This window comes from Aulonocara stuartgranti (assembly GCF_965226115.1).
Source record: "Aulonocara stuartgranti genome assembly, chromosome: 7".
NCBI classification, from domain to species: Eukaryota; Metazoa; Chordata; class Actinopteri; order Cichliformes; family Cichlidae; genus Aulonocara; species Aulonocara stuartgranti.
Window position 1 is genome coordinate 46,745,001 of NC_138945.1, and position 109,461 is coordinate 46,854,461.

The 109,461-nt window shown below is 40.1% G+C and overlaps 1 protein-coding gene and 1 long non-coding RNA gene across 10 annotated transcripts; one reads left to right on the forward strand and one right to left on the reverse strand.

Annotated features, from left to right (window-relative positions):
• The first annotated feature begins 15,785 nt into the window (after positions 1-15,785).
• Positions 15,786-98,814, forward strand: LOC309709938 (alpha-1,3-mannosyl-glycoprotein 4-beta-N-acetylglucosaminyltransferase C-like). Of its 8 annotated transcripts, none has more exons than XM_082538937.1 (5): positions 15,786-16,068; positions 26,051-26,145; positions 96,947-97,092; positions 97,204-97,351; positions 97,448-98,814. In XM_082538937.1, the coding sequence occupies exons 3-5, from the start codon at positions 96,964-96,966 to the stop codon at positions 98,608-98,610; spliced, it is 1,440 nt and encodes a 479-aa protein (XP_082395063.1). In that variant the 5' UTR covers positions 15,786-16,068; positions 26,051-26,145; positions 96,947-96,963; the 3' UTR covers positions 98,611-98,814. The 8 variants fall into 8 exon arrangements, with proteins under 8 accessions (XP_082395063.1, XP_082395064.1, XP_082395070.1 ...); XM_082538938.1 differs by having other exon boundaries at positions 96,950-97,092; XM_082538944.1 differs by lacking the exons at positions 15,786-16,068; positions 26,051-26,145 and adding an exon at positions 34,751-34,790 and having other exon boundaries at positions 96,950-97,092.
• LOC309709939 lies at positions 87,830-93,488 on the reverse strand. Of its 2 annotated transcripts, none has more exons than XR_014277639.1 (3): positions 90,794-93,488; positions 89,989-90,421; positions 87,830-89,396 (listed from the first exon to the last, which is right to left on the reverse strand). It is a non-coding gene; the product is annotated as an uncharacterized lncRNA (long non-coding RNA). The 2 variants fall into 2 exon arrangements; XR_014277640.1 differs by having other exon boundaries at positions 89,989-90,430.
• Positions 98,815-109,461: the final 10,647 nt, after the last annotated feature.

Consider the following 109,461-nt stretch of genomic DNA (forward strand, 5'->3'; position numbering starts at 1 on the left):
TAAGTTTGCTGCTAAGTTTAAGTTTATTTTTATCCTTAATAACTTACCAATTTGTATTTATCCTCTTTATTTATTGTTATTTTTTATCCTAAAACAAAGTCAAACTGAATTTCATTGTACTGTGTATAATAGCAATAAAGATCATTCATTCATTCAACTTCAAGTATTATCATGTATAGTGTGACATTGCAGATTCTAATTAGACCTGATCTGGAATGGAAATCCTTCATGCAGCAGTGAGAGATGATTGCTTTTATCTTGCCCTTTTCTGTCGTTGTCTCTTTTTATGTGCCATTTTCTTGTGATCTCCTCAGCAACTTTTTGCCAGTTCTGGCCACACTCTGCCAGCCTGCACAGGCAGAAGCTCATTCTTCTCCATGGTTGCTTGGCCAATGCCATGTTGCTTTTTTTTTTTTGCATCCAGACGGGGCCATTCTTTGATAAGAGGGTGGCATGCATAGGTATCAGCAAAACCTGGAAAACCTGGTTAGCACACTGCATTCCTAAACTGTGCAGAAGCAAAGAACACACTAATTAGAAAGCCAGTGATTTGAACGCTGGCTTTTTCAGGCACAGATTAAAAAACTGGTCAAAAAGTCTCTGGGCAATATTCTGAATCTCAAATTGACCTGATGCGTCCATCGTAGTGTAAGTACAACTGTATGTTTGAACTAGTGAATGTAGCCTGCAGTGCACTTTCTGTGCTCAGAGTAGTGCTTTTAAAATACTGGTTAAATTATGCTCTTAACCAAACACTAAAAAGCAACAGACTAATAGAATAGCAGAATCTCACTCCAGACTCCAGAAACGCAGGCTTCTTGGGTCACCTGTACCACACAGAAAGATTAAAAATGTTCAAGGAGGTACCAACAGCACAAACATGTTCGCGAGGTGCATTTCAAAGGTTTGAAATAACGAAGATAAGACTAAGGAAAAGCTTGTTGATCACACACCACCAACTTTAAGCATCAACATTATCCAAATGGATGAGAAATAATTGTAAAACACTAAAACTTGTACAGTTGTTATAAAGCGAGAAACCTGGTACAAGAAAATTTCTTGTATGATCATGCTTTTTATTGCTGCAAAGCTTGGCATTCATGGGAGCTAACTCCCTTTTGGAGCCAGTCTCAGGTAGCTCTACAGGAGTTGATTTTTGCACTTCTGCATTGCTGTAATTTTTTTTTTAGCCCCAAAGGTTGCTCTTTGGTTTTCACTATGAACTCCCATACAGTGAAATTCACTTTTATTCATACCTAGAAACACTGATCAGAGCATAACTGTGAATTTATTTGCATCTGCTTTCGGATTTAGCTGTTTTCTTCGGTCTATGTGTTCTCCAAACAGATTTGATTCCCATGTGTTTCATTCTGTCTCTATAGTCCCATATTTTCCATGTTAGCTCTATCTGGCTGGCTGTCAGGCTGACTGACCATCAGTTGTTTTCATGGTTCTTTCTTTAATTTTTCAGATTCTTCTTTTGCTTGTTCCAGCCACCTGAACTGTGTTTTTTTCCCCTGGACCTTTTGTAAATGTAATCAACTTAGAATTAAGTTTTACTTTACTTCTTTATTTGCACCTACTTTGTCCTCTTTGTAGCTCCTGATTTTGATCAGATAACAGTTGAATCTTTTTTTTTTTTTTTTGAAATAGCTGTATAATTACGACCCGTTTCAAAGGATTTAAATCTTCAGTTTTAATAATCGGGCACTCCAGGGTGTAGGGAATACAGAAAGGACCAATTGTGTTGGTTGTCTTGTGATTTTTCTTAATAGAATACCACAGCTTTATTATATAAAGTATAATATTAAGGTTTCATTATTGTCTAGGTATGATGATTAGGTTTTAGGGTTTTTTCAAGTCCTAAAATGTTTCTTTTATTTTCTCTTGATTTGCAATCTTGACAGAATTCAGCCTGCACTGGTTATGACATGTAGCTTTTGGGTGTTAACAAATCCTTCACTATATTAATAAATAAGTCCTGAATTTCACACGGCTAGTTATATAACTACTGTCAGTAACACTGAACTTAACTTAAACTGGACTTAATGTCAAAAGAAGATCTTCAAACACAACTACATGGTGTAAATGTAAAAGTCTGAAACTTTAATCATGCCTGAGATTGTGAAACATGTGCGATGCAGAATAAGGTGTAATTGTAAACTATGATGTGGCAGCCTGGGCTTGAAAGATCACCAAGCAGCCAGCTTGAGTTTGTGACCTTTTCATTTTATGAAGACTCCTTCAAACAGATGACTCACTCAACACAACGAAAGCCGTTATTATTGTGAAAAAACACTTTATTTTTCTATTTGATGAAGGTTATTACACTCAGGAGTCGAGGCTGGCCACACTGTCAGGTCTTTGAAAGTGCACCAGAGTGAATGCGGCATTAACAACTGTTCATATACTCATTCTAGTCAGGTTTACATACTGACAAGGACTGCACGGGCAAATCTGATGAGAATATCTTCAGAAATTCATTTACTCCATGACTGTAACTAGAATTTGGAAAGAAAGCCCTGTGATAAGCATGAGGTTAGACTGGGGAACAATAAATTAAAACCAGGCTGGTAAGGCTTAGTCTTGTCCAACAGCAAGACTGGAAGTGTTAACCTGGAGTTAAATATTGATAAAATTAGCCCCACCTTCCTTATAAACACGTATAATCTGACACCATGCATTATTCATTTGTTTGTTCTTTAAAATTTTTTAATTTCCAAATCTTTCTATTGCAAGTCTGTAGGATGGTGGTTTATTGAGGACCACTACTCTTAAGTATATCTTCCCAGTGATGTTTCAAATCCATTACTGAATATTGGATTTCGTTTCAGAAAATATGACCTTAATAAAACAGCAGTGAGAAATTCCTGGCTCATCCTCCAGGTGAAGACAAGCAGTTCACATCTCATCCACGGCACTGCCTTTCATCCCGTTCCACTGGGTTAAAATGCGAGCAGTGGTTCACTAAATATGCAGTCACACTGGGAACTCTTGCAACCCTTCAAATTATCGGGTATGAAATATTCAGACCTTGCCTCTGTGGGGACAGAGCAGAAGCATGGCAGGGGCTGATTGGGTGGCTGAGTTTCCCTTTACTGCACACTGTAACTGCATTCACCTCTTACACCAACAGGGCTGACATAAATAGATACACAGTTAGAAAATATAGTAATTGGCAACTGGAAGAGGCAGGTTAGAGGTTAACTGTTTTCCATTACCGGTGATAAAAATAAACATTTGTGAGATTGAAAATGGCCTGATGTTTATATATAGCACCTTTCTACTGAGTTTAGCACTCTAAGTGCTTTCTACTACAAGTCTCATTTGCCCAGTCATATTCATACAGCACTTTTACACTATATTACCAAAAGTATTCACTCACCCATCCAAATCATTGAATTCAGGTGTTCCAATCACTTCCATGGCCACAGGTGTATAAAATGAAGCACCTTGGCATGAAGACTGCTTCTGCAAACATTTGTGAAAGAATGGGTCGTCCTGTGGAGCTTCAGTAAATTCCAGCATGGTACCGTCATAGGATGCCACCTGTGCAGCAAGTCCAGTTGTGAAATTTCCACGCTACTAAATATTCCACAGTCAACTGTTAGTGGAAGTGGTTTGGAACGACAGCAACCGAGCCATGAAGTGGCAGGCCATGTGAAATCACAGATCGGGCTCAGCAAATGCTGAAGAAATGTCACAGAGTAGTAAATCGCTGCAGACCTCCCAACTTCATGTATGCTTCAGATTAGCTCAAGAACAGTGCGTAGAGAGCTTCATGGAATGGTTTGGACAACCAGATGCGTCGAGCAACGTCTCAGATGGTGCTAGAAAGCACGCTGCCACCGGAGTTTAGAGAAGGAGAGATGTGTTCTCAGGAGACAGAAATCATGCTTTTCCATCTGGCAAGCTTGTCTGACTACACTTTGGGGATGGCCTCTTCCTGTTCCAACATCAATGCGCACCAGTGCACAAATTAAGCTCCATAAAGATTTGGATGAGTAAATTTGGTGTGGGATGAATTAGAGTGTAGCCCTTCTTGTCCAACATCAGTGTCCAACCTCACAAATTTGGTTCTGGAAGAATGGTTAAAAAACTATAAACACACTCCTAAACCTTGTGGAAAGCCTTCCCACAATAGTTGAAACTGTTATAGCAGCAAAGGGTGGGCTAACATTGTATTAAACCCTATGGATTAATAATGGGATGTCACTCATGTTCATATGCAAGTGATGGCAGATGAGTGAATAATTTTAGTAATATAGAGGATCTGTACTTTCAAATATTTACATGAACTCACAAATGGATGTATTTGGGGCAACTTGGGGTTCAGTATCTTGCTCAAAAATACTTTGGCATGCAGAGTGAAGGAGTCGGGGGTCAGTCCACCAACCTTCCCACTGGTAGATGACCCACTTAACCACCTGAGCCACAGCTCAGTGTTCTGTGGGATCATTTAATCATAATACAAATGACAGCGTTTATGCACATGTAGTGTTTTTAGGGCAACTTTGGGGAAATGAAAGTTTCAAAGAGATAAATGACAGCTAACAGCTTAGGTAGCTGATAAGAAAATCATAGATGTTTCTCATGTCATGACTGCATCTTAGGCAGAGAAAATAATGCTTAATCCCAGGTTCAAAAACTGACATTCATAAATGTAACTTGATACCGAAGATAAAAAAAATCAGGCTAAGTGTCACAGTTTGAAAAGAGCTTGAAGTTGTCTGTAATTCTGTGGTAGCTCTGTAGCATTTTGTTTGAGTATCAATATAGCAAAATCTCATGAAACAGACTCGGAAGTGGTGTTTTCATCAACGTGTACGGCATGACCTTCAGAAAGGTCAGAGTAGACTTCAGGCTCAGCGTAAACCTCCGTTGTCAAAGTCAAGACTTCTCTACAATATTGTTATCCCACCTACAGAGTGATGCCTGGATGTAATGGGAGCTAGAGGTGCAACTATGACTCAAAAGAAAACAAATCAAGAATTTAAAAAAATTAATAGGGCAGTGTCCTTTAACCATTTTATTTAGCAGAAATAGTTTTTCTTGTTATCCTTGTAATCTTTCTGCAACACTTTAGGCTTATCTTGTGATTCTCCAGGGGTCCTGATTATTGATTTCTTCCCTGCAGAAGCTGCATGCATCCAGTCTCACATTTTCAGCTCATCTTTGTAAACACAAAGACAATATGGAGACAGCTAAATCTTTTCCTTCCCCTCCCCTTTTGGAAAGGAAACAACAAAACTGTCCATTGCAGATAACCTGAGAAGGATAAATAGCCCTGTCATGGTTTGTTTGTTCTTTTGCTAAACGTGTGTTTATAGCCCATTTGCGCTCTTTTGCCATCTATACTGTGTACAACTCAACCAAACCCAAGGTTTACTTACTTTTAAAAAAAATATTTCTATTCAGTTTATAAAATATGAGAGTTGTTTTAAATCAATTGCATGCTCAAAAAAATATTTTGTCTCACTCCCATTTCTCCTCGTTGCATGTTGAAGCTCTACTTTGAACCTTGTTAGGCTCCAACCATGCAAAGTAAGATTTTTTCCCATTTTTCAAGTGGCCTTAAACTTTTGATCGGGACTGTATATAGATTCTCTTTGTGCCTGTGGGTCAGCTTCAAGTAGTTTGTGTTCAGCCGACAGTCCAAAGACTGTTGTATTAGCTGGTGATTCTAACTTGGATGGAAGTGTGCATGTGTGCATATAAAGAGCTGTCTCCCTGTGTTAGACACATGAAAGCTGGGATAGACTCCAATTTCGCCATTGACTCCAAGCTGGATAAGATGTTAAGAAAATACATGGGTCCCCGCACTAAGCCAGCTAAAAAGGTCACAACTCAAAACAGTTATTTTATCCATACCCTGTTCTGATGGTGGATGTTTGTGTCATGAAGTCAGTGCGTGCACTTATATCCATCGTCTTCTACAAAAAGAGCAGTTTTTAACCCACGTAATCCCATGTAAGCAGTTTACAGAGTGGATATGGACATTACTTTTATTTTTATTGCACAAAAGGATGAGAGGGAGAATGTAAAATGGAGACTGCTTCAAGAGAGAAACATTTGTATTATACTGTTTGCACAACTTTGCCTCCTCGCAAGCATAGCGTGCTAATGCTAAGCTACCCAAGAACCCAGAGAGATGCTAAAGCAGCATAAATGCTAAACCCCAGTCCAGCACCGTGATGAAGTGAGCAGTCATTTGTGGTGTCGCCGCTGAACTTCAACAGGTAACAAACTCCGTTTCTATCTGTTCATATTGAGTCTCTTTGTGATGGTTTTCAACTTGGATGTATGCTGTTGGCTTTGTGTTCATACCTAAATACTAAGAGAAAGATCACGTGTCCTCGTTAGGGGCTGTAGCCTCTAGGTTTGTATTATCAGGTGGTAATTATGAGATGGTGTGTTTCATATCATTTTACAGAGTAACATAACAGTAGCGTAACAACTAGTATAACGAATGCCTTTCTCCTTGGAGAAAAAAAGTATTTGTCTTTCTCCTGTTACTTTTAAGAAACGAGTTCTGTGTAATACTTGTAATTACGGAGCCCCGCAGGGGACATGGGTGAAAAAAATAATTAAGACGGACTTTTGCGAGATCCCGAGTTTGTTTTGCGAGATCTCGCAAAAGTCCGTCTTAATTTTTTTCTCCCATGTCCCCTGCGGTGCTCGGTATGTAATAACCTTTTACTTTTGGAGTTACTTTTTTTGAGTAATGACCACAACACTGATCACAGGCAAGATGGAAAATACCTCCAACATGCACAAACATTTGACCACACAGTATTTAACAATTTGCATGAACGCAATGATATGCTGCTTGGGGATGGTGGTGACTCTTAAAGTGAAGCCAACGGGAATTTATAAGGAATCCAATGGATAAGTGATATTGATAATGGAATTGGAATCACTAAATTCTTATCGGTTCCCATCCCTATGTTCCCACTGTAATGGCCCTGACTGTGCTTCCCTGGAGCCCGAAAGCCTTTGAAATGGCTTTGTAACCAAAGAGAATAAATGGATAGCGTCTAATAGAGTTAGTATTGCAGAAGTTTACATGTCTCCTAAAATTAGCCTGGGTGAAATACCAGTGTATTTTGCATGCCTGAGCAACCCTGGGGCACTATTCACATTCTCATCCATTCATTCATTTATCCATCAATCATGTATCCACTGCTCCTCTCTGTTTTGTTGCTGAGCTGTGTCATCTGCTTCACCTCAGAGATCCAATGTCCCTGTTTACTTTACCCGATGTCATTTGGATTATAGCCATTTTTTATTCTTTGCCTGAGATATTGATGCTCGCATTCTGCCATTCAGCAGTAGTTATTTACTGCCACTCATACTTTCTCTAAGCGACATGCCACAGTCAACATAAAGCTGCAGCTTTAGTTAGTGTTTCAACAGTTTTTCAGTGCTTTCACAATCAGTTCTGCAGTATATTCTCTGTCAGTCACACACATAAAGAAACGCCTTGAAACGATGCCTCACACATGTCACCTCAAAAAGCAAATTATCACAATTTTGATGTTTTGTTAGTCTTTTTTTTAATAGTTTGAACAAAAGATGACAAATGACAAAACAATTTAATAACAGAGAAAACATCTCGTAAATCAGTATGTAGGGAGTGCAACTCAGATAAGTGTGCTCATTTGGGCTCCGCTGCTTCTCCAGACGCTGGCCAAACAGATCAGTTGTCAAGTGTTTGGGGAGCAACTGTTCTCTGACTTCTAATTTTGCACCCCAAAATCTGAGGCAATCACCCAATCAAACACAGCAGCACTGTTGTCACCATGATAAATAATAGGAACAGATGAATAATTATGCCAAGAGGAATCAATTCTAATTCAAAGTTTCTGACAGGCTAATGGATGGCGCTCCAGTTCTGTTGTGCTGGTGATGTGAAACGCTATTGGCCACCAATGATGGAAGAAGAAATCTCACTGCTGCTGCTGTTATAGTCTACGCTCTAACAGTGTTTGGAAATCGCATGATGTATGGAGGTGATGAGGGAAAGTATTGACTTTTTTACCTTGAACAATCATTGCTCTGACTGCACACCGCAAGGTCCAGTATTAATCATTCATTGCATCATGTTTTGAGTTAATGGTATTTCAGTGGTGAAAGAAGTGCTTAGATCCCTTACATAACACCATCTGTTACAGGTTTTCATTAAAGACAGGAAAATTCTCCTCCTTTATCTTATTTGTTCTATTCTATTATCAACACAGATGGTTTGTAAGCATCATTTTTGCTGTCGTAGCTGCTTAAACCCAGGTGAGTTCTATATACAGGTTGGTGGTTTAGTGGGTCAACTTCACCATCAATCCCCCTGATCGTGAATGATCAGAGGATGATTAACAGCAGGGGAAAGATGATGAAACAAGATTTTCCTTCATGAATGTTATTAGGATGTTCTTTTTCTCATGAAATATTGAGAAGCTTTACCTTTTCAAGTTTTCGACAATTATCTAAAAAAAAAAAAAAAGATCTAAAAGTTTAGAGGAGAAATATCTCTTAGGTTGAACTCCAAATCAAACATTTATCTGTTTTCTATAGATGTGGTTCCTTTGTTGTTGCTGAGCCAGTTCTGTCTTGCTGCTTTTTGTGAACCAGCCAGCATTTTTGAAAAGTTTGATCTTCAAGCTGCATATGCAAATCTGATGTAAATTTCTTCCCATAGCCTCTAAAGTCAGTGATTCTCACTTCGGGACCAGTAATTTCGTGCTGCTCTGGCACCTGTATATTTGCTAGAAACAAGTGGGGATGATTCTAGTTGGATGAAAGGTAAAGGACCTTGGATAAGGTCACAAGCAGATACAGATATTGTATTTATTCAGACCACTCAAACTTAAAATGACTGTGGTGTTAGAGAATACAGTTAAAGTGTTTGTGCCATCACCCAAACACTCAGTTTCACTGTTTTGACTCTGTATGATATACAAGAAGGGGGAGAATATCTAAACTGGTGATCTCAGGCCCATTGTTTTGGAATTTCAAGAAATTCTTTTGACTCACCAAATAAACTATTATTTTATGTGAGAGGAAAATCTGTTTAAAACCACATTAATCAGGCAAACACATTAGATTAGAGTCTGTTGCTTGTGTTTTTGTATCTGTGGCTGTTACTCATTTGCTATCTGGCTGCGAGGCTTGCACAGAGCTGTTATAGTTCTAAGTTTGTTTGGCAGCTAAATATGATAAGATCTTCTTTCTAATGTATCCCAGATGGAGGAAATAGTAATTTGCATCCGTTATCGGAGAGACAAGACGAGGCTGTGTCAAACTGTTTGAGAAAATTCAAATATTTTTCTCTGTCCTCGCCTTCCACCCGCCCTCCTGTGTTTCCCTTGGATTAAAGAGTCATCGGTCGACCTCAAAACATTCTTGGAGAGTCTTGAACGTCTAAAACCCTTAATTAAGCCGTGTTCTGAAACTTTCATAGCCAGTTTTCCGAACAGGAAATCCATATTCACATTTCATAAAGAAGAAGGTCATGAAGTACGACACCAAGAAACCAGTACATGGTTGTATTTGAGCATATATTTGTATCACTTCATCAGTTTTCTATTGCTTTATTCATCGATTCACTAAGCTTAGCTTTTCTGCAAAGCATGTGTGAATATCTAAAGTACACACTAAGCACCCGATGTATAACTGAACAACCTTGTAGTGTTGATAGAAAGTATAGAAATATTAAATAAATAATATTTAATAAAATATACTAAATATATGGCTTTAAGTGTGTGTGTGTGTGTGTGTGTGTGTGTGTGTGTGTGTGTGTGTGTGTGTGTGTGTGTGTGATACTGAGCATCAGTGGGTCTGGTGGACACTGATACCTGTTTTCTGTTTGAGTGGACTGAGCATCGACAGTTGCTTCAGGCTTCTGACTTAATCATCATGTCAACTCTCACTGCATCTTATGCTGAGTGGCGCTGGCAGAATAATAATGATAATTTACTCATTTATATTTCACAAGTGGAAGAGCAACTATTGCAAAATTACCTCTTCCCTTCAAAAACCTTTTTAAATTAACGCTTATGTGAAGTCCACTGATTACTTAACAAAGACTGCAGCCATGCTAAGCTATGCACTATGAAGCTCTAGTTAGTACAGGGTGGGATCACAGACTAAAGATACTATTCATAATACGCCACCCACACAAATGGCAGTTTTATAATATTTGATCATTATGATAATTTCATAATCAAGTTTATGGATTTTATATTAATATACATTTAATTTTTATTTATTATTGATTTCGTTTAGTTCACTAGCTCCAAGTTTAGCTATCGCCTGTTAAAATTATTCTTCTAAACTGCTGTGCATTTACCATTTAAGCCCTCGGAGAATGATAAAGTAACAAGGATTCAAATCAAGTAAAACTGAAGATGTAGCCACCATAATGTCAAACTAAAGTAAAACTTTGGAGCCACAAGGGACCATAATTGGAAAGCAGGGTAGGCAGTGCTAGGAAGCATGGCTAAGCCCCAATCAAACAGGTATAGAGACTGGTCCCCTGGCAACAAGCATTTGCTAGGAAAGTGTATATTCTCTGATGCCAGCCACCAATTAAGTTAAAAATGGAATTAATTCATTTAGTGGTGGCTGAAGTTCACAAAGATTTTGGGTTGCCAGGGGGGTCCCCCACCAATCACTAGGCTTATGTGACTAGGGCTCTAGCAGCACTGGTTAGCACATTTCATCCATAAAATCTGTGGCTGTAACACACAAAGACCTGCTAATTACAGCTAAGTAACAGACTAATAAAAGACCACAATTTCACTCTGCAAAACTAAAGCAAAAACTTATTGGGCCACATTGTTTGTCATGTATTTTCTTTGAAAGTGCTCAAAAAAGCACCAACAACACAAACCTGGTGAAGAGGCTCAATTCAATGATTCAAATCAGACAAAGTCTAAATGGATGAGTTATTAAAAATACCCACTGTTCAGTTCTCATGAAAGGCCAAATGCCACGTGTTTTGTTTTTTTCCGTGTTTCTGAGTTGCTGTTATTCCATATTGCTTCCACTTTGTTATAACACCACTAACACTTGGCTGTGGAATATTTAGTAGCGAGTAAATTTCACAGCTGGACTTGATGCACATGTGGCATCCTATCATAGTACCACAGTGTACCCATTATTGACAAATGCAGAGGTAGTCTGTATGCCTGGGTGCTTCACTTTATACACATGTGGCCACGGAAGCGATTGGAACACCTGAGTTCAATTATTTGGATGGATGATTGAATACGTTTGGTAATATTGTGTATAAGAAAAATATTTAAATTAGTTTAGGTTGCAAGAAAATTTATGTTAAAGTAAGCGGTTGTTCAGCCTAGAAAACTGAAAGTCAATTTAAGTGTTTATGTTTACATGGATTCTGATCCAACACCACTGGGGTCACTTTTCAGTTCTCAGTTTTTGCAATCATAATTATCATAATCTCAAATAACTGTGCATTTGGGAAGATCGCAGAAACATTCATATTCATCCTTGAAATATATCAAACAGCTACTATAATAAAATATAAGTGTGAAGTAATGATTTCATTACAATATTGGTGCATGTGTAAAAGCAAGTTCTTCTAGCTATAACAGTATATGTTTATTTGAACTGCATCATCCAGACAAAATATAACATTAAAAAAACGTATCTGCATGTCTGTGAATGAATCTCAGAATTGTAAATAAAGATGTGAAGGTGCCAATCACAAATTTAGATCTGGACGTCCACTAAGGGAGTCCCTCCACCAAATTTCTTCAGGATAATAAACAAACAAGCAGGCACGGAGGGATAGAAACACCTCTCACATAATCGACAGACACTCCAGCCCCCTATAAGAGCAGGACAGATGTTCCAGCAGTCCTCTTTAATTTTCTGTCATATCAAAGCTGCTGCACTTGACTTAGGCTCGTGCTTACAGCAGTGCTGTAACAGCAAGAATGCTGTGCTCCTGTGTGGTCTTACACGGTGTGATCTGCATGATTTAGGACCCTTACATTTTTAAAACAGCAGCAGCACATTTTCTGATAGTCAAACATGAAAAAACACGGAGCACCTCATGCCTTCAGCACGAGCGCATCACTGATTCTGCTTTTAATGTGTTTTCCACGCTGAATTAGAGTAAATATCATATAAAGACAGGGCGGCATGGAGAATACACGGGCTCTACATTTAAAGGGGCTTGAAAGCTAATTATAATTGCAAATTGGGAACTTGACTCCTGGCTCTCCTTTGACAGAGATCCAGCTTGAACTCATCATTAAATGTTGCATAACTTTAATCCACTGATATTCCCCAGTCCTCAGACATTCATGGCCATATGTATGTTAAATATTTGTATCACATTAAATGCATCTCTAACTTTTGTTATCATTTTAAAAAGAAATCTCTTTATCAGTAGATAGCTTTGATATATAACGATGGATATAAAAGACACGTTATCACGTCTAAAACCGAAGCTAAAACCTGTTACTAATGGCAACACTTGAAGACGGAACGAAAAGTTGGACTTTAAAGACAGCGGGGAGGCACGGTAAAGGTACAAAGGAGATAACAGCCTTCATGGTGTCACAGCAGTTGTACACAAAAAAGTGACAGAAATAATGAGAGCATAAGAAGTTCAAACCATTTCCAAGTTTTTCAGCTCCACGTAGCAGACTAGTTACTTTATGAACTCAGATGCTGCTGGACAGTCGAAAGTATAGAGTCTGTTAACTGTCTCAGTGGAGAAGGAAAATCTTTGAGAAAATAGGAACAAGGATGTTCAGCCACACCCAGGTGTTGTCTTTAAACTGCATTTATGCTTATTTTGTTAGAAGACATAAGCTAGTGCCTTCACAAAATAGCTTAGCTATCTAACAGTTAACAGAAATGAGAGATAATTATATCACTGTTAGGGCTGCCACAAACGATTATTTTGATAGTCGACTAGTCACCGATTATTTTTGCGATTAGTCGACTAATCAGATCATGCATCCATTGGACGTAAAACGTACAGCTTATTGCACCAGCATGCATCTGCTCTTATATAACTATCATTAGCTTACAGCTTGAAGTGTTTAAGGTATGTGCTAACTAAAAATAAAGACAAGATGATAGTTTATTAAATTTTAATGAAGTTTGCAGATTGTTTCGGTGAAGTTTAATAAACTCCTTGCTATCTAAAATATAACAGGACACTGGAGTATATTCTCGAGCATCTCTCACTTCTGATAATCAGTTGTCTGCTTGACGTTTAGTCAGCTGTGTAAAAACTATAACTTTAATCTCAGCCAAACCGATTTACTCAGGAACAAATAAAATACTAAAAAAAGCCAAATAATATCATTTTTAAGTTATCTCAGTGACTTATATATCATGTTTAACCTGAGTAGCGAAAGACGGCGGTGGGTTTGAAAACGATTTGCCGGGAGTCCGGTGTTCTCACCGGCTCTATTGAGCCTTGAACCCTGGCTAGCTAACGAGCTAGTGGGTAACAGACGTCTCCGAAAACGTCGGAGCGCTTTTGAAAATATGTGGTGTCTTGATAAACTGAGCAGATATTTGAGGTTTACACAGCTACATTCTCACCTGAAAATATGTTAATATTAACACTAACTAGCTGCTGCCATTGTTGGAAACTGAGCTGGGTTGCGCTATGAATTCTGGGACAGAGCTTCTTCTTCTCCGGGGTTTAACGGCAGCTGGCATCCTTGCACATGCAGTGCTGCCATCTTCTGTTTCAGTCCGTTATTACATTCTTAAATACTACTACTTATTCCTGCGTCTTTTGTGATCTTACAAAGCTTCAAACGACGCGTCGACTATTAAATCAGTCGTCGACGATTTTGATAGCCGACGTAATCGTGACTAGTCGACTAATCGTGGCAGCCCTAATCACTGTGGTAACAGGACTTCATCGTTCGTCATCATTTGCCTTTTATGGTTTGGCTGGATTGGAATTGGGAACCTAAAATCTCTTCAGCTGTTTCATAGAAGAATGCTGCATAAAAGACGGACATTACCAACAGTCAAAGATTAGTTTGTAGGTTCTCATTCTGAAGTCTTAGCTGGAGCATACTCACTGACTGACACATTTAGTTTTTGAAGAGCCACAAGGTAACATATTAGAAGGAAGTGCTAAATAATCAGCTTAAATGCAAGACTGAACTTTGCCATTACTGACGCACAATTAACCAAACATCGACGACAGTCAGATAACCAGGTTGGCACCCACCTGTCACTCCCATGTCCCAATAATGTCCTTTGGAACTCCAAGTCGGGGGTTCGACTCCCAACCAGAGCATCTGTATTCAGTAAGGGTCCCCCAGCTAGACCCACCCCATGCTAACCTTGGAGATGAGCAAGAAAGAGATAACTGAAGCCATACTGGCTTGGAAGTCACCCAGATTAACAAGGTCCACATCAGGTGTTGAGGAACCAGCAACACTGATGAAAACTGGGCTACTGTAACAAGAAAGCATAAGTGGGCAAGGGATGAGAACCGGGCTTTTTTAATAATTCTAATAGAACTCTATTAGAATATGCCCCAAGGTTTCATTAGGTTTATTTTATAACCTATGGTCATTTCAATAAGGGGAGATCATTAGAAAGAATGAACATGATTTGTTGAAAATATGAACAGAATATAGATAGGCGTTTGGCCGTTAGACTCCAATGGCCTGTCTTGGCGGATCGGCGCTTGAGTGATGAGCGGTGGACATGGGGAGAAGGTCGGTTGCACAAAGGCGTCTGCAAAAGAGAAAGACAGATGCGCAGTGAGATTTAAATTACGCAGCATGAATCCTGATTGGCCTGGAGAATGCCGGGAGAAGGTGATCTGACCAGACCAGTGATAACACAAACAGCTTGACAGCGTGGGAAAGTGAGAGTGAAAAAGCTTAGATTTAGCCAGCAGCACCTAGGAGTGGACAGATGTGAGACCATCAATCTTCCTTATTGAATGCATAAGTTTCATTATGAGAGTCTGAAAAGAGGATTATCCAGGCTAAGCACACTCGCTCATAATTTGTCAGTCACAAAGTATGAGCCAATGAATGAGCGCCATTCTTCTCAAAATCCATTTCACTTCGCAGGTCAGGTCCGGGTTCAAAACATCAAGCCGGTGATGCTGAAACTGCTGAGCTCGAGGTTTCAAAATGCAACTTCGTAAGCCACGAGCCTCTGTATACCAGCTATGTTTGACATAAAGCGAACAAAGCACACTGTGACTACATTTATTTATGCTGTAAAGTAGGGCATTTTGACATTGGAGTGTTTTGTTTCAACTAGCCTTTGGAACTGGCCTCAAGTGGCCATTAGAGGAACTGCAGTTTGCCACACTTGGAAGCTGGCTTTAGGATGTTTTGCAGTGTGTCTGGAGATCCCTTTTTAAAGAGGACCAGAAATGTATTTTATGCATTTCAATCATGCTAATAGTGTTAGTAAAAATAAATTTGCTTGAAGTAAAAAATAAAAGTGCCTACACAAAGCGACTTGGCATAGCCTTCCAGCTATGCAAAGTCACTACATAAGCCCCAGGGCTCACAACTCCCTGAGGCAGGCACAAATGCGATGGTGGTTTTATGCGATGCTTACCCACTTAGAATAAATAAAGCGGCTGAAGTGACATGCTTTGAGTTTGTGTAGCTATAGGTGTAACACGTTGCCTCTTTAAGGCAGAAAATCCAGAGAGAGAGAGAGAGAGATAGTGCAGGGTGGGGGCTGGAGAGAAGAGGAGAGAAAAGTGGGAGCCAATAAGAGGCAGTGGGAGCAGACACAGTGTTTGTGACACCTTGTGGTGGAGCGTGAGGGGGTGGCAGAGTTTGAGAGAGAGAGAGAGAGAGAGAGAGAAAGGAGGGGGTACCACTGGATAGAGAAAGAGAGAGAGAGAGGGAGAGATCAAAGCGAAAGAAGAGACAGAGGAGGAGAAACGAGGATGAGAGATAGCAGCATTGCAGCGAGAGCGAGCGCGCGAGAGCCCTTCCTGCCTTTGCAACGAGTGTTTACTCCACTTTTCCTGAGAGCCGGTTATCTCCCCTCTGCGTGAGTCATGGAAGTGATTTACTGTAGGTGAGTGGAGCGGCGCGGCAGCAGAAATACACAGATCTGTGCGTGTGCGTGTGTGTGCGGACCGTGGGGAGGTAAGATCGCTCCGTATCTCCCTGGATGTTATTTTCACAGTTTGGTCCCTCCATCCTCTTTTTCTTTCCCATCTCGTCGTGAGAAGCCGTACAACCAACTTCTGCGGAGTTTGGGTCTTGTTCAAACAGCCGCTTCTCCTCCTTTCCCCACATTTGTCCTCTCAGGCGTAGGATACTTTGTGCTCATGCAGGCTGTACACACACTGTGTAAAGTGTGAAAGGCACGCTGCAGTCTCTCTCTGACAGTCTGAGCAGCATTTAGTGCTTCTGTATTGACAGTCGGACTCAACGGGGCTGAGGGCTGGAAGAGGATGAGAGGGAGATGACTCAAATCTCTGCTTGAGGGACCTGGAGGGTAGCAGCATCAGCGATGATGATGTCGATCTGTAGAAGAGCAGAGATGGAGACAGAGAGAGAGAGAGGGAGGGAAAAAAAGAGATAATCTTGCACAAATAAGCTTTGGCTGCTTGTCAGATTTTTACACAGTATTTTTATGTCTGTGACAAAGCTGATGCCAAATGCGTGCATGTAGATCCTGTGTGATGGTTCCACAGCTGGATCTTCTCCCTGAGCATCTCTCTATGTCCCCACTAACTGAGGTGTGCAGCCTGTGGTTTTGTTGGTGTGTGTGTGTGTGTGTGTGTTTAAGGCAGGTGATCAGAGATTTCTGGCTCAGACATCCTGAGTGACAGCTGAGCTCTATCACAGCTTTCATCATGACTCAAGCTGGTAAACTGTAGCTCAGCTTGTGACACAACCCCCCCACCCCCCACCGTCATGAGGGAATAACCTGGCTTCATCTCATGGCTGGATTAGAGTGATTTACTGTCGCTCCCCGTTAGCCTGGATGTGTTTGTGTGGGGTCTGACCTATTATGGCACCTAATGGCCTCATATGTTATTTCCAAAAGGACATTGTCAAATGGTAAGCACTGTTGTCAGCCACATCCAGCTGGACTGACAACAGTTGTTATTAATGTTAGCTCTAGTTCTGACCCCTGTGAAAACTACTACTGGCAGATGTGCTGGACAAGAATTAATAGACCCTTTAAAATTAGAAATTACATTTAGTGCAGACTGGATTTACCATCAGCCAGGATTTCCTTCACTCTTGCTAAAGGACAACTCCAGAGGATATTTTTATATTTTCTAGCTGGCCTGCAAAGTAGTCCTCAACACAACTCTTGATTGAATGTACAAAATATTAGGGTCACTGCCCTCGCATTGATCTTCAGGCCCTCTCTCCACATCCCTGTTTTCTTGCAGCTTAAAAATCCTTTTTCATTGATTCGTCTCCTCCTTTCTACCTGCACTCCCTCTGTTGTGATTCATATAGATTTAATACAGGGAATCAATGAAGGAAATGGCTGGATTGACCTCATCTGTGTTGTTTGTGGAAAGACAAAGAGCTTCTGACACCTTTTTAGATTCAGTTTGTTACCCTGTGAGAACTGCCCGTGACTTTTAAACAAACACATTCGCCTTCTTTTAAATTCGAGACATCATATGAAAGATTCAGAGGTGCAGACAGGTGAAATAGCTCACGCTCATGGATCGATGAACAGGCAGGGAAAAAAGTGTAAATGAGAGAAGCAACAGAGCTAATAAACACGAATAGCAAGTTGTACCACAGTTGGTATTACTTACAAATCAGTGTCAGTCTGCTACCATCATATCGAGCGAGCAGAGCTAAATTGGGCAAATAAAGTTTTTGAAGCATGCACCGAATTTCTTGAGAGCAAAACAGTTTTTTTGTTTGCTTGTTTTTTACAGTACAGTCCTTTCATGTTCACTCACATCACTCACTGCACTTTGAGAAATAGGAGTACATTAAAAGTGCACTGCTGTCCTTAAAAGTGCAGTTTAAACAGTAAATGGACAAGTACTTATAAAACACTTTTCTACTCTAACTCAGCACTCAAAGCACTTTTTACTCCAAGCCTCCTTTACCCGATCACACAAGCATTTTTTTCTCTATATTCAAGCACCTTCTCTAATATTCACACCGCAATAGATGAATTGCAACCTAATGATCTGCTGACATGGAGATTGTAGCTGGGCAGCGAATCGTCAACCGACTGGTAGACAATCGGTCGCTCTACCTCCTGAGCCATAGCCGCCCAGTCAACACCGAAGTAGCCTGCAGGGTTAATTAGTGGTATCCAAAGTAATTAGGCGTGCAATCTCAAGGGTAAAAAACCACAAACAATGGTATACATGTTCCCAAGCAATAATAGGTGCATCATTGCACACTTTCATTTAGCTTTTATGATTAAATATAAATATAAAGGGCAGCACGGTGGTTAGCACTGTTGCCGCACAGCAAGAAGGTCCTGAGTTCAATTCCACCATCAGGCCGGGGTCTTTCTGTGTGGAGTTTGCATCTTCTCCCCGTGTTTGCGTGGGTTCCCTCCGGGTACTCCGGCTTCCTCCCACCGTCCAAAGACATGCAGTTTGTGGGGATAGGTTAATTGGATAATCCAAATTGCCACTAGGTGTGAATGTGCGAGTGAATGTGAGTGCGAATGGTTGTCTGTCCCTGTGTGTTGGCCCTGCGACAGACTGGCGACCTGTCCAGGGTGTACCCCGCCATTCGCCCTATGACAGCTGGGATAGGCTCCAGCGCCCCCCCGCGACCCTGAAAAGGATAAGCGGAAGCAAATGGATGGATGGATTAAATATAAAGTTTGGTAAAATATTAATGTTGCTCTTAGATTTTAAGATTTTTACATTTTAACATGCAATAGTAGAGAGAAAACTCCAACAATGAGGTGACTCCATAAGTCAAGCACTTGGCAACAGTGGGAAGAAAAACTCCCTTTTAACAGGAAGAAACCTCCAATAGAACCAGGTTCAGGGAGGGGCGGCCATCTACCGTGATGACCAGTTGGGCTGATGAGAGGGAGACGGGACAAAAGACAAGCTGTGGAAGTGAGCCAGAGATTAAATATTAACTAATTACTAAATGCAAAGTAGTAAGTTAAATAAAAAAAATAATAATTCAAGTCTCATATTGTGTTTCACTTCTATATTGGTAGCAGACTTTTAGCACTTTTGCCTCACAGCATGAAGGTTCTAGTTTCAGTGGGATCATTTCTCCCTAGGCCTGTTTGGTTTTATGCTATATGAACTGCAGTGCATTTCCGAGGCTATGAATTTATAATTATAAAAATATTGATTGATTATTACCCCAGGATGCAGTATTTAAATTTTTTTGTAAAAGATGCATTTTTGTACTCTTACATTACATTTTAAAATGCTCCTTCAAAGCTGTTCTCTATTGGGCCAGAGATGTTTTCTGTCAATTATCTTATAGGATAGCACCCCAATGACAAGCTTTTGTACCTCTAATAGGACAATAAAGGAGCATTTTTAACACTCTCGTGACGCAACTTGTCTTCTGGTTACAAAATATGAAATGTCCACTCAAGATTTTTTTTATATCTATGAATGTTCCTCAGTGCATTTTAAAATCTCAATTGTCACGTTGCACCTCTGTCTTTGAGAAATATTGTTAGTTAGTAAGAAAGCAGAAGTCTGATGGGAGCAATTCGACTTTTGCCAGTTCATAATAAATATTCACTTTCTTTGTCACTGAAACACAGTTAAGTGTTTATGCTTGCTCAAAAGCAGCACTAGAAGAGCCTTGCTGGTTGAAAAGTTTCACATTTGTTACCGACAGGAGGTGCTGGGTGTGGTGACACTTGTTATGCGCAGCTAAAATGTCTTGGTGCTACATCACTGCAGCTGGTGTGAGAGTGGAAGTCAGCAAAAAACAAAGAAAATCTTGGTTGACTGAAATTGTAGCTTCTCTTCGATTTATTTATGTTGGATGGGTTTGTGGTTGTCATTAGATTAATTAAATCTCCTTCAATACACTGAGTGCATACTCAAGGCTTATTCACCAAAATTAATTAGAGATAAAAGTAAAAAACTAGCATTTTAAGTGATATTACACCTTGTTATGATTACAGATTTGTACACCTGCCTATACACTGCTTAGTCAAATCCAGGTGTTTTTTTGTAATGTAATCTTTTACATTACATTATTATGCTGAAGAAAAACAAGCCTTTCTGAGTAATAAATCCCACACATGATATAATTCTTTATATATCTGGTGAAAGAGGAGGCTTCTCTTGTAGCATGGTATGCGTGTTGCTGCTGCTGGCAGGTACTGGGAAGCTGCTACAAACCTATAAATAAATCACACATATTGAAATATGTCAATTCTGCTGTGTTTACACTCAAAGCCTTGGATAGTAAATGTAAGATGTGTTGAAACATCGGTACAGAGACAAGTTAGCTTTCTCTTTTTAGAAGATATGGTGTGTGGCTTGCTGAGTTTGTGATATATAAAATGAGATTCAACTCGACTTTTTCTTTTTAATGGGGTCCGTCAGTTTGGAGATAAGTAAACTTTCTGCAAATTTTGGTTAGACATGCAATGTTCATTAGGTTATCATGGACTGAGGAAGAAGGACCCAAATACATACCAAAACAAGTAAAACTGTGAAAACTGACTTTAAAAAGTCCATGAGGTACAAAAATCCAAATAGTCCCCCCCCCCCAAAACAACTGGTGCTCTAAAAAAGAACTCAAGGACAGGCTGGGCTAATAGGGAATGAGCTGGGAAACTAAACACAGCTAAATCACATAAAGTAATGAACAATAGTTGAACTACAAAACATAATCCAATGACATGACAGAGAAAGTAGAACTACGCAGCAAGTGACTGCCACAATAAAACAGGAAACTGTCATGGTCCAGAGTCTGCGACTCCGTGTTTATGTTTAGTTTATTAGTATTCTGTGGTTTTGGTTACCTTGGGTGTTTGTACTCTTCTGTTTCATGGTTCATGTTCCTATGTTCTGTGTCCCCCAGTCTGTGTTAAGTTGGTGTGTTATGTCATTGCGTGTATGTGTTTCCTGTTTTATTGTGAAGGTCTGCGTCTTATGTGAGAGTTTTCAGATTGCCTCCCTAGTCTCGTCTCATTAATCACTCCCAGCTGTGTTCCCCACCTGTGTGTAATCTCCCTGTGTTCTCTGAGTGTATTTAAGTTGTGTCTTCTGTCATAGTAGTTGCTGGTTCTGTAGTAGTTGTCTTTTATCCTGTCTCATGTCTTTTATCCTGTTTTCCTTCTCTCACCCCAACCGGTTGCAGCAGATGGCCGCCCCTCCCTGAGCCTGGTTCTGCCGGAGGTTTCTTCCTGTTAAAAGGGAGTTTTTCCTTCCCACTGTTGCCAAAGTGCTTGCTCATAGGGGGTCATATGATTGTTGGGTTTTTCTCTGTATCTATGAAGCGCCTTGAGGCGACTTATGTTGTGATTTGGCGCTATATAAATAAAATTGAATTGAATTGAATTGGTTCGTCTGTGTTGTTTCCCCTCGGTCTCCCTGCATCTCTCCATGTGTATTTCCCTGCATCTTAGTTTCTGGTTGGTGTTGTTAGTTTACCCAGTTTAGGTTCCCGGTTTCATGTTCACCCACCATTGCTCTTTGTACCCACCCCTGTAAATAAATACTCACCTGCACCAGAGCTGCCGCCTTTTGGGTCCTTCCTCCAACTCCACACGGCTTGCCCCGGCAAACCGTGACAGAAACAGGAAACCCAAACTGAGACAGAGACTTAATTAAGACACAGGGAACGCAGGATAAACTGAAATACCGAATTATAAAATATTAACAAAACTAACCATGACCAGATCCCACATAGGTAAACTATAACAAAGATGAAAATTAGACAGAAAGAAACCAACCTGGAACATTTTGGAATACAAAATATGAATCTCTAAATATCACAAATGCAAATGCAAAAACTCAAATTCAGGCATGAAACCTGACGTAGGTTTGGTGTGTTCAAAGCTGTCACAATTTAGGGTGTTTAAAGTTTCTTTTTCCTGCATTCCAAAATTTATGTATTGGTCTTATTCGGCTATTGCAGTTTCCATTATGTCCTTTTTAAAGTAACACATTGTCAGACCAACAAGGATGTGCTTGCACAAGAGCAGGTCAACCGGCCAAGCTGTGAGACCTGAGACTATAGCAGGTCTTACAGGTTTAAGATCATGTCAAGCAGTTCTTTAACATAAAAAAATCAATAAAATAAAAAACAACAGTTTTGCTTGCTTTTAATTTCTGGGTCCCTTCTTTTGTCCTGTCTCTCTCCCCTAACACCCAACCAATTTCTTTTTGTTAAAAGGGAGTTTCCTCTTCCCACTATCGCCAAGTACTTGCTTATTGGGGGTCATTTGATTGTTCGGGTTTTCTCCATTTATTGGGTCTTTACCTTACAACATAAAACACCTTGAGGCAATATTTGTTTTTTATTTGGCACTAAAAAATTGAATGAAATTGGATTGAATTGAACTGAATTCTGCAAAAACAGAGTAGCTGAACATAAGCATATTTGAGTAGACAAAATCTGAAATTCAGTACATATTCCATTTTTTGATAGTTAACCTCCAATCAATTAAGTTTCACTTCTGAATCATTAAATGAATCATTTAATATCAGTCATTTTATGTTGTAGCTGCAAAGTTATGATGCACAAAACAAAATGCAGTACACAAACAACAAGGCTCAAACAGAACAGATATGTGAAAAAAAGCATGTCACAACAAACCTCATAACTAGAAAAGAATAATAACAAAACAATTTCACAATGGAACAATAGAGAGTGTGTTTTGATGTGCCTTGGCCTTGAGTTGTTGCACTCCTTTTCAGCTTTGTCTTCGACAAACTAAAGTGTGAAAAATATGGAGGGTGGGTGGACAGCCTACTTTTAAGCAAGCAAGCGAAGTCTACACGGCCATCTGCTCGCACCAGAATTTTCTTTTAATCAAGGCTGCAGCCCCACAAGAAGCAGACTCCCTCTCACTCCCACAATTTAGCATCTTGTATTAAGTGGGAACAGAACACTCAGCATAACATGATAGCTACATCAAATCCAAGTTGAAATCCAAGAGTGGCTTTGGTGCCATAAACAGATGCTCCATTTGACAAATTAGTCAGAGATTTGCTGTTGGACGCTCAATGCTGATGCTTTTCCTGAGCAGCTTCCTTTTTATTTTTAGATTCTTTTTCTAACTTTGTCACAAACACACTTTATGTTAGAGTTTTACTGAAATTCATTAAAAATGTGAATCAGATTCTTCGAATACACATTAAAGCGGAATATAATGCATTTAAAACATAAGTATCTATGAATACACATTCAGAAGACCAAGTACTTTATTGCAGTGTTTCCCAACCACTGTGCCACGGCACATAGGTGTGCTTTGAGAAATGATCAGGTGTGCCATGCAAGATTATCTGGTTCCACCTGATTAGTGCTCTAAACGATCGGCGTAACGGGCAGAACAATTACATTCTCTTCCACTAGAGGGCAGTACAGCTACCTGCTCTAATTAAATGGGTTGCCAACTGACAGTAAAACAGAAGAAGACTAAGAAGAAATTACATAATAGTCATGCTGTGAGCTGACACAGCACATAATAGCGATAGATAAATATTTGAAAATAAAAAGTAATCAATCTGATCTGGGTCCTGGAGAAAATTCCGACCCAGATCAAGGCCCTAGTATGCGTAGTGGTCAGAAGAAAGCAAAAAATGGGATATTGGGGACAACCTGAGCCAATTCTGCTATACCTGGTGCGCGGGGAAAAATTATCAATATGCTTTTTGTGATATTTTTGTTTGGTGCTGTGTGCCATGGCTACAAAAAGTTGGGAAACACTGCTTTATTGTACATTTGGTGGTACAATAGCTTGCTACTGCGGCAGTACCCTCGTATGGACCTTCTTATTGTGGTAGGACCATTGTACCCTTAACAAAGAGTAAAAGTTTGTACTTTTGTGGTTTGTCCTTTACAGACACCAGTCTTCAACTTTTAGTGGCACTTTTCTATGTTCATGTAAAGCTACAAAAACTGACATTTAAAAAAATGCATTCATTCATACACAGTGGTTTTCACGTCTACCTAGCACCTATAGCACATTTTTAGCTCATTTTTGTAAACACAAAGACAGCATGGAGACAGCTACATCTTTTCCTTCCCATTGCAGATAACCTGAGAAGGGTAAACCTGTGTTTGTTAGTTTGTTTTGTATAAAATATGATTATAAATTAATTCAAACATTAACAGATAAAACAATAAACAGGTTAGGATAACCCTTTAATGGCCAGCACCCCTGTGGGTACACAGTACCGTACTTGTATTGTTTAATTCAATCCAATTCAATTTTATTTTATTTATACAGCGCCAAATCACAACAACAGTCGCCTCAAGGCGCTTTATATTGTAGGGTAGACCCTACAATAATACATACAGAGAAAAACCCAACAATCGTATGACCCCCCTATGAGCAAGCACTTTGGCGACAGTGGGAAAGAAAAACTCCCTTTAACAGGAAGAAACCTCCAGCAGAACCAGACTCAGGGAGGGGCGGAGCCATCTGTCGCTTCTTTGGTGTTACGTAACGAAACACTTACCAGACACTTTGTCTTTCTAGAACAGGAACAATGTGCTATAAACATTCCTCAAATATTTTGGTTCATATTGACATGATAGCATCACACAGCTGCAGATTTGTTGGCTATACATCCATGATAAGAGCCATACATACATCACATCCCATAGGCGCTCTATTGAACTGAGTTCTGGTTACTGCAAAGATAATCTGAGTAGAAAGAACAAAATGTCATGTTCAAGAGCAGCGGTCCCCAACCTTTTCTGCACCACGGACCGGTTTATGCCTGACAATATTTTCACGGACCGGCCTTTAAGCTGTCGCGGATAAATACAACAAAATAAAACTAGTACCGGTACCGAAAAAAAGAAGATTTATTCATAACACACATGAAAAGACCGAGGAAAACCGAGTTAACGATAAAAATGATAACAAAATAACGCTGAAAACCAATAAAAACCCTGAAAACCATACATTTCACACCTGAGCCTCAACTCTCGCGGCCTGGTACCAAACGACTCACGGACCGGTACCGGTCCGAGGCCCGGGGGTTGGGGACCGCTGTTCAAGAGGATAATTTGAGTGTTATGACAAGCTGTGTTGACAGCCTTCAGAAGATGGTACACTGTAGTCAAAAAAGAGATGGACATGGCCAGCAACAATACCCAGGCATTGTTGTGCCTGTCTGAATTTTAGCTGCAGTTCCCTGATGTTAGCTAACAGGGGTGGCACCTGGTGTGGTTTTCGGCTGCTGTAGCCTATCAGCTTCAAGGTTTGACTTCAAGGTTCAAGGTTTACATTCAGAGCTCTTCTGCATTCCTTGGTTGCAACAAGTGGTTATTTGAATTACTCTTGCCTTCGAAGCACTCTGGCCAAGCTTCTTTGACCTCTGACAATAACAAGGGATTTTCAGCTGGTGCCAGCCAGTGGATATTTTTTCTCACATTGTGTGGGAAATACCAGCAGATAAGCAGTGTTTAAAATACTCAGACCAACCCGTCTGGTACCAACAGTCATGCTCCATTCAAAGTCACTTAAATCTCCTTTCTTCCACATTCTAATTCTTGGTTTGAACTTCAGTAAGATGTCTTGATCATGTCAACATGCCTAAATGCATTGAATTGCTGCAATTGGCTGATTAGATATGAGCGGTTGAACAGGTGTACCTAAAACGTCTGCTGTTACAGAGATGCTCAATAATGAGAGTGTTCTGTCTGAACACATACGCAATGTTTTGGGAAAAAAACCTGTTCATCAGAGAAAATGCTGTTTGTGAAAGTCTAATGCTCAAGTCTGACTGAACATGCAGTCCTTAGTCTCTAATGGACAGACACTTCATTGGAGTGTGCGTGGGTGAAAGAGCATTATAGTCTTTTAAATGATAAAAATAAAATGTGTCACCTTATATTTGTTTCTTTTCTGCTCTGTTTCTTTTTTCTTTCAGGCTGTCTTATTGTTGTGATTAAATCTGCCCCATGCCAGCCCAGAGAGCGAACACAGGGGACAAGCAGCACACAACCTGACCACATCAGCAGGCAGGTACTGGTTTTGTATTCTAACTCTTGTAGTTTCTTTTTAATGGTGCTTCAGGGTTCAGTATGTGAATGATTTTTTTCCACAATGTTGTCAAGTTTGTTGTAATCACACATTTTAATTGTTGCCACAAATGTGACTCTTGTCATCAGAACAGCAGGCACTGCTAATCATTCTGTGTCATCATTTCTTCGAATGTGATAATTCGCAGCTGTAATTGTATGCAAAATCTGTGAATACTGTTTGTTCTGGAATTGGGCTGTGAGTCAGAAGTCTAAAGAAAACAAGCAGAATAACACTTTGATTTTTACAAACCCTTGAATGCTTATCAGTTCTGACCTACCTGAGGCAAAAGGAGATTTGTTGAGAACTCAGATCCTGTGAGAACATTTTTCTGTTAATATCATTTTATTTGTATTTTGAAGCATTGAAGAAGAGCATTTAGTTCTTTCAGGTTATGACAGTTTTTCTGGTTAATGTAACTAAAAGCAAAACTAGGTGTAAAAAAACATTTTAGTTATATGAAAAAATATAAACAGAGGACGTGTCCTTGGTTTTGATCTTTTGCCAATTTGTCAGTTGCCTGTCGTTGCCTCCACTTAAAATTTTGCCAATGACAAAGACTTTCTTTATTATAATAACTAAAAAAGATACATATGGTTGATGCTGCTCTTGCAAGCCACTTTGCAACCCAGCTTTACCACAGCACCTCTATTTCATGTTATTTCAGACTTGATCAGTGCCATTTCCAGTTGACTGTGAAGGCTGCTCTGTTCTTTGCCCCTGCTCTCCCTCCTTTTTAGACTTTCCAGGTAAAGCTTGCAGAATGACAGGGAATTCCTAGAACAGAGCTATACCAAATATAACTGCAGATGAAATAATAGTCCCATTTTCTCTAAATGACTGCAAATTTAACAGTTAAACAGGCTCTACTGGTTTATACCTCAGAGTTACGTAAATGCGGGTTAAAGGTTCATCGAAATTGATGCGTCTGAATCTAAATAGCATGTGTTCAACTTCCAAGCTCTATTTCTCAGCAACACCAACCAAAACTACTACCCTATATGATAAACACCCACAAATGTTTGTGTCCAGTAAAAGGGAGACTTTAACATGCATAAAGATTGTTGGTGCTGATCGGGTGTATGCAATTGCTTCAGGGTGTGACCTTAATCTTTGCCTTTCCTGGAAGGAAAGTATGTAGGAGATTTATGATGCACTTATAATCTAACTTGTATATCTAAATAAAACTCTTTTTCCTTTCATGCTGAGAGTTGGACGAAATGATTGACAATAAAGATGAAGCTGCAATCAGCTTAGCTTAGTATAAAAACTTGAGATTGAAGAACAGATAACCCGCTGTAAGCTTTGAAGCTTTATTTTCCCCCAAACAATTTTTTTTTTTTTGGTTGGGTTTCAGTTAAGCTGCTTTTGACTCCTCCCTCGTCACAAAGGGTTGCTACAACAGGTAGCTCTGCATGTTTGATTTAGCACTTTTACACCAGATACCCTTCCTGATGCAACCACAATGAGTATTTGTGTCTCCAGCTAGAATCAAACAGCAACCTTTTGTTTGCCAAGGAAGGTTTCAGACATGTCAGGTATCAGTAAATACTATTAATTCTCTGTTGCTGACTCTTTCAGATTGAGAGAAGGTTATGATATTGTCGACACCAACACTATGGTCCAGAGTTCTTCTGAAGTAGACATTAAATTGTAAATGTATTTATTTGCTGAATTACGTAGTACTTTGGCAAATAACTTACAGCATTAACTGTATTACTCTGGGTCAATTCACGTGTACGATGACGTTTGATATTCTCCACAGGTTGCTTTGCTGTAGCTTCTAATATACTAAACCATGTGGATGATTGATTAATGGTCACATTCAGTCCTTGTTTTAGTTTTCTTTCAGCTTAAGTGTTGATCGGTGCTAAGCGATTCCTGATAAAAAAATCAATAAAATGGGACACAGGGATGAATTAAAAAATACTTTTATTAACATGCAGCATGCATGTTTGCAAGGACAGGCATCCTGAAAACATTTAATTGGAGAACCATAGACCATAAAGTCTGTAAGTAATAGTTCATCAAACTATCCACATATTGAAGTGGAACAGACCAATTATTAATTATTTAAGGGTAAAGCTGGTATAGCTTTCCTGACTATTCTCAGATTAAGACAGTAACCAACCAAGAACTGACTGCTAACACAGCTTCTGTCTGTAACCAAAGCTTGATACATCATATTTATGTGGAACTGCATGGAACTTCACTGTTGTCCCGAAACTATTAAAAACTCATCCACATGTCATTAAGAGATATCTTCCTTCATTACCATAAATACATATCCTCCTGCCAAAAATGCTTCTCTTGGAAGAATACACTTAAATTAAAATTTCACAGGTCTACACTACCCAGTATGTTACAGTCTTCTGGGGTTTTTTTTAAATACAGAAACTATATATTTTGTGAGTCTTGCACGAATTTCCTTATTTTTATATAAAAATGGGAAATATGTGCAGTTATTTACTGAAGCATGTGGAAGCATTTTGTACAGTTCTAACAAGCTTGAAGGTCGATGTGTTCTGAACACCTTTCTTCTTCAACACAGTCTGAACTCTCTCAGGCAAGCTTTTCTGTGATATCATTAAGTAGTCCTGACGAATAGTTCTCCGGGCTTCTTGGAGGACATTCCAAAGCTCTTTAAAAGCTGTGTTTTGTTCTGTTCTCTGCTGAGAAGATCCCACACTGCTTCAGTAACGTTGAGATCCAGCTCTAGGAAGCTGATCTGTAACTGATAATGTCGTAGTGTGTGCTTTTCCTATCCAAGTATGCACGTGATAACTTGAGAACAATGCGACGTCGAATTTTTAAATTCATACCACAAGTGCATCTGCTGGGAGGCTGAGGGGTAGAACTGGACGCTTCTGTATTTTTGCTGTTTCTGAAGGACATGACATTTGGATAATTTTCATTTGCTGTAATTTTTCTTAGGCTTCCCACTGCTTCTTTGTACTCAGATTGTTCAGTTTCCCTATTATTTTTACACAGTGCACACAATGATAGACATATCTAGTTTTGTTGATGCAAAAATATTATTTTATGTCACACTGTGTTATCCTTGACAATTTTCAAAGATTGAGCTAAAGAAATATGAACATGTTTTTGGCTGCTAGTAACAAGTCCCTTGTTAGTTCCTTGCCGGTGCATCCCCTGGTGCCTTTGTCCATCCATCCATTCGCTTCCGCTTATCCTTTTCAGGGTCGCGGGGGGTGCTGGTGCCTATCCCAGTTGTCTTAGGGCGAGAGGCGGAGTACACCCTAGTGATGGGATTTCTGGCTCTTTTTAGAGAACCGGGTCTTTCGGCTCGGCTCACTAAAAAGAGCTGGCTCTTTCGGCTCCAAACAGGCTCTTCAGGTTGTTTTGTTGCTTTAATTAATTTATTATTAACAATAATATAAAATTATGCACAAAATGAATTACTAATGTAAAAAAAAAAAAGTGGTTTTATTTATATATGTTTATATATAAATATATACGGTGGCCCCTAGAGACAAAGCACGTACAAACTCCAAAAAGCACGTACAAATTCAAAAACACATTTCTAGCGTTAACTGAACTTCCTAAACAGAGCTACCTAGATCACACAGTGGAGTGCGGATCGATACTGAAATATCGATTCTTCCGATACCAGCAATTTATGTTCTAGAATCGATTCTCATATTATAATATCGATATTTTAGTACTCTGGGGTAAATTTGTAGTTTTCCATTAAAATGAACGCAGTGGAAAGAAACTATATTCGGATCGTCTAATATGGAAGGAACTACTTCCTCTTACGCCTTTCATAGTCATGTGCGAAATACGGCTGTATAAATGTGTCGCAGCCCCTGGTGTGCGCACTCACAACAATGGCTGAGCGCAAACAGAGTCCTGTGTGGACGCGTTTTACCTCCACAAACAGCCCAGACACGGTTTGTGATATATGTGGCAAGACAGTGAGGTGTTGTGGCAACACCACTGACCTCGTCAAACACCTTGGAGTAAATCACATTACAGAATATGATAAGCTTATGTTGAGGTGAACTGAAGAGGAGGAGAGGGACGGGTGCTGCTAGGGCGAGACAGACGTCTCTCGCAGACGCACAACGTCAGTTTTTTTTTTTATTTCTATATGATTATTCTGCATTATTAAGCAATAAAAACAAGTTGTCTGATGTCCTCTAATCATTATGAAGCAATATGGTTATGTTATTATTACAATTACATAATACAATTACATATTGTATTATGAAATGCAATGAAACATTAAGTTTTTGTACAGAGTATCGGTATCGGATCAGTATCGCCGATACCACCCTGAATTTTACTTGGTATCGGATCGGAAAGGAAATCAGTGGTATCGCACATCACTAGTTGTTGTCCCTGGCTCTCTTTCTCTCTCTCTCTCCCTCTGGCTCTGTTCCTGTGCTACTGAGTGTAACTACCGCCCCTCCCCCCTCTTCCCAGCGCAAAGCACAAGGCTCGCATGCTGGGTGAAGCGGAAAAAAGTGCGAGAGAGAGGGTGAGAGAAAGAAGAAAAAAAACCCCACGGCTCGCGATAAGGAGCCGGCTCGCGTCGTTCACGTCAAAGAGCCGGCTCTAAGAGCCGTTTCGTTCGCACCACATCACTAGTCCACCCTGGACAGGTCGCTAGTCTGTCGCAGAGCTAACACATAGACAGAGACAACCATTCACTGTCTTCTCATTCACTTCAGCAAACACACCTATGGGCAATTTAGTGTTAACCTAATTAAGTGTTTCCAATTAACCTATCCCCACTAACTGCATGTCTTTGGACTGTGGGAGGAAGCCAGAGTACCCAGGGAGAACATGCTGACTCCGCACAGAAAGACCCCGGCCTGATGGTGGAATTGAACTCAGGACCTTCTTGTGAGGCCACCATGCCAGTGTGCCTTTGTTTTTCTGTAATAATTCATAGGTTAGTGTTAAATATCTTAACAGACAAGAAATAAAATCATCTTCTGAACTTTTGGAAGCAAAATATGAAGAAATGAGAGTTGTCTCATGATTTTTGCACAGTACTATATGTATTATCCTGTATGTCCCTGCACATCATTAGGTGTGGAGTCCAAAGTCCATTTAGAGTTGAAGTTAGGTTGGGAAATGAAAAAAATAACTCGGTGCAAAAGTGCCAAAAACTGCAGTTACTCTGATGGTCATGTGAGGCTGGCTCCAAAAGTGAATGTATCCCTCCAAATTCCCATCTCTGATATTTAGCCATGAGCAAACTCTAACCCTTTTGTGACTTCAAGAAGGAATAAGGCAGTGCCGCACCACTTAATAATATATTAAACTGTCAGCCTAAGAAAATAGATTTCAGTCCAAAACCTTAAACGATCATAATTAAAATGATATAAAACTGATTCATCTTTTGCTAAAATTAATTCTTCATTTTTGGGAGTTCTTTCATATTTCAGTAAGAAACCCTGGTGCGTATTTCTCCTCGTTGCAGGTTTGTTTAGAAGGCTTTGATTACAAAATCTGCCCCGAGTCTGACTGAACTTTTATCCTGAAGTAAGATAAGGGTCAAAGGGAAACCAGGCATCGTCAATAATACGTTTGTTGTCTCTGTCAGATTAGCTCTTTTATTTCGGTTGTGTTTTAAAGGCGTTTGGTCTGCCTCCCTCTAACTTTTGACAACTTAGAAGAGGAAGGCTTATTGTAGTCCCACAAGGCTTAATTATCCCTCCATCTGATAACAACCTGGTAAGAGAGGAGGTCGGCCAGAATGAGAACAGGAACCAAGGGAGGGGTGGGGGGTAGGATTAATGTAGATTGTCTGATATTACCTGGCCTCTGATCAAAAGACTGTGTTGGCAGGCGGAGCACATAATCCTCTTGATTTCGCCTGTCAGTGCCAAAAACTTCTGGTACTGTGTAGCTCAGTGGGTAGGGCAAGACATTACTGACCAGCCAATGGGAACTCTGCCATATCATTTCCATAAACACATATCTTAAAGCATGAATCATATTAAATATTTCATCAAAATGCACAGGTAAGTACTGACCTCACAGCCCTAGAGCAGAGTGATTTTTTTTTCCTGTCATTTTTGTTTTTATAAATATTGACAAATTTTCGTATGATAGTACTAAGAGTTTTGTGGCATTTTAATATATCCATCCATTCTCACATTTTACTCGCTCTCTGTTGTATTATCTGTGGATCTTTGTGTCCAGAGAGAAAGCAATTTTGAGCAAATTTTCATCTTTAGTCATCATCTTTTTTTTCTCTTCTGAAGTGCATCTCTCTTGCAATAAGATGCAATAAGATGAAATATTATTAGAATGTTTTTTTTTTTCAACTCAAGGACATTTTCTCAAAAAAAAAAGGAAAAATAGACAAAAAAGTGATGTTTAAAAAAGAGAGCAGCTCAAAAGACACTGACAAAAGAAATGATGATTAAGATTATTATGATGTGTAGCATTATATATAATAGTAGCAGCTTTAGTCTAAACATACAAAAACCACCATATGCATATCTATGTATCTGTCTATGTCATATATGCTTAATGCTAAGCTTACTGTGCAGTCACACACATCAATATGTCCTCTACAGAAAACAAAGAACAACTTGCAAACAATCTATCAAGTGCAGATCCTGATGCCACATTCTGATGGTCAATGTTTCTTTTAAAGCCCATTTTTTTGTATAGATCTGTGCTTTTGGCTTCCTTTAAAAGACGTTTTGTGCATAATCTAGTTTGAAAATAGAATCTATCCTTTGAAAGAGCTGTCCTAATGCTAAACTGCTTAATGGATAGAAAAAGCAGCAATTTGACTTACCTACAAAGAAAGTACCTAAAAGAAATCTACCCATATTTTGCAACATTACCAACCATGGTTAGTTACTATATCATGATAATTGATTTTTCTGACATTTGTCCCTATTCACTTTAAGAAACTTTCCCACAGTGGATTCACCTCCATGCTGAAGGTTACATTTTAGAGATGATCTCAATTGATGATATATGATTATATCAGATAGGAGGAGAGGAGAGCCGAGCGTCCATGTCTAATGATTCAAATAGCCGCTTTCACCTCTGTTGGGAAAAGTAATTATGAGAAAGTCACGTGAGGCTGAAAAAGGGAATGTGGATGAGGACAAGATCAGTGAAATGCACCATTCATCTTTTGCAAAATAATTTTTTTGCTGAAAAATTGCGACATTTGTTGACAAGAAATTGTTTTGCATGCAAAGCAATAATTTAAAAGTCTAAAAAAGGGACGTTGATTATAAGAGGAACATAAAAGAAGAGATGAGAAGAGTTCGATTCAATTGTGTGCAAAGATAAAAATTTAAAAAGTGCAAACTCATTGGAGTATGTAGGGCAGCGGTCCCCAAACCCCGGGCCTCGGGGTTTGGGGACCATAGGTGCAATGGTGCAATGAAACATGGGACCGGGGTTTGGGGACCGCTGCCCAAACCCCGGTCCCATGTTTCATTGCACCATAGGTGCAATGAAACACTGCAATGTTTCATTGCATTTCATAATACAATATGTAATTGTATTACGACCGTGAGTCGTTTGGTACCAGGCCGCGAGAGTTGAGGCTCAGGTGTGAAATGTATGGTTTTCAGGGGGTTTATCGGTTTTCAGCGTTATTTTGTTATCGTTTTTATCGTTAACTCGATTTTCCTTGGTCTTTTCACGTGTGTTATGAATAAATTTTCTTTTTTTCGGTACCGGTACTAGTTTTACTTTGTTGTATTTGCAATGTAGCTTGCCATCACCAGTGTGTGAATGTGTGTGTGAATGGGTGGATGACTGGATATGTAAAGCGCTTTGGGGTCCTTAGGGACTAGTAAAGCGCTATATAAATACAGGCCATTTACCATTTATTTATCCGCGACACCTTAAAGGCCGGTCCATGAAAATATTGTCGGGCATAAACTGGTCTGTGGCGCAAAAAAGGGTGGGGACCGCTGATGTAGGGGACACTGGGGTAGCATGTCCTATACAGTAGATCTGGAAATAACAAAGCGTTGTATGATGCAACACAAAGAAGGAACATTGCCAAAGTCTCCATTATTAAATAACTGTGAGCTGCTCTGTACAAACCTCAAAAATTTTAAGTTACATGACCTGTTAAACTGTTCACAGATACATGCATCAAAAGTTGGTTCAAGGAAATAAACTTGCAACCTTTGCTCATTTGTTAGAAGTGCTGCCATTGCTGTGCCTCACGTTTTATTCACCAAATAGAACCGCGTCACAAGTGTCAGAAGTCCAATTGTTATTCTAAGCAATGACAGACCTTCTCTGCATCAAATCATAGCAAGACTCAAGGTTTCTGTGGAGGTGAGGCAATTCACTTTAAAACACTGTGAGGAAACTGGAACATTTGTTTCCCAAACGCGATCAGGCAGGCTGAAAGTGCCCACACTGTCAGAGGATCCAGACATTTAGCTGTATTGGCAGAGAGACGGAGAAGCAATTTGATCACAGATGATGTGAAAAATGCTTAATTTACCCTTGTTAAGGGACTTCTTACAGATAATGTAAATAAAGAAGAAGAGTCAGAAGAAGGATGTCCAGCAGAGGAGTCAGGAGTCTCCAAACCGCTTCTTGTGGAAGGAAACAAGGTCAGATTGGCGAGGTAGTCTGAGACTAACATTTCACTGTGATTGACTGAAAAAGGTTTTAGATTTTAGGTTAGTTTTAGATTACTGGCAGTAACAGAGAGGTGTGTGTAAGTGTTATCTACACTGAAACGAGTGGGGAGAATATTCAACATTATGGCTATCATAATTTAGACCCCTGCAGTGAATCGACATCTTCCTGACCAAGGAGCATTACGGTCCTTGGAGTCATACTATTCTGACTGGTTTATATATTTATTTATGAGTATCCATGTCTTAGACCAACGTGCGCTGACTGTCATGGAATAAAAAAGCAGCCACAAAAAAATCCGTCAGTCAGATTTTTCCTACAGAAGCCAATATAAATGAATGATAAGCAATGATAATGCTGTTCATAATGAGCAAATTAGTTACTTAACAGTTCAGTAATCACTGAGTGGGCCATAAATTTGAAGCCAGAAGGACAATCAGATGGAAGCTTATCAATCCTCCATGTATATCAGCATCCTGCTGAACTGTGAAGAGCACACGAGTCAAACACATGGTCTGTGACATGTGTTCGACGGTGTTTCAGATCAGGGATTATTGCGTTAATTAGCATGGATATGCTCTTCAAAAACTGAAACCCGTCAGTGATTGGATCAGATAAGCATTTGACATTCAGAGCTTGCTTTTACCCCTCTCTTTGCAAATCCCAGGGAGGATTTCATAACAGACGCCTGCCTGCTACTGAGCTGTCAAATTCTATTTTCTTCTTTACCATTTTTACTGTCTGCAGTAGTGCTGTGCTGTGTATCAGTGTTAAGTTGTTGTAGAGTAGTGCCATTATGTTTTCCAGCTGAATATCGAGTAGTATTTCTAGACTGTATATAAAAGATGAATATAGCCTCTGGGTCTGAAAAGTGAAGCCAAAGGGGAGCTTCTTTAAACCTGCATTCTTCCTAATAACCAGCAGAGGGCAACTTGTTTGGTTTCAGAAAGTTTGTGTACGGAAGTCAAGTGTCCTTTTGTCTTAGTTTCTGTTGGATTCTTGCCTTTTCACTACTTTACACCTATGACTTAGTGAAACCCCGTCAGCCTGAGTGATCTTTGTCCTCACCATCCTCTGTATTTTCAAACTGTGGATCTGATTGTGATGTGCTGTTTATCTTGCAACCTCTTAATCACAAGTCATTAGTCAATGGCCAATACCTTCTTTCTGAGTCTTTGAATTAACATATTTTAATAATGGTAATTCTCTTAGTATTACCCAAAAATGAGTGACAGAGCCCATAATGTCATCAGAACATTTTTCATTAAGGTTAGAGTCAATTCCTGTTTTCCCACAGACAGGATCAGATGTCTTTTTGCAGCCACAGGTATCACCTGCTGGTGGTTCATCTTATATATTATCTGGAGATGTAAGTGAACTTCAATGTCTCTTTTTGTGCTCTATGTCCAAGTCTCCTTCCTTTATTCACTGCACATCACTTTGTGATCAACAATTGCTTTCTATTCTGGATATTCCAGGCTCTGGCATTGTAGGTAACCCTTGTTTATTTTGAACTCTATCATGTTATTCAGCGATAGTTTTTCTGTGTTTTCTACATTTTTGACAGGGTTATATTGTCTGAAACAGAACACAACAAATTTTCACTCTACTAAAATTATAGTTGAGTGATTTTTGCAAATATGAGCACGCTGCCAGTCCCCTGACTACATAGAAAACAAAAATTTTGACAATTTAACAAACAGTGCCACAAAAGAAAACATCATTGAGTAAAAATACATAAAAAAAAATCTGGTGCTGTTAGGGCTCTCTCACTCAGACCAGAAAATGGGTTAGTGACCCCCTGGCAATCACAGTTGGCTCGGGAAAAAAACATTCCCCAATCAGTTGGTAAATGGTTGCTGGAATTCCCTGGCTGCTGATACAGTACGTAAAACTGGTCACAAAAAGGGTGCTGCACCAAAAACCTCTTTGTAATTGGTTTAGGTGTTGGCAGGTTGCCATGGTTGGTTGTTGCATAGACGATGCAAGCTTGTCTGCAAGCACTTGCCAACTACTTACCAAGTGGTAAGGAGATGTTTATAGATATGTTGTCATCTTCCAAGGCAAACTGTGGGGAACCACAGCAACCTGACAGTGACCTCCATACGCCTGTTTGCAACCAACTTCAACTAGTAATAACCAACAGCCAGTCACCAACCAGCTGAGGAATACACATTTTTTTTCTAGAAACCTGCCAGGGGGGTAGCCGACCCTACCGGCTCAAAAATTATTAGCTCCTCCTCTTCAGCAAAATATTTAGTCAATATGATAACCTTTGAACATTAGAAACTTTCAGCATTCATTCAATTTGATTGCAACAAGCACCAGCATCTGGACAGTTGGTAGTGCACTGCAAGTAGTGCAAGCTTAGGTAAGGCCACAGCTGTTCTAACTAAAACAAATAATTCCTTATTCGAGGAAGACATTTTGAGATGTCACGGTAGGAAGACCACATGTGTAAATTAACAATAACAGATTCTTAACGGTTTAGGGTTATTTAAAAAACAACTTAAAGGACATTTTTTTTAATCCTTAAGATTTATTTAACACTTTAAATAATAAGTATGATCAAATACTTTTTAACAAAAGAGAAATTCTTGGTAAAATGACTACATAAGTGATGTAAAGGAAGATTTACTTCTCATTCCAGTGCCCTTACAACTCGTACTTTTCGCCATCTATCTTGAGTCATTTCAGAAGAGAAAAACAGTAAAAGGCAATTGAATTCTCAGAGTGAAAAGCTGCTGTCCATCTTCTTTTTTCCCCCCAACTGTCATATGTAGACAAATAAAAGTATGCTGGCTTCTTTCATTCTATTATTCTGTTACCCTTGACTTCATTGAGTAAAACAGCCCTTAAGGGCATTTTAAAAGTAGAAGCATAAAGCAGAAATGCACTCAGCATCTAACTTTAAGTGTGCCAAACTGCAATTTGAAATTAACTTTACACAACTAACCAGATATATTCTTTGCTTACAATAAAATAGTGATTTTTCTTTTTTACTTTGGCCCTCCAGTATGTGAACTAAATTTGAGAAATGATTCTAGTTTGCATGTAAGTGACTGAGGGGGCCTTTGGGCTATTTTTAATCTGAAAAATATGTCCTGCGCTAAATTGGTCAGTCTGTTTCTCTTATTCATATTTCCGCCACAGTTGGCCCACTGGTGTGGCAATGATGATGGAAATTTTTATATATACTTTTTAACATTATAAGCTTTCATTGTATTGTAATTTTTCACTTTTAATGCAGTAAACCTCCTGACAGAACTAGAGTAGAAAGATTTATGGCTACAGACAGTCATTGATAGATGCTTATTGCCCAAAGATAGATATATCGATACATGAGGACTCTTTTAAGAGCTGGCCGCCCAGCCAATCTGAGCAATCAGGGTAGAAGGTATTTAGTCAGCGGGGTGACTGAGGACCTGAAAGCACTCCTGCATTAGTCTGTGGAGAGAGGCAATCCTTCCAAAAGGAAAACATTTTATGTAGCACTCCACCAATATTTGTGTCTTTGTGGTAGAGTGGCTAGATGGAAGCCACTCCTCAGTAAAAGGCAGATAACAGCCAGCCTGGAGATTTCCAAAAGGCACCTGAAGGACTCTCGGACAATGAGACACAACATTTTCTGGTCTGAAGAAACAAAGATTGAACTCTTTTTCTTAAATGCCAAGTATCTTGTCTGGAAGAAACCAGGCACAACTCATCACCTGTCCAATACCATTTCTACGTTAAAGCATTGTGTGGAGATGTTTGTCAGTAGCAGGAACTGGGACACTGACTAGTCAAGGTTAAGGGAAAGATGTACAACAAATGTACAAAGATATCCTTGATGATGTCCTGCTCCAGTGCGCTCTAGACTTTCAACTAGGGCGAAAGTTCAGCTTCCATCAGGACAATGACCCTAAGCACACTACCAAGATAACAAAATGAGTGGCTTCAGGACTATTGGGTAAATGTCCACGAGTTAAATGGTAAATGGCCTGTATTTATATAGCGCTTTACTAGTCCCTAAGGACTCCAAAGCGCTTTACATATCCAGTCATCCACCCATTCACGCACACATTCACACACTGGTGATGGCAAGCTACATTGTAGCCACAGCCACCCTGGGGTGCACTGACAGAGGCGAGGCTGCCGGACACTGGCGCCACCGGGCCCTCTGACCACCACCAGTAGGCAACGGGTGAAGTGTCTTGCCCAAGGACACAACAACCGAGACTGTCCAAGCCGGGGCTCGAACCGGCAACCTTCCGATTACAAGGCGAACTCCCAACTCTTGAGCCACGATCGCCCGTTAACCAGCCAGAGCCCAGACTTGAACCTACTCTAGAGAGATCTGAACATGTCTGCGCACCGAACCTCCTGATCCTGACTGAGTTTGAGAGGTTCTTCAAAGAAAAATGGAAGAAACTTCCCAATAGGGTTTCCAAGTTTGTAGCATCATAGTCAAAGACTTCAGCATGTATTTGCTTCCAAAGGTGCTTCAACTAAGTATTGAATCTAGGCTGTGAATACTTATGTACATGTTATATATGTTTTTTCCAATAATATTTTTTTTCACTTTGTCGTTATGGGGTATTATGTGTAGAATTTGGAGGAGAAAATTTATTTAATTAATTCTGGTATAAAGCTTTAACATGAAAAAATGTGGAAGAAGTAAAATGCTGGTAATATTTTCCAGATATACTCTGCTTTAAATTTCAGCCTCTTAAGGTTCTTCTTCTTCTCTGTGCCCTTTGACTACTATTTCTATTCTGTGATCAGTCCCCAGTTCATCTATTTTCGGGTGTTAAAATATTGCCATATTAGTTACAAATTATATTTTAGTTACCAAAATAGTTTGGTTCCTTGACAGTCAATAAATGTAATTTGCGTAATGTTGGGTGAGCCTCACACACTTTCACAGTAGTTTGTGGTGACTTTTGTATCATTTTATACAATTTTCATTCCATTCACCATTCAGATTTGTCACACTGGATAGCAAAAAACAGGACGGTGATGACCAAAATTCCAAACTAGAGGCTTGTGGTGGGGCGTGGTCTGCGGTGCCGTGCAGGGAGGGCGGATGCACCTGCATGGCATCCGTAATCACGCCGGGTTAAAACACAGGGACTCTAAATGATACTCCGTGGTCCCGCCGTGCCTTATTCTCGCCACAAGGCTTAAAAACAGTAGTCATCAAGTCACGACAGGAACATTGACAGTAATTCAAGGAATGGGGAATTGAAAATGTTTAATTTTACAAGTATGCAAGATGCACCTGAATGCATCATTTTTTTCTGTCTGTTGAGACTTTGTTAGTTGGCTTTCAGGTTTCATTAAGAACACAGATTTCACAAGGCCTTCTGCTGATTCAGTCATTAAACTGTAGACTGCTTTAGTCACGCTTAACTTCGCAGCCGGTCGTGTTTGATAGGAAAGACACGCGAAAGGAAAGGTCGACCTCTACTATTAGTCTGTGAGTAGGTGGGACAAACTGCATTATTCCACACCAGACCCTATTTGTACACACATTGTTTTCTACATATCACCCTTTCCTTTCAGTGTTGGAATTCCCCTACTACACAAGCAAAGAAAAATGAAATCCATAAAAAGGTAAAGGATAAAAGCAGACAGCATACAGATTCAAATACAGTTTAACAGTAGAAGATTCTTTTCTTTCAGCTTGCAGGCATGCATAATATAAAGCAGAATGTGCTTAAACTGGGGCAGTATGGTTTGGCAATTGTTCTGAGATTATTGCATGCAAGATGATGCAAAGTTTGCCTTGCTGCGATGTTTAAAGATTCCAGTTGGCAGCTATATACAATACGCGGCTCCTCCAGTCCTAACAAGCTCAGCCTGTCTCTTCTGTTGGTGGCAGGTTTGCCAGACAGCCACACCTTGTGAAGGACCCAGTTTCAAAGTTTCCTGACAGATCCTTTTGATTATCGTGAATGTTGGCAGCATGAAACAAAAGGCATTACAGAGTTATTTTCTACGGGAACAAAGGCACTGGCTCACCACATTCTTAGAGCAGCTATAAAAAAATGAAACTCCCAACATACTTTAAAGGGGTTACAGTGGGAGTTGCTCTTTAAAATTACTTTTCTTTTGTCAGATCTGATGGTTTGAACCCAGCTGTCCTCAAGCCAAGGTCTCTAAAAATCAGAAAGAAGATGTCTGCGTGTTATGATCTAAGCAATGTTAGGAGCTGGTGGTTTCTTGTAGTCTGCAACAATATTTAGATGGGTGGTCAGATACTGAACAACCATCCCTGTGAATACTGAGTAATACTGAGTAGGTTTGCATTCATCCAGGTTATACAGCCCGTTCTCACTGCCGAGGCGTAACATCCTGACCATTTGTCACGTCCCGCGACGTTCCTGAGGAACGCGAAAGGTGACCTTCCGCATGCTTATGCTACGTGCCAGGTTATGGGTGAAATACAGTAGAATGATGGTCCCGCGGTAATATACGTTCCAGCCATGTATTCCAGCTCTAACCCTAACCAGCACTTTAATGACGTTAAATAGTGTTTTCCAAAGCGATTTAAGTAAAATGAACGAACATGTGTAGATTGATTCCAAACGGTTCTCATGTTTCCTCATTTTTTCCGTTGACAATTTGTCACCTAGCGTTGGGAGTGAGAACTTGTTGGGTTATAGTAGTGCTGAGAGCTTGAAAAAGGCAAATGGATATTTCGCCCTTCTTCCGAGAGGCTTCTTAACCTCTAGAACAGCCAGTGGCGAGTCCGAGGGACTGGGATGAGGGGGTCGATCCAAACATCTTCATATTATGTTGTTATCAGCTCAAGTTCATTTGGGACTTGGCTGTACTTTCAGGTAACACCAGTGTACCAGCAAGTTGTGAAGACCCCGTTCCTATATGTAATGGCAGCTTGGCAATAGGCAAAGCTTCTTGAGTAAATGAAGTTCAGGCTAAAAAAAAAAAAATCCATCAAGGTTAAAGGTCAACCAGCACCCACCCTAAAACACCTCAACGGCTACTTTAAGGTTTTAGATAAATACTGCAAAGGTTAAACATGCTTCATGCACATCCTGAATATAAACAAATGAAGACAGATACTTAATACTCAAGTTTGAGTATACTTTTATTTCTGCATGTTAAGGCAACTATAGTAAAACTAACTAACTAAATAAATAATATAAAAATAAAGGAAGGAAGGAGGTGACATTCTGTGAATGAAACCTTCTTTCAGCTGTTCGCTTATTGACAAGATGTCACTCCTCATGTTTGATTTGGCAGATGCCATATGCCCGATGCACTTCTTGAAACAACCCCAAAGGGATCTGGGAACCAGGGATTTTTTCCTAGTTAGACAAGTGTGCAAACCACACTATTGGGCCACTGGGCAAACTTCAGAGACAAAGACTGCAAAAAAAAAAAGTGCAATTCAGAAAAAAGAACCCATGAAAGACACATATACATTAATAACTTTGCTCTCACATACTGTCAGAAGTAGGAGCCGTACTTTGCCTCGCATTAAATTAACTTCTTTAAATTTGGTTACTGCACTTTCAGTTAGATATTCACTGTAATTAAAATTTCCCCCAAATGTGCGTAGTCTATAACTGAAAATCAAAGGTTGTAAAATGCACAGACAATCTCAAAATCAGTTAGAAGTCACATTTATAGACCGTGTGACTCAACAGGACCCCCTGCAGCGTGAAATGTAAACAGTGCCTGAACATAGTCACCTGTGCTGCCAGCATGTCTGCCTTACTGACATGGTTGGAAATAGGTGTTGTTTGTCTTCTAATACCATTTAGAAGATATTTGCATATTTGCTCTCAAGAGTTCAAATATGCTAATTTCTTTCCAACTCAGCCTTGAAAAGTGAAGCAGCATCACTCCTTCATGAAAAAATGTAAATTTTCATCTTTATTTTTGCTGTGAATTGAACAGGTTTGTTTAATAGAGTTATGCCGTCATGCCATTTCACAGAGGAGTCCACAGTAGAGTGTTACATAAAGAGGTCTCCCTAAAGATGAGAAACAGAATCACAGTGGACGAGATATCTGTGTCTTTGAACAAAAAAGGTGCCACATCAGATCACAAAGTGGAAGTGAGAACCGTACGAAAATGCATCACACATTACGAGATCAGTGAGAAAATCAGATTGAATTTAACCGTCTACATCCACACAAAGGTCCAATAAATAAGGTCGTTGCAGGGGGGAAAAAGGGGGATATGAGGGAAGTATTGACTTTAGGAACAAAATTAGAATTGATCCGGTCAGCAGAGAGAAGATGTTTTACACTTCCTGCAGTGAATTGTTATACTCGTAGTCGAAGTAAACCTCTGGTAGAGCCATCCTCTCATTATTCTTCCAGGCAGGCGTGCAGTTCTCAGACTCGAAATGAGAGTAACTTCAGATGGCTTAAAAATTTTAATTGATGAAGCTGAGGTTGATGTGCAGGTCCTTCTCTGTCACTCTCTCTTCTCGTCAAAACGGCGCCTCTGTGAAGAAAAACCATCAGGGAGCGAGACTCTGCTGCTCTCTGCCAAGAAAGAAAAAAAGAGAAACCTTTTCTCCCAGCACATCCACATCTCCACTTTAAAGCGGAAAGATAAACTGTGACACTGTGGGATGTCCTCAGCTAATCCTTTTGAGAACACAAACAAAATCCCACCCCAACAATCCTGTGTTAATGCTGATGAAATCTTTAGGAACAAGGAGGCTTACAGCAGCTAAGTATTAGCTGATTAATATTCATCTATTCATTTATTGCTACTAATTTAAAAAGAATTTAGAAGTGATGTAGGACAGTTTGGTTTAGCTTTTCAACTTCTTTTCGTCTTAGAGGACCAAACAGCAAATCCTCTTTTATAAAAGTCCGTAAGTCATGTTTTTTCTTTTTTCTAACTTAATTTATTATAGGTATATCCAGTCTAATCCAATCCACTCCAATTTCATCTAATATGAAATATGAAATTCCCATCAAAACCGCTCAACAATCTTCATGTGACATTTTCACAAACGTTAAAGGTTCGTTTTATTACCGACAAACTGTGTCAGTCGGGCAATTTTCGTGTCAGCATGATGAGGGAACCTCATGATGACAGTTTCAAAACCCCTGGAGTCAGACATGTTTTCCAAAGTGAGACAGGAACATGTCAAATATAAATATGTTTGTGTGGATTTCATAAGATGTGTTTCACAGTGAGCACTGAAGTTCAGTCTTGACAACAAAATGTCTTACTTAGCCTAAAGCTGCATTAGCTAAAATCCATCCATCCAAAATCTATAAGGCGAAAAAAAAAAAAACTTGCTGTAAGCAGTCAACCCTCTACCTGCAGCCTGTCCCTATCTATTTTAATTCCCTTCCATAAACATGGGCTTATGCATATGTTTCATAAACTAAGAACAAGCCAGTACGTTTTAGATTGTCCAGAATAAACAGGGCCCAACAGAGCTGTGGCCCTAAAACATTCATTGGGTAACAGTTACACAATTGTGTCTTTAATAGAAGTGGTCAGGATAATATATAAAAATCCATCCATCCATCCTCTGCTGTTTATCTGGGTCTAGGTCGCTGAGGCAGCAGTCTATAGAGATGCCCAGACCTCTACTCAGCCACCGGCCTCTAGCTTTTCTGGGGGAATGCCAAGGCCTTCCCAAGCCAGCCAAAAGTCATAATCTCTTCAACATGTAGGTTTAGGGTCTCCTCTTAGTTGCTTGAGGAGAGACCCCTTCCACTTCTTTGGTGTCCCTTCTTTGATGAAGCTGAGGTTGATGTGCAGGTCCTTCTCTGTCACTCTCTCTTCTCGTCAAAACGGCGCCTCTGTGAAGAAAAACCATCAGGGAGCGAGACTCTGCTGCTCTCTGCCAAGAAAGAAAAAAAGAGAAACCTTTTCTCACCAAAGAAGTGGAAGAGGTAGCCGTGGAAAGGGAGGTGTGGGCATCTCTTCATAGACTGCTGTTCCAATTCCCAAGGCCCAGACCGACAAAAAATGGATGGATGGTGCAGATGGTGTCCTGTTGTTTGATAAAATACAAAGCCTACTTTGTATTTTACTTGCTCAGTTTAGCAGGTCCACATGCATGCTGCTCCTTACACTTTAAACATTGTGCCTAACTCATGATATCATCTTTAATAGTAGTGGAGGGGGGTAACTTTATTATACCTGCTCCGTAAATACAAGTCTGAATTTCAGAATTGTTATTTATCCATCTTCTTCTTGGCATGCAGTCATGATTTTGGTCATCACTACCTTGGGTGTTAATTTGAGCAGTAAAAGCGTGGAGGCTTTTCTTATCCCTTGAACGCTTCGTGACACTGCTGTCAGCCCACATTCATATCAGATATTTATTACATCCAAGCAGAGATGTAAACAGTGATCCAAAAAAATCAGACAGGAGCAGTAATTTGGAAACAAGCCCAAAACCCACATTGTAAATGTAGCTAGAGAGTGCAGAAAAACGGCAAGCCATCATTTCTCAGCTGTCTGCCAAAAGCGTGCACAGGAAGCTGCTACTATAAGATGAACATAATAGAATGCTAATAAATCCTTTGGAGATCACCGGGAGTTCAGACTGATGTTTCCCAGAATGCTCATCAGTCAGACATGTGAGGGGTTGACTTACTCCTGGAAAGCATCTTGTTTCACCGTTGCTTTGCTTCATCTTGCGAATAACTGACATTCCTTTTTTTTTTTTTAGACTGATGTAAATAATTACAGACTGCAGCTATCATTTACAACTTCACTGTTACTCAAACTGGCAACACATCACTCCTCCAGCGTTTTCCTGCTCACGATGTCCTGTTTTCCCAGGACATTCCCGACAGTCCTGGCTAGTTATCATCTTTACTGCGCTGCTGTAATGCATGAAAAATTATATAATTTAAAACACATACTGGTACTTAGCCATAGTTTTTTAGGCGTTACTTTGAATTTAATCCTCGTGAAATTAAGTTTGTGAATGGACTTTTAAGCATCCTTTCATTAGTTTCAATGCACAAATCACTTGCTACATGTTTTTATATGAAACCTGAAAGGTCAAATGGCCAACATACTCATCCTTTCTCCAAGGGTTTGACTTGTCTTTGACTCTAATATAGAATATAATTTACAAAGTTATATTCAGCTACCAGTCCTGTCTACACACTGGTTGAAATCTGATCACTGCAAAGCCATAAAGCCGTTCGGTCATATTTCACGCTCTATAGATTACACTAGTCAAGACAGAAATGATGAAACCATGCTGGAAATGCACCCCTCCACTACACAGCTGAGGCACTGGATCTCCTCGTTGTGAAAGAGTTCAGAGTTTTTCCTGAAATATTTCTTCTGTCTGTTGCATTGCAGCAAAACAGGAGGAAGGTTTAATTTTTCACACAGTTTTTGCTTACTTGTTACTTTTCGATGAGCAAATCCTTGATTTCTTAATGACAGGACTCTACATAACAACCATTTCTCATGGAATGCTCTGTGATTAACGGCAAAACTGTCATGTATCCAACGTCAGTCTAAACAGTGACGGGTTGGAACTAATCGGGAAAGAAAAAATATGACCAGGCAACATTAGGCCTACACAAAAACAACATTAGTTAAAGATGGTAGTGATGATAATGATGATGAACAGTTGGTGGACTAATGCCAATAAAACTTAATTTGATTGTATAGAGCGATATTACTACAACTAAATAATGTCATTATCAGAGATGGGCAGTAACGCGTTACAAGTAACTTTCTTCTTCCAGTCAGAGAATGTTGCATATAATTTAATGTTTGCTTCATGCGTAAAGTTAAAAGATTAAAACTAATAAAACTAGTTTCAAAAAGAAACTTTTTTATTTGATTACATTTTATATGATGGATTATTATTATTATATGATGGATTGGGCTGAAAGATCTATTGCTTTATTTCCTATTCAGGCTGTAAATAATTTTTTTAAAAAGGTAACTAAGTAACTAATTACTTTTGAAAATAAGTAATCAGAAAAGTGCCCCTCCCTTCCTTCCCTCCCCATCTCCAGCTGCCTCCCTCTTCCCGCTCCACCACAACCACCCACACATGCAGGGCCTTGGAGTAGGGGTATGTCACCAGGGTGCAGAGGAGGCTACCCCCCCCCCCCCCCCAACCCCCTTCTGGCTGCCTCTGCCTCAATTTTATCCCACAACTTAGACATTCACATTACTCACACTCTCATTGCACATACATATAGGATCTTGGGGGTGGGCACGATACACGGAGTCCAAATTACCATCAGGGTGTACACCTCACCCCTGGCGTCGTTGCCCACCTCTCAATTTTGAATACACGTAGACATTGAGGGCTAGCAGGAGGGACCATGCGCTTACCTGCTGCTCCTTGGCAGGTAGCTCCATGCCCTCCTGGGTTTTAATTGCACCTTAGAACACACATGCATCAACACTACAATGAGCGGGTGGAGGGAGGTCTTCTCTCACCCCCGTTCTCTGCGGCCTGCTGGAGCGGGGGGGCTAGGAGGAGTTGGCCGTCCGACTGCGGTCTGGAGTGTGGGGCCTCCCTGCTGCTGTGGAGTCGGGGCGACTCCGCAGCAGCAGGGAGACCGCCCCGGTCTGCCTCTCCCCACCGCAGGGAAAAGGGTAACACCACCTGGGTCTGGGTGCAGTTCCCCCCTCCAGGGGCAAGGGTACCTAGACCCGGTTCGTAGAGTACGCTTGGGGAGTGTGATCGCGTGTACAGCGTCTCTTTATGTCTGTCTCCACGTTGGTTGAGTGTGGAGTAAGTGCATATGAGAGCATGAGGGTGGGAATGGATGTTTGTATCTGTGTGTGCCTGTATGTCTGTGTCTATATGTCAGGTTGGGTATCAGACGCCACCTCTCTGGGGACATCTCAGGCCCTCCAAGGTTTGGAGGCCTATCTCCCCCCACCACCACTTCCCCTGCCAGTGGCGGACTCCCTCAGGTGTCGGTGCGTTGGTGGTTCTTTGTGTCCAGGTACACACCGGCTCACTCCTTGGCGGCCGCTTATCGGGGCCTGGAGCCTGGGGCTCGCTCGGGCCACTTCGGAGGTGGGGTGCCCCCGGCCTCGGTCACTCAGGCACAGCTGGCTGCCGGCGGAGCTCACGGGCGCGTCACTGCAACTCCCCCTGGCTTCTGCTCCGCGGCTGCTGAGTGAGCCCTCATCTGGGACTCTCCTCAGCTCTTACTGGGACAGTGGCGCGGCTGCCCCTCTGTTGGTCTTCCTTGGTCTCTTGTGTTCTGGGGGCCTCTGGATGTCTGGAGTTTTGATCTCCTCCATACCTGCTTCATGCCCTGGAGGACGGGGCTGTGGCTCCCCCACACTCCCTAGCAGATCGTTACATGGAGAAACCTTTGGAATGCAAGCATGCTGATCCACACAGGTATGCACACAGGTGTACACACGGGTATTCACAGATGCGGACTACAGCTTTCTTGGCTGCTGCCTCAAAGCACACTGTGCGCTGTCTATCTTGCGTGCTGCACAATATCGTTTATTATTTAGTATCTACTGATATCTACTGCTAGCTAGTTTATTGTGATGGTGCCGTTTTTTTTATTATGTTGCTCTTTGTTGTTTGCTTTCTCTTCTGTTTTTTTTCTCCATACAGGTGACCCAGGTGTTTTGGGGTTTTTTTGTTTTGTTTTTTCTTTCTTCCCCCCTTCTCACCGTCTCTTCTCCCCTTTGGTTTTCTTTCTCTCGCTCTCTTTCTTTCATTCTTTCTCCCTGTCCTATCCCCCAGTCATGTCTGTCCCGTTTGTAGCAACTGAAAATAAAATAAATTCATAATTATAATAAAGGTCAATCAAATGGACCAATATGGCAAGGCCATGATGATCCACTTGGTAAAATAAATCCACTTGGCATCTTTCTTGGCCTTAAGACAACAATTCTGATGGCTAAAGATCCAAACGGGACACAAAAAAGCTAAAACAAACAAACAAACAAACAAAAAAAGATTGTGTGGCAGGGGACAGTTGATGATGTGGCACACTTCCTTGCTGGCATACTCAGGATGGCTAAGAGGGAGTGTTGTCTTTCAAATGTAAATCCCAGTTAAAAATGATCCAGACATTTAAAAAAAAAAAAAAAGTAACGGGATTACTTTTGGGGGGAAATAATCAGTAATTAGTTACTGATTACTTTTTTCAAGTAACTTGACCAACACTGGTTATCACAGTGGCATATAGCAGTCACATTTAATGTGATGCAAGACCCTGTGGACTGTATCAACTGTAAACCCACACCTGATGAACTGACAGGTCAGTTACATGTAGTCCTTAGTTGATGTGGGAATTCCTGCTTATTATTTTTTTAATGCTTGTAATCTTTTGAGCACAGCTTTGAGGCGATGAATGGGCTAAAAATGCCAGAAAGAGCTCATTAACATCAGGTACATTTGTAAATATATATACTTGAAAAATCGCCTTAACTGGAGTTTAAATCTCTACTCTAATCCTTGCATATGGCCATGACTGCAAATACTATAAGAATTAGAGATGGACCGATCCGATATTACGTATCGGTATCGGTCCGATACTGACCTAAATTACTGGATCGGATATATCGGAGAAAAATAAAAAATGTAATCCGATCCATTAAATATCACGAAAGCACCTCACAAAACTTGCCACACGCCGTAACTCACCTCAGAACGTTAGCACGTCGGAGCAGTATGCATCACGTGATAGAGCGGCTGTGGCATGCGGGACCTGTGGTGGTCTGGATAGCATTTGGAGCTTCGCTAGCAACCCGGCATTTCATCTCCGACAAAGTTATCCCGAGAGAAGTAAAGCAAGTGTGTAAGTCCATCTCTGAATGTTTGTAAAGCATTCCTGCGTTAAGCTTAACAAGCGATATATGGAGCGACTGCTTCTTCTTGCTGCTACTTCAATCATGAAACTGCTTAATGATCAGCTGATCGGCTTTTCTGTCGGGAGTCCGTGTCTCTAGTTTGCTTTTGGCCCACTTTGCACCAGAAAGAGGAAACCAGCGGCTGAACAACAGCAGCACGTTTAAGCTTGATCAGCTGTTGTTAGAATGTATTTAATATTACTTTCTACTCCAGGATCTTTTTCTACGTAGCTGACGGCTGTAACTGTGCAGGGGCGGATCTAGCAAAGTTTAGCCAGGGGGGCCGATAGGGCATTAACAGGGAAAAGGGGGCACAAAGACATACTTTTCTTTCTTATTCTCATTTAAAATGTCTAGCTTTTAATAAATAATTATCTGACACCCAAAGTTTTAATTTGATGCAAAATGAATAGAAGTCCATTACTGTATATAGTAACTATTAAGTATAATATATATACCCTAGTAAGCTATAGTACTTTTTCCTTTGGGAAGGTACCATCTGTGCAGTCTGCAATTTTGTTGAAGAAAGATGTTGAATCTATTTAATATTTCTTGAAAAATAATTGATTTCTGTGCATTTTTTTTCACACTGCATCAAATTAAGGTTGATTACGTCGATTAAGCATCATGAGGTGGAGCGTGAGGGGTGGTTCCCTATTTTTTATTTATTTATTTTTGTTGTTGCTGGGAGTTGGAACCCTATTAGTTAGGTTGCTTAATATTTATGCTAAGTACTCTTTAAAATACCAGAATAGGGAGGATGGTGCAGGTTTACAGTTTTTTACAGACGCTAGGACACATTTCTCAATACTTAGGTCACGTTTGCAAAACTCCTCACACAGTGAGCACAACAGAAGTCTATGTGGGCTAAACTGAGGACCAGTTATCATTGTTTTGGCACAAAATGCATTCAATGACTACATCTCTCAAATTTCATGAATCATCTTCTCACTCAGACACAACAACTGCCAAAAATCTTTGTACGTACAGGACATTTTGCATGTGCTTACATACTGTTTTCAAAACTGTTAAACTTATGGCCAAAACAATAACATAATGCAAAACTTGAAAAGACAGCAAAATCCAACAGCAATATTTTATTGAAACATATTTTAAATCTAAAAATGCAGTTTAACCAGCCACAGCTTATTCTCATTGTAGATGAACATCTACACAGGTGTTACTCCTTCAATTTTTCAACTCCTTCAATTCTGGCATGCCAGAAGATTCTTTCCTAGGTGTATTGCCCTAGATGACATGAGATGTGATGTGGCCAAATGGAGAAGACCGAGTAGATTAGCATTACTATTGTATGTGTATCAGTGGATGGTGTGTATACAAATTCTTGTATTTTGGGATTACTTAGTGCAAAAAAATAAAAATACAGAAACAAATATTAACGAATTCTGCATGATGTCTGATTCATTCCAGTAACATATATTGAAATTATAAACAGAGATGTGTCCTTGTTTTACACAAGAAAACACTGTGTAATGCTACATGTTGTTAGTGTTTTTTAGGTCATTGTTTTGTGGGTGACAAAGTGTGTTTGTCGGCTGTCAACCTTTGCTAGTGTTCTGGAAGAATGAGTTTATTTGAGACCTGAATGAAGTGTTTTGGTAGTTGTAGTGCATTTTGAATGTGAAATGAACTGCTTTGCCAAGCTGACGGTCAGTTAGGAGGATTGTGTGAAGAGTTTTGCAAAAGTGACCTAAGTATTGGGAAATGTGTCCTAGCGTCTGTAAAAAACTGTAAGTTTATTAGATTGATCAGTATTGCTGAACTATGAAATATTTTTTTTGCATACAGGTATAACAGAATAGCTTTAGTGTAGTTGTTGTTTTAAACTTGAGTATGAACTTATACAAAATGCAGCAAGATATTTAAAAAACAGTTTTGTTGATTAAAAAACACTATATCGGATTCATATCGGTATCGGCAGATATCCAAATTTATGATATCGGTATCGGTATCGGACATAAAAAAGTGGTATCGTGCCATCTCTAATAAGAATGAGATCATGAGGTTACAAACGCAAACAGCTGGAATGAGTTTCCTTCATATGGGTTGAGCTTAAAGTAAGATAGGTGTTATAGTTTCTAGGGATGCACCGATCAACCAGCCAGGGACTTAATTTGGCCAATTTCCAGCTTTCTCGGTCCGAACGTATGAGCATCTGGTCAGCCTGCTGCTTACAATTATGAGCTGATTGTTTCATGCATACACAACATCCACACAGTGGCGCATGCAAATAGTTGCACACACACTCACAGCCACACACTAATATATTTATAGTGTTAAAGGTTGTCACAGTATGTAAACACACAAAGTTTGTTTAAATAAAACGTGCGACAACACAATGAAAACGCTTGCGACAACAGACCGAATCAGACACGGAAATCCCCCTTAGCTTAATATTTGAAAGAAGCTAACAAAGAAAAAGTGACTAAAGCCAAAGCTGTCCAGAGCCCAAAGCCAGCCACAAGCCAGCAGCAGGGATCAAAACAAAGGATCAAAATTTTCAAAGCAATTTTTTTTTCATTATGAAAATAATATTTTGCATCGGACAATTTTTTTTCTTGATGTAATTCTTAGAAAGGAAATAGCAATGTGCTATTTGTCATGTGCCAAGAGAATTGCAATCCATGTATCTCTAATAGTTTCCAAGTTTGTGGGTTTCCTCTAACCTATGGGAGAATTTTGAGACGCTATTAGGACAGTTTGCCCACAAATAGCCAATTAACAGCTGAAACAGGAAACATTTAAGCCAATCATGTTGTTACTCACAGTGAATGTTCTGTGTTCTGTATTACAACTATTTCTGCGTCATAGTAGAAGGCATAGATTTCAACCTCTGATTGTGGTATAGTGACTTTTTTTTCTTGTTCTTCGAGTCTGGGTCTGCCAGAGGTTTCTTCCTGTTAAAATAGATTTTTTCTTCCCTCCGTATTTGCTCATTGAAAACCTCAACAACCAGAGGACAATCTACTATTGTAGGGTCTTTACATACCTCATGGCATCAAGCACCTTGAGGTAAATACTGTTGTGATTTGGCACTATATAAACAAAATAAGATTTATTTGAATTGAATTGCTTGTGTGGGATGAGTAGAGGTGGGTAGAGGCTAGGGCCACTAAGGAATGTATAATGTAATACATGCGGAGCAGAAGTACAACTTGCTTTTTAAACCTTATTTTTGTGCAAAGCCAACAAACTTTTAAACTGACTTTCCTTGAAGCCAGAGGAATTATCACGAGTCTGCTTATTTAGCCTGCTGACTGACTGAACTCGTACATTTTTTTTGTTTTTTGGTCGTGAGCTCAAGGTGACAGCTTGGATAAATAATAGTCTGAATGCTCTACTGAACTGAATAAGCCTCGAACATCAGACTTATTGTGGCTGCACTGACAACAGTTTGAATGGTGCTGTCTTCTCATCACTGCTGTAATTAGTGAAATGCATTTGAACTGAAAAAGCAGACTACAAAAGCAGAATCTTCATAATCCTTCAAATTATTTAAATCAGTTGAGTGATCTTTGATTTCCATCCCTACTGTTCAGTTTCCTCCGTTCTGTCATCAGAACTCACTACATGTCACATGGTGACGACTTGCTTTATATCACATGCTGTTTCCGCGCATCACTTCCTCTATAACACTTCTGAATTAGGACACCAAGCTGTAGTGTGAATCAAGCTCTATTTTTTGATGATGATCATATTTCTGGGGGGGGGGGGAACTGGGAATTTAAGTGACAGCGTGCGCTTCAGAGCAGAGCTTTGTGCGCTCTGACACCTCTCCCTCCTCTCGCTCTCTGTAGAGGTGTGGGATGATTTCAGAGTGAGCTGTATAGTTTCAGAGTCACAAAGATTCGGGCATCTCAACTGATGTTTCTATTACACTTGTCGCCATGGAGACCAACATCCTCTCCCCCATATTCTGCTGCATCTCTAAATCTTTTCTGTTTCCCACATATGTACCGCCCAAAGTAGTGGCAATGAGACTGTGCCCTTTTTAATGCTCTGTGCGGATTTCCCTTGTTCCTGCAAAACTGAGAGGAAGTGATGTGCTTTGAGAATACTTATTATCGTCTGTATTTCCCAGTCAGGCAGTTTCATTTCAGATGTAAAATCTCACTGCGGGCAGCTAGTGCGTGATTTGCACTGATGCAGCACACATTGTCATGCGTCTACAGTGACAAATAGCATTCTTCTCACCTTGGGGCATTGTTGACTTCTCACAGGAGCGTTGTTTGTTACTGAAAATGTGGTTCAGACTAGCTTGGCACTTCCCAGAACAACCCCCACCCCTTGGTCTTTTCTCACGTGTTGAAATTTATTATTGGCAGGTCCTCGGTGATATCAGATCCCTTCGCCCTATTGCCCCACAGCAAGTCAAATGCAACAACAGCAGAATTGATTATATGTGGACCACAGAGCAGCACTCAGAAAATGTGTTTACTCCCTCTCGTCTAAATGCCAAGAATCAGCTCTCAGCAGACGCTCGCCTGCCCGATGAATGTTTAATGAGTCACAGAGCTTCTATAACTGCCCGCACAAACACATTTTGAAACAGGTAGATCAGCAGCGTGTCAGTCCTGAGGCATTAAAAAAAGGTAAATGCAGGAAAGTATTTTTGCAGAGTTATGTCTGTTTCCTGGTTTATATCCCTGGACCAGCTAGATTGTGTTTTGATGATTAGCTTAGCAGGTAACTGGGAGCAATTTAATTATAGATTCATGTAATAATACACAGAATCTTAAAATCTATATAGTCGATAAGAGTCATACTGACAGATTTCTTTTATTTACTACAGAAGCATTTCACCGATCTGGCTAACTTACTACTACAAAAACACAACCTCCTTGACAAAGGTAATAATGATAATAATCATAAAAATTATTATATGACCCCTGGTACAGTGTACCAGATGTGATGTAAAAAAATATAATATATTTTAATGTTTTCCTGCATTTTGTGCAACAAACAAAATGTTATGTTGCTTGTAGCCGTCTGATAACACCTGCATCCTCAGTAAATTCTGCTGAAGTGCCCTTAAACCACACAGGAGTACCATCAAACTGTCCATCAATGAAACAATGACAGGATGAAATGAAGCAGCTGGATTCACCTATTTTAGTCCAGGACACTCACACTCTCAACACAAATATTTGAATCCTTTTTCCTCTCACAATGTTTTGGTGATTTATAGTTTTGTGTATTAATTTAGATTTTCTGGGTTGTTGTTTTTTGTTTTGTTTTTTGGGGGGGCGGTAAAATATACTTGATTAAGAATTGACCTGCGATAAGCTCACAAAAGCTTTTAACAGAAGGAAATGCTGAGAGAATGATGCTGTGAATTTTTCAGCGTTGCACGACATGAATTGTCGACATGAGTAATTCTAACTACTAGAAATATGCCATTTCTCTTAGATGATCATGCTGGTGGTGTTAGAGTGCGACAGTTACCTGCAGAAGTGTCACGTGGACGTTATGTAACACCACACAGACTTTCTAACAAGGAGCTGGCAGGCTTTAAGAGTGTTTGAACTCTTATGCACTCTCACATCCACCTCTGTTGAGTAATGAGGGCTGCTGAGCATGTGTGAAATACACTAAAATTTCATCACATATGAAATTCTTTCTTTATTGTTTGTCAGATTTTCTGTCCCACTTCCTCTTGTCCTCTTTCTTCCCTTTACCTTTTTTTTCATCCCCACTGCTTTTCTTGGATTAAATGAACTGGTTAATTTTGTATCTCCAATCTGGAACATTTGCAATGCAATAATTTGCCAGTCTTATAAATCCATAATTTAGTCACTGGAGAACACAGAAAACATTAAATGTTTATTGTGAGAAAATGTATGGAACGCCAGGACTGCCATAATGAATTAATTAAATACACCATTAAATAATTAATTAAATGTGTCAATAATTAATTAAAATTGGAATTAATTAATTAAATAAATAGTTATGACACATGTAATTAATTAATTATTGACACATTTAATTAATTATTTATGTATTTCACATTTTAATTAATTATTGACACATTTAATTAATTAATTATTGACACATTTAATTAATTATTTATGTATTTCACATTTTAATTAATTATTGACACATTTAATTAATTATTGACACATTTAATTAATTATTTAATGATATATTTATTTATTTCATTTTGGCAGTCCTGGCGCCTGGCTCTCGTCATGAAATAATTTTATCTGTCAGCCTCACCCATCAAACTCAGGGGGCGGGGTTAACGCTGCCCATGCAGCTTCTCTAACATTTGATTGGTTGCCGTGCAAAGTAAGTCAAAACAGGTCGATCTTAGATAATCGATTGCTTGTGTAGACTTGGGGCAGCCAGTTATCCCAGAATGCAGATCAAATCACAGGCAGCAATGGTGGTGGTGTAGTTTTAAAATACCCCGTTTTTCTGTCACCAGCTACACTTTTAACAGTGTTTTAGCCGCGAATGTCGCGACGTATGTCTGGTCAGGTTGTCAACATAGAACATGCTTGCAAAAGTGCTCAGATGTTTTCAGAGATTTCACTAGCTCTGCTAACAGTTAGCATGCAGAGTGCACCGAGGGGGTTACGTTAACCGGTTTGTTTACATATTCCACTCTCTGTGTTCCACATGTTGCATTCGCAGATTCTCATTTTCACCGAACGATCGTCTCTTTCCGCCTGGTCTTGTGTCTCTGTGCTTCTGTAACATAAAGAACGAGCTGACATTTTTCTCACGAAACCAGCGATCAGCTCAGCAGACCCTCAGTTTACCTGCATGCATCCTCCTCCTCATCTGTCAGCTGTTTAACACCTGCTGCTAATTCAAGAAACACGCCTAGTTACCTGGTGATAGTCACAGTTTAACTGGGCAGCCGGTGCTCGATATAACGCAATGTCAGCGCATTTTTCTGCACAAGATAAGTAAATATAGTATTTTCCCCGAGCGCAGAGCTGCTGGAGCTTGTTTCCTTACAGAGCACTTTATAGGCGAGCCAGCTTTATCAGCGGCTGATGTCCAATCACCGGCACACAGCTTTCAAACCTCAGCTGAGTTTTAGCTCTCAGTGGTTAAACGCTGGACTTCATTCACTCAGGTTCTGTCTGTCGGGTCACGTTTACTTCGCTGTTTTATTTACAACTGAGCAAATCGGTTTGGCTGAGGTTAAAGTTACGTTTCATAACTGCATAGTTTCACAGACGTTTAATGGTTCACTGGCACATGTGTTAGACTGAACTATCATCTAAATACATCTGTTTTTTAATAGTTATTCAACTGTATTCTAAGCACCAGCTGTCTGTTAGAATGTGATTTTTTTTCTCTCTCTGTTGGCAGAGGTATAAAAATGCGCAGGAAAATCTGACGTGCATGGCGAACTTCACCGACGATATTTAGGGAGGAATAAACACACATCAAACATAAATGAACCATTTGCCTGTCTCCATAATTGAGAGCATTTTCTCTTCTTATGTCAACACTCTCTCTCTCTCTCTCTCTCTCTCTTTTTTTTTTTTTTTTTTTTTTTTGCTTTTTCGGTCATGTTATGTTTACCTGTCAAAGGCTTGTTACAAACTATGAAACACATCGTGCAGACTTCTGGATGTTAGAAGAAAACGAATACTGCTCATGAATGAGACTAAAGGCAGGAAGGTGTCCTTTAAAACTAAACATGTTAATAGGACCTCCCTGTTTATATCATAGTTTAAGATATAGCACGTGTATTTCAGTAATAGCCTGCTGAGGCCACTATACGTGCTGGCCTCATATCAAATGTGAAGGCAGACTGAGTCTATGTTTGACGTTTTTTATATCTAATCTTCCTTTTCAAACATTTAAACAGCAGCGAGTCTGCAGCTGAGGGAATACAAATTCAAATTGTCGGAACAGGTTTGCTTGTTTCTTGGATTCATTTGGTGATTTATTAAATGTATAACTGTTATTCTAATCTGCTGCTGAGTCTCTTACACTTTTCTTTATGCTGTATATTTTCACGTCTCTGGAATAGTTGGCAGTTAGATAGTCAGCTGGGAAACTTTGTGTTAACTCATGGAGCTGAGGATATCGTGGATATGCTGACCTCGCTGCGTGGTGTACAGAGCGAGGTCAGCATGATTAATATTCACAATAAAAATATTAGCCGAACATCATGAAGTCTGTATGTGTTTCATAGTGTCGAACAACCTTTGTACAGTTAAAGCCAGCAGTTACTACATGACAGAAACACCAACGTTATCTCTTTTATGTGTTTATACAGGTCACGCTGATTACTGAACAAAAACCCAAAGATCAGATGTTAAACAGATTTATTTGCTCTCTCTCCTCCTTAAACATGTTTTTAATGTTAGTTATAATTCAGAATTGGCGACTGAAACACGTAGGACACATAAGAACATCAGGAAATAAAACACCGATAAATATAACCTCAGTAAAAGAAGTCAGCGGGGGTTACTACAGCTGTGTACCGGGGCCTGCGCTTTGTCGGTGGGATTGCTTGCGAGGCGAGCGGGTCTATCCCACGCTTTGCCGTGAGACTGGGCAGACATCTCCGAAATCATCGAAACACTTTTGCAAAGAGGCTGTATCTTGACAAACCGACCAGACACATGAAGATTAAACCACTACATTCTCGGCTAAAAAAATATTAAAACGGTATTTGGTGACACACAAACAGGGTTTTTCAAAGCTCAGTTCTGTTAGCTTCCACATGCCGGTTGTTGTGTGCTAGAAACAATGGCCACCAGGCCAAAGCAATGGTTTTGACTCGATCAGCGTTAACCCCGCCCCCTGAGTTTGATGGGTGAGGCTGACAGATAAAATTATTTCATGATGAGAGCCAGGCGCCAAGACTGCCAAAATGAAATAAATAAATATATCATTAAATAATTAATTAAATGTGTCAATAATTAATTAAATGTGTCAATAATTAATTAAAATGTGAAATACATAAATAATTAATTAAATATGTCAATAATTAATTAATTAAATGTGTCAATAATTAATTAAAACGTGAAACACATAAATAATTAATTAAATGTGTCAATAATTAATTAAATGTGTCAATAATTAATTAAAATGTGAAATACATAAATAATTAATTAAATATGTCAATAATTAATTAATTAAATGTGTCAATAATTAATTAAAACGTGAAATACATAAATAATTAATTAAATGTGTCAATAATTAATTAATTAAATGTGTCAATAATTAATTAAAACGTGAAATACATAAATAATTAATTAAATGTGTCAATAATTAATTAAATGTGTCAATAATTAATTAAATGTGTCAATAATTAATTAAAATGTGAAATACATAAATAATTAATTAAAATGTGAAATACATAAATAATTAATTAAATGTGTCAATAATTAATTAAAATGTGAAATACATAAATAATTAATTAAAATGTGAAATACATAAATAATTAATTAAATATGTCAATAATTAATTAATTAAATGTGTCAATAATTAATTAAAACGTGAAATACATAAATAATTAATTAAATGTGTCAATAATTAATTAATTACATATATCATAACTATTTATTTAATTAATTAATTCCAATTTTAATTAATTATTGCCACATTTAATTAATTATTTAATGGTGTATTTAATTAATTCATTATGGCAGTCCTGGCGTTCCATAAAAATGTACCACTTTTGAAAAAAGCATTTAGCTTATTTTAAATTGATGGCAGCTCTCAAAAAGGATTGGATGGGGCATGTAGCATCCTTGAATGCCACCCAGTGCACGCTACACTCAACTGCGTGTGTTGCAGATAGTGGGCTTACAGGATGTTACACCCATACCTCTTCTTCACGCTGTGCCCAGCCAGGACCTATGGGCTAAGGCCACCAGAGGCAACCCTTGGGCACCCTCCCCAGGCCTGGCTCCAGGGTGGGGCCCCAGTAACCTTATCCTAAGCAAGGTAAACTGGTTCCATGGTTTGCCTCTCACAGGTTGCCTGATACTCTCTTCATCTGGCCCTTCATCCAGAACCAATTTGCCTTGGTCCTGTGCACCCTCACAAGCCTGTCCTCCACCATGGTAAGGCGGTGATTCACAAGCATCTGACTTGCATGCCTCCTGGCTGGATTCTGGGTGAGGCCCCGGGACATACTGGAGAGATTATATCTCTCAGATGGCCTGGGAACACCTCGGCGTTCGCTTGGATAAGATGGAGAAGGCTGGGTGGAAGGAGGTCTGGGGTTCTCTGCTTAGGCTGCTGCCCTGTGGAAGATTGGTGGGAAATGCAGTTGTTGGAAGGATGTTACATTATTACAATGTTAAACTGATACTATCAGAAGGTGACTGAACTACCATTAAAGAACAATAACAAAACCAAAACATTTAGATCTCTGTGGAATAAAGGTGTGGTATGGTGAAATTAGATACTACTGCACAAATCAAACAAACTACTACAGCCGTCAAAAAGTTCTGAAAATATATTAAAAATTAGTTGCAACTCTGCCTGATAAAGCTGACATGCCATAAGTGTACCCCAAGTAAGCCGTCATTTAAGAGCAGTTTGGGGTGGAGGAGATCTTTGAAGAAGCGTCCCATAGTTCCCAGTGAATATCAGATTTCTTTTTATCAGTTTTTTGCTGTAAAGACCTGTACTACCATGGCAGTAATTTCTCACTGTGAGTCATTATATCTGCCACTAAATACTGCTGGACTCAGATAAACACCTAGAGCACAGATAGAGCTGAGACCTTTATGTGAACCAAGCATGAGGAAACCTGACCAAATGAAAACATCTCTTTCAAAGTGTCTCTCTCTCTCTTACTCAGTTTTTAAGGTTAATCCTTTTGTATGTTTTGCTCTTAAATACCTTTGAGCAAGGCATCTGACCTGTTGTCCTTGTCAGTTCCCGGTGTACGTCTATAGCCGGCGCTGCTGAAAGCCTCACACTGACTGACTTTCCTGTGATAAATTAATGGAGGAAGAAAAATTTTATCAAAGTCATCAAAGGCTATTAATGTTTCCAAGGCTACCGTGTTTCTCAAACTGACCCAGCGCTACTCACTCCCCCGCTACCACCACAAAACCAACCACCTCCTAACATTTCTACAGAATTTTGTCATTTTCCGACATTCAGCTCAGCTTTGACATCCCAAAAACCTTGGGGAGAAAAAAGCTCACTGGGTTAGTAACCACGCCCCATCATTGATCCTGACACTACATAATAATCAGTCGAGCTTTTTGCATCCTGGCTCCAACGAAAAGACCGACACACTGAATGCAGAGAACGCTGAGACGAGCAAGCCTGTTCTTTAATAATAATAATGAACCAAACTACTTTAAAAACATCTTTTAAACAATAATAGACGTATTTATGCTTTAACCTTGTAGTCAGACAGGCTTTATTTCCCCCTTTGCTCAGAGCTGAAAGCTCTCATCTGCATAAGCTACATTTAAAATATACAGTATTTTCCACAGTTCTGCTGACTGACAGATGATGAAAGCGGAATATATTACAAAGTGTTTTTGAAGTCTACATCAGCGTTGAAACAGGCGTAATGTTTCCTGGGAGATTGATTCACTTTGAAACTCTTCTCCTTCTGTCATAACTTTGCTTGTATCAGTGTTTTTTCCTATACGCTTACAGGCAGTTTGTTAGCATCAAGCAAAACAAGTTGAAGAGGCAGAAAATGATTTATATGAAAAATTAGCAGTATTAAAAATAATTTAGCCTTTGGCAGATGAAATAAACACTAACATCCTCTGCTTTCTGTACCTACAAATCTTCTCTTACATATTAATGTTTTAACTTGATGTTAATTTCATCAATTCTACATTTAGAAGCTACCGACACCAACTGAACCTCTGGTGCTGGGGCTTTGTAGATTGTACGCTTGACTTGTCAGAGCGCTTTAGACTGTGTGACTCTGGGAGAGAAATGTGGTGATGGTGGTGTTCAAAAGACTGGCCCCATTTTTCATTGTGAGACGCATCCACCAACAGCAAGATTTAGAGCTTTGGAGACAAAAGAGGCGCTTCTGAAAACTCTGCAAGTGTTAGAAGTTTAGGATCAAAGAGCAACGTAGATAGATGACCTGAGAGGCTCTCCTTGCATTTTATTCTTTGATTCTTGGGCTGCCGTTCACCGTACTGTTATTGCACTGCTGGATCTGACCAAAATAGATATCATACAGCCTGAAACTGGCTACGGCCAAGCTTTTGTTAGACTTGTCTCACACAACGTGCAATTAAATTGCAGGATTACTGATATGTCTGTACAGCAGGGGCGGGCAATTAATTTTCTCAAGGGGCTGCATGTGAAACTGGGACTGTTGTGGAGGGCCGCACCAATAAGCTAAATTCAGTTTTGCTCGGTATTCATTTTATCTCTTTATAAACTGCTACTGGTAAGAATAGATGTTACAATTAGGCAACGAAAATGGCACAGTACAAACTGCAACATTTTTTCACTACCAAATCAACATTTCCAAAACCAATTATGAAAATAAATTGCATGTTTTTGTAAAATTTTGAAGACTTGCTATTTTGCTCATAGTTCAGTTACTTTATCTGCAGATTAGGAAATAGGAATAGGAAATGCGATGGACCGTCATGTGAACAGCAAATGTAAGAGCTGCCTTCCATTCTGCATCTGGGAGTCCCACATTATCCTTGCCTTTGTTTTCACAAAGCTCGTGAATTTCTGCTCTCATGTCCCATACTCTTTTTAGCCCAGGCTGAGCCACCTGACACCCGTGTGTTAGCCTACGTCACCATGTTCAGTCTCATTTGCCTCCAAAAGTGCAATAAACGGCCTTTACATATTCAGTGCTCTCCTCACCCTCATGAACAACTTGCATAACACGTCCTAGTGTATTATACAATGCAAAAATATCCATTCATTGCTGGGTGCATTTGAGTAAATCTATCTTTCATCCACTTCAATAGGATGACATTTTTTCTTTTTCACATTTGCAACACCCATTTGTTGTAACACCTGCCAGTTTGTCCCACTGCATGCTGGAACATTCAAATGTAATTATCAAATATAGAATATAATGTGGGTTTAATTCTAGGCTAGGCTAGGACTGAGTTTGTTTTTTGGTCCATGAATTTCTAGTTTCTAGTATTTTATGTGTTAGCACTAATCAGATGTTATCTGTATCGTGCAGTCCATGGAAGCATCATACTAAGAAAACAAGTATACAAGTATCAAGTCATGACATTTGAAGTAAAATGTTTGAGGTCTGAAGATAACATTCGGACCAGAAATATGTAAACTTTTGCTGTTCTGTCATCCTACTTGAATTGTGAGTTGAGACAAAAGCCCCAAAACCTAAAAACAGGTCTAATATGCTGATTGTTTCCAAATTCTTGTCTGTGTATAAAAGTATTCCCTCCAAAACCCAGCTGACATTTTAGACATTCAGAACAAAAGTGAGAACATGTTACAGATTATTAGTGTAACCATAAAACTTGCAGACAAATTCTAAAAACTGTCAATGTGGTTCACCCTCTCTATCATTAACAGACACATTACACTGCATCACATGTGACTTGAGCTTTTTACCGCTCTTTTTGTGGAGCATGTCATGCATAAAAAATGTTGCTGCAGTTAGCCACCCACTTGATGTCATCCCCCACTTAATTATACAAGTCAGGTTTCTAGAGATGAAAGTTTGGGTTGTCATATCTTGTTTTGATAGTTGTTTTTTACTGATACCACCTCTCAGAACTAAAACTTGCATCACCGCCTCCCCGCTATGTTTCCTTCTCTTCGCTTGGTTAAACAAAAAAAATCACAGCTGCCAAAAAAGAAGCTAAACTTCAATTAACACTTTTCTTCCCACTCTTTACTGCAGGTCCTGTGCGTGTCCTTTAGTTTAAATCATAAACTGATCATTTTTGAATGCATTAAATGAATTCAAGTACTTGCATGAAGAACTTGGTTTCATGTCCAGAATAAAATCAGTTAGACGGCAAAACTCGACCAATCTAAACTGGTCTGCCTTGTTTGTGTCAGTGTTAGAATTTAATCCTCAACAATAATCTGAGCATTAGGATTAGGCAGAGACCTTGTTGCCATTTTTTACAACACTTCAGTGATGTTTCATTCCAAGCTGATGATGCTGTGACTTTGTCCCTGTAATATTTCAGCTGTCTGGTGGACTTCTATGACTTCCATGTATTGTGTAGGCATGCAGCCTCAGCTTACAGCTCTTCACCTGTGCAGTTATGTCAATCATAACTAGCTAGCTTTCGCTGTAAACAATACATGGAATGCCACAACTGCTGCTTTATGTTAATTAGGCTGCAGCGCTTTTTCAAGGTGTTTATTCCGCATTTGATGTTGATGCAAACAAAGTTTTGTCACAAAGGCAAATTTTGGTGATCATAATTTACATATGGATGACATACATAGACGCTGAACGTGACAAGTAAGGAAGAAGCAGGGTACAAACATACGTAATGCTGGTTTTATGCTTGCCACGCACCCCCTCCACATCGGTCGCTTTGTGCGGCGCTGCAACATCATCTCACCGTCACTTCTATTTATGCAAGCTGTTAAAATGCACAAAGCTGTTGCGGTATTGTCCTGAGTGACAGGTGTCGCCACAAAGAAAATACCACCACATAGGCGCTGATATAGCAAGAGAAAAAGTCAAAAGTTTTCAAACTGTTGCAACATATCCAGTTGTATATCTGAGTTTCTGTACTGGAATATTATTTTTAAAAGGCGGTAAAATATGACTGTACATTCGTGTCTTTCACCCAGCTGTGGCAGTGGTGGCAAGTTACAAATATCAAGAGATGCACGACCGACCGAAGTGCCACAAATACGGTGGTGTACGCCAGAGGATGTGATGTCAAATAAAAAGACCGGCATATTGATGCATAGGCTATAAACAACTTTGTAGTAGCATTTCTATGTGGGTGAGAATTATGTCCTTGGCAGTTCCAGGTATAAGGTGACCGTTATTGTTATTCGTTTGTTTGCCTTTTTGTTTCACTCAAACTAAATTCACTATATGACGAATAAACGCATTTTAGGAAAAGTCATGAATTTTAACAGTGATAAATGATTTTTAAAATTCAAAGGTGTCACAATCACTCCCGTGGCAGTTCGAGTATTAAACTATCAAAATGTATAATCTATTGTGGAAAAAAACAACAACAAAAAGGCTGCTAGCAACACTCTGTGAATGTAAAGTTGCTTTTCCACAGTAACACGCACTCTGTGTCAGAACAGAACAGCTGTTTGGCATAGGCCTGCTCTCCTTGCTTCAGCCTCTTAGTAGCCTAAAATTAACCCCACAGCAAGTCATACACACTGCTGCCACTGTGAGGAGAACAAGTGAAAGAAAGAGAGGGAGAAGCAGAGCGCTGACTGTGTTTTGGTCTGCCGTAATTAGTGACTGAACTCAAGGGACAGATATAAGCTGAAACACTTAAAGTAAAAGTCGTAACATTTTCCTGATTCTTATTTATTTTTTTCTTCTGGCTCTTTCAGGGTGTTTTTTTTTTTTTTTTGTACAGTTAGCATTTGATTATGACAATAAACCATAAAGACATATGTATAACTGCTAGCTTTATAGTTTTGCTTAAAAACATCTTAAAAACAATGCATATTCAAAAAAATGTGATTAGCTTATGTGTATCTTGTTACTACCATATTCACCACATCAGAGAGCCACATCATCTCTGTGTGCTGCAACCAAACATGCAGCATGAGCGCATGAATACTCCTTGCAGGTCTTGCAATTGCACATGTTCCCATTCATTTTTAATCACATCTACCCCTCATGTACAACAGCAGGAAGATGGTAACTGTTGGAGTCTAAGAAACTTGCTGGCCGCCTCCACCTTGATGAATAAGTAAACACATCGAACCAGGCAGAGATGCAGTTGGTGAAATTCCCAGCTGGAAGCAAGAAGATTTGCTTTCTTCTGGAAGAAATGCTGTTTACTTGCTGATAATTCCACTGCTCGCACTCTCTGAACTCTATTAACATTTTCCTTTGAGTCTGGATTCCTGCATCAACTTTAATTCTGGCCGGGAGATTCAATTTTAGTGCCTCAATCATACTCAGAGCAACTCTGATTAAAACATATGCAAAAATCTTCTCGGTCTTGACAGTTGCCTTTAAATAAAGTGGCTTTTGCATAACTCTTTATTTACCTGAGTTTCTGATTCAAAGCGCCTGACATGCCTGCTGTGTTGTTAAACAACTACTCTGCCAATCAGCCAGAGATAGAGCAACAGTGGGTTTTTCCTGTTGAGAGATTGTGTTTAGTGTGTCCTCAGTGATTCAAGTGGGCAGAGAGAGTTTTTTAAGGGAATCTCATGCATTAAAAAATTACAAATGTGATAACAGGTGTTGCAAATTTGCTTATTTTTCCTTGGAGATGGGATTAGATTATTGTTAAACAAACTGGTTAGGCTGCTTTCTTTCTGCTAGATTTTAAATATATATATGTTTTAATATATATGTTACTGTTGGTTTTCAGCATTGCATGATATGCTCCATAGACCAATAATCCTGTTTCTCCTTTTTGTAGTCAAATCATAGATAGATAGAGCTTTAAAAACAAATAATAGAACCTTGAAATCGACGCTGTACTTACCTTGCAGCCATGTAAAGATGCAAGTATTGGAGTAATACTGTCTCTCTTTTTGATCCCTGTCAAAATCTTTGCAGCTGCATTTTGAACACGTTGCAGGCAGAACAGACTTGACTGACAGTTGCCTAAATAGAGAGAGTTACAGTAATCAAGACATGACAAAATAAAAACATGGATAACTCTTTCCAGGTCCTTAGATGATAAGATAAGTTTAAGTTTAAAAATGTTTGTCTTGAGTTGGAAAAAACTGCCATGAAACAACTGAGTTTAGTCTTTTGTCCAGCTTGAGAGTAGAACTGAAAATGAAATGAAGGTTTTAAATGTGGAGAGGTACATTAGTTGATTGTGGGCACAAGTTATTTATTATAAGACAGACTTGCGGTTGGCAAAAATTATAATCCAGCAGTTTATGTCACTAAGACAATCTGAAACTTTCTGCAATGTACCATCATCACCTGGCTTCAGAGAGAGATGTTGTTGAGGTCCCTTGTAAGGGATCTCAAAACTGGATTGTAGGTGACAGGTGTAGGTGATTTTTGGCCACCCCCTCTGTTCAAAGATGGTTGTTCACATCGAGCATAGATGGCTTCTTTCACTCCCCTGTCAAACCACCATCTGTCTTCTCTGTCCAAAATGTGAATATTGGCATCCTTGAAAGAGAAGAGGAAAGGAAGGAAGACGAGTTTCTCCAGAACCTTAGACAGAAATGGCAGCTTAGAAATGATAAATCCAAACCAGTTTTTTTAGAAGCGGCTAGACAATAGTTTAAGAGAATGAGGAACAGTCCCTTTGGAGACACTGCTATAACAATAGCGAGGGTGTTGGGGTCAACTGTCTTCACCACATCTCTGAAAAATGGCGTAGGGAACACGTCCAGAGAGGAAGTAGTTGGTTTCATGTGCATGATTATATCAGTAAGATTAGCTAAAGAGACTGGTTTGAAATAAGTGAGAAAAGAAGAGCATGTTTGTGGCTCACAGGGGTCTTGAGATTAGAGCAGAATATTTGCTCTGATATTATAAATTATTTTAGTAATGAACCTCGTGTGTGTGAGGCAGTCTCAGCAATGGCTGTAGTGGCGGGACGCAGGACAGAATTAATTGTGTTAAATAGGACTTTAGGATTACCAGAATTCTTAGTGAGATATTTAGCTCTTTCTGCCTTGATGGTGCGCTAATAGTTATTCAAATAGTCTCTAAACACATTCTACTTTCCTGTCTTACTGCATGAGTGGCATTATTTAACCAAGTTTTAGTTTATACCGTCTGCATTTGAAATGAACGATTGAGTCCATAATGTTGGTGCGAGGTGAACTACAGCATGCAAGTAGCTCATCAGGAATATTGCGATGATTAGAACTTCCATTAATAAAGGAGATGTAGCAAAAGCAGCAGATAAATGGGGAAGGTTGAGACGTTTAGGGTGTATTAAAAAGGGGATGAGGGTTTGTTTAGGTGAGTGAGGAATGGGAATATTGAAGAAAATGAGTTTATGATCAGATGGACACGCATCAAACAAGATGAGGTCTGTGTGTCCTTGCTTGTATGTAGGGCCATTGACAGACTGGGTTAAATTAAATGACTCCAAAGTTGTAAAAATTCAGCAAACTAAGGTTTGGAGGTGTAAATATTGAAGTTACCAAGAATTAGAAGCTTCGTTGTCACAAACGAAAAGTCTGAAAATTCCTGGATGAAATCTTTGATAAGAACACGTCTATACACTAAAGCGCCGAGTACAGAAGAGGACAGATCCGTCAGAAACAGCTCTAGTACAGAAGTACTGTAGTCCTTTCTGAGCATCACTCTGCATTCAAAGTGATCTCTGAAAACTGTTGTGGAGGTGGCCTGGCAACATGAGGTTGCTATGAGGTTGCCAGGTCACCTCCACAACCTGTTGTCGGGGAGGTGGTAACCTCGTGTGTTGAGGAAATTACAGTTTTCAGGAGTCAGTTTAACAAAAGGAGCTAAATCACCGGCTGGTAGCCAAATTTCTGTCATAACAAAAGGCGAAACCATAGGAGACAAAGAGGTCATGGAAGATGAAAGTCTTATTCACCACAGAACTTTCACTGAACACCATTTAAGGGGCGGAGAATCCAGTCTAGTTGAGAAAAATTAGAGACTGTCCAGATGGATGGGACTTGCAGAAAAAGCTTTCCCAAAAAACGAGTAAATGCATGCATAGTGTGGGCTTCAAACGATCCTCAAGGGGGCACAGCACACATAAGTTTAGGGAGGCAGCCGAGTCCTCGTATTTAGACGTAGAAGTTCAGATTTTGAATAGTGAAGCATGTAGCTATTCGCATAAAGGTCCAAGCTTTTGATATGGCTATAAAAACAGCACAGTCCAACAACAATAAAGCCAAGCAACACTCGGCAAGCATACAGTTAAAAAAGGAGTCATAGTTTCTCCATTTGTTCACACAGCCAGGTTAAACCACATTAGCCAACAAGCCACAGGGCTACGATTAACAAGCCGCTGCCAGAAAAGTAGTTGTAATTACCTGCTTGGCACTATGTATACCACCCACAGCTTGAGAAGCCAGATACTTGAGGTGCGTTAACCAACCAAACAGCAGTGAGGGCTCGTGTTAGGCTGGTGAGTTAGGTGCTCAGAGGAGTTGATTAGCACGATAAACGATACAGCCCAGGTTTTCCAGAGTCAAATCAAAAATAGTGCTCAAGGGCTAAATGGTACGTTAAATACTTTACAGTGAAAATAAAACAAAACCAAATAAACAAACATACAGAGAGCAGCGGCAGAAAGACACAGCAGCATACGCTCACTGCACCACTCACTACGCCTACCTCCAGCTAGTATTTTGGCCTTAACAAGGGCAAGTGGGGGAGTTTTTTCAACAAAGCAAAGGATTTACAACATAGCATTTGTAAACTAGTTTTCTTTAAGAAGAATAAATGATCTCTATTTGTAACAGAATGATTTTAGGAAGAATTAACAGGGTAAATATAATTGGGCCTGTGAAAAACTGACCTTTGTATTGAGCTATAGCACAAATTAGTGCAGTACAATGCTTTAACTTTGTAATACTCAAAGCTTGTAAAACCAAGTTACAGCTGAGCGTTATCTTCCAATTTGCATACAGTAAGTTTGAGCTGTCACATGAGAAAGCATCAAACTTCAAACAAAAGATATTCATTTAGACTTGATAAAAGAATTGTTGATGTTCACAGAGCAAGAAATGAATATACAAAGTTATCACAGTGTTTCCAAGTGCCAAGATTGGATCATCATCAAGAAATTCATAGAGAGCAACACAGCACAGAACAAGTCTGGCAGAGATAGGAAGTGAGAGAGTTCAAAGACACCGGAAAAGAAAACTAGTGAGAGATGTGTCTGAAGACATCTGCCGAGACACGAGTGAATGACTTTGCCTAGAAGACAGTCACTATAACCTCACACAGAAATGGGCCGCAAAATTGCAGACCAAGAAAAACTCCACTTCTGCAGAAGAGACACCTTCAAACCAGACTGACGTATGCTAAGAACAACCTGGAGAAAGATCATGGGTACTGGAAGTGTGCCTGTTGGTCAGATGAGATTAAATTGAAGCTCTTTGGTGGTGGAGGTGCTGTTTATATTTGGAGAAAGAAAAAAAGAATACCATCCCCACAATGAGACATGGTGGTGGGATTATTATGCAGTGGGAATGCTTCAGCCCATCTGGAACCGAGAATCTCGTACAGGTGGAGGGAATCATGAAGAAAAAAAGACGTGCAAAGATTTTGAAAAAAACCCTCTAAGTTGCCACTTTGTCTTCCAATATGACCCAAAACTGTCACTTCAAGTAAATAACTACCTCCAGAAAACCAAGGTGAACGTTATGAACTGGGCTGCACAAATCCCACTGAAAACCTGTGATTGAAGTCCAAGTTCCATGATACAAGACCATCAACTCTGAAAGAACTTGAGAGTTTTGCCAAACAAGAATAGGTTGCAGTTTCTCAGGAGACACGTGTGAGACTTGTTGAAAAGTACAGCAAATGACTGCCGGCTGTTATCCAGCAAAAAGAATACACAACTGTTATTATGAAGCAAATAATTACTTTTACCCTCTAGTTTGTATTTTTTGTGAAATAACTTTCTTTCAGTGTATAAACTAAGCTTCCAAAATAAAGCTTGTTCTGTTACTTGTTCTGAAAAATACAAACACGGCTCAAAAAATAAATCTGCAGAAGATCAAAATTATTGGATAAAAAAAGATTGACATGTACAGTATGTATTTTTTCAGCCAGCATGTACACTTCAGTACTAGCTGATAGCAATTCATTTTTGCTAGCGCCCTAAATGGCAATTTAAGAGTAATTTTTTCTTAAGTCACCAATAAAACATACATCCAATTTTTGTGCTTTTTCATTTGGAAAGACAAACATAAAACAAAGACGCCAGGTGTCCCCGTAGTCTAATTTTCAAAGTAATTCCTACCATAAATGAGTCTGTGTAGTTTTAGTATGGTGACCACGGTGTATACAGACTCCTCTGTAAATAAAAACTCAAAGTTTAAAAAAAATTACTTGCGTAACATTTATCATGTTGAATATATTAGAAAACTTCATTTAAAAGAATCATTGAAAAACATGCGATGTGAAAACACTAAAATGTTCTCCCTTCATCAAAAGCTTTCCTGATGCCTGTTTTCCCGACACACCCACACACTCCAACCCACAAACACACAGCAGCTCAGCAGTGTCCGTGTCAGTTCATGTGCTGCCCTGGTGTCAACAGGCAAATGAACAATGGTGTTTACCAAATGGCTTTGTTGTTCAACACGCAGGCTTATTAAAATGGCATCCCATTACAGGCGCTGAGCAGCAGTTTTAAGAGATTATTTGCATTCTGTGAAACCACGTTCTCTTCATTATTATTCCGCATTGCATATGGATTTTCTGTGACCATAATAGCTGTTGATATTCATATTACAGGAAGCTTAGGAAATGGGTAGGGAATGAGGCAAAGGCGGAGCTGCGATTGTGTACACACAGATGCAAAATTTTAAGCTTTCTTGCTTTTGACATTTCTGCTGCTAAACTAATGAAATGTCCAAGAATTTATCTTCCACTGATCTTCTGTCAAGCAGAGGTTAACAAAAAGCACAAGATTCGTCTAGTAGCTGTTTTGTAGCTTTCAGTAAATTCCACTGATCTTCATAATTATCTTCAGTCAGCCATAAACGCTTGACGTTCAAACTTCAATGCTGATCCCAGAACACAATCACATCCTCTTATCTGCAATAGAGCATTTGATCGTATCTTACAAGCTCAGTCTTTTCTCTCAAGACAAATTACAGCATCAGTCAATTCAGAAAATGCACCCGCACATTTTTTTGCATCTAAATGAGAAAAAAAATTTTTTGGGTGGGGGGGGGGGGGTTGTAGGAGTAATGTCTGACCGGATTGTTACATAGCAACAAATTCTGCACGGATAGTTGCTTGTGGTGGATGAATGAGAAGCTAATTATCATTTTACTGATTTTGCTTTAACCTCCTAGCACCTGGCGTCCACATATGTGGACATCACATTTTGGGAGGTCTAAACCAAAATACTTAATTTTTCTCTACAAGGGCCTGATATCCACTTACGAGGACATTATACTGCTACTGTTCTATCAAAATTTGAAACGAATGTCCTCATATGTGGGTCTCATTTTTCTCAGAGGTAAAAATTAGGTAAAGAAAAAAAATTGGTAATTCTTTGCTTTTACATTCATCGGGTCTCAATCGACCCAAATAGCAAAGAAAAATTAAAAATGCATGCCATGAAAGAGTTCGGGTCTTAGGAGGTTAAAGTCAGACACAGTTCTCCGTGTTTTATTTCATACGAATTGTCAACCTGGTGTTATCATGATAATGATCATTGTATAACCCTGACAGTATGTCTTGCTGTGTTGTTTTTGTGGCTACATTTACATGTCGTGCCAAACAAAATCTTTGAAACAGCTGACTTGAATGAGATGCTGTCATCTTGTCTATAACATTGTCCAAATGTATGTGTGCATCAGTGCCTACATCCTATTAACTGTTAATTGGCTTGGTCTGTTTATGGAAAACAATCCTAACAAGGAATTTGGAGTGTGTTGACCTGAGCTCACTAATGACGTAGAAACCATTGTCTAATTAAATTCAGAAAATACGACCAAATGAGCTCTGATCTTTGGTGCTTAGCACTAATATGGTAACCTCTAACTTAAAACCAAAAACAAAACAAAAAACAGCAAAGACAAATATGACATAACTGAGTATTCAAAATCGCAATCAATAAAACAAAACAACACATTCAATTTATTTATATAGCACCAAATCACAACAAAAGTCGCCTCAAGGCGCTTCATAGATACAAAGAAAAACCCAACAATCATATGACCCCCTATGAGCAAGCACTTTGGCGACAGTGGGAAGGAAAAACTCCCTTTTAACAGGAAGAAACCTCCGGCAGAACCAGGCTCAGGGAGGGGCGGGGCCATCTGCTGCGACCGGTTGGGGTGAGAGAAGGAAGACAGGATAAAAGACATGAGACAGGATAAAAGACATGCTGTGGAAGAGAGACAGAGGTTAATAATAGATATGATTCAATGCAGAGAGGTCTATTGATCACATGGCATCACCGTGGCTACATCTGTCTTTTAAACTCAGTGGTTAGTATATTAGTACCTGCTTTGCAGGTAGAACAACCTTAATTCTTCATGGCAGAAATTCAACAAGGTGCTGGAAACATTCCTCGAAGATTTTGGTCAATATTCACATGATAGCGTCACACAGTTGTTGCAGATTTATTGGCTGGACATCCATGATGAAATCTCCTGTTTCACCACATTCCAAAGGTGCTATATTGGATTGAAACTGTAGGGGCTATTCGAGTACAGTGAACTCACTGTCACGTTCAAGAAACCAGTTTGAGATGATTTGAGCTTTGTGACCTGGCACATTATTCTGAATTATGTCGCAAACAAGATGGGTACACTGTGGTTATAAAAAAATAACATGGTCAGCATCAATAGTCAGGTAGGCTGTAGCATTTAAAAATATGTACCGAGGGGCCTAAAATATCTCTCGCACCATTGCAACAACACTCCCAACCTGAACCACTAATATAAGGATGTATTCTTATAAAGCCCAGCAGCGCCTCCATTTCTTGAGGGTTCTGAGATGGAACAGGCTGCAGACTGAACCGTGCCACTATCGAGAGTGTGCTGGTGCACGCCATCCCTGTGTGGTACGCTGGTTGCACAACAGCTGACAAGAAGAGACTACAGAGGGTCATCAGAACTGCAGAGAAGGTGATCGGCTGTCCACTCCCCTCCCTGGACTTAATTGCCAGCTCAAGATGTCTCTCCAGGGCCAGGGCAATTATAAAGGACCACCTCCATCCTAACCACCATCTCTTCAACATCCTGCCCTCTGGAAAAAGGTTCAGATCCATCAGGTGCAAAACCAACAGACTAAAGAACAGCTTCTTCCCGTGGGCTGTCAGAACTCTTAATGCAAACTAAGAGTGTGTAAAGACTTCCCCAACACATCCACTCTGACACTGCTGTTGATCATCTATGTGCAATATCTCAGTCTTTCCATGCTATGTGCAATATTTTGGTCCCAGTAGAACTACCATCTCCACCCTAAATGACCATGGCCCCTCCACCCTTATTTAATTATTATATTATATAACTGCCCTTGTATACAGACCCACAATGTTTCTGTTTCAATGTTTCTAACACATACACCATGTATATAGTTTCACTCACATATATGTATACATATACATTGCTTTTTATTTTATTTATTTTCCCCCTCATTGTATATTGGTTTCTCTTCTTCTTACTTTTGATACTAACTAATTTCATAACAATATTCTAATAAATATAATTATTAATAAGTGTTTTATGGTAATGCCCAGCTTTGCCTGAAGTTGATATCAAGTACAAAGGCAGTCTATTTTTAACTGGATTATTTCTTCTTCTGTTTTCTGACTGGCGATGATCACCTGTACATCACGTTTATCTGTTTACTGTGAGTTTATCTCAGCTTCACAGCACCAAAGAAAATAACAGTGTTATCATTATTTCAGTTTTTGCCTTTTGGTTTTTGTCAGTGGCCGTACATTGAAGTTGTACATTGAAGTTAGTCGAAATTTATTTTTTTTAAAAAGAGTAGATGCTGGTTGAAGAACAGAGATCATACTTTAAAAATATGTCATTCTTAAAAAGCCACAAACCATTGATGCTGCAAGGACGTTATCCTTTCAGTGGGTGTGTTTAAGACTTTTCTTTGATTGTTAAGTTTTTTAGTAGTTTTGAATCTAGGAAATCAAGTGTAAACAGTCTTTATAGTAGCACAACACCCAAACACAGAAGAAAGAAAAAGAAAGAAGAGCAATCAAAAATAGAATATACTCACAGTATGTTCATCAGGTACACCTGCTTAGCTTTTAATGCCCAAGAAAGTTACTCAAATACACAGTTGTTACAACCAACGTGTAGCAAACAGCATCTTTAAATAAACACAACATCCAGACTTGAAGCGATGGACTACAGCAGCAGCAGATCACACTGGGTGCCACTCCTGTCAGCTAAGAACAGGAAACTCGCCAAAATCGGACAGTAGAGGATTGGAAAACGTTGCATGTCCTGAGTCTCAGCTCTGCATCAACATTCAGAGTCAGAACATGCTGTAAACATCATGAAAGCACCATTCAGGCTGCTGGTGATGATGTAATGGTGTGGGGGATATTTTTCTTGGCACACTTTGAACCCCTTAGTACCAACTACGCACCGTTTAAATGCAACAGCCTACGTGAGTATTTTTGCTGACCACGTCCATCCGTTTATGGACACAGTGCCCTGATGGCTGCTTTGAGGAGGACAAGGCGCCATGAAGCTCAAATCATTTCAAACTTGTTTCTTGAACATAACAGAGAGTTCACTGTACTCAGTAACCAGATCTCAGACCAATATTACACCTTTGTGATGTGGAGGAACAGGAAGTTTCCATCTGACAAATCTACGAGTGTGATTTCATGTAAATATGGACCAAAGTCTCTCACCTTGATGACCCCCTGTCATGAAGAACTTGTGCAGTTCTAAAGGCAAAAGGGGGACAAACCCAATACTAGGCAGATGTGTGACCAGTGAGTATATATTGATAAAAAGTCTAAATGGACTACAAACAAAAGATTACAAAAGATTCAGCTTTTTACACCAAATTGTGCCTAATTATTTGATTATACTATCATGAGACTGTGACTGAATTGCATATCAGCATCACACAGAGACAACAAACAGTCCACAACCGAAATCAGAATCAGAGGAAAACCAAAAAAGCCTCCAGTACGTACTGATGGAAAACATTTAAACTGCAGCTTTTGGACTGTTGTTCTATGAACGGGTCTGTTGAGGTGTTTTTCCCCCATAGTTCTCTCCAGGTTCCCCTCAAAAAACAAAACATTTTTGATAATGATTCGTGTAATTGGAATATTAAAAAGGTGCAGCATGTAGCATTTATGCTGAGCAGCAGATCTTAGTTGTTCATTGCGGGGATGGAATTTACCTTAGAGGGTAACTGCACCGATTTTACACATCAAAGTCTGTTTGCAGTTCTCGCACAGGGGGGTGAAGAGCACACGTTTGAAAAATGAAAAAAACAAAACAAAAGATCTGTGGATGGGGAGCTGCATAGTTAGAAAGACGTGAGCTTATCAGACCTCTCTAGAATGGACCTAATCTGCGCTTCAGGGTAGCAGGAAGTAGAATGCATGGAATAGAAAAGATGACATCTCTGCTCCTGCTTCTGCAGATTTTTTTTTTCTTTGTTTCAAACAGTTGTGAGTTTAACTGGAGTGTTATGCGTAATCAAAGGGAAAAATTTTCCACAGCTCCAAAATATGTATACCTACTTAAAACTGTCTGAGTAAAATCAAGCAAGTATAGGATACTCGAGCTGTAGTAGTCCCAGTACTGGTCTCAGATTTTTGCCTAAAATAATCAGATCTCTGTGAGTTACTGCAAAGTGCAGATGCTCTGTATTAGTGATTAAAGTAGGCTTTTGCCCTAAGCACACATAATTCTCTACTTCTAAAGCATGATGTGTGCTGCAGGCCTGCAGTACATGTAAACTGCAGCTGGAGCGTATTTACCTTTCAGGTCATAGACGAACATAAAAGGCTTTTGCGGTCCCAGTGGTGGCAACTGTAATGAGGATGGGCTCTCCACAGCAGTCAGTGCTTTGACCCACATTAGCTCTCTGCCCAGGGCCCGCCGAGGCAGGATGGAGATGGAGAATAATAGCAGGATAGAGTGTGAGACGTACAATGTGTGTTAAATTATATTCACAAGAGTTCCACAAGACGGCATGAAGTTCATAAACTGGAGGGGATTTTAAAAAAGCCATTAAGAGCCCTTGGCACAGATTCCCAAACACGTCTCAGCGCTATGATGATCTGTTCTAAATCACAAGTGAAACAACCTTACTGCAAAAGCATTGTCATTACTATTGTTCAGACTGCAGTGACTTTGAATGCAATAAATTTGATGTAACATCACTCACTCAGGGCGCTTTTATTTTGTTCAAGGTGACACACAAGGAACTCCTTTTATTTTAGGCTTTTTAGTGGGATAAAAGACTGAAATGGAAAAATGTGAGACATGTGACTGGAGTGCTAGCATTTTGCATGCTGGAAGTCACAAAAGCAGCAAATTGAAGCTATATATGCTGTATCTAATCAGATTTTTAATCTATAATTATCAAACTAACCTAACAAGAAATCAGTGGGCACCGCTGTTAATGCCTATGCTAATGTGAAGCCAAAAACAGTCAGCAGCAAATCCACTATTTCCACATATTTGAACAAGTGTGAGGAAAAGACTGAGTTTGTTAAAAATAAATGAACTACACATTTATGAGATTTCTTTCTTATGTTTTTTTTTTTTAAATCTTCAGCAGAAACAAATGGGCTGACTCCTTTATGCAGCAATATCAGACTGATCACTTAAACGATAAATGCTCTGTGTGATCATGAGCAAAAGGTTGTTCTTATATTTGTTTTTGAAAATAAAATTATAGTGATAAGGAGTGTGGGGATATACTTGATATCTAGTTAAATGCACCTAACATCAACATTTTCTTAATTTCAAAAACAGTTTTAAATGTATCATCCACAGTCTAGCAGATCAGCAGATGCAGACCTATTTCTTTTTCTGCAAAATTTGAGATTTTTTGAAGTCATGCTGTCTGTAAAAAAACAAACAAAAAATTAATAAAAAGGCAAATCTCACTATAGAAAATCAGTTTACATATATATACGAGCTAATTTCAGCTGCAGATGACGATGGATGTGGTTTGGCATTGTCTTGCTGAAATATCCAATGCATTCCCTCAAAGACTTCATCAGACTGGAAGCATATGTTACTCCTGTATACTATAAACTTCTATATATAGTTTTCATATCATATAAAAACTGCTTGAGTGCGTTCAGAGGCAGTAATGCAGCCCCATACAGTCAGAGATGCAGAGACCACAACAGAGTTGTTCTACTTTGCCTCAATCTATTTTAAATGAGTTTTGGCCCAGAGAAGACAGAAGTGCTTCTGGATCATGCTCACACATGACTTCTTTACATGACAGAACTTTAAACTGCATTGGTAGACGCCACGGTGAAGCGTGTTCACGGACAATGATTTCCGGAAGCGTGGAAGAGTCCACACAATGATTTCCATGACAGTTTTTAATGTGCATCCAATATTGGTTTTCAGCCTTGTCCTTTACACACAGACATTTTTCCAGATGTTATGTACTGTAGACTGTAACAGCCACTGAATTTGATAATAAGAAGAAAGACGATGAAACAATTAAAATGCTCCACAGTTTGTAAATGCAGTTTTTTGCAGATTGTTGAATCTCTGCCCATCTTTACCTCTGAGGAACTCTGCCTCTCTAGGATCATCTTTTGATACCCAATCTAAAATTGTCTGGGGTTTTTTGTGGTACGGTACTATAATGCCGTTTTGTCAGAGCGCACATGTTTTAATGTTTCATACAAGATATCCTCCTGAGGGTGGTGTCTGGGCATACCAAGTTAATGCTCCCATTTTAGAATCAGAATCACCAGTGTGTGTTAGAAGGTTGGCGTGATGGTGGTGGAGGTGGGATGAGTTGGTTATTCAACCAGCAGACTGTGGTTTACATTCGTTGAGGATCTTTGTTTGGTTTAGGCACTTAAACTGACTTATGTTATGTTTAGGAAAAGGTTGTTATGTGAGGGAAAATACACTGGGCTTGAAAAATGGCATCATTACCCAGTCGGCGGCTGTGACAAAACTAATTGATGTTCCAGGAATGAACAAGCTTGACTACAAGTATCGGGCAATATTTGCCTTGTTGACTGATATCCGCCTGTCGCTAAATGGCTTTTATCGGAGTCACGTGCTCATATTTATCTCTCGTGTCACATGAGTTTTGCACTGACTAAATGGTCGAATATAATGAAGACAGCGTGTAGAAAACAGTCTTAAAACAGTTATTAAATACATTTTTAAATGACAACACTTGAATTAAATAACAGGGGGGTAAAAAAATCTGCAAATAAATTATATCAATTCCAGCCATCATCCAAATTGATATAAACAATATGAACAATCGGTTTTGGAGTTTCACATCTAGAGAATCAGCAACGACTGAATCAGGAGGAAAAACGAGTATGTCTCGAGTCTGCTGACAGTAGCATGTTGCTGTTTTCTTTTCCCTGAGAGGCGTTTACAGCATTTGCCTCTAAGTGAAGCTCCTACTTTAAAACACACAATGAAAATAGAGAGCAGGAAAGAAAAAAAAAAAGCTTGGCAATAAAACAGAGGACATGTGTTTTGACTTTAACTTTTGTTCTGAAACCTGTTAAAGATAATGGTGCCCCTTCACTGTGTTATACGGTACCTTTCTTTCATTTCTGCTTTTTCAGGCTGAAGTGTGCCGATCATCCAGGCGCTAGCTGTCTCTGCTCTGTTTTAGTTGTGCCTTGCTTTTGTGTGGCAGAAGCTAATTGATGGGTAATTAGCTTCATGAGCTACACCTGGGCACGGTTAGCTGTAAAAGCCACTTTCTTCCTCCAAACCGTCCCTCAGGCTCTTCCTGGCTTCCTGACTTTGCCCAGTGCGGTTCTTTTTCTTCCTGCGATTGTTTGTGCATGTAGTTCACTACTGACCTGCGGAAAAACACCCACTCTTAATTGAGTTATGTTTTAGTACATACATTTTAATTTTCTAACTTACCACCGTGTCTTGTTCCCCATTCCTTGTCGTCGTCCAAAAGCCCAGTTTGCATGGAGCTGTAGGGAGGGGTAATGTGGCTGAGAGCTATCTGTGATGAATGTCTTTACACAGCAGATGTGGTACAGTCTCTGCTAGTGTCATTAATTATTTTAAATCATCCGTGTTCATCGAGTCAATAATGAGCCAGCTGTCATGTATAAGAATACATCCCTGTGGAGTCTCTCAGCAATTTCTCTGCTGCAACAAGTATCTCATCCATCTTTTCCTGTCTAAATGTATACAGGCGAGAGTTTTGCTGAGCAAGCGGTTTCTGTTTCAGCATTTCACACAGTTACACGCGTTCCCACTTGGGAGCCTCCCAGTACAATCACAGTCTCCTAGTGCTGCTACTGACACTAATGGGGATTAAGTGCCTTGCTGAAGGGTACCTAGATGGGAGTTGTTGAATTCAAAGCATTTCTCATTTATTTTCTCTGATCACACTTTCACAGCACTTTTCACAACACACTCACTTATTAAAGCTTCACAAGCTTGGCTCCTATAACTTTCATACAGGCTTCAGGCCTTCAATTTTCCAAATTATTCCCCAAATCAGACTTTTTCTTTTTCTTTTTTCTTTTTTTAAAGAAGCTCTAAATCTTCATTTTAGCTAGAGTTGGAATGAAGAACTAGGCACATTGGAGTTTGAAACAGAGAATACATTGAATAAAAAAGCTCTAATATGTATGTCAGATTCATATTTGCTCCATATTTTGGTCTGAAGCTAAAATACTGACAATGTTCCTTTGAAGCTGCGTGGGTGCGCAATTGCGCACTGCTGGCACGGTCTCTGCACACAGAAAATCTGCGTTGCGCACACACAAAAAAAAGGGATTAGAACGATGCCACCTTATCCCATAGTCCAGCCAATGATGCGATTTACATTCGAATATACGCAGCTAATCAACGTCGTTGACAGGCTATGACAGCGTCTTTATGTGCCGACACCGGTGTTTTAGCTAGCAAAGCAGCGTGGCTGATGTGGAGTGAAGCCACGGTAATGACAACGTGGACAACCATTGGAGATATGAGCACGACAGACGGAACAATTGTGTGAACTTTATACCAGTTTTTAAATTGTGTTGACAGGCCACGTAAAACCAGAGTTATGATAAAAAAAATGCAATGTTTGTTTTCTTCCTGAATACTATCGTTGTTTATATTTACTGCAGGAAGAAACAGTAAAAACGGCGTTTTATAAGGAAAACGCTCGAATGCATTCTCCGCCTGTGAGCAAAAACAAAACCTCCACTCTTTCCTATTGGTTGAGAAATGTACCATGTCGACCAATCAAAAAGTGATATGGCAACATGGCATTTAGCTGTTTAGGAAAGGGGGAAGTTTTAGGAGTGATGGCGGTGTTTTGAGATGTGAGAGATTTGCGACGTTTAGCGTGTTTGGAGTCTAAAGTTAGTGTGTTGTCTTGTGTAGTTAGTGTGTAGTGTAGTCAATAGTTTCTTGCGTGCGTCAGAACAATGATGCGACTGCTGAATGTTACAGGTGTTACAGGAGTGATACATCTCCTGCTGTCAGGCTGTTGTTCTCCTTTATCTCATAGTGGGCATTAATTATTTTTTGGAGTGGCACAAATAATTTGTGTGGCATCAAATTTGATGCAGAACAGCTGATTGTTCTGTAAATAGTTTGAAATGTTTATTTTTTTTAAAAAACCCGCCTTGGTTGCATTTTTAGGTAAACAGCTGCAAAAAACTTTGTTGTTTGTTACTGTTTTTTTGAAGAAGTAACTATATAATTAATTACCCAACATTGGTAATTATTTACTGTATTTTGCAGACAGAGAGTTACAGGACTCTCTCCCAGACCACAGACTCATAATACAAGTCAGAGCCTTATAAAAAAAAAAAAGAAAGTTGTGTTTTCAAAATTGGAGTTCAAGTTATTTTTACTTCCAATAGTGTTAACGTACTGCACAGGTCATGAACAAGATTTTTTTTAATTTTCATTGTAAATGGGCTCAAGCAGTTAATTAAAAGTAGTCTAACATAAATGTAAATGCTGTAATTTGATTATTTTAATAAACCATGTAACTTGGATGGATTTGATGCTGGCGTGACCACAGTGCACACGTCTGCTGTTGCTCACAGTGGTCCAAGAGATCGCTCAGGGAGTTTGTGTGTTCGCTCAGACACATGAAAAATTAGAGGGAACATTGCTGCCAAAAGGTTTCATATGTTTGGAAACTACAGAGCTGTTGTTGCAGAAGCTCAAAGAGGGCCCACCGACTGTACATACTTTCCATATTTAAATAATGTGTTGTGATAACTTGTGCATCTGCCAAGAGGATCAATATGGAAAAGAAATAGAAGCTATTGAGCTAGCAGGCTACACCACACAGCGACATTACCGAACAGTGGACAGTAAGCACAAAGGAGGGGGGCTCTGTATGTATGTGAACAACAGCTGGTGTACCAGACCGATAACAGAACGTCACTGTTCACCGGACATTGAATATCTGACTGTCAAATGCAGGCCCATCTACCTACCTAGGGAGTTCACATACCACCAGATGCTAATGCTAACTCGGCAATCACACTCCTGCACACAAACATCAATAGTAAACAGAGCATTTACCCTGACGCTGTACATATCGTAGCAGGGGACTTCAATCACGCAGACTTAAAAACAGCAATCCCCAAATTCCACCAGCATGTCAAGTGTGCCACTAGGGGTGACAAGATTCTGGACAAAGTTTATTCCAACATCAAAATGGGCTACAGGGCCAGACCTTTGCCACATCTGGGTCAGTCTGACCACTTGTCACTGTTTCTAATCCCTGTATATGCCCCCCTCAAGAAAACTGCTCCTACCATCACAAAGAATATTACCATATGGCCAGAGGGTGCCTCTCAGCGGCTGCAGGACTGTTTTGACAGGACTAACTGGGATATCTTTGAACATCAGGACTTGGAATTGTTCACAGACAGTGTTCTCTGCTATATAAAACACTGCATAGACACTGTTACAGCAGTCAAATGTATCCGGGCTTATCCCAACCAAAAGCCCCAGATGACCCGGGAGGTCAAGCAGCTGCTAAAGGAGAGGAACATCGTGTTCAGGTCTGGCAACAGGGACCACTACACTAGCTTGGTACTGTAATAGGATGCCACTGCTGGAACAAGACAGTTTGTGAAATTCCTTCTCTTCTAAATATTCCACGATCGACTGTAAGTGATATTATGCGGTGGAAGCACTGTGGAACCACAGCCACTTCAGCTATAAAGTGGAAGACCATATAAAGTTACAGTGGTGCACAGTGTGTAAAGTCACCAACAATCTGCTGACTCAGTAGCTGCATAGTTCCAGATCTTCTCCTGGCATAAACATCAGCTCAAAAACTCTCCACCAGAGCTCAGTGGCATGAATTTATAGGGCTGAGCAACTCCTGTAGATGGCCCAGTACTTTTGTCCATATAGTGTAGCTCATTAACATTGTCTCACAGAACCCTCACTATCAGAGGAACCTACCTAATCAAACTAGTGTATCCTGCCGTGTCTTGACATATCTGCAGTATCCATTATGGGGTGTAAAAGGTGGCATATGCTGACCTAAACTGCCTCAGTGTTTGACCTTGTTTTCCTGAAACTCTATCCCTTTAAATATTAACGGAAACTGAGATACCAGTAGTGTAAAGAAACTACTTCTTGAAGCTCCCTGAAGAAGATCAAGCAAGCTTGAAATTGCAACACTTAGGAGCTGCAAAGGCAAGCTGTGTTCTTTTTCACTTTTCCATATCAATTTAAATAAATCTTGCCCTGCTTTTTCTAATGACTGGGGTTAAAAAGAAAGCGACAATATAGACAGTATAGACAATATATACATAGACAGATACATACATCCCATTTGGAAAGGAGATACAAAAGGAGGAAAAACTGAAACCCTGTCAGCTGGGCTATAAAAATGGCTTTGATTTCTGGCAGCTTGAATATGCAGTTCAAGAACAGTCACTCTAATTTAATAAAGTTTGCTGCAATTCTCTGACTTCTCAGAACGATTCAGGACTACGTAAAATGCATTTATTTACTTTTCTCAAAAAATTTATTTTTCCTCCAAAAACCTAATACCTTTACGCATTGCAGCAATTTCCCTTTCTTTCCGTCGGTTTAAGAAAACACGTCGGGAAAAAGGAAATTACCGCTGTTCTTGCTCCTTTTTTTCCCCTGTTTTGTTTGTAAAACAAAAATATTACTGAGCAGGACAAATCTCCCCCTCATTTCCGTTTTTGGAGAGACTGTTGTTAATGCGCAGCACTTAAGATAAACCCTCCTAGGACGCATAACAATTTTTAACATTGGAACTCATTGGTATTCCCCTCTACCTGTTATTATTTCGCCGGCTCTAATCTAAAATGACTTCAGTCCTAGAAATGAGCTCACAGGGCAGACGCACTGATAATTTGCTGAGGGGGAGAAAAAAATAACAACTTGGCAGAGAAACATTTTAAACTAAAGCAAACACACTAACAAATGGTGCTTATTTATTCACAGACGCACCTTCATTTCCATATAAATGTACGTGACCTATAAGGGGTCTGTTTGTTGTTTGGACTCACTGAGAGAAAGCAAACAAAAATCTAATTTCTTAGTATTTTCTGTTGCAGCGCAGGCATGTGGCTCTTATTTGGCCTTGTTGGACATTCTTTCATTGTCTCAATATCTGATGTTCGCAGGCTTCTATCTAAAACGACGGTTCATGTGTGAGTTGGTGTGTAGGTGGTTTAGGGAAGACGTTCATAATATTGACTTACAGCCATCGTTGTCTTTCCACTTATTTTCATCGCTGCATCTCTCAGGTGCCGCCGTTTGGAGCTTTTTCATGACAGAAACATAAAATGGCTTATTTCTCTTGCAGATGGCAGATCTTTTGTTTTTTTTCTCCCCCACCTCTAAAATGGAACTCAAGCAATGAATAACACAATGAATAATAAGTTGTTTATTCAGTTATTGGGCCCAGCAGCAGGCCTTTGCCAAAATTGTCCCTGTAACTGGGGAGCTTGTGGTTTCTCACACTGAATGCTGCATTTTCACGTTACGAAACATCAAAATTAGAGAACGTGTCCTGGGATGCTTAGTTTTTGTTTTTTTAGATGAGGTTCCAAATAGGACATGCTGTGTAGTCGGGGTGATTCTTTTTCATTAGAAGACACTGAGCATATATCACCCCAAACAGGCCTGGGAGCGTTTGTTTTCTTTCGAGAGATGTCACTGATGTTTAATGACTTCTGAAACATCACCGGGCATGTGTTCCTTCTGCACGCAAGCTAAACAGATGACCGACAGACCCCTGCGCAAGCAGGTAGATTAATGACAGAAATTATCCATTAATAGCAGCCGTTTTGCATAATCCAATGATAAACCTTCAAAATCAGCCTTCTATAGCCTATTTGTGCCGTTGCCATTGGCCACATCTGTCATGTTGAGCAGCTCATCAGAATCTAATTAAAGATGGATATCCTTCCAGCTTTGTGATTGATACTCCAGGGCTGCAAAAACCAGCAATTATTATTTTTTGATTAAGCCCTTAAGGCCTAGTTTGATGTAAAAACGGCTCAAAAACTGTGTGGCCAAAATGAGCATTGAACCCTGTTTGTTGGAGAAACTATTGGAACACAAAAAGTCTCTGAGCTAGCCTGAACCACGGAGTCAGATGATGATGAATCTAAACCAGAGCGCGCAGCAGCCTTGTAACAGGGAATTAGTGTAGTACTGATGCTACTCAACCAGCTTTAAAAATTCTCAGTTCCAGCTCTCATGAAGTCATAGTGGTAGTGTTTTTATTAAATAACCTCGTCCTGATACAGGGACCACTTTGAAACAATTGGAAATAAATGTTTTTGGTCTGGCCTTTAGTGCTATTTATGCATCTATATTGTTTCGTGGAAGTTATCCAGTTTTGGTGATGTCGGCTGTAGAGATGTCTCCTTTTTCTGTGGAACAATAGGAGCAGCTGGCTCTCTGTGTGGATGAAAGTGTCATGGGATGGTAGCAGTGAACTGGTTCTAGTTAGAAATGGCTCCTATGCACTCAGTTGCAGACATGCACATAGACACTGTCATTCCTATTAGACTTTTTTCCTACACAGAGCCTTCCATTCCAGTCTGTGGGTGTTAAAAGACAGCCCAGGTCACAGACAATAACATAGGATCAAATGCTGCTAGAGCCTCGCATTCCAATCCGGTAATGCCATTTACATCACTCTGACCCAAGTCGACCCTTAACACTGGTTTAACCTCCTAAGACCCGAACTCTTCCATGGCATGTATTTTTAATTTCTCTTTGATATTTGGGCTGATTAGGACCTGATGAACGTATTTTTTTTTGCCTAATTTTTGTTTCTAAGAAAAGTGAGAGCGACATATGAGGATATTAATATAAAATTTTGATAGAACAGTGGCAGTATAATGTCCTCGTAAGTGGATGTCAGGCCCTTGTAGAGCAAAATTCAGTATTTTGGTCTAAATAACCCAAAATGTGATGTCCACATATGTGGACGCCAGGTCCTAGGAGGTTAAATCTGTTCACTGAGTTTCTGGATTTTTCCATGTAACTGGGTCAGGATATCTGGGAGTGATACATGGCTGTAGAGTTTTTCAACAAAACAATGAAGCTGGATCAAAAGTAACATGGGCCACAGGAAAAACATGTATTTTTGAATTCGGAGTGAAACGCCCCTTTAAAGCTGCACTAATTCAATTTTTTTAAAATTCAGTTTCTTGTATAGCAACTGTAGAACTATATAACTATAGAACAGGTGTTTCATATTATAAAGTAAAGATCCCACAATATTATAGAAAGGACCGCAGTGATCAGCTTTCCTATGAGCAAACTCTCTGTGACAGTGCAAAGGAAAAAACAAACTCCCTTTTAACAGGAAGAAACCGACGGCAGAACCCGGCTCGAGGACGGGCATCCTTCTGCCATGACAGTTTGGGTGTGATGGGAATGAGAACAGTAGGGAGAGCACAGAGAAACCACAAATGAGGAGAAAAAGGACAAAACGCAGGCTACAGGAGACTAGACAGAACTTAGTGAAAAGGAGTGAGTGGAGGATGAGCCCACAGTGTATCATAGCGTGGTGGCTCAAACATCCTATGGACATACACAGCCTGAGGACAGCTTTGCAGATCACTGCTGTTGTAGATGTTAATGATAGTGTCACTATCTGGCTCTGGCATACTGTACTTGTGGTGTTGATGGTCCTGCAGAAGATGTTTGATGCTTTGTATCTTTGTGATTTGTAGTAACAAAGTTCTAAAGACACAATCTATAAATTGGTCCTTTGCTGGGCTGTCTTTCACGTGTAGACACAACATTAGTTCATCCCTTGAATTGGTTTATTTTTTTATGACTGAATAATTCATAGGTCAGTGTTAAATGGCTTAACAAGCAAAAAACAGTCCTCTGAAAATTAGCAGGTGCAAGGACTGGACTGAAAATGAAAAAGCAGTCAAGAAAAACTTTGAAATCCTGGAGAGCTATTGCTCAAGACCACAAATAACAAGATACTCTAAACCAAGGCACAATGTACATTCCAAATTCCTTTAATTTTAAATATGTTTATATTGTCTATTCTGTAAAATAGTCAGATGCAGAATTCACCTGTTTGCTGCTACTACTGCACATTCACCCAATGCATATACTATATATATATATATATATATATATATATATATACAATGTTCTTCCTCTACCCCCCCCCCCCCCCCCCATTTTTGCACATGTCGAGGAGCGTGTCAGGCTACATTTCACTGTGTGTTTTACCTTGAACCTTGAGCAAGGCAAGTTTATTTATATAGCACAATTCAACAACAAGGTGATTCAAAGTGCTTTACAGAGACATTAAAAAACAAAAACAATAAAAAGCATGGTTTGAAATTGATTAAAAAAAACAGTAGATAAAATCAGTAGTTAAAATATAAGTTTTGAAATTTAAGCTTAAAAGTGTGGATTTGGTGCTTTATTCAAATGCAGCTGAGAGTAGGTGAGTCTTCAACCTGGATTTAAATAAACTGAGTGTTTCAGCTGATCTGAGGCTTTCTGGGAGTTTGTTCCAGATATATGGAGCATAAAAGCTGAATGCAGCTCCTCCGTGTCTGGTTCTTACGGAAGCGTAGAGCTGCCACCAGGCAAAAGAACGTAAAAGGTTTATTGTTCTAACAAGATACTTTTCCTGTTTGTACAATATACTTTTCACGTTTGAACAACATAATATCACGTTATTACAATATACATAATTATCACGTTAGTACAATATAATATTTATATTGTACGAACGTGATCCTATATTGTACGAACGTGATAATTATGTATATTGTAATAACGTGATATTATGTTGTTCAAACGTGAAAAGTATATGGTACAAACATGATAGTATATTGTACAAACAGGAAAAGTATCTTGTTAGAACAATAAACCTTCCACATTATAACGTGATACACTTGTATTTTTCTTTTGCCTGGGTGGCAGCTCTACGCTTCCGTAGGTTCTGACTCTGGGAACTGATAAAAAATAGGATCCAGATGACCTGAGGGATCTGGAAGGTTCATACTGGGTCAGGAGGTCACTGATGTATTTTGGTCCTAAACCATTCACAGCTTTATAGACCAGCATCAACTTTAAAGTCTATCCTCTGACGGACAGGCAGCCAGTGTATAGACCTCAGAGCTGGACTAATGTGGTCCACTTTTTTGGTCTTAGCGAGGACTCGAGCAGCAGAGTTCTGAATGAGCTGTAGTTGTCTGACTGATTTTTTTAAGTAGACCTGTAAAGATGCTGTTACAGTAATCAAGCCTGCTAAAGATGAATGCATGGACTAGTTTTTCCAGGTCCTGTTGAGCAATCAGATCTTTTATCCTTGATATATTCTTAAGGTGATAGTAAGATGACTTTGTTATTGTCTTAATGTGTTTTTCTAAGTTTAGGTCTGCATCCATCACTACACCCAAATTTCTCGCCTGGTTTTGGTGGTTTTTAGGTGTATAGATTGAAGTTCTCTGGTGACCTGTAATCGTTTTTCTTTGGCGCCAAAGACTATTACTTCAGTTTTGTTTTTGTTTAGCTGGAGAAAATTGTGGCACAACCAGTCATTAATTTCCTCAATGCATTTACCAAGAGCCTGTACAGGGCCTTGGTCTCCTGGTGACATTGTGATATATATTTGTGTGTCATCTGCATAGCTGTGATAGTTTATTTCGTTGTTCTTTATAATCTGTGCCAGTGGGAGCCAGTGGCGTGTCTAGAAAATTTTTGTTGGGGGGGCCAGGTAGGGGCACAGATTTGGAGAAGGGTGGCAGATGTAATTGGCAGATAATGTTTAAAACAAATTCTACCAACCATTAACCATAATTCAATAACCTTATAAACCTAATAACCGAATGCGCTTTTAACTCTTATTAGAATGAGATTTTAACCACTACGGTGCAAAGTTTTTAGATACTGCGTTGATAAAGTACAAGAGATACAATCAGTGCTTTGTCAGTGTTTACTCAGCATTCAAGGACAGCAATATTTGCATAGTATTTTTACTGCCATGTAGTGCACATATGTTTTGGGCAAAAACAGTTTTTAATATTAAAATACGAACATTTGTAACAAACAATTGACAAATTAGCCAATGCCAATGCAAAACTTTATCTTCCTGTTAAAAAAAGAAGATAATCTTCTCACAAACTGGTGATTTTGAAACAGGAAAAAAGTGGGGAAACAACTGAAAAGACTAACATTTGAATAAAACCTGAAAGCAAGTAAATACTTTCTATGCTGCCTTATGGTAAACTTCTATACATTTTACGTCAGATAAAAACTTTGGTTGTAAGATTCAGATAATTATTTAATAAAAGCTAGATATTTTAAATGAGGATAAGAAAGAAAAGTATTTCTTTGTGCCCCACCTTTCCCTGTTAATGCCCTACATGGACCCCTGGCAACACTTTGCTAGATCCACCCCTGCACAGTTACCAGCTGTCAGCTACCTAAAAAAGGATCCTGGTGTTATTTGTCTCTCAGAAACAGTTCATAACTTCCCTTCAACTCATTCATGTTAACTAAAAGGTAAACCTGTTTCTCCATCACCTGTTCAGCTCTGATGATTCAGTAAGGACATCTCCTGGTTTCATCTTCATGTTTCCCTCTCACCACATATCCAAACCGACACCATGACCTGCAGTTTTACAGCTGTGGCTCCAGCAAACATCAGCTGATACTAGAAATTAATATTAAATAAATTCTGACAACAGCTGATCAAGCTTAAACGTGCTGTTGTTGTTTAGCGCGACATCCGCTGGTTTCCTCTTTCTGGCGCAAAGTGGGCGATAAACAAACAAGAGAGAAAAGCCGATCAGCTGATCATTGATCAGTTTCATGATTGAAGTAGCAACAGGAGAGGGAGGGGGGAGAATGAAAGAAGAAGAGGCAGCTGTGCAGCGTAACGACAGAATAACTCCAGCTTTGTGTCTTTTTCCATCCTAGCTAAAGTTCGGGACAAACTGCGTCTCTTCTCAGCTCAATACGAAACGTGTAATATTTTCTCTGAATGAGGGACCATTCCATTTTTTTAAGGAGCCGTTGGCAACTCTACTAACTAACCTTATGAATAAAATAAAGTTCACTATCAGTAACATCATAGCACCCACCCAGCTGTATAAAAACTCCGTCAAGCTGGCTAGAACGCAGTACGAGTTATTGCAACTGAGGGTAAAAAGTCAGCACAACGAAAATAAACTCCACCTGAACTTGGTTTATATCTGACCCAGATAGACTGCAGGTCATAACTTCTTACCTGAAGCTCAGTTCACCTGACACTCGGACTGGCGGCTGCCTCGGGGCTCTCCTCCTGCCTCCCCTTCCCTCATCCACCTGCTGGCCTCTGTGGAAGCTCCGCCACAGCCACCACCAAACAACTGAGTTATTTTTACACATCGACCTGCATCTGGCCAATCCACCACCTCTCATTGTTCATGCCATTACAAAAAAAAATAAAAAATAAGTCACCGGGCATATGCCCGGTATGCCCGATGGCCAGTCCAGCTATGTTAACCTGCAACCAAATCTGCAGCTCCATACAGCAATGTTACGACTTGGATTATATCTTATAACTCATAACTCTTATGTTAGCTCCCCTCAGCAGCAAACTGTCTGAAATATTCCACGGCTGCGATAATTCTTTAAGTGTTATTTTTTCCTTGGTATTCTAATTTCACCGAAGTTTACTAAACTCAACAAACTTAATATTACTTACCGGGACATTTATTCTGTCCTCATTTTCTTTCACCGAAAAATTGTTTCCTGCAGTGCCGTCTTTCGTGCTTGGCTCTCCTACCTTTGCTAACGTGATGCACATAGCGCAGAAGCGATGCTGCATTCACTTACACTCGGATATCTGAGCTTCACCGTGAAAACATAATCGTACATTTGATATCTGATTGAATTTTATTGTTTTGCCTTTGGGGTGGCACCTGGGGTGGCCAGTCTGGTTGGGGGGGTTGGCCTGTGCCCCCCCAGGCCACCCCGCTGGACACGCCATTGGTGGGAGCATGTAAATGTTAAACAGAAGGTGTCCCAAGATGGAACCTTGGGGAACTCCACATGTGATACTTGTCTGCTCAAAAGGGTAAGTTACCTATTGATACAAAGTATTTCCTGTTTTCTAAGTATGTTTTGAACCAGTTTAGTACAGTTCCTGAAAGACATGCCCAGTTCTCCAGTCGTTTGAGTAATATGTTGTGGTCAACTGTATCAAATGCTGCACTGAGATCCAGCAAAACTAAGACTGACATTTTTCCACTGTCTGTATTCAGACATATGTCATTAAACACTTTGGCCAGAGCGGTTTCAGTGCTGTGGTTCTGTCTAAAACCTGACTGGAAGGCATCATAGAAGTTATTCTGTTTTAAGAAGTAATTGAGCTGTTGAGAAACTGCTTTTTCAATGATCTTACTTAAAAACGGGAGATTTGAGATCGGCCTGTAGTTGTTCATTTGTGTCTTGTCAAGATTGTCCTTTTTCAGTATAGGTTTAATTACAGCAGTTTTTAGTGGTTCTGGAAACACACCTGACATTAAAGAACAGTTGACGATCTGTAACAGGTCTGACTCCAAAGTCTTTGAGACCTTTTTGAAAAAACTTGTTGGCAGGACATCTAAACAGCAAGAGGAGGAGTTCAGTTGACCTCAGATGTCCTCCAGGTCTTTGCTGTTAATAGGGTGAAACTGTTTCATGGTGTTTAAACAGTTTTTCAGTGGACACAGTACATATCCTGGATCTGCTGTTGATGTACCAATTGCTTGTCTAATCTTTTGAAATTTGTCTGTGAAGAATTTGGTGAAGTCATTGCAGGCCATGGTCGAATGAAGTTCAGCTGCCACTGGCACAGGAGGGTTTGTTAGCCTGTCAACTGTAGCAAATAAGACCCGAGCATTATGACTGTTTTTAGTGATGATGTCAGAGAAGTTGGACCTCCTTGCATTCCTCAGTTGTAAATTATAATTGTGAAGTTTCTCTTTATAGATGTCATAATGAACCTGGAGGTTTGTTTTTCTCCATCTGCGCTCAGCTTTCCTACACTCTCTTTTTTCATTTTTCACTAGTGTGGAGTTTCTCCAGGGAGACTTTTTCCTTCCAGAGATAACCTTCACCTTAATGGGAGCAATAGTGTCCATTACATGTAACATTTTAGCATTGATGCTATTGACGAGCTCATTGACTGACCCTCTGGACAGGCCAGGTGTTAAGGGGAAGACCTGGTTAAATATCTCACTACTGTCTTCAGTTATATACCGTTTTGTGATCACTGAAGTTGATATATTTGTGTGGGCTGAAATTTTACTTTCAAAGAAAACACAGTGATGATCAGACAGGCCCACATCAGACACAGTAACCTTCGAAATGCTCAGGCCCTTGGAGATCAGTAGGTCAAGAGTGTGTCCTCTATTATGTGTGGCCTCTGTTACATGCTGAGTCAGCCCAAAGTTGCCCAGAGTGTTACTCAGGTCTTTAGTCCCTTTGCCCTGAGGGTTGTCCACATGGATGTTAAAATCCCCAACAATAATTACACAGTCGAAATCAACACAGATCACAGACAGCAGTTCACTGAGGTCATTAAAAAAAGTCTGTGCAGTATTTGGGAGGCCTGTAAACATTAAGAAACACAACTTTGGATGGGGCCTTCAGCTGTAAAGCCACATATTCAAAAGACTGAAAATTTCCAGGAGATAGCTGCTTACATTGAAATGATTCATTAAATAAGACAGCAACCCCTCCTGCTCACCCTGGCCTCACTGATAAAACTGTAGTTAGGAGGGGTCGTCTCAATGAGAACAGCTCCACTGTTACTTTGGTCCAACCAAGTTTCAGTTAAAAACATAAAATCAAGGCTGTGCTCAGTGATTAAATCATTAATTAAAAATGTTTTCCCAGCTAGAGATCTAACGTTTAATAAAGTCAACTTAAGTGTTTTAGAGGTATTATTTGCCCCGTGTTTGGGAGCAGTCTGTGGCACACAAGGTATATTTACTATATTTAAAGATCTTTTAGAGTGCAGCTCTCTGTGTTTTGACCAGGCCACATGTCTCCTTCTGTCACCTAAAAGTACAGAACTTTTAAAACCCTGTCTACCCTAGTAGACAGGGTCCCAGCTTCTCCTGGGAAAAGTCACCACTGCCATAATCCTCATAGCCCGGACCCTCCACACATCACACATCAGACTGTGGAGACAGAGCATGAAGGTGGTAAGGAGGAACTAAGGGGGGCGAGGCTGGGCAATGTAACTTCGATTGCTCTGTTGAGGGCGGGGCTCAATGGCGAACCTTTGGCTGCTCTGGTGGGGGGTTTATGGGGGACAAAAAGGGATTGGGCCGGGGGTAGATCTGAGCCCAGCATTGACCCGCTCCATCATCTCCTCAGTGAATTTCAGGTGTGGCGAGGAGGGAGAAAGGGAGGGGGGGGGGGGGGGGTGATGGCCTGTCAGGGGTTTGGGGGACTGGCGAAGGTCGTGGTCCCTGGTCCTGGTCGTTGGTGTTGTTGAGAGAGTTGGAAGCAAATAGGGACCCCTCTTCTTGCCTCTGATGTCTCTCCTTTCTGAAGCTCATCCCAGGTGGGGGCAGATGAGGCTCCTCCTCAAGGTTTCTGGTGGGCTTTGTCTGTTCTTGGAGTACTGTTTGTTCCTCCGTCTGTTGTTTGGACGCATCGTTTGACCCTGTATGCAGAGCAATGTTTGTCACAGTTGGATATTCATCTGCAATTTGAAGAATTCCCTCCTTCAGGTTGTTGACCATATTCTTAGGAAAGCAGAGGACTTTAGTGTTCTTACCGCACATGCTTTGTACATCCTTTACGGCAGAGTCAGCCTCAATCAGAGTTTCAGGCCAAGCCTTTAGCTTTCCCTGTGGCTTTTTACTTTTCAACAGATTTTCAGACCTTACTTCACATTCAGTTGTTTTGAAGGTTTCTTGTTAACCTTCCTATTCACGGTTGTCCAGTCCTGTTTCCTCCCGTATACAGGGGTAGAAGAGCTTCTCTGTCTCGTAGGAAGTGAAGGCCAGTCGGTTTCAGAGATTTCTGCTCGCTGTGCCCTGCCTGTGATACGTCCTCCCCCTTCCAGGAGACATGATTTATGTCTTGGTTTTTCACCAAGACAGTCCAAGGAGGGATTATCGCTTGACGATTTATTATAATGCACAGTCTACTTTCTTGGTCATGTTATCTGTGCTCCTAGCTGTGTACTAGCTTGCTCATCGCCATTGTTTTGAATCAAAGGCAAGGTTGTTTCATTTCCACACAGTCCATTTACCTCCACGTTTACTTCTAAGCGATGAATTTTTGTCTCCAGTACTGCAATCTTCTGCAGGAGGCTGTGGTAGTCATCTGTGGAGAGGGAACGCATCTTGTTGCTAGTTAGCCTAGCGGTTAGCACCTTTCCAGGCTATTGAGGCTGTTCGGTGCCCAGACGCTGTAATCAGGCTTCAGCTGTGTCTAGGCCACAGACACACAGAGCGCTGAAGATACGGTAACTATAAAAATGTTGCTGTTTCTGTTAAGAACACTTTAGTCCTAATGATTTATAAGCTATCGCAGGTAAGCTCGTATGGAAAAAAGGGGAAAAAATCAGCATAAAAATCAATAAAATCAATAAAAGAAGCAAAGCATTTAAAGAGCAAAGAGAGGAAGCGTCCACACTCACAAAAAGGGGGAGGAGCAAGCCTGTGTGGAGGCACAATCCGATTGTTCAGTGATGACGCGACAAATCCTACTTCCGGGCCTAAAGTAGTCTGCGTTTAATATGGCTTTTGTGTTGTTAACATGTTTAATGTTATGTATTTTCTTCTATTTAATCTCAAAAAGCTCCTAAAACAGTCAGTGATCACTGTTGACCTCCCTCGGCTTTTATTACCGCTAATCATTTATTTAAGCTCAGTTTTTAAAACCTTAGGATGTAACTACAGCCCAGCCCATGCAGCAGTATATGAATGACTAACCTCGTATTATGGATGGATTATCTCAGTTGTTCTCCTGCCTGAAGTTTGGTCCTTTTACAGCATCCTGCCGTGCGATTACATTTGTTCCTGACCACCGAGAACACTCACGTTAACTTTTATTGAGTGGAAAAAAAGTTAGCTTGTTTATATTATGCTAACATAGCTGTGTCGCTAGCGGTCACGTAGCACATCATTATATACCAGCTAGCCCAACTTCAGTAACCCTACAAACGTCACTGCTGTTTAGTTTTCTGTCTTCATTTATGCTGGAAGTGATAACAGAGCTGTACGTTTTAATTTGTTTCCAAAACCCCGCAGTCAGGACATGCTATATTGTATTTAGATAGAAGCTAGCGAGCTAACTCCCTGCTAACTTCTAACTCCGTTAAATGTCATAAATTCCGTTTTCATGGATGCCTGGATGTTAAACTCAATTGTTACACCTGGTAGAGCAGAACGCTGATCATTTTATTAAAGATGAAAGACTTTAGATAGTTTTTCAACTCTCAGTAATGCCATAGTGATCGTTTGATATATGGACCTGCAGCGGAGTTTAGGTCCAGACACGGCTAGTGACGTCAGACTGAACAACCGGATAGGAAGAAATCTGGGGCGGGTCAAGAAATTGCACAGTACTATATGGAATTACTGCAGTCCAGTCTAATAGAAAAGAAGGCATTTACTGTTCAGTGTCACTCTGACACAGACTGTCTGCAGTGTTGACAATGTGACGCGGATAAAAATAGGCAGAGATTTGCTTAATGTGGGAGTTAAAGGACATCCCCAGGTCACAGACAGTACGAATGGATCAAATGTTACTAGCTTGACAACAGAGAGGGTTACCATCTGACTTCACAGTTCCCTCTGCTCCACAAAGCTTTTTAGTGTCTTTATTTCTATGGCTTACACCTTTTAATGCAAAAAAGAAGCAAAAGCACACAGAGACTTACCTTGGTTAGGTTTTTCTCTGGAATTAGTGGCGTTGGCAACAAGAGTGTAAATATTGGCTATAAACATGTCAAGTGCCAGGCAACAATATCTCAAATGAATACTAATGTTACTGGTAGATGCATGAAAAGGTGATAACACATCAGCCATAACAGCCAGAGAAGGTGATAACATCTTACTGTTATATTTATAGTTTGCACGCCAACCACCAGAAGCCATAAAGACATTTTTCCTTATTTAATACAACAGATGTCATTTGTGAATGATTTAATCAATTGTAAATCCTTTAAAATGTTACAAGTTTCTGAAAAGCTCTTTGAAGTTTATTCAGTGCAAACACAGAGTTTAGTGTGAACTGAAAAATTTTCCTATTATTTTTTTTTCTTTCCAGCAAATTGAGCAACTTCACTCACTACAAGCAGTCACGATAACCTCTCTTTTGTTTTCTTTAACAACTCTGCCCTGCCTATGATTTTCTTCCTTTATGTGTTTTCCTTCTTTATATGTCATATTTTATTCTTTTAATTAAATAATTTTTAAAAAGAGAATCTCTGAGGTGGAAAAATTGTCACATAAGAATCTGAAGCCTGTGAGTATTGGGCTTTTTTGGAAAGATAAATTACATAAAGCAACTCTGTTAACAAAATAAATAGAAATGTTGTAAATTTACAAAATGGTTTATTGGCAACTCCCATCAGCACTTTCAGGACTTCTTTTCCAGTTAAACATGAGGTCAGCATACCTTGCTCTGTAGTCTTCACAATGCACAAATTAAATTACAGCTCCTGATTAAAACAGATTATGAGTCCTTGTTATTCTATTACCGTAAGTCTTCCACTAATCCTTCATAACGATGTTGTAATCCCAGTGTTCACAGGGATTGAAATAAAACCGAAATTACTTTGCCAAGCTCTCATAAAGTTTTATTTGCTTTTTGATGTCTACATTTCTGTTTTATCTGTGATGTTCAGCAGTGAGAGACTTGATCATGAGGGTAATGTGGAAGTCCATGGACAAGATGAGGTGCTTCAGGAAACGATCCATCTTCCCTTTCCTCGGCTTTCTCATCGCCTTTCTGCTCTTTTTCAACCATTATATGGATGATGGATATGTGCTGGTAACTTTAATCATGTTGTTGTTTGTTTTGTTTTTTGAAATTTTGACTCTTATGCCTGAAGTGTTCCTACAGGTGTTACTCTTTGTGTTTGCATGTTTGTGTGTGATTTAGGAGGCTGAAAAAAGACAGCTAGGAGAGACGCTGATCCATCCTCCGAACTCTGAAAGATACGTGCACACGTTCAGAGACTTGTCCAATTTCTCTGGGACCATTAACGTGACGTACCGCTACCTTGCGGGGCTTCCTTTACCACGTAAAAGTAGGCATTTCTACCAGATACCAGTTTGAATTCATTTTTACTTCGAACAGGAAAATATTTACTGACTGAACTAACTGTTTTTCACTGTTGGAACAGAGTACCTCACCATTGGCTTGTCGTCGGTCAAGAGGAAAAAGGGAAACTACCTCCTGGAAACGATCAAATCCATATTTGATCAGTCCAGTTACGAGGAACTGAAAGAGATTGTGGTTGTCGTCCATCTGGCGGACTTTGACCTGGTCTGGTGTGAGAACCTGGTGCAGGAAATCACCAGGAAGTTTGCACACCACATCATAGCTGGACGTCTCTTAGTAATCCAAGCTCCAGAGGAGTACTATCCGTCTCTGGACGGATTGAAAAGGAACTACAACGACCCAGAGGACAGGGTCCGTTTCCGCTCCAAGCAGAACGTGGACTACGCTTTCCTGCTCAACTTCTGCACAAACCTCTCCGACTTCTACATGATGTTAGAGGACGATGTGCGCTGCTCCAGGAACTTCCTGACGGCACTGAAGAAGGTGATCACCTCCAGAGAAGGTTCCTACTGGGTGATGTTGGAATTCTCCAAGCTGGGCTACATCGGGAAGCTGTATCACTCCAGAGACCTGCCGCGCTTGGCTCATTTCCTGCTCATGTTCTACCAGGAAATGCCCTGCGACTGGCTCCTCATCCACTTCAGAGGCCTGCTTGCACAGAAGGACGTGATCCGCTTCAAGCCTTCGCTGTTCCAGCACATGGGCTACTACTCCTCTTATAAAGGTGCCGAGAACAAGCTGAAGGATGATGACTTTGAGGAAGACTCCATAGACATTCCCGACAACCCCCCCGCCAGCCTTTACACAAACATCAATGTCTTTGAAAACTATGATGCCACCAAGGCTTACAGCAGTATTGTTGATGAGTATTTTTGGGGGAAACCTCCGTGCACTGGAGACTTCTTCATAATAATCTTTAACAAACCAACAAAAATCACCAGAATTAAAATCCTGACCGGCACAGAGGACAGACAAAATGATATTCTTCACCACGGAGCTCTGGAAGTGGGCCAGAAGTCTGTGGACACCAAACAGGGCAGGCAGTGCACATCCTACATCACACTGGGGGAGTTTAAAGTTGGAAACATTGAGGTTAGCAATGTGGACCACAAGATAGGCTTTGATATTGAGTGCGTACGAATTGTCATCACTGCCAGCCAGAAAGAATGGCTCATCATAAGAAGTGTCAGTTTATGGACCGCGCAGCCTGTCGCTCAAATATAGAAATAAAGCTTTTTAAATGATTCTCTGCTCGTGGTGATTTTGGATGCAGATGCTGTGACTTCATTTGGGACTTCTACTGTTTGCTGAATTCAAATCAATCCACATTTTTCTTGGGTTGGCCAGAGATCTGCTGTATGTTTTCATTGTGATGTATTAAATTGACTACTGATGTGTACAGTATGGAGCTTTTATACTTCTGTTCATTTTCAGAAAATCTGTATATAAAAATATTCAAACTTGGCTGGTATTATATCTCTTTTTTTTTTCAATTAGTGAACTCCAAGGGTTTTTCCACAGAGTCTGTGGTTCAAAAGATAAATTTGCTGCTTACTTTTTAAATCCACAGTGGGGGGCAAAATACACAAGTGTAAAATAAACAAAAACATTTTTATGGCACAAAGACTCATCAGCTACCTTTTTGTTAGTATTGTCTAACAGAAGTGAGCAAGAGCATAGAATAGCTGTTACCTACATCTAATATTAAACAGTTTTCAAAAACTATAGGGAAGTGTTTTCAAAGCTCATTAAACTATGCGTGATGTGTCGAGTGAGGACTTCTAAGTTCCTGAGATAGAGCTGTCTGACAATCTGTTAATGATTTACAAAAAATAAGGTTCCACCTGCTGTTCAGTGTAAGTACATGCCTAAAAAAGAGAAGTCAAGCTGTGTAATACTGTTAAAAAAATTTCAGACGATCATCATCCCTGAATTGAGTAAAAAGAATCTACCACCTGTGTGAGGTTACTCTAACAAATGCAAAATGAACTGGCAAAAAAATTAGATGGACAAGAAATTTAATTAAATACTATAATATTAACTACAAGCTCTCGTTTTTGTCATTAAGTCATTTTTGGTGAGTTTTAAACGAATCTGTGAGAGTTGACAAATATGCTCTTTGGAGTACCTTGCTGCCACCTTGTGGTAAATTATAAAAATAACAACGGAAAATATACAGATTACCTATTGACCTAAGAGGTACATATATCATAAAATATGACCAAAATTGTGCATTAAAGGTGTATAGACTGTTATATATATATAATAATAGTCTATACACTATAGTGTAATTACAAGTAAAATAAAGAGTAACTTTTAAAAATCTTATAACTCTAACAGGCAGCGCAGAAAGTGAAGCACCTAAATGATAATGTCATAATTTACACCCTCTGTTTCATGCAGCGATATGTCAAAATCTACAAAGCAAGAGTAAACCACAGTTTTGTCCTGAAGAGTTATATCAGAATTATACATAAAGTGTGAAATGTGCCATAGTATGTTTTTTGTATGCGGTACCACGGGCCACACTTTGAGAAACCTGGCTCTAGAGCTTAAATGATTAAATATTTATATTTTAACATAATACCATTTTGGAACTTTTTATAGTAAATCTGTGTGTGTGTGTGTGTGTGTGTGTGTGTGTGTGTGTGTGTGTGTGTGTGTGTGTCCCAGAAAGATTCACAATTTTGCCTGAAGATGCTTCACCATCTGGGAAACTTATGGGACATAATTCTTCTTTCAGGATGAACAGATATGCAAATAAATATTATGCATAGTAAACAGAAGGAATATCATTATGCTGCAGAGGCGCGGGGCTGACTGTAAATAAACAAAGTGCAACCATGTATGAAGCACAGTAATCCATGAAGAATGTCCCTGCTCTGGTCGGAGAATGTTACAGGTGTCGTCTGCACTGCAGCTTCTTCTCTGCGTGAGTCCCCTTCAGGTGTTGAGGTTGCCAGAAATAAACAGATGGCATGATTACTGATGGAGCCAAACACCAAATGAGTTTTCAGCTTACAAGAACTAAGTTCAATGCTTTTCCTTCATTTTTATTCATCCTGTGCACATCCTAAACCTCATTTTCAGCAGCAATCTTCTGGGACATTTCTCCTCATGCTTCGGTTCAGGTGTAAGTGTTTTTTCACCTTTTACTTTGTGATGTCTTCTTCTTGAGGCTTACATTATATTCACTTATATCTGTCTCCAGGTAGCTTCCAGTCTAATGTATTGTCCCTTTCATCCTTTTCTCATCACATTCACTACCTCCTCTTGCTTTTTTTAAAAAAAAAATCACCTTCTGCCGCCCTGACCTCCTACCATCATGTGCAATCCAAATCACTCTCACATCAGCGTCCCCCTGCACTTTTAGAAGAGAAAGATTACAGAACCACTATTTTTCAACCTTATAGCAGACATCTGTTTATTAATATTCCTATTTCTTCAATTACTTGGAAATATTAGGACCTGATAAGTTAAAAAATTGTAAGCATGAATTTATTTGACTGTGCCTGACAATAAAACTTAATTAAGCAAACTCATGCCAAGATCAGACTGTGCAATGTTCAGAAAAACTGCAAAAAACCCAAGAACTACATCTCACTCTATAGGTCTCAGTTAGCATGTAAAATGTTAAAGTTCGTGAGAGCAAAATTGGAAAAAGACTGAACAAGTATGGCTTGTTTGGAATCCTTCCCAGAAAGCCTCTTCTCTCTGAAAAGAACATGGCAACATGGCGTAGATCTGCAAAGTTACTAATGTAAACAAACAGATGAGACCAACATTTGGCCATAATGCACAGAACCAAACACAGCCTATCAGCACAAACAGCTCACACTGACTGTCAAGCACAGTGTTGTCGGAGTGATTGTTTTGCAGCCACAGAGTCTGGGCACCATGCAGTCAACCATGAATGCCTCTGCATGCCAAAGTATTCTAAAATCACATGTGAGGCTGTTTGTTTTGCCCAGACTGGGTCATGCAGGACGAGGATGCAGCTCAGGAGAGCAGATCGTCTACTTGTTGGAAGGTTGGTGCTTCAAACTCTGGTTGCTCCAGTCTGCATGCCAAAGTATTCTTGGGCAAAACACTGAACCCTAAATTCCTCTGATGCATTTACTGAATTCAATTCCATTCAATTTTATTTATATAGCACCAAATTACAGCAACAGTCACCTCAAGGCGCTTTATATTGTAAGGTAGACCCTACAATTATACATATAGAGAAAAAAAAACCAACAATCAAATGAAATGATTGATTGAGTACAAATGTGCATGAATGTTAGATAGAAAGCACTTACATGTAGAAAAAAGTGCTAGTTTGAATGGGTGACATGTTGTATAAAGCGCCTTCAGGGCTAAAGTCGAGCAGAAAAGTGCCATATAGTAACCAGTCTGTTTAACAATGGCTGAAAAAGAAAAGTCACAGTCCAGACTTAAACCTGATGAAATGTGACATTGAAAGCTTAAGAGAGCTGTGTATATCCAAATACCTGCAAACCTCAATGAACTAAAGCAGTGCGATTGATAAAAGATGTTTTGTATGTCATTCAGTGAAAATTACAGGGAGTGCAGAATTATTAGGCAAGTTGTATTTTTGAGGAATAATGTTATTATTGAACAACAACCATGTTCTCAATGAACCCAAAAAACTCATTAATATCAAAGCTGAATGTTTTTGGAAGTAGTTTTTAGTTAGTTTTTAGTTTTAGCTATTTTAGGGGGATATCTGTGTGTGCAGGTGACTATTACTGTGCATAATTATTAGGCAACTTAACAAAAAACAAATATATACCCATTTCAATTATTTATTTTTACCAGTGACACCAATATAACATCTCCACATTCACAAATATACATTTCTGACATTCAAAAACAAAACAAAAACAAATCAGCGACCAATATAGCCACCTTTCTTTGCAAGGACACTCAAAAGCCTGCCATCCATGGATTCTGTCAGTGTTTTGATCTGTTCACCATCAACATTGCGTGCAGCAGCAACCACAGCCTCCCAGACACTGTTCAGAGAGGTGTACTGTTTTCCCTCCTTGTAAATCTCACATTTGATGATGGACCACAGGTTCTCAATGGGGTTCAGATCAGGTGAACAAGGAGGCCATGTCATTAGTTTTTCTTCTTTTATACCCTTTCTTGCCAGCCACGCTGTGGAGTACTTGGACGCGTGTGATGGAGCATTGTCCTGCATGAAAATCATGTTTTTCTTGAAGGATGCAGACTTCTTCCTGTACCACTGCTTGAAGAAGGTGTCTTCCAGAAACTGGCAGTAGGACTGGGAGTTGAGCTTGACTCCATCCTCAACCCGAAAAGGCCCCACAAGCTCATCTTTGATAATACCAGCCCAAACCAGTACTCCACCTCCACCTTGCTGGCGTCTGAGTCGGACTGGAGCTCTCTGCCCTTTACCAATCCAGCCACGGGCCCATCCATCTGGCCCATCAAGACTCACTCTCATTTCATCAGTCCATAAAACCTTAGAAAAACCAGTCTTGAGATATTTCTTGGCCCAGTTTTGACGTTTCAGCTTGTGTGTCTTGTTCAGTGGTGGTCGTCTTTCAGCCTTTCTTACCTTGGCCATGTCTCTGAGTATTGCACACCTTGTGCTTTTGGGCACTCCAGTGATGTTGCAGCTCTGAAATATGGCCAAACTGGTGGCAAGTGGCATCTTGGCAGCTGCACGCTTGACTTTTCTCAGTTCATGGGCAGTTATTTTGCGCCTTGGTTTTTCCACACGCTTCTTGCGACCCTGTTGACTATTTTGAATGAAACGCTTGATTGTTGGATGATCACGCTTCAGAAGCTTTGAGACTGCTGCATCCCTCTGCAAGATATCTCACTATTTTTGACTTTTCTGAGCCTGTCAAGTCCTTGTTTTGACCCATTTTGCCAAAGGAAAGGAAGTTGCCTAATAATTATGCACACCTGATATAGGGTGTTGATGTCATTAGACCACACCCCTTCTCATTACAGAGATGCACATCACCTAATATGCTTAATTGGTAGTAGGCTTTCGAGCCTATACAGCTTAGAGTAAGACAACATGCATGAAGAGGATGATGTGGACAAAATACTCATTTGCCTAATAATTCTGCACTCTATGTATTAGTGGTAATGAGGCCCTCTAGATAAGAGCCAGTAGAGGGCTTATACACCTGCTAGTCAGTCAGAAGGTTTTTATCATCCATTCACATGGAGGACCACTAACAGCAGCACGGGCAGACTCCAGTCCTGCTAAACATTCTCCCGAGACTGTTAATGTGAAAGAGCAACTTGATAAAGCAGATAACTGTTTTGTTTTGAGCATTTCCTTCTCCACCTTTTTACACCTTTTCGCTAAAAGGATGAGCACACTTTGCCATCATCGCTGACCAAAGTACAATTAATGAGTACAGTGCAGTTTTATTTATATAGCAGTAATTCACCATAACAATCCTCTCAAAGTGTGTTCTATGTTACAGTAAAGATCCTACAGAGAGAACCACAGTGCTCAAGAATCACTACAGTTATTCACAGACTGTATATAGCATGCAGTCTGGGCTCTAGATAAAGAAATATATTCCAGAAAGGATTCACATTATTAGTGCTAAAAGTCATGTGCTACATATGTGTTATTAAACACAAATATACATGTTTCAATGAATAAACTAAACTATTTTCTTACCTTTATCTCATTGATGAGGACAACATTCACTGTATCTGACTGGCCATATGCTCCCCCAGCACACCACAGCATAGAAAAGTACTCCAGCAACCACTGACTGGTAAAACATCCTCAGGAGCTTCCTGCAGATGTTAAAAGACCTCAGCCTCCTGAGGAAGTACAGTCGGCTTTGGGCTTTTTTATACAGGTGCTCTGTGTTGCATGACCAGTCCAGTTTATTGTCCACCCACAGCCCGAGGTACTTGTACTTGTTGACCACCTCCACCTCCTCCCCCTCTATCTGAACCGGCAGTGGACCTTCTCTGGACCTCCCGAAGTCCACAACCAGTTCCTTAGTCTTTGAGGTGTTGAGTTGCAGGTGGTTTGTGTGACTCCATGCGACAAAGTTCCTCACCAGACTTCTGTACTCCTCTTCCTGATCATCCCAGATACACCCCATGATGGCCGTGTCATCTGCAAACTTCTGAATATGGCATAATTCAGAGTTGTAGCAGAAGTCAGAGGTGTACAGGGTGAAGAGAAGAGGGGACAGCACAGTTCCCTGTGGTGCTCCTGTGCTGCTGACCACAGTGTCAGACGTGATGTCCTTCAGCCTGACGTACTGTGGTCTGTCGGTGAGGTAGTCGGAGATCCAAGCCACCAGGCAGGGGTCCACCTCCATCCTGTTCAGTTTTTCCTGAAGCATACAGGGCCGGATGGTATTAAAGGCACTGGAAAAGTCAAGAAACAGTATCCTGACCGTGCCTTTTCCCCCATCCAGGTGTGAGTGGGCTCTGTGTAGGAGGTACAGGATGGCATCCTCCACTCCGACACCCGCCTTGTATGCAAACTGTAGTGGGTCCTGGGCATGTTGTATGTAGAAGCCTACATGCAGTTTAATTTGAAATGTATGCTTTTATTTTGATAGTGCGGAAAACAGGAAGTTGGGTGAGAGGAGAGTGGAGCCATATGGTTTTTTGACCTCGCAATCTCTCTTCATCCATTTTGAATTGACCTTTATAAGTTTTTGTAATTTGGAATTCTGTTGCTATGTACCTGTTTGGACTTTTGAAGTAAATATTGAGAAGCTATCAAGGACTGCGGTTTCGTTTTTTGTTTTTTGTGGATAAGGAAAGAGGGACCAAGCGGAGCGTCAAGCTAAGGCTCCATTAGAAGGAAACCTACATTAGTCAAAAAACCTGCTCTTCACGGATTAATGGAGTTTGGAAACGCCTGACTATAAAGTAAGAAGGAAATACCGAACCGAGGAAAAACTGAAGATGGAAAACCGTAAGTCTTAAATTGCCTTGCCTTTTTTTTTTTTTTAATTTGCTGAGGTGCATGTGTATTGATTGAGTTTGGAATTTTGCTACCCATGGACGAACAAAACAGTGGAAAAAGGATTGTAAAAATGACTGAGAAGGCTATGGAAGACTGCAAGACTAGAAATGTCAACACACGTAGACATAAGCTCTCTCAATTAACCGGCATGAAAAAAGAAATTGAGCAATTAATGGAAGATGATGCAAACGTTGACCTCGTTAAAAATAAATTACGAGTTGACTTTAGCTCTTTGCAGCAAGACTTTGCTAGCCTAAATTCTGAACTGCAACAACTTATGAGTGAAGAGGAATTTTTGGAAGATCAAAATAGTTGGTTTGATCCAAAGAACAAGTCCCTGAATGATTTCTTTTGGAAATGTGAAGGGTGGATGAATGAAGTCATGAAACTCTCTGAACAGAACAGAGAGGACGACACAAGAAAGCAGGCAGACAATAGGTCCATGTCATCAAAGTCGGCAAGCAAACGCTCCAGTAGATCTGGATCACAGCGTGGAAGCATTTCCTCTACATCTTCTTCTACTAGATTAAAGGTAGAAATGGAGCGTGCTGCATTAAAGGCAAAGGCTGCAGCTCTGGAGAAGAGTTTGGCAATAGAAAAGGAAGAAGCGGATTGGTACGCAGAAATGAAAGGAAAAGAGGCTGCAATAAAGGCTAAAAAGGAAATGCATGCTATGCAGACTGCCCTTGCTGAGTCAGATGCAAAACTGGAAGTTTTGCAAAAATATGAAGATACACAGCCAGACATGAGCATTTTTGCAGATGATGATCAGAATGGCAAAACTGAAATTAAAACCACATTCCACCCAACATCGCAGTACGTCTCATCAGCACCCTACGATGGCGACGATGTGCAGACACCAATGCATGAAAGGACAGTGCCTGCGCCAAGCACTGAAAGGGCCGGTGAACCTGTGCTCGATAGTTTGTGTCAAGCCATTTCTCAGCAAGTTAATGTCACTGAGTACCTGGTAAAGAATCACAAAGCTTCTCTATTACCTGACATCTCCATTCCAACTTTCAACGGAGATCCACTTGAATACAACTCTTTTATCGGTTCCATTGAACATGGAATTGAAAACCGCACTGATAATAATCGTGATCGTCTACAGTATTTGCTTCAGTACACGAGTGGACAACCACATGAGTTGGTTAAAAGTTGCATCCACATGGAACCTTCAGTGGGTTATACAAAGGCGAAACAAATGCTCAAAGAGTTTTTTGGAGATGACTTTAAGATAGCTGAAGCCTACATAAAGGAGGCCTTGGATTGGCAGACAATTAAGCCAGAAGACGGCACTGCACTACAGTCCTTTGCATTGTTTCTCACCGGCTGCTACAATGCAATGACAGATGTTAACTACATGGAAGACTTGGATAATACGTCTAACCTAAGGGCATTAGCTAACAAGCTTCCTTACAAACTTAAAGAAGCGTGGCGAAAATATGCTTGTGACCTGCAAGACAAAACTAAGAAAAAGGTCAAGTTTAAGGATTTTGTCAACTTTATCAATAAGCAAGTTAGGTATGTGCTACACCCACTTTATGGAAATATAAGGGAAACTACAACAGGTGTGAAGGACTCATTCAGACAAAGAGCAAAGCCACAATATGCAGAGACATTCAAACCAAAGAAAGTGTTTACAACAGCAATCACTGACCCTCAAATGGAAAACAAGACAGAAAGTGCCAAACAAGTGGCATCAAAAACACGGACCGTCCAAGTGGATTCAAGCAGCAAACCTTGTGTTTATTGCAAGGGAGAGCAACACAACCTCCAAATCTGCAGAAAGCTCAAGGACAAGCCTCACAAGGACAAGATTGAGTTTTTAAGGAGCATAGGACTGTGTTTTGCCTGTTTGAAACATGGCCACATGAGTAGCAGCTGCAAAGACAAGCTCCATTGTCAAGAATGCTCTCGACTGCATCCTACCCTGCTGCACATCACCAATAGGGACTCACAAGAAGAAACAGCAAGGGGGGCTGCTCAACAGTTCGTATCAAGTGCTCTTGTACAAACAACAGCAACTTTCAGCATGACTGGGGCCGGTAAGGAAGATTGTATTCTTCCAATCGTTCCAGTACGTGTCAAGGCCCAGAAAGGAACCAAGATAGTAACAACATATGCATTCTTGGATCAAGGCAGCTCAGCCACCTTTGTGACAGAGTCACTGATAAAACAACTGAACCTGAATGGACGAATTACGAAAATTTCACTCCGCACGATGGGAAATGAATCTGTTGTGAACACCTGCATTGTGACTGGACTGGAAGTCAGTAGTCTGGATGGTAGCCAGTTTATTAAACTTTCAGAGGTGTATGCACAAGACCACATTCCTGTAAGTAAAAACAATATCCCAAGCCAAGAAGATGTTGACAGGTGGTCACACCTGACGGAAGTGAAACTTCCCACTATCCAAGCGGATGTTGGATTACTCATAGGAGTGAATGTTCCCAAAGCCATGGAACCGCTTAAGGTGGTAAACAGCGTGGACAATGGACCCTATGCAGTGAGAACAATATTAGGTTGGACAGTAAATGGACCACTTAGGAGTGGAGGCGACATGAGTGGGAGAAACAGATCGGCGCAAGTGACTGTGAATAGGATATCAGTAGCCAGGTTGGAAGAGCTCTGGCAGCTACAGTTTAAGCAGGACTTTCCTGATGCAGGACAAGACGAAAATCTTGAAATGTCCAAGGAAGATCGTCAGTTTCTGAACATGGTGTCTCAGTCTGCAAAACTGGAGGATGGCCATTATAGTATTTGTCTTCCAGTGAGAAGCAAGGCGCTGTGCTTGCCAAGCAACAGAGAAGTCGCAGTGCAACGTGCGCTGAACTTACAGAAAAGATTCACCAGAGATGTCAAGTTTTACGAGGAATATGTTGCATATATGGATGATATCCTAAAAAAGGGTTACGCGATCAAACTGAACGATGCTGAATGTAAGTCACTGGAGGGACGAACATGGTATTTGCCTCATCATGGAGTGAGACATCCGGTCAAGCAAAGGTTACGTGTTGTCTTCGACTGCGGGGCAAGCTTTCAAGGAACATCGCTGAACCAGCATCTCTTGCAGGGACCGGATTTGACAAGCTCACTGGTGGGAGTCCTCCTGAGGTTTCGACAGGAGATTGTGGCAGTAATGGCTGATGTGGAGGCCATGTTCCACCAGGTCAGAGTCAACAAGGAAGATACAGATCTCCTCAGGTTTCTTTGGTGGTCTGATGGGAATTACAAGGAGAAGCTTGCAGAACACAAAATGTTGGTCCACATCTTTGGTGCCACCTCTTCGCCAAGTGTTGCATCTTTTGCACTTCAGAAATGCGCTACTGATTTCGAAAGGGAATTTGGTCAAGAAGCTGCAAGGACAGTCAAGAAAAATTTTTACGTGGACGACTGTCTTAAGTCAATTGCAGAGGAAGATGCAGCAATCACCCTGTGTTCTGACTTGAGGAACATGTTGGCAAAAGGCGGATTTCGACTAACAAAATGGTCAAGCAACAGCAGAAAGTTGCTCAACTCAATTCCTGATGAAGAAAGAGCACAAGGATTTAAAGTTCTGAATCCGGACGAGAGTAATTTGCCGATGGAAAGAGCATTGGGAATTCAGTGGTGTGCTGAATCAGATCAGTTCAAGTTCAAGATCAACCTTAAAAACAGACCGAACACTAGAAGAGGACTGCTTTCCCTTCTCAGCTCCATCTTTGATCCACTGGGATTTGTTGCTCCGGTGATTCTGTGTGCGAAAAAAATCTTGCACGATTTATGTCGGAGGAAATACGGCTGGGATGAATACCTACCGGAGGACGTCATTAAGAGCTGGAATAAGTGGGTTGCAGATTTGCAAAGGCTTGACGACTTTGGAGTTGACAGGAGCATCAAGTCAAAGCAGTTTGGTGCACCAGTCTTTGCGCAGTTGCATCATTTCGCTGACGCAAGCGAAGACGCTTATGGCACAGCAAGCTACCTGTTGCTGCGCAATGCAAGTGGCGAGACTCAGTCCACCTTGGTAATGGCAAAGGCAAAGGTTGCACCTTTGAAGTGTCCAACCATCCCACGAATGGAACTGATTGCCG

Bases quoted from the DNA above. Each gene is read 5' to 3' on its own strand.
- LOC309709938 (XM_082538937.1), top strand. From the start codon at position 96,964: ATGAGGGTAATGTGGAAGTCCATGGACAAGATGAGGTGCTTCAGGAAA. The intron at 97,093-97,203 runs GTAACTTTAATC...TGTGTGATTTAG, and splicing joins TGGATGATGGATATGTGCTG to GAGGCTGAAAAAAGACAGCT. The intron at 97,352-97,447 runs GTAGGCATTTCT...CTGTTGGAACAG, and splicing joins GCTTCCTTTACCACGTAAAA to AGTACCTCACCATTGGCTTG.